This window comes from Mirounga leonina, unplaced genomic scaffold (genome assembly GCF_011800145.1).
Source record: "Mirounga leonina isolate KUSES-001 unplaced genomic scaffold, KU_Mleo_1.0 Mir_173, whole genome shotgun sequence".
Taxonomy (NCBI): domain Eukaryota; kingdom Metazoa; phylum Chordata; class Mammalia; order Carnivora; family Phocidae; genus Mirounga; species Mirounga leonina.
Genome location: NW_023270447.1, coordinates 15,140,177 through 15,284,355, shown reverse-complemented (window position 1 = coordinate 15,284,355; position 144,179 = coordinate 15,140,177). Strand labels below are relative to the sequence as shown.

The following is a 144,179-nucleotide window of genomic DNA, read 5'->3' as shown; positions in this document are numbered from 1 at the left end:
GAAAATGTTTTATTCAAGTGCCACTGAGCTTTTTTCCTTAGTGGTATGATCTAAAAGGGCTAAGTCATGCTCTAACAGAAGTTGCACAGAGTAACGGTTGTCAAGGAAGGCAGTTAACAGATAAGGCTCAGAATGAAGCAAATGGAAGGATGAACCAAAATCCACAGAGCAATGCCCTGAGCCTCCCATGTCTCCCAGGGGTGGGTGTTCCTGCTGAAACACAGACCAGTGTGGAGACTGCTGCTCTCCAGGAAGAAAGCTCTGGTTTGATTTTTCACTTACCTTCATATAACACAGCTCTGGTAATTGGTTCTATTTGGAGAAGTTACCATCCAATCTTTCTGAAAGATATTACTTTAGCTACTTTTTACTTTAGAACTAATCCCAGTGGAAATTACATTTTCTTTAGGAGGCTTTTCAAGATATTTTTTCATGTAAGTAATTTCACAGCTAAACATTTGTTTCCTTGTTTTTGTTTTACTTGTTTGTGTGTGTGTTTTTGCTTAGCTTTTGCTCTTCATCTTTGTAATCTCAGTTGCTTTATTCCAGTGGGGTTGAGGTGCTTTTCCCAAGGAAAGCCTGTTTCTCTTTAAATGCTAAACTATCCATCAAAATCCTAGAAGAGAACGTAGGCAGTAACTTCTTTGACATCAGCCACAGCAACTTTTTTCAAGATACATCTCCAAAGCTAGTGAAACAAAAGTGAAAATGAACTTTTGGGACTTTATCAAAAAAAAAGCTTCTGCAGAGCAAAGGAAACAGTCAACAAAACAAAGAGGCAACCCACAGAATGGGAGAAGATATTTGCAAAGGGCTGGTATCCAAGATCTATAAAGAACTTCTCAAACTCAACACCCAAAAAACAAATAATCAAGTCAAAAAATGGGCAGAAGACATGAAGAGACACTTCTCCAAAGAAGACATACAAATGGCTAACAGACACATGAAAAATGTTCATCATCATTAGCCATCAGGGAAATTCAAATCAAAACCACATTGAGATATGACCTTACACCAGTTAGAATGGCAAAAATTGACAAGCCAAGAAACAACAAATGTTGGAGAGGTTGTGGAGAAAGGGGAACCCTCTTACACAGTTGGTGGGAATGCAAGTTGGTACAGCCACTTTGGAAAAGTGTGGAGGTGCTTCAAAAAATTAAAAATAGAGCTACTCTATGACCCAGCAATTGCACTACTGGGTATTTACCCCCAAAACACAGATGTAGTGAAAAGAAGGGCCATATGCACCCCAGTGTTCATAGCAGCAATGTCTGCAATAGCCAAACTGTGGAAAGAGCCGAGATGCCCTTCAACAGATGAATGGATAAAGAAGATGTGGTCCATCTATACAATGGAATATTACTCAGCCATCAGAAAGGATGAATACCCAACTTTTACATCAACATGGATGGGACTGGAGATTATGCTAAATGAAATAAGTCAAGCAGAGAAAGTCAATTATATGGTTTCACTTATTTGTGGAACATAAGGAATAGCATGGAGGACATTAGGAGAAGGAGGGGAAAAACGAAGCGGGGGGAAATTGGAGGGAGAGACGAACTGTGAGAGACTATGGACTCCAAGAAACAAACTGAGGGTTTTAGAGGGGAGGGGGGGGTGGGCGGATGGATTAGGCCAGTGATGGGTATTAAGGAGGGCACGTACAGCATGGAGCACTGGGTGTTATACGAAAACAATGAATCGTGGAACACTACATCAAAAACTAATGATGTATTGTATGGTGACTAACATAACATTAAAAAAAAAAAAAAACCCGCTAAACTATGCAGAGAAACATAGGCTAATAGTAGAGTTAAAAAGTACACCACAAATAGTTATTTCTCTTTACTCCTGTGTAATAAATAGGATGAATTACATACCTTAAGATTTTAAATACCATTTTAAAAATTTTACTGAATCAAAGGAATTAGGGGAAATTCGAATGAAGTTTCTGCAACAAAAATAGGTCATCTCTACCATTTAATTAGCAAAATTATATTAATTTAAAATGTAGCTTAAAAATCTGCTGTATATTTATATCTAGCATAAACAAACATGAGCATTTAAATATTTTTCCTACAAACCAGCAAAAACATTTAGAAATTTATTGAGTAATTCCATATCAGAGTAAGTTATAAACCAAACAACAGAAAATTTCTATGCTACTTGGGTAAATCTAAGTGATTAATAACTGGTAATATGTATCACCTGATTTCTGGGAAGGTCTTTTATGTTTTTGGAAGAGCAGGCTTGTGTTGCAAATGTGGGTTTTGGCTTCTCACCAGAACCAAGTGTGAATCGATGAACTTTTATTCCTAAAGTGCTCTGAGTAATGTGGATGAGACACCTTGTCCAGGCACAGGCTGCAATTACTGTTAATGCTTTCAAATATTGCAGACTTACTTTCTGCTTCACTACGGAGTGAGAGTCAAGGCCTTTAACCATAAGAGTATTAGGTATTGTTAGGAAATTGCAGTTGGTTCAGTTCTATCGGGGGAAAAAAAAAGAAAATTGGTGAGTGGGGGGGTTGCTACTTTTACAAACAGTCCAGAATAGACCTCAATATAGAGAATACATTAAAACTCTGACTTTAATTAGAAAATTAATTTGACTTTGGTTCTGGCAAGATGGCAATATAAACTAACCTGAAAACCCTCCTATAAACAGATTAAAATGCTATAAGAAATGTAACAAAATATTCTTTTATCTGAAGTAGAAAGACAGGAAATCCCTACTTGCCAGGAATAAGAAAAAAATGAAAGAGGAGAGACAGCTTGTGACAAAGAGGTCTGGGAAGAAGACTAATTGTGTCAGTAACCCAGGGTGGGGGTTTGAGGCCCCCCCAACCCCCGGGTTCTGGAGGATGGCCGCAGAGGAACAACAAACTGACAGCTATTATTACCATGACAGTAACAGCTCCCTATATTTGAAAGTTAAGAGTGCTCTGGGGCTCAGTTCTTAGTCCTCTTCTAATTTCTAACTATACTTAGTCCCTGGGTGATCTCATCCAGATTCTTGTTTTAAGTACCATCAGTTAATACAGAAGACTCCAAAATTCACATTCCAGACAAGAGCTCCCTCCTGAACTTTAGATTCACAGATCCAATTGCATAGTCAGCACCTTTACATGTATATTTACAGACATCCCACACTAAGTCCTCCTCCTCTCTCATGTAATCTTTGCCTAAATTAATGGCAATTCCATTTTTCTGGTAGCTCAGGTCAAAATCTGGATGCCATCCTCTACTCCTCATCTCTTTTCCACATTCACACACAGATAAAATTTAGCTCTATCCTCAAAATATATCCAGAATCTGATGACTTCCCATCATATCCACTTTTACTATCGTGGTCCAAACCCTACTGGTCTCTCCTAGGATCACTGCTATGGCCTCCAAACTCCTTTCCTTGCTTCTGTCCTCCTCTTTAGTTTATTCAGCAGCCAAAATGATCCTATGAAAATATAAATCAGAGGTGCCTCAACAACATGCTACTAAACAACCAATGGGTCAATGAAGAAGTCAAAGAAGAAATAAATACATGGAGACAAATGAAACTGGAAACACAATGGTCCAAAATCTTTGGGACACAGAGAAGTATTCTATGAGAGAAATTTATAGCAATACAGGCCTACCACAAAAAACAAGAAAAACCTCAAATAAACAATCAAACCTTACACCTAAAGGAACAAGAAAAAGAACAAAACTCAAAGTTAGTAAAAGGAAAGAAATTATATAAAGATCAGAGTGGAGGGGGAGGAACAAGATGGCAGAGGAGTAGGAGACCTAAATTTCATCTGGTCCCAGGAATTCAGCTAGATAGGGATCAAACCATTCTGAACACCTACGAACTGAACAGGAGATCGAAGAAAAGAATAGCAGCAACTCTCTGAACAGAAAAGTGACCACGTTCTGGAAGGTAGGACATGAGGAGAAGTGAATCCGAGGTGATATTAGGGAGGATAGACGGCAGGGGAGGGGGCCTCCAATGGCTGCTTCTGGCAACTGATAGAGCAGCGGAGCACAAAATTGGAACTTTTAGAAGTTGGCTCCGCTAAGGGACGTCGCTCCAGTGGCTAAGCAGGGGGTGGAACCCTCGCTGGGACAGTGGGGTCTCAGGACCCTTGGGGTCACAGAAAGACTGGGGGTGCTTGAGTGCGGCAGAGCTCCCAGGTATCAGAGTGGGGAAGCCGGCTGCAGAGACGGAGCCCAGGCATGGGCTCTCAGCTCAGGGTTGCCATAAACCCTGTCCGCAGCACAGTCAGGCCACTGCTCTTCCAGCAGGGACCCAACAAGCGGCAGATCCGGGGAGACCCCCTTCCTCCCCCAGGAGGAGCGGCATGGGAGCCTACAGCAGCAATCTGCTGGGTTTGGAGACCACACGGAGTCGTGTGCCAGAGATAGAAATACTCGGTCACAGGCCAGATGAGCACGGAGTGCGGCTGGAGACTGGGGAGACGGGAGTGACTGACTGCTTTTCTCTGGGGGCTCACTGAGGAATGGGGCCCCGAGTTCTCGGCTCCTCTGGGGCGGAGATTGGGAGGCCGCCATTTCACTGTCATCCTCCAAAGCTGATCGGAAAGCTTGCAGGGAACAAAAGCTCCCGAGAGCAAACCCGAGCAGATTATTTAGCCTGGACCTGGCAAGGGCGGGGCAATTCCGCCTCCTGCAAAGACATTTGGTAACCACGGCAACAGGCCACTCCCCCAGAAGATCAGCAAGAACAGCCAGCCAAGACCAAGTTTAGCGATCAATGAGAATGGCAGAACTCCAGCGCTAGGGGAATACTGCACATAGAATTCATGGCTTTTTTACCATGATTCTTTAGTCTTTCAAAGTTAAATTTTTTTTTAACTTTCTTTTCTTTTTTGAATTTTTCTTTTTCCCTTTCCACCAACATCTTATCAATCCCTTTTAATTTTTCATTTTTAGAGTCATATTCTATTCCTTCATAGTAGTTAACCTTATTTTTGGTATATATATGTAAGTTGTTCTCTCTTTAAAATTTTGGGATACAGTTTCTTCTAACAGACCAAAATATACCCTAAATCTCTACTGTATGGCTTTATTCTAGTCTCCCGCCTAATCACATTCTCTCCCTTTTTTTTAAAATCCTCTTCTTTCTTTTTTCAACCAACTTCTTATCAATTCCTTTTATAAAATCTTCTATAATTTTCATCTTTACAGTCATATTCCATCCCTTCATCGTATTTACCCTTACTTTTGTACATATGTAAGTTTTTCTTGCTTTAAAATTTTGGGAGGCACTTTCTTCTAACAGACCAAAATATGCCCAAAATCTAGTGTGTGGCATTGATCTATGCACCAACCTGATCATATTTGATCATATTCTGTTTTTTTGTTTGTTTTTATCTTTTTCTTTTTTCTTTCTTTCCCTTTATTTTCCCCCGGTTTCAGGTCTCTTCTGATTTGTTTAGTGTATATTTTTCTGGGGTTGTTGTTACCCTGTTAGCATTTTGTTCTCTCATTCATCTATTCTCCTCTGGACAAAATGACAAGATGGAAAAAATCACCTCAAAAAAAAAGAATAAGAGGCAGTACCAACTGCCAGGGACCTAATCAATACGGATATTAGTAAGATGTCGGAACTAGAGTTCAGAATGACGATTTTAAAGATACTAGCTGGGCTTGAAAAAAAAGCATGGAAGATATTAGAGAAACCCTTTCTGGAGAAATAAAAGAACTAAAATCTAACCAAGTCAAAATCAAAAAGGCTATTAATGAGGTGCAATAAAAAATGGAGGCTCTAACTGCTAGGACAAATGAGGCAGAAGAGAGAATTAGTGATATAGAAGACCAAATGATGGAAAATAAAGAAGCTGAGAAAAAGAGAGATAAAAAACTACTGGATCATGAGGGCAGAATTTGAGAGATAAGCGATACCATAAGATGAAACAATATTAGAATAATTGGGATCCCAGAAGAAGAAGAAAGAGAGGGGAAGATGGTATATTGGAGCAAATTATAGCAGAGAACTTCCCTAATTTGGGGAAGGAAACAGGCATCAAAATCCAGGAGGCAGAGAACCCCGCTCAAAATCAATAAAAATAGGTCAACACCCCAACATCTAATAGTAAAACTTACAAGTCTCAGAGAAAAAGAGAAAATCCTGAAAGCAGCTCGGGAGAAGAGACATGTAACCTACAATGGTAGAAACATTAGATTGACAACAGAGACCTATCCACAGAGATCTGGCAGGCCAGAAAGGACTGGCATGATATATTCAGAGCACTAAATGAGAAAAATATGCAGCCAAGAATACTATATCCAGCTAGGCTGTCATTAAAAATAGAAGGAGAGATAAAAAGCTTCCAGGACAAACAAAAACTAAAGGAATTTGCAAACACGAAACCAGCCCTACAAGAAATATTGAAAGGGGTCCTCTAAGCAAAGAGAGAGCCTAAAAGTAACATAGACCAGAAAGGAACACAGACAATATACAGTAACAGTCACCTTACAGGCAATACAATGGCACTAAATTCCTATCTTTCAATAGTTACCCTGAATGTAAATGGGCTAAATGCCCCAATCAAAAGACACAGGCTATCAGATTGGATTAAAAAACAAGACCCATCAATTTGCTGTCTGCAAGAGACTCATTTTAGACCCAAAGACACCCCCAGATTGAAAGTGAGGGGGTGGAAAACCATTTACCATGCTAATGGACACCAAAAGAAAGCTGGAGTGGCAATCCTTATACCAGACAAATTAGATTTTTTTTTAAAGATTTTATTTATTCATTTATTTGAGATAGTGAGAGAGAGAGAGAGAGAGAGCACATGAGAGGGGGGAGGGTCAGAGGGAGAACCAGACTCCCTGCCAAGCAGGGAGCCCGATGCGGGACTCGACCCCGGGACTCCAGGATCATGACCTAAGCCGAAGGCAGTTGCTTAACCAACTGAGCCACCCAGGCGCCCAACAAATTAGATTTTAAACCAAAGACTATAATAAGAGATGAGGAACGATACTATACCATACTTAAACGGTCTATCCAACAAGAAGATCTAACAATCGTAAATATCTATGCCCCTAACATGGGAGCAGCCAGTTATATAAGCCAATTAATAAGAAAAGCAAAGAAACACATCGACAACAATACAATAATAGTGGGGGACTTTAACAACCCCCTCACTGAAATGGACAGATTATCTAAGCAAAAGATCAACAAGGAAATAAAGACTTTAAATGACACACTGGACCAAATGGACTTCACAGATATATTCAGAACATTCCATCCCAAAGCAACAGAATACACATTCTTCTCCAGTGCCCATGGAACATTCTTCAGAATAGATCACATCCTAGATCACAAATCAGGTCTCAACTGGTACCAAAAGATTGGGATCATTCCCTGCATATTTTCGGACCACAATGCTTTGAAACTAGAACTCAATCACAAGAGGAAAGTCGGAAAGAACTCAAATACATGGAGGCTAAAAAGCATCCTACTAAAGAATGTATGGGTCAACCAGGAAATTAAAGAAGAACTAAAAAAAATTCATGGAAACAAATGAAAATGAAAACACAACTGTTCAAAATCTTTGGGATGCAGCAAAGGCAGTCCTAAGAGGGAAGTTTATAGCAATACAAACCTTTCTCAAGAAACAAGAAAGGTCTCAAATACACAAACTCACCATACACCTAAAAGAGCTGGAGAAAAAACAGCAAATAAAGCCTAAACCCAGCAGGAGAAGAGAAATAATAAAGATCAGAGCAGAAATCAATGAAATAGACACCAAAAGAACAGTAGAACAGATCAATGAAACTAGGAGCTGGTTCTTTGAAAGAATTAACAAGATTGATAACCCCCTGGCCAGACTTATCAAAAAAAAAAAAAAGAAAAGAAATGACCCCAATAAATAAAATCATGAATGAAAGAGGAGAGATCACAACCAACACCAAAGAAATACAAACAATTATAAGAACATATTATGAGCAACTCTATGCCAGCAAATTACATAATCTGGAAGAAATGGATGCATTCCTAGAGATGTATCAACTACCAAAACTGAACCAGAAAGAAATAGAAAACCTGAACAGACCTATAACCACTAAGGAAATTGAAGCAGTCATCAAAAATCTCCCAAAAAACAAAAGCCCAGGGCCAGAAGGCTTCCCAGGGGAATTCTACCAAACATTTCAAGAAGAATTAATACCTATTCTTCTGAAACTGTTCCAAAAAATAGAAATGGAAGGAAAACTTCCAAACTTGTTTTATGAGGCCACCATTACCTTGATCCCAAAACTAGACAAAGACCCCATCAAAAAGGAGAATTACAGACCAGCATCCTTGATGAACACGGATGTAAAAATTCTCACCAAAATACTACCCAATAGGATCCAACAGTACATTAAAAGGATTATTCACCACGACCAAGTAGGATTTATCCCTGGGCTGCAAGGCTGGTTCAACATCCACAAATCAATCACTGTGATACAATACATTAATAAAAGAAAGAACAAGAACCATATGATCCTCTCAATAGATGCAGAAAAAGCTTTTGACAAAGTACAGCATCCTTTCTTGATCAAAACTCTTCAGAGTACAGGGATAGAGGGTACATACCTCAATGTCATAAAAGCCATCTATGAAAAACCCACAGTGAATATCATTCTCAATGGGGAAAAACTGAGAGCTTTCCCCCTAAGGTCAGGAACACGGCAGGGATGTCCACTATCACCACTGCTATTCAACATAGTATTAGAAGTCCTAGCCACAGCAATCAGACAACAAAAAGAAATCAAAGGCATCCGAATCAGCAAAGAAGAAGTCAAACTCTCACTCTTTGCAGATGATAATGACACTTTATATGGAAAACCCAAAAGACTCCACCCCAAAACTGCTAGAACTCATACAGGAATTCAGTAAAGTGGCAGGATATAAAATCAATGCACAGAAATCAGTGGCATTCCTATACACCAAAAACAAGACAGAAGAAAGAGAAATTAAGGACTCGATTCCATTTACAATTGTACTCAAAACCATAAGATACCCAGGAATAAATCTAACCAAAGAGGCAAAGAATCTGTACTCAGAAAACTATAAAATACTCATGAAAGAAATTGAGGAAGACACAAAGAAATGGAAAAACGTTCCATGCTCATGGACTGGAAGAACAAGTATTGTGAAGATGTCAATGCTACCTCGAGCAATCTACACATTCAATGCAATCCCTATCAAAATACCATCCATTTTTTTCAAAGAAATGGAACAAATAATCCTAAAATTTGTATGGAACCAGAAAAGACCCTGCATAGCCAGAGGAATGTTGAAAAGAAAAGCAAAGCTTTTGTTGTCCAATTATTGGCATATCATTTTTCATAGTAGTCTCTAATAACCCTTAGTATTTCTGTGGTGTTGGTTGTTACTTCCACAGTGAGACACCTCCTTACCCCTGTCAGAATGGCTTGAATCAAAAAAAAATAACAAAGAGGTGGTGAAGATGTGCAGAAAAAGGAACTCTTGTGCACTGTTGGTGGGAATGCAAACTGCGGCAGCCACTGTGGACAACTGTACGATGATTACTCAAAATACTAAAAATAGAAATACCATATGAGGGGCGCCTGGGTAGCTCAGTCAGTTAAGCATCTGCCTTTGGCTCAGGGCATGATCCTGGAGTCCCAGGATAGAGTCCGGCATCGGGGGTCCCTGCTCAGCGGGGAGTCTGCTTCTCCCTCTGACCCTCTCCTCTCTGGTGCTTTCTCTCTCTCTCTCAAATAAATAAATAAAATCTTTAAAAAAAAAAAGAAAAAAGAATAGCATATGATTCAATAATTCCACTATTGGGTATTTATCCAAGAAAACAAAAACACTAATTTGAAAAGATATACACACCCCATGTTTACTGCAGCATTATTTACAATCAGCATTATTTACAATAGCCAAGATATGGAAGCAACCCAGTGTTCACTGACAGATGAATGGATAAGATGATATGGTATATACATATGTATATACATATATACAATGGAATATCAGCCATAAAAAAGGATAAAATCTTACCATTTGTGATAAGAGGGATGGACCTAAAGAGTATTATGTTAAGTGAAGTAAGTCAGACAGAGAAAGACAAATACCATACGATTTCACTTATATGTACAATCTAAAAAACAAAACAAATGAACAAACAAAAAGAAGGAACAGACCCATAAACACAGAGAACAAACTAATGGTTGCCAGAGGGAAAGCAGCTAGGAGGATGGGCAAAAGGGGTGAAGTGGGGGTACAGGCTTTCAGTTATGGAATGAATAAACCACAGGAGTAAAAGGTACAACATAGGGAATATAGTTAATGGCATTGCAATTGTGTTTTATGGTGACAGATGGTAGCTACACTTTGGGTGAGCATAGCCTAATGTATAAACTCATCAAATTGTTATGCTGTACACCTGAAACTAATGTAACATTGTATGTCAACTATACTTCAGTTAAAGAAAAAGTAAAAAATAAATAAATAAAAGTCAGATCATATCACTCCTCTACCTAAAACCTCCCAATGGCTCCCCATTTCACACAAGGGGGAAAAAAATCTAAGACTAAAAATGGATCACAACGTCTTAAAAAAAGTCTGATCTCGGGAGGCCTGGATGGCTCAGGTGGTTAAGCGTCTGTCTTCAGCTCAGGTAATAATCCCAGGGTCCTGGGATCGAGTCCCGCATCTGGCTCCTTGTCAGCGAGGGGCCTGCTTCTCCCTCTGCCTGCCGCCCCCCCTGCTTGTGCTCTCTCTCTCTCTCTCTGACAAATAAATAAATAAAATCTTAAAAAAAAAAAAATCTGATCTCAATATCCTCACCTGTTATTTCAAAAACATGCCAGGTACAGCCCCACCTCAGGGTCTTCTTTGCAGTTATTGTTTCCTCTCCAAGAATTCTCTTTCCCCAGATGGCTTTATACTTTCACTTCCCTCTCAGGTATTTATTCAAATGTCACTTTTCTGGCCATTTTGCCTAAAATTGCAGCCTCCCTTTATCCACCCCCCCCCCCCAATATTCTGTATTCCCTTCCCTGGCTTTAGTTTTCTCCTTAGCATTTAACACTAATGCATTATACATTTTACTTGATTATCTTGTTTACTGTCTTCCCATTGGAATGTAAGCACCATCAGGGCAGAGATTCTTACATGTTTTATTCACTACTATATCACTAACATTCAGAAAGTATTCAATAAGTATTTATTAAATAAATGAATGAATGCTAAATATACATTTATGAAGGAAAAAAATTCAACCTAGAATTCTAAATGTAGAATGCAATCAAAGGAAGGTCAAAACCAACACATATTCTCAGGCAAACAAAAAACATGGAAAAAATAAATCACTTATAGACCTTCCATGGAAGAATAAAAGATATACTCTGGTAGAAAGACATTGGATCCAAAAGGAATAGCAGGAATAAGCAAAGAAAATAAATCTAAATAAGCACTGACTGTGTAAAACAATAATAGTAATAAGTAATTTGGGTGGTATAAAAACAAAGTAGAACCAAAACAATAATATGTAAGATGGGAAGAGGTGTTTACAGTTAAAATATTCTAAAAGCCTTGTTTTTCAGGAGGAGGATGGAGATATTAAGTTTTTGACTTTAAGTCAGGTAACCATGTAGACAATTTAAGAATAACATCTTTGAGAATAGAATATTTTCCATTCCAGGAGAAGGGAAAAAGGGAGGATAAAGAAAGCTCACTTAATCCAAGCAGAAGACAGAAAAGGAGGATAAAAAGATTCAAAGAAAATGATGGTCAGTAAAAAGAGCCAAATAAAATAGTAGAAACAAATCTAATACATTAATAATCACAATAAATGTGCATGTACCAAACATGCTAGTTAAAAGACAATGATTCTTGGTTTTGAATTTTAAAAATTGTGTTACATGTCGTTTAAAAAGATACACCTAGGGCACCTGGGTGGCTCAGTTGGTTGGGCGACTGCCTTCGGCTCAAGTCATGATCCTGGAGTCCCTGGATCGAGTCCCGCATCGGGCGCCCTGCTCGGCGGGGAACCTGCTTCTCCCTCTGGCCCTCCCCCCTCTCATGTGCTCTCTCTCTCATTCTCTCTCTCTCAAATAAATAAATAAAATCTTAAAAAAACAAAAAAAGATACACCTAAAACATAACAACCACCAAAAGGTAAAAATAAAGAGATGGACAAAGATAAACGATGTGAACACTATAGCATAGATTACAAAAGGGCAAGAGAATGTTATGAAAATATTTATGCCAACACATTTGTAAACTCATAAAAAATAGATATATTCCTAGAAAAATATCTTAGCAAAATTGACTTAAGAACAAACAGGAAGCCTGAAAAGTCTATAACCATAATAAAAAGAACACAACAGGGCCAGATATTTTTATAAACAAGTTCTATAAAATTTAAAAAGTAACTCCATATTTATACAAATTCCTTCCCCAAATAAGATGCTGTATACTCACATGATCAGATTAGTGTAACCTTGATACCAAAACTAAAGAACAGCACAAGAAAGGAAAAGTATGGGGCAATCTCAGGCATGAACATTAATACAATAATTCCTAAACAATATACTTGCAAACAAAATCCAGCAATGCGTTAAAATGTAACTCACTATGCACAAACTAGGTTTATTCCAAGAATTCAACAACAATTCATACCTTGTAACTGCCCACGAAAATAGATAAAATGGAAAAAACAATACGATCATCTGAGATAAAGAAAAGACATTTGATAAAAATCAACAACCAAATACGATTTAAAATTAAACTCCTGGCAAATTTTTAAAATCATAAAGACTATAAAGATGACCACTATACTGCTTCTATTAGTTACTGTTCTGGAAGTTCTAAAAACAAAATGAGAAAAAGAAATAAAAGGTGTAAAGATTAGAAAGAATCATAATTGTTACTATTTGCAGATGATATTATCTTTGTAGATAGCATAAAAGTGTACAAATTACTGGAATTAATTAGAATGTGGCAAAGTGATTCTTAGAAGATCACTATACTCAAATCAATTATATTTCTCTATACTGTAACACAGGAAATCCCATTAAAAGGTATATCACTTACAGCAATAAGACAATACAAGGTACACAGAATAAAAACAACAAAAAATATACAAGTCTCTCGTGAAGAAAATTAGAAATGTTACTGAAAAGCATTAAAGGAAACCTAAATAATGCAGAGACAGACAATGTCCCTGGATAGGAAGATACCATTATATAGATTTAAGTTCTCCTCAAACTGATGCATTGATTCAATTCAAATAAAAATTTTAACATGTTTCTTTGTGAACTTGCCCAAGCTAACTCAGAAACCCATGGGAAAAAAGAAAGAACCCCTAAGATACTTCTGAAGAGTAAGACTACGGGAGCTTGATATTAGGAATAGACAAACAAACCAGTCAACAAAGAGGAAAGCTCACATACAGATCTTTACATACACAGAAACTTGATATAACAGTGGTAGCATTGCAGATCAGTGAAAAAAGGAGTATTCAATAAATAGTGTTGAGCCAGTGCTGGTAGCTACTGCACGAGACATTAAGATCTAGATTGTTCAATATTCTTGGCTAATAAGGGCTCTGCCGGCAAACGTATTGATCACTACCAATTTCTGCAATGAGACTCCTTCTCCCCAGTCTTGTGAGCTCCATGGGAGGTATAATGGATAGCTGTCTAGGGGGCTGCAGGTACAACTCCCCTAAGCTATAGGGAAAAAAAGAGAAGAGTAAGTGGATTCCTCCCTTGAGCAAAGCTTGGTGGGAAGGTGTCTCTCCACCTGGCCTCCCCCCCAAGTGTAGCATATGGTGTAGCCAGCAGAAACGACAACTCATGCTACCACCCTCAACAGCTCTCTCTGCATCTCTGCAGAAACTCTTCCCAGCTTCAGATTCATGAGTAGAGATCCTTTTAGGAATGAGGTAGTATTTTTTCTCTAAAAAGGGTCGCATTGCCCCAGCAGTAAATTAACTGATGGAAGAAAGTAGTCTAAGAGAGATGCTTAGTCCTACACTGGTGGTACCACTTTGAGAGGAAGACAAAATAATGGCACTTTAAAAATTCAAAATCTTTGGCTTTTGGATTAAAGTGAATCAAACCTTGTATGGACCTATAGGGCATTATGTTAACTAAAATATGTCAGACAGAGAAAGACAAAGACCATATGATCTCACTTATAATGGAATCTAAAAAGCAAAAGAAACAAACAAACGAACAAAGCATAAACAGACCCATAAAAGCAGAGAACTGGTGGCTGCCAGAGAGAGCGTGAGGGATGGGCAAAATGGGTGAAGGGGGATGGGAGGTAAGGCTTCCAGTTATGGAATATATAGGTCACAGGAATCAAAAGTTCCAGCACAGGGAATACAGTCAAGGATACTGTAATAGTGTTGTCTGGTGACAGATGGGAGCTATACTTGTGGTGAGCACAGCATAATGCACAGAGTTGTCATATCACTATGCTGTACACCTGAAACTAGTGTAACATTGTGTGTCAGATAAACTTCAATTAAAAAATAAATAAAATAAAGTGAATGACACCCAACTTACAGGGTTCTAAAGTGTCTATAACAATCTTCCTGTAGGGGCCCCTGCGTGGCTCAGTTGGTTAAGTGTCCAACTCTTGATTTTGGCTCAGGTCATGATCTCAGAGTCCTGAGATCGAGCCCTGAGATCAAGTCCACGCTGAGCATGGAGGCTGCTTAAGATTCTCTCTCTTCCAGGGCGCCTGGGTGGCTCAGTCATTAAGTCTGCCTTCGGCTCAGATCATGATCCCAGGGTCCTGGGATCGAGCCCAGCATCGGGCTCCCTGCTCAGCGGAAAGCCTGCTTCTCCCTCTCCCTCTCCCACTCCCCCTGCTTGTGTTCCCTTTCTCACTGTGTCTCTCTCTGTCAAATAAATAAATAAAATCTTTAAAAAAAAAAAAAAGATTCTCTTTCCCTCTGCCCCTCCCCCTCTCAAAAAAACCAACCCACACTCTTCCTGTATATAACAATCTTCCAAATGTTCCATTAAACCACGAAATTCAGCAAATATTCAATATGTATGCTAAATTAAAACTGTAGCCTCTAAATGGATGTAACTTCAGAAAGAAGAATATATATGCTAATAATTGGGTAAAAAGATACCTGTTCCTTATGAAAACAATAACAATTTGTAATTATTCAACTTTTATATTTTTTAAGTAGTCTTTACAACTGCTAAATTATAATACTATATTCCACTTGTGTAAAAAGTCACCACTGTATTCTCCAAATTCTCCACCAATTCTAATATACCCTCTAAGATAAGAGATTCAATGACAGTTTTAGTCTCTGATGCCTTGAATAATCCCCAAAGCATTCTTTTTTACTTAGTTTATTGGATTGGAAAAGAATGCACAGAAGAGGCAGAGTGGCCTATGCAGAAAAAGTTTTGGAGAAGACATGTTTAGGTAAGTGCCACATATCAGGTGGACCTTATTTATACTTCTGGGTCTCCATTTTCTCATTTGTAAAATAAGTATGGTATTATCTGTCTTGCACATTATTAAAAGGATCAGTTACACACACAGGGATGAATAGTGTCCCCCCAAAATTCCTGTCTATTTGGAATCTGTCAGTGTGACCTTATTTGGAAAAAGGTCTTGTAGGTGGAATCAAGTTAAGATGAGGTCATACTGAATGTGTCTGGGCCCTATATCCAATGACTGGTGTCTTTATGAGAAGGGCATGTGAAGACAGAGACACAGGAATGGCCCTATGACAATGGAGGCAGAGATTAAAATGATGCTGCTATAAGCCAAGGAATGCCAAGGAGTGTTGGCAACCATCAGCAGCTAGTAAGAGGCAAGGAAGAATTCTCCCCTAGGGTCTTCAGAGAGAACGTGGCCCAGTCAAATCCTTGATTTCAGATTTCTAGCCTCTGGAACTGTGAGAGAATACATTTCTGCCCTTAGTCACCCAGTGTGTGGTACTTTGTTTCAGAGGCCATAAGATTCCCAAAACAGAAATGAAGCATTTGGCTTACCCCCCCACACACACAGAGAAAACATACCGCAGCATTTTGTTCTGGCTGAATAACAACAGCCAGATTCTGATCCTGTTTGACATGCAATCTCCAAGAACACATTCTAACAGTGTTGTAGTTAGGGATCACGTTTACACAGTTGACCACAACTCAATTGAAACAGGCTTTAAAAAGGTGTGGAGGTGGGGTGAGGTGAGGAAGTGAGAGAGGAAATGAGGGGGAGTAGGAGAGTGGCGGTATTAGTGGATCTGAATTTCCCACACAGATGCAGCCAGACCTCTGGAGTTCCTGAAGGCAGGTCTTACCACCTGGTTCCTCATTTTACTCTTCCTGTGTATTAACATCATTCTTTTCTCCAACTATAGTCTATCTTTACCTGGCAGGTGAAAACATGACTGCCAGGAGCTCCCAAATTTTATCTTTTACAGAGTTTGTCCCCAAAGAAAGACTGCCTCCATTTTCTGGATCCCCAAGTCCAAAAAGCCCAGGGAAACACTGAATAGCCTGAGCTGGGTCAGCTTCCACTCCTGAACTACCTGTTGCTGCTCCTTGGCTGGGCAGGTACCAGAGGGAGGGATGGATGGAGACAATCTACCCAAGGGACAGCTCTAGTTTCCTTCCTTGATAAAGAAGTCATTTCACTTTTGTTCTTTTACCCCTAATTCTGACTAAAATGCTAAACTGAAGTGAGCAACCAGAGATAGAGAAGTTAATTTTAAAGGCAGATTCAAATACAATTTGAAGAATAAGAAGTAGTCATAGATACATCATCAAGAAATGCAATACATTGATAAAGAACTTTAGTGAAGAGCCAATAAGCACATGAACCAGATGCTTTATGTAAGTTTAAATTTTCCTAGCTGGAATTAATTGAAACACAATTTCCCCTATTTAAAAGAATAAAAGAGAATATAAGAAACTAAACTGCCACTTGAAGATGTAGTTTAAAGAAATTCTTATCTTTTGGTAGTAGAGGAACTATATTTCACCAGCAATAAACATTTGACTGCCCTGTGTGGGCAGGGCACTGAGGTGCCACGAGATTGTTTCCAGAGATAATTCAACTCAATATTCAACTTTTAACTTTCTTAGAAATATAAATGATCACTTACCATGGTACTGGGGTCTCTATCAGCTCGATTTAGTTCAAAAGAATTTATTTTATGGGCACTCATTTCATCAGTATCAGCAATGATATAATGTCTAGGAGAGTAAGCATTGGACAGGTTCTCAAGCAGCCTCAGGATCTCAGTGGTGTGCCCACCTGGAAAAAATATTGGAAGGCCTAAGATTAAGAAACCCACAGTGTGGTTACCAGAGGGGAGGTGGGTGAGGGGATGGGGGAAATAGGTGATGGGGATTAAGGAGTGCACTTGTTGTCATGAGCACCTGGTGTTGTATGGTATAGTGTTCAATCACTACATTGTACACCTGAAACTAATATTACACTGTGTTAACTAACTGGAATTTAAATAAAAACTTAAAAAAAAAAGAAACCCCCAATGGCCATATCTATTTGACTGTGTTATACTAATGTTATGTTTTATGTATTTCTCAATAGGTGAAAGGAGCATTTGGAAACAATAATCTATGCCCTTGAATAAATACTACTTTTATATGGGGGAAGAGGATAATAACTTTATAAAACTAAAATTGGCACTAGCAGTAGGTGTTAAGGAAGGCACAAAGAAGTATAAGACACAACTCCTGTTATCAAGAAGCCTGGTGAAAAGGGGAAAGACACACAGACATTTAAAGAGTCATGCAAGACAGCATGAAAAACTTAAATGGGGGCAGAGGTGAGGCAAGCAAATGGTTATGAAAGACCAACCCTGTAAGAGGAAGGGAGATCCCTGGTAAAGGCTGAGAGGACTTGAAAGGTAAAGCTAATGGACAGATAAGAATAGGGAGGCCACTGGCCAAGAGTGGGATTATTAGGACATGAGATGGCAAGAGCTGAGATGTGTGTTCAGGGAATGGTGGGAACACTGTGAAGGAGGGTGAAATCAGATCAGGAAAGTAGCCTGGAAAATGGAAAGACGGTCACTGGGTCACTGAAGGTTTCTGTGCTGAGAAGTAATGTCAATGAGGCATGAGCACTGACCCACAGGACTTGGGGCTTCCTAAGGAAGCCTACTGTTCAGCACTGTAACCCCAGCTCCTGAGAGAGGTCTCAGCATACTACAGGTCGTCAAATATTTACCAGCTTCACCAAAAAACTGTTCAATTTTTGAAACTGTACAATCTCCAAAATTTTAATACTTCTAATTTCAAAACTATGAATTTAAAAATCGACTGTGTACACTGAGGTTTCCTCCATGGGAAAAAAAAACACCAAAGAATATCAACCTCTCATGTAAACTATATAGCATTTAAAGCAAAGCAATCAAACTTCTCTGAGCCCTATCATACCCATTTCGTTTCACTTCATACTCTCTCAGCCTCAGCCAGGTTGATGTCCTTAACATTCTTTGTATTCATCTTATTTGTTACCTCCTCCTTGCCTCTGGTCACAGTGTCCCTCCTGTCTACTAAACTCTCCCCCACCAACAACTGTTGTTAGAAAGCGCTTTCAGTAGTAATACAGTGAACATATAGAAGGATAATCAAACAAATTAAGCGTGTGGTTTCTGCCAATGCACATATTTTCTTATAGTAGAAAAGGAAGGATTACTCTCTAGGTTCCAGAAGGAATTAGATATAGAAATAAAATTGGCATAGATTATGTGTAATCATACTTTATAACTTGTCACCCATCTTCTTGTCTGGGGCATGTAATTTACACATCTGATTTATACTCATTTTGGTATTTTTGTTTTTAGCCTTGAGAAAATGTGGTTTGCAAAGTAGGTACTTGTTTTCACAGCTGGACCAATTAAGGATAAAAAGGATAATATCCACATCCCCACTGAAATTAAAGCTTCATTATACCTGCTTTAACAGTCTTCTCTTTTTTTAAAAAGGAAACATTTACTGAATACATTCTTTAAAGATTTAACCTTGCCACGGAATAAAGTCATTAAAATGATGGGCTTTGTCTTCCATTTTACTCTTTTATTAAGACATATTCTTTGGAAACAAAATCTTCTCAGTTTTACTTAAAATATATCCAGAATCCAATCTCCCCCCCGCCTCCCCCCCCCCCCCCACATCTCCTTTGCTATTACCCTGTTCCAAGCCACATCACCCTCACATCAATTATGACCACGATTTCCTGGTCTGCTCCCCCAGCTCCGCTTGTCCATTCAAGTGTCTACATCAGTCTATTCTCAACACAGCATCCAGTGTGATCCTGTTAGAGAGAGTTGATCAATTTACCTCTGCTCAAAACCCTCCAGTGGCTTCCCTTTTCACATGCAATAAAAGGCATCTTATAATTTGACCCCTTACTTTGTTACCTCATAGACCTCTTCTGCTTCTACCTGGCTTAAGTCTATTCCAGCCACTCTGGCCTCCTTGCTGTTGTTGGGTATCTGTCATCTCCCCTGGGAGCTTTTCCTTACAATTCTGTCTAAAATGCAACCTCCTTCCCCTACCTCATAATATTTATCACCATATAATTTAATATGCAGTCTATTTATTTCTTTTGTTTTTGTCTCCCCTAACCCTTGCTCCACTAGAAGGTAAACTAGATGATGGCAGGGACTTCTGTTCATTTTGTTACTGCTGATCTTCAGTGCCTTGAAAACAGTAGGCACTCCTATAATTGAATGAATGGGTAGATGAGCATTTGGTATTAAATCTAAAATTTGCCTAAGGAAATCATATGATATTTCAAAGAAAAGTAGTAATTTTAATTGATGTTCTTTGAAAATATGTGGTTGATTAATCATATTTTATGGAATCTAAAGATTAGACATTTTTTGGTATTCACGGTAAACACTGAAAAATGCCTTCCCCCTCCTCCAAAATTCTGGCCATGAACTATTAAACTATTTGTCTGATTACAAGTCTTCCTTTGACTTGGAAGATTCTTTGAGGTCCTTGACCTCTCCCTACCCTGAATGGTTTGAATGACAAAGGCACCACTTGCCAGACTAATTCTCAATCTTAATTTTGGTTCCCAGTCCACCAAATCTAATACTGTCAAGTGAATGGCTCTAACATCCATTCATCTATTTGTTCAAGACAGAAACCTGGACATCATTCCTGAGCCTTTCCTTCCTTCATCCCCCGCTTTCAAACCGCCAAGTTCCTACTTGTTTCCCTACCTCAGTCTTTGTCAAAACATTCTCTTGACAATGCTGGCTGGATGATCTTTGTAAAAAGTTTATATTTAATTGGGTCACTCTCCACTCAAAAGTATTTTAAAAGATCCTTTGCTACCAGGACTAACAACAGTCACCATTTATTAAATGCTTATTATATGCCAAGCACTTTGCCAAACACTTTTAATATTACATTTAATCTCTCCTCTTCTCATCCCATATTTTTCAAGGTGGAAACAGAAAGTTCAGTGAGGTTAACTAATTTGCCCAAGATCACCAGGTCAGTAAGTGGCAAAGATGTGATTCAACTCCAGGATTATGTCAATCTAGGGCCTGTGGTCCTAACCCCTACACGGTATAAAGCAGTGGAGTAGTGCCAATAATAGCTTTATAGAGCGTGGTTTACAACGCCCTTTGGGATCTGCACTGGGCTTACCGCGCCACGTGGAACTCAAAGCAACAGTGCCCTCCCACCTCTGGCCATTCCAAGTGCTATCAACTTCTTTTCACACCTTCCCAGTCCTCCAAGCCTCTTTGGTTCTTTCCTGGTCATCTTTCAAGTCTCAGTTTAGACACCACTTGTTCCAAGAATTTTCCTGTCTCAAGTTCAGATAAAACGGCGCCCTTCCTGAAGACTGCCATCGCAGCCTATACCTCCCAGATTATAACAAGCACACATTTTGTTTTGTTTTTTGTTTTCTGTTAGTTTTCCTATAATCTCCTTTTCATTCACTGCTGTATCCTTGTACCTTTCACACTGCTTAACTGCCTAGTCACCACTCTGTGGCAAGTAGTAGTAGTAGTCAGTTTTGTTATTTCCAGAGCTTAGCACAGTGCCTGGATTCCCCAAAGGCTCAACATATGTTAACTGAAAAAAGTAACGAGTTACACTTGAACACCAGTTTAGAACATTTGCTCATACTGTAAATATTATTCTAACTGGATACAATCTCCTAGCATTTCTAAGCGTACACGTCAGAACTTTTTGTGAGGGCCTGCAGAGCTGGCAGACTGTTAAATTGTATTACCTGATAGGGCAGCTTGTTGTTCATATGCTGACACAATATTCGGAAATGTGTATTGTTCTGTGGTCAGTAGATAATTGTTTCTAACCTCATGGATTTGTATATTTATAAATGTGACAATTCACTTTGCCTCATTTATCATCTAGTATTCGTGATTCCTAACCTAAATACAAAATGCCTAGATTAATGATGCAAAACAGCTATTTTTAATCAGGAAAATTCTAAGTTAGCAACATAAGGCTTCTGCGTCCTCTCTGCTTAATAATAATTTGTTAGAATAATATACGCTACGTGGAAGCTTAATTACAGACAAGTGTAAGTTACTCATTTGTCCTTAAAAGATGCTTGGGCCGCGTCAGCAAACCAGGATTTCGCCCCTGGGCGGACCGGTTCCGGTTAACACAAAGAAACTACAAATCTCAGCATGCAATGCTCCAAAAAGTACTAAGGAGACTAGAGGAGAGAGTCGCGGTGTACTCTGGGGTTTGTAGTGACCGGCCCAGGCTCGACAGTCACCGCCTCAATACTTACCGGACCCAGCCACCACCAAGAGACTGAGAGACTGACGGGGCACCAGGACCTGAGAATGGAGCACTACCCACAGCCGCAGTGCCAGCAGCGCGGCCACCGCAGCTCCCGCCGCCGCTAGGATAAGGACGCTAGCCATGCAAAGAAACGACGCATGCGTATTATCGCCCCGCGCCGCCGCTCAGAAGCAGTCAAAGTTCAAGAAGTACGGGCTCTGCGGAGACGCAAACGGGGCGTGTCGAGCCTCTTGGTGGGCGGGGCTTGTCTGCGCCAGGAGAAGTTCAGGGCGGGAGGCGGAAGTGCTGGCTCTGGGCACTTTGGTGGCTTCCCTACCGGATTCCATGCGGCTGCCTCCCAAGCATAAACTGAAATTCGGCAAGTTAAACGCAGGACAAGTGTGATTTCCACCCGTGACGAGGTCAGGCCACCTGTGCACCCCAAAGGCTCCGGAGCTCCCAAGTTAGGAGGGGTTCCCGCGCCACTAACTTTGTGAATTCCACCTGAGGCCAATAGCATACATCGCCTTTTTTCTTCCTTCCTTCCTTCCTTCCTTCCTTTCTTCCTTTTCTTTCTCTTTCCCTTTTCTTTTCTTCCTTTTTCTTTTTTCTTTCTTTTTTTTTTTAAAGATTTTATTTATTTATTTGACAGAGAGAGGCACAGTGAGAGAGGGAACACAAGTAGGGGGAGTGGGAGAGGGAGAAGCAGACTCCCTGCCAAGCAGGGAGCCCGATGCGGGGCTCGATCCCAGGACCCTGGGATCATGACCTGAGCCGAAGGCAGACGCTTAACGACTGAGCCACCCAGGCGCCCCCTTTCCTTCCTTTTTCAATGCCAAGGGAAAAGTTTCTGTTGCAACATGAAGACAGTACTGTGCTTGCCAGTAAAAGTTACCTTAATACAAAAAAGTAAATTTAGGGCCCTCATCAGAATCTCTTTCCCGACACTCGTGTTTTTAATTTTTATAGGCATTTTCACAGATCTGTGCGATCAGAGTGGCCGAGGGTGATCACCTCCAATTATGCCATGATCCTTAGAGGAGTGGAAGCTCAGTGACTCAAGGTAGCAGGATAGAGAAGGCAGCGTCCTACAATTAATATTCAGTTAATTTTACTACAAAGCCAACACCTCCCCTAATCCCAGTTTTGCTTATATTCTGTTGCCTGTGTAATCCACATTGCAGCAATATAAAAATACTGAGATTACAGAAGTCCCCTCACCCCAAGTGTAATTTGCCATCAGTCCCGTACAGACTGTAGGTTAGACAGCGCAAGTATATAGATGAATAAACAGGTCCTGAAAGATGAAACAACCTGCTCACTTGAAATAGTGGCAGATCTAGATTTAGAAACCAGAAATCCTAACTCTGGCATAGGAGTATTACATTTTGTATTCCTTTGCTAAGTTCAGACTTACTTGATTATCACACTTGCCTAGAGCTTAGAATGTGTCTTTTAAAATGCAGTCTCTCAGGAGAGGCCTGGGATCAGGTTATTTAACCAATGTGTCAGTTTCTATCAGCAGTCAAGTTTGGGAAGCATTTAGGGACCTAGCGTCATTTTCTGGTTAATGGATCTCATAGCGCTTCCCATATTCAGTCTCCCATTCAAATCGTCTTAACCCTACATCCTCACAATAAGGCCAAAAGGTGAATATTATTTCCCTCTTTAAGGACAAAGACACAGATTCTATAAAAGTAATATAGTTTGCCTAAGATTTCTTAGCTAGGAAGTGGTGGAGGAAGTTTATAGTTGTGGGCATAGAATTCAGTGCCTCAGATTTTGATGAAATCAGAATCCCCTGGGCTTATAAATACATAGTTCAAAGTCCAGGGATAGGGCCTCTGGCACAGTATAAAAAACAACTTAAGTATATTACAAAGGATGTAGTTTTCTTTCATCTGCCCACTCTGCCATTCCCAGCAATGGCTTCAACCTAAAACTCTCCCCTCATACTTCAAAGAAGATGTTAGCGTCTCAGAAATTACATCCAGATGAGGAAATTTCCGGAGCCAAAAAAGGACATTATCTTGTCATTGGGTCTTTCTTTTTAAGGGTGAGGAAACTTTTTCCCCGAACCCCTCACAGACTTTCTTTCACACTCTCTGGCTATATTTATATCACTTACTTATTCATAAAAGGAATGAGACCTCAAAGCTGGCTGGGGTAGGGTGGAGCATGGCATACAGCTCCCTGTTGTATCTGGTTATTTGGTGGAGGGTGGGTACTGACCACAAAGGTCTCTTGGAGAAGGAAGTTGGAGGAGGGTAGAGGAGAGATGATTGTTGCTTAGGCAAATAATAGTGTTTGGATTGCTGTGAAAATATTGTGTCCCAGATGGCTTTGTAACCTGACACAGGCAATGTAGATGGCAAGCATATTAATAATTACTAGACTGCAGGTCTCGGAAGACACTCTTACATTCTCCTTTACCCCATCGCCTCACTTCAATAATTACTTGTATCTGTAGGAAATACCCTCTTGATCGCATTGGCATGCAGCTGAATGAATGGGGCTGATCAAGCATTTAGGGCTGCCAGTAAATGCAGTGAATCAAAGAGGGAGGAGGAGCAGACATTGTTTAGAATTATTGGTAGAGTTATTTTGAATTAAGGCCAGGGTCAAACCATTCAGTGTTTCTGACAAGGAAGTTGAGTGTAGAGAGGAGCTAGGTGGCAGGCTGGGACAGGAACAAAGTTGGGAACTCCTAACAAAATGTCTATTGGTCTGTGACAGGCACAAAATGTGTAGGTAATCAGAGGTCACGAAGCTGTACTGGATTAATCAGGAAAGGCAAGGCTGAGTGATAAGAAGCGGCAACTAAAATTTCTCTTGGGGATTAAATTGCACTGACAACACAGATTACAAATGCATGGAAGTAAATTATAGTGCTGTGAGAGCATGAAAAATGTATTAATAATTGACAAAATGAGTAATGATATTGAGCCATAGCCAATTGTAAGTAATCTGTCTGGGAAGTGATTTTTATTATCTTCTTAAATCTATTTTCTAAGCTTTTATGGCAGATATCTATTATTCATGAATATTAAAAAAGTTAAAATTATTTTGCACTATTCAGTAGGATTGTGCTTGTTCATTTATTTAACATATTTAATGAGCACCTGCTATGTGCTAGATTTAGGTACAGGAGATCTCGTATGAATAGGACAATAGCCCAGACAAGAAACTTAGACTAGGAAGATGATAGTGGAGAGAGAAGAGGGTTTGGGAGGAAGATTTGAGATACATTTTATGGATAGAGTTGTTAAGACTCATTGATGGATTAGATATTGGGGATCAAGATGGCTCCTAGAGTTTTGGCTTCAAAACTGGTTAGATGGTGTCATTTGCTAAGAATAGATGGACAGGAAGAGAAACAGGCTTTTGTGGGTAGACACAGGGGAGGAGAGGATGAAAATGAAGTGTTCTGTTTTGGATGTTAGTTTGACTAGCCTGTTAGATATCTAAGTGATATGTCAAATAGGTAGTTTCATGTACAAATCTGAAGCTTGGGTCAGAGCTAGAGTTATAAATTTAGAAGTCAGCATATACATGGTACTGAAAGCCACGAGACTGGGTGAGATCACCTAGGGAGGAGTCTAGGTCAATCCCGTGCAATAGAACTTTCTGCAACAATGTGAAGGTTTTATGGCCATGTTGCTCACTATCTACATATGTCTATTGAGCACTTGAAATGTGGGTAGTGCGATTGAGGAACTAAATCTTAATTTTACTTCATTTAAATTATTTTAAATTTAAATAGACACATGTGGCTAGTGGCTACTCTATTGGACAGCTCAGGATTGAGAAGAATATGGGGTCATTAACATTTAGCGGTCTAGTAAGGGAGATTTAGCCAGCAAGGAAGATAGAGAAGGGCAAGCCAGGGAGATAGAAGGACAATCAGGAAAGAGTGGTGGCCACAAAAACCAAGAGAGGAAAATGATTCAAGAATGGGAGTGTGGTCAGCTATGTCACATGCTATTCATAGTTGGGATCAGATGACTTGAAAACAAATTCATCACTGAGGAGTTAAGTGAGAGCAGCATTTCCATGGAATGGTGGTTGTAGAAGGCAGTTGGAAATGGGCAGAAGAGAGAATGGGAGATGAAGAAAAGCAGTGTCTATAGACAATTATTTCAAGTTTTTCTTTGAAGGGGAGTGGAGAAATTAGATGAGAAATGAAGGAGAATTTGGAATTGAGGAAACTTATTTTTTAAGATGGGAGTTACTGGACATATTAATTTGAATTTTAAAATGATCCAGTGGAGGAAAATTGATACAGGAGAGAAAGGGAATGAGAGAGTAGGAACAAAGTTCTTCAAAAGATGAGGATTGGAATGTACAACACAAGTGGAGGGGTTGGGCTTTGATAGGAGGAGGGACCCTTATCCCATGGTAACAGGATATAAGGCAGGGATATAATGCAGGTGCTGGGAGGTTTACAGAATTGGTGGTGAATAGATGAGGGGAGGGTGTGGGGATATGGGGTACAGAGTGTGAGAGGCTTGAGGAGAAAGAAGTTAGGAAATAATCATCTTGAAAAGTAATTGGCATATTCACCAGGATCGGCGTAGGATTTCTGGGCAGTTTGGAATGCCCATTTGAAGCATGTGATAACAAATTTAGAGAGAAACCATTCAGCATAATTTTATGTCTTTTTCCCCACTGGAAAAGGCAGATAGTTGGCTTTAACCAAAGTTAGATTTTTGACAGGTGAATACATTAGCGAGGTAAGATTCTTAAGGGAGCAAGGTCCATGGAACTTTCTCTGGGCATAGTGGGAAGTGAAGACAGGAGGGTAAAGGTAGGAGAGTGGAAATAGTGGCAGAGTGTAAAGTCAGGGGATTGGAAGCCTAAAGAAGGTTGAAAAATTGCAATGAAAGAACTAGAGCCAGTGAACTGTAGAGATAAGAGGTGGTGGTCAGAGGGTGGGATGCTTGAAGTCAATATTGTGTTATTACTGATAGTAGTTTTTAGGGTGTCACTCTAAGAATGGATCAAAAAGATGCAGGGGCCACCACATGAATGCCAAAGTCACTAAGGGGTGGAGAGGAAGATGAGCTCAAGTTTTCAAAAAGTAAAAGTTTGGAAGATGATAGCAACCAAAAAGAACTTTGGGTATAAGCAGGATATCTTCCGTTTGTCCCTCAAGATTCACGCTTCCCCACCCCACCCAGCCATGGGAGCTGAAACCTATGGATTCAATCAGCAGTTTCCTTGCTGTCTTGTTCTGGTTGGGTTTGGCCAATGGGGAGCCTCAGCAGATCTGATGTAGGGAGGCTGTGTCCCTGAATGGGGGGGAGGGGGAGGACTCTGCTCTTCAACATGGCTTCTATACCTCTCTGTCCTGGGCCCCAGAGCTCCCTTTCCTCATTCCTTCAGGCCAAGGGGTGGTGAAAGTTCCACTGTTACTAGCCCTCAGTGACTGCACTATCCCTCGTGCCTTCCTTCCCTCATTCACACCTCTGTAAATCATCCCTTTATTAAATCATCCTCAACTTAATGTAAGTGCGCCACCTATATCCTGTTGGGGTGGTACAACTGCATGACAGGAACTTCAAAGGAGCTAGAGTTTTTAAAAGAAGGAGAAATGGTTTGGAAGCAGTGATGTGGATCAAGAGTTTCCCCACCTTCTGTGGGTGTGTGAGAAACAAATGGCCTCCATTTGAGAGACATATTGAGGAGCAAGTCTTCAGCTTCTACAGGGAAGTGGAGAAGTCATTCAAAAAGAAGTTGAAGATATAAGGGAGGTTTGCAGGTGACAGATTAGGAGGTCCAAAGTATGCTGTGAAGGGTTTGAAGGGTGGTGAGGAATGGGAGTTGGGTCAGATTGGGGGAATTTAAAAGTAACCATGGAGATAAGAATCAGGATGGTAATAGCTAATCTGGGAGGCTTTCTGGGGCTTGGAGTAAATAGGGATGAGGGCAGCCTCTCAATTCATTTCAGTTCAGTTCTATGAGTACCTAATATGTGCAGCTCACTGGGCTAGGTACTGGGATACAGTGGTAAGGCAGTAACAGTTAATACCCAAGCAGTGACTCAACAATGAGCCTGACTATGTGAACTGCATACCTCTTAACAGGGCCTCCTAGAGAAAAGCCACCCAACCCATGCTTTCATGGGCTGCTTTGGAGTATGGGCCACTAGGGACCCTGGCATGTAGGCCCCTCCTCAGCAGAGGTCAACAATCTTCAGTCCTAATGAAGGTGGTAAAGTACAGATAAAGACTGAAGCTCTTCTGCAAGAGCCAAGAACACCACTTTGGTCAGCATTATGTGTGCCCGTGACAAGGTAAAGCTGGAAGGGAGTTCTTAGTCTGGGCCATAGACAGAGCTGTGGCCACCAGGACTGATGGTTGTATGCCTTACCATCAAAGATCTTCTGGATGGTGTGGTAGGATAGGTGACAGAAATTGTCCCAGTACAATCCAAATCCATAGACAAGACTTTTTTTTCCTCGTCAAATATACTAATGTATGTTTAAGTTGCAACCTTTTCCTGGATGAAGCCACTTGCTAGGATTCCTTGAATGCTAACCCTTGAAGGCTAAGGCCATTGTTAATATTTAATTGGCATTTACTGTGCGCTTACTGTATGCCAGGCACTGAGAACGTGAATTAACTAATTCTCACAATAACTCTAATGAGGTAGGCATTATAATGATCCCATTTTACAAATGAAGATACTAAGGTACAGAGAGGTCATTTGCTCTGGGTCAGAAAGCCAGGAATTGGCAGTCAGAATTCCAAAAAGCTCATACTCTTCCCTTCCACAGTATCATTAAAAGAATTTATCATATATTTATATCAGCTGTTATGCTATATATTATTTTTTTAAAAGATTTTGTTTATTTATTTGACACAGAGAGAGAGAGAATGAGAGAGAGCACGTGCACAAGCAGGGAGAGTTGCAGAGGGAGAAGCAGGCTCCTGGCTGAGCAGGGAGCCCGATGTGGGACTTGATCCCAGGACCTTGGGATCATGACCTGACCCGAAGGCAGATGCTAAATGACTGAGCCACCCAGGCACCCTGTTATGCTATCTATTAAGGAAAGAAAGATAGAAATCTACTTTACTATGACTGACTTTTCCTTTATAAAATTAGAGCTAAATAGGAGGCAAAGGATTTTTTAAAAAGTGACCTTTTCAGGGGCACTTGCCTGGCTCAGTTGGTAGAGCACATGACTCTTGATCTAGGGTGTTGTGAGTTCAAGCTCCATGTTGGGTGTAAAGCCTACCAAAAAAAAAAAAAAAAGTGGGTTTTTCATATTCCAGTTAAGAATTGCTTTTCTGTTTTCTAGCTTCTTCTCCAAGTGCATTTCAAAAGGATACTAGATTAAATAGGCATGTCTGTTTGTCTGTCTGTCTGTCTCTCTGTATATAATAACTCTTGATTCATGCCTTGTTTAAGATAAATTTGCAGTGAAATTAACTAGACATTAATTTTATTCTCTTACTTTATGCTCATTTATCGCAGGTATATCTTTCCAGATATGTTTATAAATTCAGCTCCAGCCCTCTACACACACAAAATGCCTTATCAGTTCCAAATTTAGCAAGACAGTAAAATCTTATTTAAAAATACATTCCCAGACTATCACGGTAAGTATCACGCCACGTCATACTGTTCACTAATGACAACCACAACAATAATGGCTCCTTTAATTTTCAGTTACCGTATTTTCAGTTTTAGACCTATAAGTAAAGTCAGAAACAATTCTATTTCTGCACTAAACACTGCTTGTCTTTGAAGTCTTGCAAATTTATTTTCTTCTCATCCCAACCCTCCCTCCCTGCAGAGCCTCTGCCTGGCACACCTATCAGGTCTGCCTTTTCCTCACTGTACACCTGCGCTTTCTACCCTGTCTTTCCCAAATCCTTTTTTGCTGCCACAGAACTCTTTGTCCTTGGTAGAAACACACAGATTATACCTTCTCTCTTCTCTGACTATACATTGTTCCTGTGAAATTCACATGTGTGATAAAACATGCAGACTGCCATTCAGTAGGCATTCATAAACTTTCTCAACCACCTCTCACAGCCTCCTATGAACTTAAGTACTATTATTATCCCCATTTTGTAGGTGAGGAAGTTGAGGCTTTACCACGCTAACTCATCACTACTGCTGCTTTGATTGGACTTCCTGTGGATGTACTGTGGCCATCTAGTGGCCTCAGGAATATGGTGATGTTACCTAGGGAAGGTACTTACTGCAGAAAACATCATACCTTAAGAAGAGGATAAGAATGAAATATACAGATGTGCTACTTAAAGGTTAGTGTTATTTTCTCCTGCAAGTGTTGTGTAAATAGTATATGACTACATTTCACCACAGCAGGTAAATAACTCTTGCTGTGCCCTTTAACCTGGTTTCTTTTTTTTTTTTTTTAAAGATTTTATTTATTTATTTGACAGAGAGAGACACAGCGAGAGAGGGGACACAAGCAGGGGGAGTGGGAAAGGGAGAAGCAGGCTTCCCATGGAGCAGGGAGCCCGATGCGGGGCTCGATCCCAGGACCCTGGGATCATGACCTGAGCTGAAGGCAGGTGCTCAACAACTGAGCCACCCAGGTGCCCTAACCTGGTTTCTTATCAGCTTCTGCAAGCTTTATTTAATAGCCTGTTCATCTTTCATCAACGTTGGGTGCCCTCTTTATTGTGAATCCCTTCTCAATTTGTTACAAACAGGCTTGTTAATTTACCAACAACAGTTTTTGATAGAAATCTCAAATGACTTAGCTTTTTCCCAAACTTAAGCTTCCCTTCTCCACACCAGTACTCCAGTGGGATCTTTGTTGGTTATATTTGTTTTGGAGTAAGTTAAAAGACAACTTAAATGAACCTGAGAAAGTCTTATCACTTTGTAATACTTGATGAATATTTACCTAGGAAACTGTGGAATGCCTGCATCTTAACTTAGAAATTTAAAAGAATCTCTAAATTTTCCTTTCTGAATAGGTGCTATACACTAAACAAAACCTCTTATGGTCAGTGTCCTCCATCAATTATGTCCCCTCTTTCCTGAGTCTCTAACCACTGACTCTTGCCGTGTCTTTATCCTTAGCCTATAATGCTCAAGTCTCCCCCATTAAAAAATAAAAGCAAAATCAATAAAACCCTCCATCAGTCTGGCTCAGCATAACTCCTTTAAACTACCAGCCCAACCACATGAAAACGGCACTCCAGTCTTCAACCACACCTTTATGCTTTTGCCAGAGTGTTTTTCCATTCCCAATCTATTTTTATGCAACTGGGCTGTTTCATGAAGCCTTCTGGTGAGCATGGAGCAAAGTTCTATTTCAAGTGTTGAGAGGTGGTCATCTGAGCAGGTAGCCAGGCAGCCGATTCTTGGTGGACTCCTAACATATGGAGGTTCCTCTCAGCATACAGAGGAAGCGTGGCCCTCTCAACACTACAGAATAGGTATTGACTGACACAGGCCTTGCCCTAGAATGACACTGTCTTATGCATAAAGGATACCTCTATAATACCAACCCAAAGAGTGTCTGAGTGTTTAAGAGCTTGGTTGAATTTGTGCTGACCTGACTTGCTCCTACAAAAGGAAACAACAGAGCCTTCCTCTGATAAAACTTGCAAATAAATGGGATACATTAGGTTTGCTCTATCTTAGCCAATCTTCCCTGTCAACCACCACCATATAGCTCTGCAATAACTTTCTGAAAAGACCTAACAAACCACCCAAGAAGGGAACTTTCAGATGCCTTTTCCCCATTTTGTTGCATTTCTTCTTAGTCTCTCAGTCTAGTGGCCCCTCTCATCCTTCAGAAATATTCAACCACTTCCCACCAAAGGATGTTTTATCCCTTAGTTTCTTTTCCCATATCTCAGTGCCAGACTTCATCTGAATGAGCATTCTTTTTTTATTTCCCTCAGTCGTTTGGGACTCCAGAGGATAATGGGCTTAAGTCTCATGTCTAAGGGTGAAGGTAAATCTCCCAATAGTTGTTTCTTCCCACCACGGTGATCTCTATGCTATCTAAAATATAAGCACACATTACAACACAATTATTTTCCTCAGAGACAATCCAATCCAATCCTTTCTCCATGAAATATTCCTTTTCTTAAAAGAATTTTGGCCTTATAGTATCAGAACAGAGATTGCTACTTTCTCTGCCACTTTAAAGAAACAGCACCAACTTTAATTAGAATTTGTCAACTCTGGGTCTCTTTTTATGGGGGTTTGGGATAGCAGGGAGTTATATTTTCAGTTTAATCTGCCAAACAAAAGTGCCCAAAGTTTGTTTTACTATTGCTGATTCATATCCCTTTTGTCCATTCATATTTACTGATGTATTGCCCCCCCCTCCATTGATATTCTAAAGGGGGGGGTTTGCCCAAACTCCAGCTGTGCCGAAGTATTTTGGGTCCTTCATTTCCACACCCAGCTTGGATCCTTGATTCTCCAGTGAGCAAGCTATCTATCTCGCGTAGAAGTGACAGTTTCTGACTATGAGACTGGAGGTAGGTGGAGGCGCTGTCTCTGGAGGCCCCAAGACCCCATGACTATAGAATGCAACCACCATATCCAAGAGTAGTTCTGAACTTTGGGAGAACTTGACCAGCCTAACATGCAGAGCGCTCTGCTATTCCAGCTGTTCATGTTACACATTATATGTATGCTGGGCAGCTCAAACTGTGGGCCACCCTAGTCTCCCTGGGGGCTGGTTCTCATCTAAGTCCACTTGCAAGTGCAGCTTGTCATGACTAGTTACCACCTTATCTTTTTTTTCCTAAAAATTCAGTGTTCTTAAAAGAGACTAGTCCGTGTTTGCTGTCTCATTTTCCTTTGTTCATTTTCTTTTTTTTTTTTTTTAATTTGAGAGAGAGAGAATGAGAGAGAGCACATGAGAGGGGGGAGGGTGAGAGGGAGAAGCAGACTCCCCGCCGAGCAGGGAGCCCGATGCGGGACTGATCCAGGGACTCCAGGATCATGACCTGAGCCGAAGGCAGTCGCCTGACCAACTGAGCCACCCAGGCGCCCTCCTTTGTTCATTTTCACTCCTTAATTTGCTGTATTCTAGCTTCTGCCATAGTTATGCACCAGTAACCTCTAGATTTTCAAGTCCAAAGAGCATTTCCTTTTCTGGCCTCTCTCGTCTTCTCTCAGGCAATTGAAATTTTTTTTCTCTCATTGATGTTCATTACTCCATTTTCTTCTGATTCTCCTCACATCACTATTTTTCTATCTTAAAGGTTTTCTCTTTCTACCTCCTTTAAGATAAAAAAAAAAAAGCTTTAAAAATATATTTAGAAAATGCTAGAAATAATAAAATGGAAACTTAGGTAGCCGCCAGCTAAGTTTTCCCTTTCATGTATTCTTTTTTCATACTGCCATTCTTGTTCCCTCTAAGAAACAAAATCCTTATTTACCCCATTTTGGTCTTTGTATCTCTGAGGGTTCTTAACTTTGGGAATCTTTTCTTCTTACTTCTCGTGGCAGATGAATGCCTGCCAGCATAGCATCCATTCTTCTCCCTCTGGTGCATGTTTGCTCAGCCGGAGACTCCTTGTCCTCCTTTACAGCTAGCTATGATTTTGTGGGGACATTCTTGCTGATGGACTATAACTAGAAGTGGTGAGTACAACTTTGGCCTTATGTTTGTAAAAGAAGACAGCTTGCCTTGCACCACTTGCCGTCTCCTTCATGGACGTGTCTATGACCATCTGTAACCATGGAGATGAGGAAGACATCCCGGGGCGGGGGGACAACAAGATAGAAGGAATCTGGGTCCTGAATGACCTCATAGAACAGAGTGTCCTGTCAGTCTAGCCCCAACAATTATGTGAGACGGAAAGACACTTTTGTCTTCTTTATTTTCATTTTTCACTTCTTTACTTTCATTTCCACTGCTTTCTGGGGTCTCTATTACAGCAAGTTAGCCTTTACTCTAATACAAAAATTGATACCTGGAGATGGGGGACTTCTAACAAAGTCTTAAAACATATAGCATTACCTAGGTGGTCAGACCCTTGGCAGCGAGGAAACAGCTCTTGCAGGCTGGAAAACTGGTGATTCTTGTAATGCCATTGTAAGATGTTCTGTAAAAATCTCACTACTCAATTTAGAAGACTGACCATGTTTCTTGTATCACTGAATTTTAGAGGAAGCATTTGGAAAGAACCAGAATAAGAATGTAATTGTTGCTCCCTGGCTAGTTTAGGAAGATTTTTCAAGAAAGAAATGAGCTCACATAAGAAATGATGGGTTTGCAAGGAAAGATGGAAGAAAATACAGTGTATAGAAAATTGGGGCCTCACAGTGTTGGAAAATCCAATTGTTTCTATGGTCCAAACAGGAGAAGACTGTTTTTCAGACACTTAATGCCCACCTATTAAGATTCCTCAGCCAAAAAGATCTAGCCTTGCAGCAAAGGTCAGATTAGTGGTGTTACCCTCATTTAGTTTTTAAAGTTTTACCTCAAAGTAGCCGACATTAAAACAATGAGAAGAGGAAGGAGTAAAGCATAGAAACTAGAGAATAAGAAGGTTTAAGAGCTCGGTCCAGAAAAGAACTTTGGGTATAGTTTCGGTCGCATGTAACAGACTGGAGATGAATAGCATAGATGCTTGCAAAGATTTTGAGGAAATTTTATTGCTAAAGAAACCGGAAATCTGACCTGCAAAAGCGAATCATTGTGTCCTCAAGCCATTTCCAGGAAAGCATACACTCCAATTTTCACTTAAATTTTGAACCTGGAGAATAATGGATAAGGAAGAACCTCCTAGAGTGGTAAACCCAGGGGCACTATGGGTATAACCAAACACATCCACATAGGATTTTCATCAGGGAATTTCTTCCATGGCCAGGGCAGGAATTTCTTTCTGGAAAGAAAACTATGAAGGGCTACTGGTCGTTGCGTGTTTCCCATTCTGTCCTTTTGGAAATGGAAGTTTTTATTGTGGTTAATTGTATTCCTGCTCCACCATTGCATATTGGGTTCAGTGTGGGTATCAAGTAACTTCTTTTTAGTTTATAATTATTGGACTATGTGTAGCCACATCTAGACATAACAGAGAAGAACTGTGGGCCACCCTAGTCTCCAAAGTACTTTCCCCAGAGATACTGGACTTTGAGCTGGCTACAGAAACTGGATCGGCCCTCTCCCTTAGAGAGAGAGGTTGAGATACATGGGAAGAAGAGAGCACTCAAACAGTTGGGTAGTCTGAAGGATTGAGTGAACCTCTTTGTTTATCTTTGCCTTAATACATGCAGTCTTCCTGGAGGTTCTGATTTATTTATTCAGAAACCTATCACCTGCCTCTTGTCAGCTGTCAAATTTGTATATCCAACCAGGATTCTCTTTTATGTTCTAGACCTATATTATGCAAATACAGTTAACCCTTGAACAATATGTACGGGTCCACTTATATGCAGATTTTTTTACAGTATAGTACTGTAAATATATTTTCTCTCCCTCACAATTTTCTTAACATTTTCTTTTCTCTAGCTTACTTTATTAGAAGAATACAGTATATAATACATATAACGTACAAAATACGTGTTTATCGACTGTTTATGTTATTGGTAAAGCTTCCAGTCAACAATAGGCTATTAATAGTTCAGTTTTGGGGGAATCAAAGTTTATGTGCAGATTTTTGACTGCATGGCTCCCTAATCCCCATGCTGTTCAAGGGTCAGCTGTATTGGATACCTTTGCATGGATTGACCATAGGAGAAATCTTAATCATAACATGTCTGAGACTGAAGTTATTTTTGCTTAAACATGTACCTAATCTGTGAGAGATTGCAATTCATAGTCACAAACTCGGCCCATCCTCACCATACATGCCCTCTTGCACTGTGACTTTTCTGTTCTTCCCATCAAGGAGTGGACTCTGGATTTCCACCTCCTAGTGTCTGGGCTTGCTTTGTGATTTGCTTTGATCAGTAAAATGCAGCAGAAGTGATGATGTGGGAATTGTGAGCCCAGAGCTGAAGAAGCCTTGCAGGCTTTGCTGTCACTGTCTTGGAAAGCTCCTGTCATCATGTGAAGAAACATGGGCTAGCCTCTTTGAGGATGAGAGGCTATGTGGATAAAGATGCCCAGCTGGCATCCACATCAACCACCAGCATGACTTGGAATGTAATTTACAAGACCCAGTAGCTGCCTTTCCCATAATTATTCAGAATCTCAGGAGATTCTTAAGGAGACAGGAATGCAGAACAATAAACTCAGCACAAGTTGCATGCCCATGAAGCTGGCCTTGACCCTTGAGAAACCATCTTGGACCATCAGGCTCCTGCCAAGCTGCCACAGCTGACTGTCACCAGATGAGTGAGCCCAGGCAAAACCAGCAGAATTTCTCAGCCAAGTCCAGCCCAAATTGTTGACCCACAGAATTGTTAGCTAATAAATGATTACTGTTTTAAGCCATGAAGTTTGGTGACAGTTTGTTTTAGGCAGCAATGACTGAGACATCCTTAGTTAATGATCTCCTATCCGGGATGATTAAAACCTGAATCATTCAACCTCACCCATATTTTCATGTCATCCTATGAGGCCTGAGGAGCTCTCTTTTACCTCCCTGTGTATTCTCTTCTTGCCTAAGAATGCGGGTTGTGGAGTCAGAGTGTCTAGGTGTAAATCCTAGGTTCTCCCATTACTAATTATGTGACCTTGGACACATTATTTTACCTCTTTGTGCCTCTGCTTCCATCTCCATAAAACAGAGCTAACCTTATCTTTCATATTAGGGTCTGTGCAGGTTAAATGAGGTCATACATAAACAGGGCCGAGCACAGTGACCGTGCTCCAGAAGTATCAGTGATTCTGACGGACTTGAATTCAGCCATACTGTCCGTGAGGTTCAGGATGAAACATGCAGGAGTGCCATAGAAGACTTCGGGGCTTGGGCAGGAACAGCACTCACAGGGGGAAACAGATGTGGTCCCAGAGGAACTGTAAAGTAGTATGAGCTCAGAAACTCGAGCTTGGCAGTCAGACTTTCCTCCCTTCTGTCCCAGCTCTGCCATTTTCTTTCACAAGTTACTTACTCCTTTTAAGTCTTCCTTTTGTCAACTGTAGAGTAGAAATAATAAAAGGAAATCTCTGAGAACATCATTGCGAGGCTAGCCTGAGGATTGAATGATTAAGTCCTGTAGGCCTGGCTTATAGAGGAAGCCCCATGAGCCTGACATATAGAATATGCCCCCTACATGATATCTGAAATGTGAGGATTGGTTAGAAAGGCAAGCCAGTATCTCTCTGCAAGGATAATTACCAGATATAAGGTACACCATATACAAGACTGGAAACAGGATGTGAGGTAAGAGATCAGGTGCCAAGGAGAGGATGAACAGATTAAGTTTGGAAGCCAAGGCAGAAATGAAACCCTACAGGGCTTTGGTTCCAGCATCAGAAAGTGTGGATGATGTAATGTGTATTTCCTAACCCTCTCTGCAAGCTACAGGAACAAAGCAGAAAATGCTTTAGGAGCAGATGTTGGATTAAAAGAAACAGTTCAAACAAATCTCAGCTTATGTGCCACCAATTAGCCTTTGAGGGCCCCCTTCATTTTTAGGTTGGTTCTTGTCTTTTCTTTCCTGATCAGTCAAGAATCCAGTTATTTATTGAGTACCTTGGAATACAATGATGAATGGCAGACCAGTTTCCTCACAGAGCTTCAAACTAACAGGAGATTCAGACAATTAAACCAGCAACTCAACACTTTGTGAGAATTTAGGGATCAGGGAAATCTTCCTGGAGGAAGTTAGACTTAATGTGAAACTTGAAATTTAGATGAGTAGGAATCAACTAATCAGTGGAGTGGGGAAGAGAGGAAGATTACAGGCCAAAGAACAGCATATGCAGATGCATGGAAGGAAGAGAGAACCAGGAACCTGGGAATTTAAAGCAGTTCAGTAGTGCTGAAAATTGAAGCCAGAAATGGCTAGAGAGGAGATAATGGTATGAAATTTAAATTTACCTTGTTAAGGAATTTGGACTTTATCCTGAGGTTAATGGGAAGACAAGTGTTTATACAGAGGAGTGACATTTTGAAAGAGTACTCTATAATGTGGAGAACAGAAGGGGCAGGATAGAAAGTCCCCCACCTGATTTTGTAAAAAAGTTTTATTGGAACACAACCAAACCCATTCATTTTTACTGTCTATAGCTGCTTCCAGGCCTTCAGTGCAGAGTAGAGTAACTGCCTATCTGGCCCTTTAAGAAAATGTCTGCTGGGGCTCCTGGGTGGCTCAGTCAAGTGTCCCCCTCTTGATTTTGGCTCATGTCATGATCTTGGGGTCCTGGGATTGAGCCCCGAGTTGGGCTCTGTGCTGAGCGAGGAACCTGCTGGACATTCTCTCTCTCTTCCTCCCCGCCCTGCTTGTTCTATTTAAATAAATTAATTAATTAAGTTAAAAAAAAATGCTGATCTCAAGGAGACTGTTGCAGTAACTGGGTAAGACAGTGGTGGCCACCTTTGAGGAAGGCAGTAGGTGTGTTGGAAAGGCAGACCTATGGAGTTGGTACCAAATCATCAATGACACTGAAGAAATCATGACCAGCTGAGATAATCTGTTTTGCTTTTTAACTAGTTAAGATTGGTTCAAGCCCCTATTACACAACTTTTAAATAAAGTACAGTACCTGCTGATATGTTCTGCCAATTTCCCAGATATCTGTGATTTTAGCATTACCTTGGGCCTTGCTCCTACTGATGGGTTCAGTTATGGTTGTGTCGTTGTTCTGGATGTGCTGTCTCATTCTGCTCCTTTTGTCTTCTAGCCGTGGCACTTGGCTCCATGATTTCTTCACTTACCTCTCCCCGCCCAACCTTCTCACATCGTCTATGTGTTTGTGGGGAGGCGTGGGGGCTTGGGGATTATGGAAGGCTTACTAAAGATTTGGAAGACACGAGGGGAGTCAAAGAAATGCAAGTACGGTAGAGCATTATACATTTTTAAAGGTATTTTAGGTATACAGTGAAGTTCCTCTGTCTTTTTTCTCTTTCTCTTCTCTTCTCTAGCCATTTCTTCCATACCCCCAGCTGAATTTCTGAAGTAGAACATTTTGTTTTTTATGATCCTGTCTCTTGCTAACCTCATTCCTCAATCATACCATCTACTCACAAGGACTCCTGAAGGTGTTTTCCTCTGAAAAGAATTCTAGCACCAGCTGTTGAGAAAATTGGTTTAACTTCCCTATAGGAGCAAGGTATCTTCGAACCAGGGTACTGAGAATAGGTTTGGATCAAACAGGTGTAGTCTGACGTGTCCAGCTGGAGTAGCCAGGAAAGGAAGTAGTCCAAGATTGGGGAGGAGGGCAGGTAACCAGGTAGGGAAACCAAGATCATTTCTACAAGAGTAGCGTAAATAACAGACGTTAAGGGAGGGTGAGGCTGTAAATAAGAGAGGAGGCCAGGCATCATCCAAAATAACTATATTGTAGACTGATGACTCCTTGTGAAAAAAGATTGTGTCTTAACTATTTTTAGATATGTACCACTTAATACAGTGTTAGACACACACGGTAGGGACACAAGAAACGTTTGATAAACTGAACCCTTAACCTCACGCCATTCCTGAAATCTGATTCTTTTTGTGCTCCTGGGACTTTGCTGTCTAAATCAGTCTACTGTGTCTGAACGGATCAATCTACTATGTCTGAACAAATCAAACAACCTAGGTAAAAGAGTATGTATTTAACATGTTCTTCCTTCAAAAAGACCTAAACTAGGTCTCATTATATTTGCATCACAACAAAAGTAGAAATAAACAACTGTTAATACTACCACCATCATTTATTGAATGCCTATTAGATCTGGAGTACATTAGCAGGTGCTTACCTACCTTCTTTCATTTAAGCCTCGTGGTGACCCTGTTATTATATTCATTTTACAGATGAGGAGACTCTGGCTCAAAGAGGTTCTCTTTCCTGAGGTTATGATAAGTGGCAGGTTGTTGGAGTTCAAAACTCTTGATCTCAATAATACTAATCTTTGCTGTCTCATAACTGTTTGCCTTGCCTCCAGTTTCTAAACCTTTGATCTCATTCCTTTGCTTAAAATCTGTCATAGTTTTTTCATAACTTCCTGAGCAGGGTCTGCCAAAGTTAGTATGCTATAATTTCTTTCTCACAGTCCCTGCCTAGTTTAGCGGCTTTACTATTTAATTTAATTTAATTAATTTATTTATTTATTTGAGAGAGAATGAGTGAGAGAGCACAAGCAGGGGGAACAGCAGAGGGAGAGGGAGAAGCAGACTCCTCACTGAGCAGGGAGCCCGATGCGGGGCTCGATCTCAGGACCCTGAGATCATGAGCTGAGCTGAAGGCAGCCACTTAACTGACTAAACCACCCAGGCACCCCCAGTGGCTTTATCTTTGTTTCCATAAATGCATATTGAGTTCCAAACATCTCTGGTTCCTGGAGCCATGCTAAGCTCCTCCATACTTCCAGGGTTTTGTGTGTTCTCCCTCTTTCTGGAGTATTTTTCCTTCCCATCTGCCTGTCCTTTAAAACCAGGGACCCAATTTCTAATCAGTTTCTCTAGGAGATCTCATCATCTCTCTAGGTTTGATTCTTCATTAGTAAATTGAGGTGATACTTCCCACACTTTGGAACGAGGTTATCTGGCAATAATTATGGCTTTGCCACTCACTGGCTATGTCATCTTAGGGAAGTTACTTGGTTTCTCTAAGCCTCAGGATTTTTTTCTTCATAAAATAAGATAATGATGGTTATTTAAAACAGCACCTGACACATTGAGCAAGTACTCAATTAGAGTGAGCTATTATTGTATGGCTCTTATGTGAGTTAAATAAGGTTAACATATGTAATGATCTAGCACAATATTTGTTAGCACACTGTGCTTAGTGATTTCCTGCTCATCCTTCAAGATTCAGCTTACATTCCCCTTGATAATGCTTTTCTGTAAGCATTCTGTACCTTCCACACATGGTTAGCCATGTTGTCAATTGTGCTCACATAACTTTTATTTTCACTTACTGTATCCCATGTAATTATTATTATTATTTTTTTAATTTTTTATTTATTTGCGAGAGAGAGAGAATGAGAGACAAAGAGCATGAGGGGGAGGAGGGTCAGAAGCAGACTCCCTGCCGAGCAGGGAGCCCGATGCGGGACTCGATCCCGGGACTCCAGGATCATGACCTGAGCCGAAGGCAGTCGCTTAACCGACTGAGCCACCCAGGCGCCCCAAGAACAAGGTTCTTGACTAGCACTTTGGTTTGTTAGTTTGGTTGGTTGGTTGGTTGTTGACTGGAAGTGTGGTGATTTTTTTAGCAATGAATATTATTGTTTAATTAGTCATAGAAGCTAATATTAAGTTACTAAGGTCCTAAAGGAATGGTGTTGAATATGGGACTGTTTTTATACTTTCTTTAACAACTTTAACACATTTATTGCTATGATTTTTTTTTAAAGATTTTATTTATTTATTTGAGAGCGAGAGAATGAGAGACAGAGAGCATGAGAGGGAGGAGGGTCAGAGGGAGAAGCAGACTCCCCGCCGAGCAGGGAGCCCGAGGCGGGACTCGATCCCGGGACTCCAGGATCATGACCTGAGCCGAAGGCAGTCGCTTAACCAACTGAGTCACCCAGGCGCCCTATCCCATGTAATTATTGACCTAGGTTCTCATCTCCTTGGCTGGCCTGGACTCCTTGATGACAGAGACTATTTTATTATCCACCCAAACCTAGCACGAATAGGTATTTTATGCACATTGGTTGATTGATTGAATGAATACATGTATTAGGAAACAAGAAAGGGTCCCCAAAAGCTTCTAGCTAGTGATAACACTACCCTGGTACTACTAGTACTACTATGTCATGTTTATCGAGTATCATGTAGTCAACATTGTCCTGAGGGCTTGGTGCTCCTTAACTCACTTCTCACAAGAGCAGTATTAGGTAAGTATTATCGCATTAAGATTTTTTTTTTAATTATGAAATCTTATTTTAAGAAAAAGTAACTGAGGCTCAGGGAAGTTAAGTAACATACTCAAAGTCACACAGCTAGCAAGAGGTATAGAAAAAAATCTTATGTCTCCGTAGAAAACTCTGCATTGCCTAAAGGACATCTTCTAGGTCATCTGACTCTTTGCATTGTCTTTGAGCTATTGCACATCCTTCTGGATTATCTTATGGTAGCCTTTCATCAGGTCTGAACCATTTTACAACCCTGTATGAATGCGTTTCTTTCAGATTCTCTTCTGAACAGGTTACGACATCTGCCTGGTTACCTCATTGAATGAGTTAAGTAAAATCTTTAACTTTTTTTTTTCTTTTCTATCTGTATCAGAGTCATGGTTTTATTAGCTTTTTCTGAGAATTATCTTTTAACAGAGACATAACTGGAATGCAACTTCCAGTCTGACTGACTTCAAGGCCCATTTCTGCAGTTTCAAGGTCTCCGGCTTCATTGCGCACTCTCCTGGGGCACTTGCTTTCAGGTCGCAGGGTTCTTAGTGCTCCCTTCTGAAACTCTGATTTGGGAGGGTTTTTGTTTTGTTTTTGTTTTTTAACAAGACTCCAGTTATTCTGTTTCAGGTGGTTTGAAAATACTGCTTTGAACAACTTTTTTAGTAGAAGAAATAAAATACTTGTACAAAGCAAATCGTAAACTAAGTTTTAAAGAAGGAGAGAAGAGGAAGAAAGAAATTCTGTCTGGAGGAATCTGTAAGTTTTATGAAGAAAGTGGGTCTTAAAACTAGGAATACTTTTGACAGGGAAAGAGGGGAAGAAAAGACATTCTATGTGTTGGAAGCAGCATGGGCAAAAGCGAGGAGTCAGGAAAATGCACAGCATGTTTGGGGAATGGCTAGTGGCTGGATTTAGCTAGACTGAGCAAAGAATGTGAGAGGGAGAATATGAACCATGAGACTGGAAAGATAGGTTTGAGCTAGAATGGAAGACTTCCATGCCATTCATTTATTTGATAGGCAATAAAGAATAATAGAAAGCTTTGACCAAAAGTGAAAGAATAAGAAAATAATCAATGGCAAGTTAGGAGAATCCCGAAGAAGCATGAGATTGGAGAGACAGAGGCAATCTCTGAATGCCAAGGAAAGGAAAGATGTGCGATCACAAGCATTTGAAGTCTCTTCCCTAACTAATGAATATTTATTGAGGCTCTGTTGTGTGTGAAACATGTGGTACTAAGCACTGGGAGAACATGGGAAGAGAAGTTATTATCCTGGTATACGAAGGCTCAAAGAGGAAAGATGCCAGAGAGACATCAGAGATTGTCTGGGAAGGTATATAGGCCTAAACTTGGGGAGTGAAAGAGGAAGGGTAGAGGAGGTAAATATATGGAAGATCTTTAGCAAGTAGAATTGATAGAATTTGATGTCTACATGGTTACAGAGGACTAAGCAAGTGGGAAGAATCTAGGAAAATGGAGGTTTCTTGGGCTTGGTGATTAGAGGCATGATGACTCTGAGAAAAGTGAGAAAAAAGAGTATGGGGAGGAAGGGGGATGATGAGTTCTATTTTATTGTATTTGATGAACCTGGAACACATGGTAGGATATTGGTAATAAAAATCTGGAGCTCAAGAAAGAGAGTGTTAGACAGATATTGTGTAAGTTGAGTTGATAGTAGATGCATGTCAGTGTTTGGGAGAATAGAAAGGACAGAGATAAGGCAAAGCTGAGATAGGGTCCAAATTGGAGGAGGTCACTGCAAGGAGCAGGTGGAAGTGAACTGAGCAAAGTTAATTGCAGACCTTAGAGCTCAGAACTAAAGCAGAAAAGCCCATGTATTGTTGGGTGCGAGGAATCATCAAAACTTAGAGATGAGAGGTCAAGGGCTAGGAGAATACAAGAGCTTATTGAGAAATGAGAGCAAAGGAAGGGGATCAAGTTGAAGAATGTGTTTCCCAGGACTTATTTTAGGGATAGTGCTGCATTTGTTTGGAAGAGCTACTTTAGGCAAGCAGTGAAACTCCAAGGAGTTTAAGCAACAGAAGATACTCCTTCAATTCCCATGTAGGGAAGAAGAGAGAGAACACAGAGCTGGTGGGCCAATCTACGCCCCAGGAACTCCTTAATTTTAGGTAAAGTTGGGGAGAGGGAATTCATGAACTTCTTGGAGATAATTTTCTATGGAAACTAGTGGAAGGGCTGAGTTCTGGGTTCAGGATGATGAAGTGATGACAGGATGTCAGTGAGTTAACGCTTTGTATTTTTATATTGATTTCCAAATTCAAAGAATGATTAGTTTTCTTGTTATAATGGTCATTACACACTGAAGACGGGCAGATCTACAAGACAAAACAACAAAACCCACATCTACATTGTTTAGGAGACAAGTGGTTTTGAACTTTAGCTCTGTTTGTCCCCTCCACCTTCCAAATCAATATGACAAATGTTGAATGTAAACAGTTGGTGTTTTTAACTGTTGATTATAGTTACTTATTGCTCAAGAATTTCTTGTATAACTAGCAATCATAATTTATGCAATTATTTTATTTATTTTTTAAAGATTTTATTTATTTACTTGACAGAGAGAGACACAGTGAGAGAGGGAACACAAGCAGGGGGAGTGGGAAAGGGAGAAGCAAGCTTCCCACGAAGCAGGGAGACCGATGATAGGCTCAATCCCAGGCTTAACGATTGAGCCACCCAGACACCCCAAATAAAATCTTTAAAAAAAATGAAATAAAGTAAAAACCTGCATCAAAGAATGAGAGGGGGCGCCTGGGTGGCTCAGTCATTAAGAGTCTGCCTTCTGCTCAGGTCAGGATCCCAGCGTCCTGGGATTGAGCCCGTCATCAGGCTCCCTGCTTCGCGGGAAGCTTGCTTCTCCCTTTCCCACTCCCCCTGCTTGTGTTCCCTCTCTCGCTGTGTCTCTCTCTGTCAAACAAATAAATAAAAAATCTTAAAAAAAAAAAAAAAAGAATGAGAGAAAGGAAGGAAAGAGAGAAGGAAGAAGAGAGGGACAGGAAGAGGGGAGGAAGGGAATGAGGGAGAAAGTTGTTTAAGCAACTGCAATTTGCTGGCACAACTAAATATCCCTGTAGATATGAGCATGCTTTCCTCCTAACAGATGCTACTCTTGTGAATCCAAACCCCCACAACTGTGTAAGCATGACTGAGCCGCCCAGGCGCCCCTACACAATTGTTTTAAAAGTCTCCCGTGATGCTCTTTCAGTGTGTGTTCTTTGTTGAAAGAATTGATAATTTGGGTTAAGACAGAGTGAATTGAAATTGAATTCCTCTCACCTCTACATTGATACATCGGGGGACTACTTTCTCCTTCTGTACCAGTAGAATACTGTGTGCATAAAACTGTTTTAAAAGCCAAATCCTGATAGTTTTTAAAATGCCATGTGGTACAGGACTTCCTTTGCAAACCAGAGGTCAGTTCCTCTGTAGGAGCTCTAAAAGGAAAGGCAAAGTAGTTCTTTAAATAACTTGATTGCCTTTTATTACCTTTGGGTAATTGCTCAGGATAAAAAATGAGGGGAAGTATGTCATTCCTTTGCTCTTTCCCTCTGTAGATATAGATGATCAATTACGACTCTCCCTGAGCTTTAGAACTTTGAATTCTGAAAGGACTTCCTTAGCAAGCTGAGGAACGTGGGGAAGATAGGTGAGGGAGGAGAATATATGCAGAGCCCGCCACCTTTGCAGGGTGCGGTGTCAGGTGCAAAGACGCACAAGACAGACACTCTGTCTCCAAGCAACTGAAAATCCAGGTATCTTTAGTGAGTGAACTCCCAAAACACAGTTGTGAGACTCTCACTTGTGCTCTGGACTCTGATGGACCATAATGTTGCCTTTTCTTTTGGTGCTGGGCTTTGATAATGAGGCACTTGTCCAGAACTCTGCTGGACTTTGGATGAACATATGGTCTTATTTATTTCTGAATTCAGACAATATTTATTATTTTCTCACTGATGATAGTAATAGAGGTCAACGAGAAGTTACAGGAACGAGGCCGGAGCAGGGGAGCCTAGCGCAGTGATGGTTGCTACGATGCGGGCGGTGAGTGCTTCTGTGGGGCAGGAAGGGAGTCAGAGGTGACTCTGTTGTTGGCGGGTCATGCAGGGACCTTGCAGGGACGTGGAGAGAGCCACTGCACGTAGTAGTCCATCTGTAAACTGGTCATTGCCAAGCGTCCAAATTCTGAAGACTTCAGCTTATATCTAAATGTTTAGGGGGAAAAGCGACCTTCCTATTTACATCAAAAGAAATAACTGCTATGCTAAAAAAAATTTGGACATTTCAATTTGGTGTATATAGTATTTTTGCAAAATGCTTGATTTATATTTTAGGGGGAGAATTCAGTGATTAAGTTAAACATCCTGATGGTCTTTTCATTATTGATATCATAGTTTCTAATATGTTATATATAATTAGTACTAATAGTTAACATTTTCCTTACCCCACAATCCAATTCTTCCTACTTTTTGGTTCTTAGACATTATGTTAGCATTTGGGGAAGCTCCACATGTTGTTGTGAAACATATTTGACAAAGTTTGAAGACATTTAATTGTAACAGTCTTTCAAACATTATTTTTTACCTTGTATTTTCTACCAATGAGAATTTTAAAATCTGGGACTAGAACCATTCCTTTCCTTGTGGAAAATACATTTCCACAAGATGATTTCTTTTTAATTAAAACTAGATTGCCTTCTTTTTAAAATAAAAAAAAATTCTTAGTATATTGTAAAGTATAACAAAAGTATTTGGAAAAGAGATGGTAATTTTTTAAAACTTCCTTGCTGGAGGGCAAAAATGTGTTGTTTTTACCAAAAGGCAAAGAATACAGACCTCAAGATTAAGTGGGAGATCTGAATGCAGCATATACATTTTCTTGATGCTTTTTTTTTTTTTTAAAGATTTTATTTATTTGAGAGCGAGAATGAGAGACAGCATGAGAGGGAGGAGGTTCAGAGGGAGAAGCAGACCCCCTGCTGAGCAGGGAGCCCGATGCGGGACTCGATCCTGGGACTCCAGGATCATGACCTGAGCCGAAGGCAGTTGCTTAACCAACTGAGCCACCCAGGCGCCCTTCTTGATGCTTTTAACTTTGTATATGGAGGGTCTAAAAACAGGAACTTAAGTTAGTGATGAACATGATTTAGGTGTATGGGAGTGGATTGATTATAGTAATACTATATTGTGTGAACAATCGTTATAATGACATGAAGAGACCAATTTGATTGGGACATAATAAGGGAGATAATATGTATATTAAAAAAGACTCTCATGAAAATTTCTCTTTTTAGTTATTTTTAGGATAGATCATATGAATAGTGCATGTGAACATATATGACCAACAAAGTAGTAGATTTACATCACTACAGAAATTTGATTTGGAATTGAATATGTTTGTCAGAGAATCGGTGGGGCAGGAGATGTTTATACTAAGGATTATTTCTAAATTCCAAAGTTGTATTTCTCTATAAGGCCTATGAAAATGACTTATGAATAATTCAACTATCAACTTCATTTTTTAAAAAACATATTTGTTCCTAGAACTAGGATAAGGAATATATTCTGATTTTTATCATGATACATGGGTTTTTCATGTTTCAAATAAACACATGTGCATATATGTGTGTATTTATATGTACACACATGTATACATATATACATATATGTCACAGATTTTCATAAATTAATTTTGTATCCTGCTTCCATACTTAATTTTCTGTTGTTTATATATTTTCTCAGTTGATTTTCTTGGGTTTCCTAGGTATGTAATCATATAATCCACAAAGAATGACAACTGTATAATCTTTTTTCCCAGTAGTTATGTTTTTACTTTCTCTCTTTTACTAGTTCCCTTAACTGATACTTCAAGTATCACTGTATTAGCAGTGAGAGAGTGTGTATCCCCTTGTTCTCCTCTTGACCTGAGCAGGAACCCTCCAGTGTTTCCCCATTCAATCTAAACTAGCTTTGAATCTTAGAATTAATTTCTGGTCAGACATTACTACTTTGCTCTACCTGGAAAAGTGAAAATTTGGTCCAACAGTAAGGTCCATAAATATTTAGCAGTAATGGATTGGTAAAATACACTATGGTGCATCCATTGAATGGAATAGTCTGAGCAATTACAAAATAATGTGTATGTTTTAGTCCTTTTTGTTATTGTTTAAAAAAAATCAAAGTATGTATAAGTATGCATGAAAAAGTATCTGGGAGGATATTCAACAAACTGGTCTAAAAGTTATAAATATATTATTGCAGCATTATTTACAATAACCAAAATATGGAAGCAACCTAAGTGTCCATTGATAAATGAATGGATAAAGAAGATATGGAATATTATTTAGTCATAAAAAAGAATGAGATTTTGCCATTTGTGACAACATGGAGGGACCTAGAGGGCATTATGCTTAGTGAAATAAGTCAGATAAAGACAAATACCGTATGATTTCACTTATGTCAAATCTAAAAAACCAACCAACCAACCAAACAAAGCAAAACTAGATCCATAAACACAGAGAACAAACTGATGGTTGCCAGAGGTGGGGGATGGGCAAAATGGGTGAAGGGAAGTGGGAGATACAGGCTTCCAGTTATGGAATGAGTAAGTCACAGCAATGAAAGGTGAATTGAATGAATGTTATGAAATGAAAATGAAATGAAAATTATAAGGAATATAATCAAAGGTATTGTAATAGTGTTGTATGGTGACAGATGGTAACTACACTTATGATAAGCACAGCATAATGTATAAAGTTGTTGAATCACTATGTTGTACATCTGAAACTAATGTAACATTGTGTGTCAACTATGCTTCAATAAAAAAGAAAAGAAGAAAGGAATAAATAAGATTATAGAACAGAAAAAAGTTATGAACATAAACTACTGATTGTTAATTTCAATTTCTACTAATCTAAAATTTTTTAAAAAATTCATGAAGATATTTTGGCACAATTAAAAAACAAGTTAGAAATTTAAGAAAAATAGATTGACATCTTTCCCTTTCTCTGTATTGGATCCCTTTCTGTTATTTAAATCTTATTTTGTTTATCCTTATTTTTTGCAAAGTGGTACGCGTAGTGTAGGTAGTGTGGAAAGGGGTTTACAAGATATAATCCATAAGGAAAAAGAAAAGAGGAGAAAAGTCTACAGTCGATGAGAGATTTCAGTAAATTTTGGAAACCAGAAGTTGGACGGAATAGGGATAACTGACTTGACAAAGTGGAAGAAGGGCTAGTCAAAGTGCTTTGAGGAGCCTTAGCACTTGGTGGTCGGTGTACCATGGAAGGCAGGAGTGAGGTACAAGCCTGAAGAAGAATTGCCCTACAGTTGTTTACAAAGCTCTTGGAGGCCACTGGGTCCCTTCTTGCCCTTCATACAGCCATTGTGCTTTCATGCATGTCATACTGACCATCCGACCATTAACACAATCCCTCTGTGAAGTATGAAGTTTCTTTTCTGGAGAAAGGAGTTTTATCTTTTGATGGAGAGTTCCCGTAACAAAAGGTCTGATCAGAGAATGGGAAAAAAAGATATTTTTTTTATGGTAATGCAGTATTTTATTTATTCTGTCTATTAATAACTAATATGCGAGAACATGTATAAGATTAATGGAATTTAATCTAAGAGAAGTGCAGCTTTTTTATATTTCAGTATCGGTTATTAATAAGATTGTCAAAATAGCTATGGTCAAAATTATTACATCAAAAACTTATAGTAAGTGTTTGGTGTTAGTCTACATACAATTTAGTTTTTGGCATAAAGATCTTCAGCTGCAAGAAAGAACATTTGGTTTACTTCACTAATAAGAATATCCCTTAATGCTGGGATGGCCTCTTCTTGATATTTCTTCTGCTGTTGATTTTTAGCATAGTTATCTATGATTGTATGAACAGAGTTCAGTGGAGAGGTACTCATCATGTTTATTCCAAATAACAGTACATAACCAATTACTATGGTAATGAGGAGGTAGACAGGCAATGCAACCACCCAGTATTTTTGAGGCCAATAAGTTAAGCCTAAGGAGTTTAGGCAAGGTTCAGGAATAAAAGCCCACACAAGATATAGTATGAAGCTAAACTGGGAGCTTAAAGAAAGAATAAAACCATAAATAGCTCTTTCTGGCAATGGCGATGGTGAATTTTCCACCATTTTCCCTGTGGCCCTAGACAGTCTGTGGGAAAGAAAGAATCGTCAGTGATTTACTCCCCTTCATCACTGGTCTGTTGTAGCCTCATCGTTTTGCTATGGGCACTGCCTCTGCAGATTTTTTCCCAGCCTAAACCACTGCACACTGCCATCCTGTGCCAAAAATATGTTTGATATAGAAACTTCAGTACAAGGTTGGAAGATTAAGCTAAGTAATTCTCCCGGTCCACGATTTCTCAATCTTGGCATGACTGACATTTGGGATTAGAAATTCTTTACTGTGGGAGGCTGTGCATTGTAACATGGTTAGCAGCCTCCCTGGCCTCTACTCACTAAGTACCCATGCATGCCCCCTTTCCCTGTGATGACAACCAAAAGCATCAGCAGATATTGCCAAATGGCTGGGGTGGAGAGAATCAACACCTCCCACCCCCACCCCAGTTGAGAACCTCTGTCTCAGACAATAGATCATAGAAAAAATGGGGTGCCTGGGTGGCTCAGTTAAGCATCCAACTCTTGATATCAGCTCGGGTCTTAATCTCAGGGTCATGATTTTGGCCCTGTGTTGGGCTCCATGCTGGGTGTGGAGCCTACTTAAATTAAAAAAAAAAGAAAGAAAAAAGAAAAGAAAAGCTGTAGAGATAGTCAGTGGGATAAAAGGACAATCGATCTGGAGAATAATAAAGTCCCAACATCCTGCTGGCAAGAGTTCACAAAGAGAGAACATAGAAAATGAGAAGGAGGAAATTAGTAAAAAAATAATAAAAGAAAAAATTTGCCGGTAAGATTGAAAGCACCCCCGGGAGTCTAGCACAATCAAAGAAAAAAGGCGCATTCTAAGGCACAAGGCACATCATTGTGAAATTTCGGACATAAAGGTAATGGGAAGATTCTAGAATGAAGAATAGACCAGATACAGAGGAAGGGGAACCAGAAAGGCATTAGGCATATTTATTTCAGTGGCAACACTGGAAGTAAAAGACAGTGGAACAGTGCTTTTAAAATGCTGAGGGAAAATGATCAGCTTACGGAAATTATCAGTGGAGGATGAGAATAGAATACAGACATTTTCAGACATGCAAGCACGCTAAAAAATTTACCTTCAATGCACACGCTCTGAGTAAACTACTGAAATCTGTGCTTTAGCAAAGTAAGAGAGTGAATTTCTAATGTTTGGGCATTGGAAGATACCGATGGGCATTTGATAGATAGGTTGAAGCATCTGGATAAAATTCGGGTTAGATACATTAAAAAAAAAGTAAGTGAAAAAGGAAGGCAATTATTAACTCCAGGGACAACAGGAGATTTTCTTTTTTTTTTTTTTTAAAGATTTTATTTATTTATTCATGAGAGACACAGAGAGAGAGATAGAGAGAGGCAGAGGGAGAAGCAGGCTCCCAAGGAGCAGGAAGCCCGATGTGGGACTCGATCCCAGGACCCCGAGATCATGACCTGAGCTGAAGGCAGACGCTTAACCATCTGAGCCACCCAGGCGCCCCAACAACAGGAGATTTTCAAGAGCAGCACTATCCTGGCACCTTACTTGATTCAGCAATGCACTGTATTTACATTGACAGGATGATAAAAATACAAATTATTGATTTGAACAGAAGTGATATAGCTGTGTGAGTAGGAAGGGTGAGGGGAAAGTGGTGATGGTGGTACATGTGAAAGGGCTAAATCCTCAAATACCATGACAAGAAGTCAATAAATAATGTCTAAAAATGAAAGTCAGGAAACATTGGTGTAAGCATATTGTTAGGAAATAACCTAGTAGGGTTATGTGGAACATGGGGCGAAGCTAGAAGCTAGGTGGGGGGAAGTTGGTCAAGGGGCTGATGGGACTTGGGTGTTTTTGTTATAAGCCTTTATGAACTATTTGAATATTCACTTATATGTATTACTTTCATTAAAAATAAAAATGCACACAAAAACAATATATACATATTATAGGAAAAAGTCACATAAAATAAGCAAAAAGAACACAAATGACATAAGGATCTCACCCACCCAGAGCTAACCATTGGTAATATCCTGAAATAGTTTTTTCTTGAAAAATTCTGAAAAACAAATGAAAGGACTTTATTTTTAATTGTTTTTATTTATTTATTTGACAGAGAGAGAGCACAGACAGAGGGAGTGGCAGGCAGAGGAGGGGGAGAAGCAGGTTCCCTGCTGAGCAGAGAGCTTGATTGGGGGGGGGTGCTTCATGACCTGAGCCAAAGGCAGTTGCTTAACTGAGTGAGCCACCCAGGCACCCCAAAAGGACTTTTAAATACTAAAAAAAAAAAACAAAAAAAAAAACACCCTCACAAATTCTTGATACATTAAAACTATCAATAATAATTTAAAAAGTAGTAACTGGGGTTATTAATTTTTAACTAAATCAATCTTTCTGATCAAAATGCTTGGTGTTATTTTGGTTTTATCTTCACTAACAGAGCAGAGTGGAGAATTGAGGCAATTTTCCAAAATACTTCTGTGTTAATTATCTTGTTATTTTAGAAAGAAGCAGCTTTTGGTCTCAGTTTTCTAAACAGTTGTCTCTATTTAGTAGTTTAGGAATTTTTGGAAACAAATTTATCAGGAAAATTTGTCTTCAACAAATGGTATTGGGAAAACTGCACAGCTACATGCAAAAGAATGAAACTGGACTGCTTTCTTACACCATACACAAAAATAAGCTCAAAATGGATTGAAGACCTAAATGTGAGAACTGAAACTATAAAAAAGTCCTAGAAGATAACACAGGCAGTAATTTCTCTGACATCGGCCATAGCAACATTTTTCTAGATATGTCTTCTAAGGCAAGGGAAACAAAAGCAAAAATAAATTACTGGGACGACATCAAAATAAAAAGCTTCTGCACAGCAAAGGAAACGGCCAATAAAACTAAAAGACAACCCACTGAATGGGAGAAAATACTTGCAAATGACATATCCAATAAAGGGTTAGTATCCAAAATATGTAAAGAATGTATACATCTCAACACCAAAAAACCAAATAATCCATTTAAAAAAGGGCAGAAGACATGAACAGACATTTTTCCAAAGAAGACGTGCCGATGGCCAACAGACATATGAAAAGATGCTCAACAGCACTCATCATCAGAGAAATGCAAATCAAAACCGCAATGAGATATCATCTCACACCTGTCTGAATGGCTAAAATCAAAAAAACAAACAAGTGTTGGCAAGATGTTGAGAAAAAGGAACCTTTGTGCACTGTTGGTTGGAATGCAAACTGGTGCAGCCACTGTGGAAAATACTATGGAGGTGCCTCAAAAAATGAAGAATTGAATTACCATATGATCCAGTAATTCCACTACTGGTATTTACCCAAAGAGTATGAAAACACTAATTTGAAAAGATACTTGCACCCTTATGTTCATTGCAGCATTATTTACAATAGCTAAATTATGGAAGCAACCCAGATGTTCGATAGATGAATGGATAAAGGAGATATGTTGTGTGTATATATATGTGTGTGTGTGAGGATGGGTGAAATAGGTGAGGGGGATTAAGAGTACACCCATGATGAGCAATGAGTAATGTATATAATTGTTGAGGCACTATATTGCTCACCTGAAATTAATACAACACTACGTTAATCATACTGGAATTAAAAAAAAAACACACACACACAGAAAAAAGATACATTACATAGAGAGGAACAAATACAATAAACCATATTTCTTGTTTTGAGCATATGCAAAACATTTTTTAATCAGGAAAATTTGCCTCAAAAAATTTTTGTATTTTTTCTCTTTTTAAAGAAAGATAAATAATTTTCATTTCTCTGAACTGTTTCAGTGAACAAATATATAAGGAGTGCAGTTCAGCTTTGATACCTCACAGTTAACAAGCAGAAAAACAAGACAATAAATAACGGAATTTGGGGGAACTGTCCTTGGAAAGAGAGAATTGGTAAAACAAAGTTAAGAATAATTAGAGCCTTAAATGTGAATAATGAAATGCATATTTTTAAAGAAATTAAGCTGCATTACAATTTTGAAGAAAAATATGCAGTTGATACAGTTTTTTACCTCCTAAGGTCATTGAGTTTTGATTAGTTTAAAAGTTTCAAAATTCTAATATTTACTGAATTCCTTTCCTTATCTCAGGCCTTGTCCTGGATGTATTCACTTAACATGCTCTGTATAATCTCGCAACAATCCTGCAGATTTGGTGGTGCATTTGCAGAGGCCTGACATGAAGGAATATAGTGGGACATAGAGTATAGAGTGGATTTTTTGTGGGTTTTCTTGGCTTTGGCTGCTGCTGTGGGTGTTAAGAAAATATGCATATTAAACATATAATGATTGTGCATTTATCAGGAAAAAACAGAGCAACTATCAGCCACTGGAGACAAGCGTAGGGGAGGGTCTGGAGGTGATACCTTGAGGCAGAGTCCCGAGAGGACATGTGCAATCTGTACACGTAGTACTCCAAAGATGAGCACGCACAAACATCCTGTCTCTGCAGTGTTATGATCTAGCACACGAATGCGTAAGGCAGGTGTGGGGCAAACCAAAGTTGTTGAGGACCCTGTGAAGCAAGTATGATAGGACGGGTTGTGGTCAAAGGGCACTCCTGAGAACCCTGGGGACAAAAAGGAGATATGCACTGGGGGCCTGCAGGATCTTCTACCCTGCTTGACTGCAGGCAGGCTGCCGTCCCTGTAGGGTAAAACAGGTTTTGTCTTTCTAGGTCAGTCTGAGGTACATTTGCCAAGACTGGGGTCTCCAGAGGTAACTATGAATTATTATCCCCATTTTATAGGTGAAGAAATTGAGCCTCAGGGAGGTTCGGTTAGCTAACGTGTATTTGTGTGCATGTAAATATTAGGTAAAACATATTAGCTCCACTGATAGGCGTTTCTTAAAAATAACTGCCCTACATTATTAAGGTGGTGCCTACTAATTAACATTAGAACCCATCTCTTTCCAAAAAAAGTATTTGTGATTACTTTTCGCAAATTGTAACAGCCTAACTATACCTCTTCATTGTTTTATTCAAAACAATTCCATCATGTTAATGCAGAACATTTGCAGATTTTTTTTTAAAGATTTTATTTATTTATTTGCAGATTTTTTTTTTTAAAGATTTTATTTATTTATTTGACAGAGAGATAGCGAGAGCAGGAACACAAGCAGGGGGAGTGGGAGAGCGAGAAGCAGGCTTCCTGCCGAGCAGGGAGCCCGATGCGGGACTCGACCCCAGGACCCTGGGATCATGACCTGAGCCAAAGGCGGACGCTTAACGACTGAGTCACCCAGGCGCCCACATTTGCAGATTTTTGAGGCTGTACTTAGCAGGTCAGAAGAGCTACTATTGAATGGCAAACTTTGTGCATTGGGCGACTTGGAATTCTCTGCCGGCACCAAAAATTCAAATCCTGTTTCCCCACCCTGACAGCAGAGGGGTTCCAGGCGTTATGTGTAGGTGGAGTGCTAGTGCACTCTAGGGTGTTTTTCAGGGATCCGGAGGAGGCTGCTGCAAGAGAACCGGCCTCTTTCACACACGCCCCCTACCCAGTTTGGACTGCACCTGCAACCCCTAGCGAGAACCGGGCGGACTTGGCTTTGGCCAAGTCAGACGTGGCATGAATAATCTGCAATTGCCTTTTCACCTCCTTTCTGTTAATATAAATTCATAATCTGAAAAGAATTTCGGTTACGTGGCGAGCCCAGGTACTGGCCGCTGCGGAGGCGGACTCGGACCGTTCCCCTCACTTGCTAGTTTTGCTCCCTGCTTTGGGAAGCGGAGGAGCCGCACGCCCTGTCCCTGGCGAGGTGTGTTCTTCCAGGATCCCACCGCAGCCCGCCTTGGGTGTTCCCGTTCCTGAGCCCTTTCCGGGACCCCAGGCCCAGCACGCGAAGGTCGGCCCTACAGCTGGTCTCGGGGCCCCGCCCACTTTGGCCGCGGGTCGCAGCCGCCGCGAGCCGGAGCCCGAGCCGGAGCCCGAGCCGGAGCCCGAGCGGCCGCGGCCCCTTTAAGGAGCCGCTCTGCGGTAACCCGAGCCCGCAGTCCGGGCGGGCGCGGCGGCCGCGGCGGTAGCTGTAGTCTCTGTGACCGCTCCTCCAAGCGGCCCGGGGCCCTGCGGCTCCCCTGGCTCCCGCCGAGCATCTCGCGGGACGACTCCGGCCGGCGCCAGCCCTCAGGCCGGGCCGGATGATCAGGCTTCTGTAAGCACCCGCCGCCCTCCCCGGCCCGGTGCAGCCGCCGCCCGCGCGCGAGTCGCCCCGGGACCCGGCACAGGTGACGCTGTTTGGAGGGGGCTCGGGGGAAAAGGGCGGGCTCGCTTTTGCGGCGCGGTTCCCCCGCGCCGCCGAGCACAGCCCGCGGGCAGGGGCGCCGCGGCTTCCCGCCCCCGGCCTAGCGCGGCCGCGGGCTCCGGCGTCCGGAGCTGGGTGGGCGTCCCGAGCGCGGGAGGCGGCCAGGGGCGCCCGGGCGGGCTGCAGCAGGTGTGTGCGGCCGCGCAGCATCCTCCCGGCCCCGCGGGCTCCTGCGCCGCTTGCGGCGCTGACTGTGTCCCGGGGCCCGCGGCCCCGCGCCGCCCGTACGCCCGGTGTTCCACTCGCGCCCCCAGGTGCGCGATTCGGGCTGCTAGGTCTGCCCGGGGAGCCTCCCGGGTCTCAGCTCAAAGGGGTGGGTGCGTGGGGCAGCCAGGGAAAGCTTTTCTTGTTAGAGGCCGGTAACAATCAGGTGCATCAAGTGGGTAAGTCTCGCCCTCTCCGGCCAACCCCCAACTAAATAAAACAAGACGCTTTTATTCACCCTTGTAGTTCTCAAGTGCGTCCCATTTTTAGCCACCTCATGCTGAAGCGTCTAGTGGGAAAGGGACTGGACTCTATTTACAGCTCTACCATTGTAACCCCACCAAGTTTATTAAACCGAGAACCTCGGTTTACCCAGCCATGAAATGGGGTCCGTAACGCGCGCATTTTCCTACAACCCCAAGAGGGTGGGAAAACCTCTCTGAAAGTACTTTGAGTTGTCGAAGTTCATTAAAGGGTCACTGTTGCTGGCCAGTATTTTTTTTTTTTTTCTCCGTTGTATATATACATGGGAGTATTAATGTAGCACACATTTTTATGTGAAATTATAAAATTGTTCCTAAAGAGTGATCTTTGACAGTGTTTAAATGACCAGTTTGGGAACAAGATGGGAGAGTTTGTGTGGATATTAGGAGTTGATGTGTGAAGCAGGAAACAAGCTGTCATTTAGTAAAATCTTCACTCAGTCATAAATGAAGTTGAGAAAAATCGATCTTGGACTGTGTGTGTGTTGAGAGAGAGAGTGCTGTGTGAGCACATGGTATAATAGGTTGGAAAGCAGCTCATCTTTATGTAGCCAGTTAAGGTAATGTGACAGAGTATCTCAGTTCCCCTCTAAGTGTGAAGTAGAGAATTTTTTTTCCCTGTGTTAATCTTTTCCTTAAATTATAGGGATGGCACTAAATTACAAAAGTGGACTCCTGCCATGCTAGACAATTGGAAAGAATGGCTCCAGGAACGGTGGACTTTAGCTGACTTGCCACCTCCCCCCTCCTGTGCCATCAGATGATCCAGAGAATATATTTACAGTGCTGCTTTTCTTTCTACCCCTGCGAATTTTTTTGCCACAAAACCTCCGTCCAGCGCTGGAATCCTTACTGTGTGATCTTGTACAAATTTTACCTGTCTGGAGCTGGGCACCTGGCATCCAGCGGTTCAGGCAGTCATAATTGTTTACTCTATGAGCTTTCTGTTCCTATTCCTTTAACTCTAAGCCTCTGACTTTGTTGGAAAGAATCATGGCTCTTCTCAACTAAAGCTGTGTACTTGGAGGTGCCTAGGAATGGCAGGGCTCAAGGGCCAAAGCTAACCCAAAGAAGCTGGGTCTTCTCAATAGACCCTGGAGCATGGCTGCAAGAGTTGGCCTATCTTTTCCTTCCTTCTCCGAAATCTCCGTCAGAGAGAGATTGATTTGATCACCAAGGTAAACAGAGGCCTTGGGAGCAGGAGTTACCAGAGACCTAACTCAGTGCTAGGTGGATGAAGAGCATTCCCAGCAAAGGAGTAGGGAGGAGGACATGGTGACTTGGGAGGTTTGGAGGGCCTGCCTAATAATGGGGCAACCAGAGAGGTAGTGAAGGAGCCCTGTATTCCCCACTAGGAAGTGGGACAGGGGTTGGGTTGCAGAAAGGGACTAGTAGTGGAGCTTCCAGGCCAGTTCTGGAATGTGCCCTAGATAGGACCTCCCCTTCTCTCTAGTTCCCTCGGAGCGTGTTTCTTGCCCTTCTGAGTCCAGGGCAGCTCTCTCCCCCCTGGGGCTCTGAAAGAGGCCCACCCTGTGTTTATGTCCCACCCTGAAAGCTGGCATCCCCAGTGTGAGCGGAAACCCAGCAGGTTGCAGAAGCGGCCTTCAGACCTCAGAGTCTCGCCGCTCCCTTCTTCTCAAATTAGTGTCCCATATCCTACAGATGAAGGCTCCGTTTAGCTTTGATATCTCTTGGAAGATTAAAAAGTAGGATAGTCCTTTTGGCTGAAAAAAGTAAACGGAACAGTCTACAGGAAGATACAGAAAGCGAGTTTTTTTGTGGAGGAAGAGAATGAATTAATTGTCTGGGTGAGAATTGTGGGCGGTTGGACAAGGGAGGGCAGAAGCGAGGGCCGGGGGGTGGTGGAATTGTGCTGGACAGCTTGTGCCCTCGTCCTTGAGAGAGGAAAGGATGCCACCACCGTGTAAAGCCACCTTGCTGTACTTTCCCCTCCTTCCCTTTGCCTTGCAAGAGGAAGAAGATGGCAATATGGAGGTGGGCTAACCATCTGTTCTCGAGGATGAGAACCAGACTTTAACTCACTACTCGGGTGAGCTGTATTTACCTGGCACTGGTATCAGGCACCGAATGTATGACACCAGAGAATGCGTTCCATCAGGAAAGCGAGGTTAATTTTGTAAGAAAACCTAAGGCATTGTGCAAGTGACTCTGGTGGTGTTTTTTCTTGTTGGAGAAGAAAGGTAGTATACAAAGAAGTCCTACTGCTCTGAGGTTTGTTATTCATAGTGAGACGGTTGGATGTTCTGCAAGCAGATCCCAGACCTGAAAAGAAGGCAGGAATAGCAAAGGATTTTTTCTTTTCTCAAAACATTAGTCTGTTCAAGGAGAAGGCAGTCCTTTGGACACATGAGAAGGAGCTTGTGAATCATTGTAAAAGGCCAAGTTTTGTGAGAACAGCGGGTGAAGAAGACAGCTGGAAGTCTGTTCAGAGCTTGCGCCAGCATGAGGAAGGGAGTTGCGGAGCAGTGGGACCGAGAGCAAGGGGGTAGTCTGACTAAGGGGACAAAGGCTTGTCTAAAGCAGTGTTTCAAACGTTTTTGGATTTTACAACACAGTACGAAATGGGTTTTTGCACCATGACCCAGGACATAAGCAAGTATAAGTACATCTGAAACTGTTTTCATGAAACAATATGTACCCTTACTGTGTACAGCATTCTGGTTTCTGTTTCTGTTTCTGTGCTTTCTGTTCCTATTCAGTGTTCTGAAAAATCCTCATTTGTTAGTGGATCAGAGTCCACTGTTTGGAACTCATTTGCCGAATGGATAGATAAACAGGTTGCATTCAGGTTGGAGATGCTGGAGGGGAACATAGAATTGATTGGGAAATCTGGACCCCTGTGGGTGGGGACAGGAGGGAGTGTGGGAACTCATCTGGGGTCACATGGGTGCAGGACTCAGGTTAGTGAAGGCAGCTGGATGGACAGGTGCAAAGGGGGCACTTCCTCCTACCGGTTCTCTTCACTTCAAAGCAGAATAGTTGGCTTTGAGGAAAAAGGAAGCGTGGAAGGAGTAAACTTGGATTTGAAAACAGTGTCTTTAAAGCAGATTTTTCTCTGTAGGTTAAAGAGGACAAGTAGATCCAGAACACATTGGCTGGTGGATTTAGGCCATGCCCACTTTCATCAGCTAGATGGGGAACAGAGGGGCTCATAGTGCAGTGTGTGGGCTCATAACTCCCCTTACAGCTTTGAGAAGTTCTTACAGAAGTGGATGGGTTGTGTTGTTGCAAAACCCCATTGCTGATGAAACTCATTAGGAAATTAGCTGTCTTACAGAGAATTGAAAACGTATTCTCATTACCCTGTGTAAAAGGCTTAGATTATCAAAGCTTCCTTAGATGTCTGTTTCACCATCAGACTGGAATCCTTATTCATAGTCTTCGGGATCGCCAAAAAAGCTTCTTGGGGAAATAGGAGAGGCAGCATCCTTGAGCTAATTTCTAGTAACCATGCCCTGGAGTTAATCAAGGGCAGAGTTTATCTGCATGCCTTTGATTGCCTTTTCGTAACAATTAACACCTGACTCGTACACCTGGCACTGTCACCAGTGAGCAGGTACAACAAAGCGTGGAGGGCAGAGTGCACAGATGTTCATTCACTGGGGTTGCTTGTTTACTTGCTTGTGTTTATCATCCACATTCTGCCTAGTCAGATCCTCCCTTTGACCCATCCTTGCTTTGTTTGATTTTCTTACCTTAGGTGAGGTGTTTTCAGTGCTTCACGTTCCTTCTCCTCGGCTGTCCTGTATATATCTAGTGCTTTCTCCGATGTTATCTCTGAGCTGTGGACTTACCGGTGTCCGCCTGACCATTCCAGTAGAATCCGGTGTTGGGATCCTGGCTTGTGCTGTGCTGGTGTCCGCCGGATCCTGCCATGGCCACCTGAGAAATAACCATTCATTGATGGGTTTATACATTGGTTTTGATTTGGGATTTTTCACATTTTGGGGACATGGAGAATCTGTCTTGGTCAAGTTAATTTAATTAGTTTTCTCCAGTTAGGCTTAGGAAAAAAAAAAAAAAGCCTTCCGAAAGTACATTTTGAAGGCATAGAAAACTTCTCCCTATTTGTTATGTATTTATTGAGTGGAATGGGGAAAGAAGGAATTTTCATTTGGTGAAAAATTTAGAACGATTAAACCCTCCCCCTTTAAAGATTTTTTTTTTTTTTTTTTTGAGAGAGAATGAGAGACAGAGAGCACAAGAGGGAAGAGGGTCAGAGGGAGAAGCAGACCCCCCGCTGAGCAGGGAGTCCGATGCGGGACTCGATCCCGGGACTCCAGGATCACGACCTGAGCCGAAGGCAGTCGCTTAACCAATTGAGCCACCCAGGCGCCCTAAACCCTCCCCCTTTAAAGTGTTAACATTTTAGGGACATAATTCCCCAAACTAGTCTTGCTCAGTTAATGTGTTTTGCTCTAATGCATGTAAGAAAACATTGAGACAATTAAGAATTTAAATGTTTTATAATTTGTTATATGCTATTTTTAGGACTTGTAAAGACGACAGCTGTGTTCTGATTGAGAAAGATTTTTTGCCTTTTCATATTTTAAAAACCTGTATGTATGTCACTAAACAGATCAATTTCTTCCCTGCTTTGCGGAGGAATCCATGGCAGGATGAAGGCTCTAAGGAGGGGAGGCCAAGTTGCTCTTAGGGAAGGCCTTGCCATGGAACAAAGGCCGCTTGTTTGGAGGATCCCAGCTTAATATCTCCCCACCAAACCCTTGAGACATTAGACATTTTGAGGATTCAAGAACGCTTTATAACCTGAAGTTGCTACATGTTTTTTTCAGTGTTTTTTATTTTTTAATTACAAAGTGAAACTTTCTTGTGATAAATAAAGAAAAACCATGAAAACAACCAATACTCAAGGGAATGACAGTTCACCTCTTCCCCTTTCTCCAGCTACCATTTCCCCTGATTTCATTCCCACATACAGTCAGGTAGAGCAGTTTGGGGGTATAGCCCTTCTTTTTTTTTTTTTTTAAAGATTTTATTTATTTATTCATGAGAGACAGAGAGAGAGAGAGAGACAGAGGCAGAGGGAGAAGCAGGCTCCCTGCGGAGCAGGGAGTCCGATGCGGGACTCGATCCCAGGACCCTGGGATCATGACCTGAGCCGAAGGCAGACGCTTAACCGACTGAGCCACCCAGGCATCCTGGGGGTATAGCCCTTCTTCTGTACAAATGCCAAAAAAGGCAGTTAGGTATTTATGAAAATGTATTATTTCACTGCCTGCTCTTTTTTTTTTTTCGCCCCGCCCCATGGTGTGTGATGGGTGAATGCCCTTCTGGCTCATCGTGTTTGTTTAAATGTCTGTGTAGCCTGTGATACTGTGTCTGCACCAGCATGTGTAATCATTCCCGTCAGGGGCTCTGAGAGTTGCTTCGAATGTTATAGTAAACACCCTTGTACCTGCCTCCTTTGACACATTTGTGTTTTGAGAATAAAAGATAAAATCATTAGCTCTACTGCTTATTTTATAATTCAGTTAACAGAGCACTATCAAAATGGACTTATTCTACCATTTACTTCCCCAGATATTCATTGAGCAGTAAAAGGATAGCAGTGGACACTGTACGGATTTCATAGTGGGGCAGGTGCACAGCCCTCGCTGACAAGAGCTCACCAGCTGGAGTAGGAGAACTAGGCATATATGCTGATGACAGTATCTTTAGTTTTATTTATACCCTACCTGAATGCAAAAGTGATTTGGGATGGCTTACAGAGATGCATACAGTAGGACAAGATACAGCAAATTTAGGACGAGAAAGAAAAATAAGCCAAAGGAAAATAAGATGGAGTTATGACCGACGTTGGTTAGTGTACTTTGAAGTTCTGGCTGTAGGTGTTCCAGCAGCTTAAGGGAAGAGGCAAGGAGTCCACAAACGAGCTTCAAGGTGTCCCGAAGAGAAACCAAATTGGAGAAATCCATCTATTCCTGATTCTAGGAGGTGAGAGGAATTTCTCCTTTGGATTTTCAGCCAGAGAACACTGCATTTGCAACGGCCAGCATTCTCAACGACGTCCCCAGTGTGGTACAGCAAAACCTAGCGACGTTGCCTTATGATGCCATTTCATACCGTGTTCCTCAGTGCTAGTCAGGGGTATCATGCCTCGGCGGTCCTCAGTGAAAGGTCATTAGGGTGAGGGGGAAGTTCATGGGTTTAATCCAGAGAGAGCTTTAAAAGGACAGATGAAAACAGCAATCTGGTATTGTTCTTAGACAATTTTTTTTTCTATAAGGTAGTACAGAATATATCATTTTAGTAGAGTTTCTGTGAGTAGAACCCACTTGCCCAGGATTTCTAGGCTTGCAACTTACAAAGCAAGAAGTGAGGATGTTTATTTATTTATTTTTAAAGTTTTCCTTTAAATTCCAGTTACCATACAGTGTCCTATTAGTTTCAAGCGTACAGTGTAGTGATTCAACACTTCCATACTTCACCTGGCCCTTGTCACGACAGGTGCACTCCTCAATTCCCCTCTCCACCTATTTCACCCATCCCCTCAGCCACCTCCAAGAAGTGAGGATGTTTACATGGCATTAATGTATCAGAACTGTAGCAACGAATGAAAACACACATACACAAGTCTGTAGTTGGGCCGTGCAGGAAGGATGGTATGTGTTCACACTGATGAGCTCCACCAGTGAGAAAGGCTCTGAGCCACCATTCCAAGAAATCCTGAGAGCATCTCCGAGCTCTCTGTTATTACCAGGTTGTACCATAAGAGAGTGTCAGCAGGACTCCGAGATCTACAGGTTGGGGCAGTGTGGCCTTGTTTTGTGAAGCTGGGAAAGTTCAAGTCTCATGAGCCACCTGAGTCTGTGTTTGCATGGCCACATTCACTCAAGTCTTACCTCAGAACATTGTCCCAGAACAGTTCTTTATTCCCAAGTCTGTGGGTCAAGCTGAGGTACTTTTACAGGACCTACCCTGAATTTAAACTTGAGGTTTGTAGTAAATGTTAACCTTGAAGTCACCCAAAGCCTCATGTGATTGTTTTGCACATCACCTCATAGCCTGAGAAATGGTTCAGGGAAAAATGTCACTGTGTTCAGATTTTTTTGGCTGCCTGACAAGTGTCAAACAGATATCATCAGGCTGGTAAATATGTTTATTGGGAAACAGTGCAGTTGGCAAAGGCAATCGTACGGGAAGACATCAGAAGAGAAGAGAAACCGCTCTCAATGTACCTTGGTAGGGTTTTAAGTGGCTCTTAGGGAACAGCACGAAAGGTCACAGAGAGAATTTGGAAACTCCTTGGCTTCTTCTCATTTAAGCCACCATATCTCCGAATCAGATCAGAGGTGTAGGGCCCCTAGGCCCTAGGTTAAAAGGAGGGGGAAAAAGCTGCAGGGCCCCTAGGCCATAGGTTAAAAGGAGGGGGAAATGATCACATTGCTTTGGATACCGAATATCCTATCCCTCTGTGACTTGGTACCATTTGAGAGATGGGTGTAACCTTGCTTGGTTAGGAAAAGGTGGTGATAGCAAGTGCTAATCTTTTTTGAGTGGTGTGTTGATGTACTCCTGAATAACCACCCCCAAACCTAGTGGCTTAAAACAATGATTTATTATTTCTCAGGATTCTGTGTGTAGCTGGGCAGTTACCCTGCTGGTGATAGGCTCGTTCATACGGCTGCATGCAGCTGGAGGGTGCACTGGGCTGGAAGATGGGAGTGGGCTTTCCGGCGTGGCTGGTGGCTTGTACTGAGTGCTGTCTTGTCAGCTGGGCATCTCCGTTCTCTAGGTGATCTCTCGTGCTCCAGTAGACTAGACCTGTTTGTTTCAGGTTTAGAGCAACGCTCAAGCGAGCAAAAGGATGTTGCTAGGTCTTCTCAGGCCCACTGAGGCTCCGGGATCCTCACAGCCTCTCTTCTACTCATCCCTTGGCAGCAGGTGGCAAGGCCAGCTCAGATTCCTGGGGGCAGACACATAGACTCCACCTCTGGGTGACAGGCATGGCAATGTCGCACTAGCAGGGAATTACCACAAGTGGCTGCATGTGCCAAGCCCTGTGTTCGGTGCTTTTAATTCATCTCACTCAAGCCGGACAACCGTCTTGCAGCAGAGGCCTTCTTATCCCCTTTCATAGGACTTGTAAGTCAGAAAGGTCATGTTCTTCTTGCCCATGACCACTTGACAAATCCTGGGAGTAGGATTTGATTCTAGCTTTCTCTCTAGTTGAATGGAATGCATTTTAAGACTGAACAGGTGAGAGAAATTTGCTAAATTGTTCTTCAGCTCTTTTAACCTATTCAGTGCTGTTTCTGGTTCCTGTGGGGAGCCCGCAAAAAGAGAGCAACGTGGAAGGCAGGCAGGCTTTGAGCCTGCTTCGGGCACTTCCTGCATCCCAGGGACTCTCTTGGAGGTAATCGGATTGACTGTTCAAAGGTGAGAAGGACCTCCCTGTCTCCGTAGGTTCTGATTTCCCAGCTTGCTCGGCAGTGATTCCTTTAGAGAAAGAACAAAACATATTTGGAAAAATCTTGCTCTGTCCAGCTTTTCCTTGATTTCACAGTGTTGGCAGAAAGCCAAGAGATGTCCCAAGCCAAGAGGCTTCTTCCAGGAAGGGAATTGCAGGGAAGTAAGGACATCGGAGGTTGGGTAGAGGTTGGCTGCAGAACCTCATTCTTCTTCCCGAATCCCCCAGGTGACACAGTGCCATCTGGCCTCTGCGTCAGCTGTAGGGCTCCTCAACTAACCTCTTCTAAGGCTTGGGGAGTGTGTTGTATTTGAAATGTTGATTTCCTTAAAGATGGGCCCTCAAATTGTACACGCTTCCAACCGCTTATTATTTGTGTCAAGTACTATATGTGTATGATCTTCCAATTACTATTGTCTCCTGGCTTAAGGCATTCTGATTTATCCAAAATCCAGTGGCTGTCATTGGAGCTCTTAGGTTTGCAAAACACAGACTTCTTTTTTTTTTTTTTTTTTTTATTCATGAGAGACAGAGCGAGAGAGAAAGGCAGAGGGAGAAGCAGGCTCCCCGCGGAGCAGGGAGCCCGATGCGGGACTCGATCCCAGGACCCTGGGATCATGACCTGAGCCGAAGGCAGACGCTTAACCATCTGAGCCACCCAGGCGCCCAAACACAGACTTCTTTATAAAAGTTTTAAGTGGGGTGAGATGCTAGGAAACGTTTACAAAGTAAATAAAATGTGCTCTCTGTACTCTGAGCCTTGAGGTCCTAGAAAATGGACTGAATTTCTAAGGGGAGAGTTCTCGGTGTGTTGGGGGTCAGGAACCAGCAGAGCAGTGGGGAGAGCTGGGGAAGGTGGCCTTTTCCCACCGTCATTCCCTGCAGCCGCACTTCTTGGTAGGCAGTATAAAAACAAATCCCGTATCAGAGAGTCGTTTCATGTAAAATGAAATAAAAAAACGTAAACAAGACAAAAAACTTAAAAAGTTGACACAGCACAGGTTGGCTGTGTTAGATTTCATTTTATTTATTTTTAAGTTAGTAGCCAGAACATGTAAAAAGTGTAAATAAAACATAAGCTAGGAAAATAAGAATAAATGTTTTATTAAAACCCTAATTAAAGGGGCACCTGGGTGGCTCAGTCGTTAAGCGTCTGCCTTCTGCTCAGGTCATGATCCCAGATGCTGGGATCGAGCCCCGCATGGGCTAGAAGCCTGCTTCTCCCTCTCCCTCTCCCACTCCCCCTGCTTGTGTTCCCTCTCTCGCTGCGTCTCTTTCTGTCAAATAAATAAATAAAATCTCTAAAAAAAATCCTGATTAAAAATACCTGTAATGGAAGGGAGACCTGATCAAGTGCTATGGGAAACCAAGGAGAGAAATTATTTCTTGAAAGAGCAGGAATTCTCAGGGAGAGCTTAAGGAGCCAGGATAACGCTTCCCCCGCCCCCCCCCAACACACACACACTGTGCCAGAATGTCTTGGTGGGGAGTCTGGGCTGTGTGGAAAAAATACCAATCCCTCCCCTCCTCCCCCCCAACACATACACACACACACAAACACACACAACCAAACTGTAAAAGGGAAGACTACAGAATCTTCTTGACTGGTTGGAATAAGAATATATATGGAGAAAGTATTGTGTACATGTGAGAGGGGGAGGGAGAAGCTCTGGGATATGAACATTCGAAAAACACTGGATGAGAGGGACCAGAGAAAGATCTAGAAGGCATTTAGCATAGGATGTAAGGAGACAGATAAAAGGGAAATCTTGGACTAAAGAGATCCATAGCAATATGAATTAGCTGTTACAACAGTTCTCTGAGTTGTGGCAAGATGGGACCACCCCACAGTCACTGAGTGGGTTCCTCAAACAGCGCCAGTTTGGGGAACAGAATTTCAGCCTCCCTCCTGTTCATACATGCCATGATTGTAATTATTACATAGGATGGTGGGGAAAATAAAGGCCAGTTAAAAAAGTATGAATATGTAACCTTAAATATTTTATTTTTTGTTATCATTAAAACGATTTATAATCCAAAAAAATTGTTTCAGGGAAGTGTCCATTGCATTGCCAGAGTGTGTAACAGACAGAATCAAACAGTGTCTCTTCAACTTGAATTCTGCTGTATGCTCTTGGAAGAAAAAGGAGTGAAGGAATGGGAAAAATATAAAGGATTCCCTTAGTGACAGGGAGGAACAAGAAGTCTTTGCTATCATCACGAGCAGCTCCTTGTTAAACCTTAAGTAACATCATATCTGTGAGAAAGGGAGTGTGATTTAATCATATTAATATAGGGTTCCTTAGCCTCGCCTGGTTTAGTCTCCATTTTCTTCCCATTGCTTCTGTTTAAAAAGCAGTACCGTGAATATTGGAAGATTTATGGAAGTTAAGTTGACTTTTATGTAGCTGGCTTCCTGTAGACTTTCACATTAGTGCTAATGGTTCTTGGACTTGATGCTCAGAAAAGGAAAAGAGGTGGAATGTTTTCTGTGCATAATTTTCCTAACTCTTTTCATATAGCTCTCAATACAGAATTAAAGTAATAGTAATGACAATAAAACCCAAAAACTATAATGGTAGTTAGTTGAGAGCTCTGTACATATTTGATTAGATGTTTAATGGTTTTCATAATGAATAAAAAGGTAAGAGTGGGTATTGAGATAGTTATCCTTTACTGAGGGGGGTTTTATTGTCTCTGGTTAATTATTGATGTTTCACGAGCATTTAGACAGATAATTGCAGTGTACCACCCATATGAAAATGCAAACAAAACCAGAATGGGGGTGCCTGGGTGGCTCAGTCGGTTAAGCGTCTGCCTTCGGCTCAGGTCATGATCCTGGGGTCCTGGGATCGAGTCCCTTATCAGGCTCCCTGCTCAGGGGAGAGCCTGCTTTTCCCTCTGCCTCTGATCCTGCCCCCACCCCCTCTCTTTCTGGCTCTCTCTCAAATAAGTAAAATCTTAAAAAACAAAAACAACAAAAACAAAAAACCTCAAAACCTAGAATGATTGGTTGAGGTGCAGGTATGACTTTCTTGATAGGGTTTTTGTTTGTTTGGTTTGGTAGATATCTTCTGCAGTCATGTGTTCATTTATAAATAGCTTTCAGTTTGCAAATAGAGACTTTTAAAACACTTGAACATGTTAGGCCTACTGATGTAGCTAAATCAATAAACAAGTACTTCTGTAGTTGATAAGAGTATGAAAATACAGTGCAAGTTGTAATTATTATGAAACCTTTGAACACATACTATTTGTTATAAGGAGTTTGGGATGGAGAAACCGTATATGCTATTGCTGTGATCTAAATGTTTGTGTCCTTCCGCCTCCCCACCCCGCCCTGCAAATTCATATGTTGAAATCCTAATCCCCAGAGGTGGTGGTAGCAGCAGGTAGGGCCTTTGGGAAGTGATCAGGTCATGAGGCTAGAGCTCTCATGAGTGGGATTAGAGCTCTTGTAAGAGACCCCACTGAGCTGTCTTGCCCCTTCTGCCATGTGAAGTCTGTGACCTGGAAGAAAGCCCTCACCAAACCGTGCTGGTACCCTGATCTCAGATTTTCAGCTTCCAGAACTGTGGGCAACAATAAATTTCTGATATTTATAAGCCACCCAGTCTGTGGTATTTTGTTAGAGCAATACAAATGGACGAAAGCACATATTCAGTATTAGTTCACTTTATAATATCGGTCAGTATTCCTTGCTCTTAGACATTTGAGGTGAGGATCCTTTTGAAGTAAATATGTTTTCCTGCTATAATACAAGGGTTGTCAATTTAGAATATTCTTTTTTCCAGTATTCTGACTATACTGCAAAATGAGGGACCTCTTGCTGACGAGATTCTAGCAGAATGGAAAGCCCATGTAAGAATATGAATGCCTGTTATTATCATTTTATTTAATAAACATGTATTGAGCACATGCTATGTGGCAGGCCAGTGTTAGGTATGGGGATGCAGTGGTGAGGGGAAAAATGACCATGTTTCCCGCCTTCATGGGGCTCACATTTCACTGGGGGAAGGAAACATTCATTTAAATTGCAGCTGTAACTGACAGTTGAGGCTGGAAAAAGTAGAGTCCTCGTTAAGAGCCCTTGGAAACCATTGAAGGTTTTAAGTTGGGGGTAGGTGAGGAGGTGACATGATCAGAGGCAGCTTTTAATGAAGATTGCCCTGGAGTCCTCCAGTTTGTTTGGAGATAGTCTTCTGGTTTGCAGACAGTCCAGAAAAGTGATGGTCATAAGCTAGAAAAAAATGGATGTTTTTGAAAGCTATTTAAGAAGTGGGACTTCCACCATAGGACTTGGTGGATTGGATTATGGGGCATAGTAGGGATGTACAGAAAGCAAGTTATGAAAGGATGGCTCCTGGGTTCAGGCTGTCCAATCCGGAGGTGTAGTGCTACCATGAGATGAAGAACCTAGAAGAAGACCAAGTTTAGGGGTCAGGTCATGAGCTTGGTTTGAGATGCCTTTGAAATGCTATGTGGTACTGACAAGTAGGCAGTTGGCTATACACATCAGAAGCTTGGAGGAGACGTCTGGGATGGAGAGTTTAAACTTGAGATTTTTCTGCATGTCACAGGTATAGATGAAATCACATAGGAAACAAGTAGAGAGAAGAGGGCCTGGGATTGGACCTTAGGGAATTCTGTTACTTAGTGGCTGGACAGAGGATGAAGTAAGGTGTTCGGGAAGCACAGAAAAGGAAATATTACAAGGAGAAAGTGTCAGTAGTGTCTGACATTTCTGAGAGTTCAGGTAACATGCAGGCCAAATGTAGGAGTCATTGTTGACATTAGGGGTAGCTGTTTCAGGGGACTGATGAAGGTGGGGACAAGAATGGAGTGGGCTGAAGATCAAGAGAGATGAGAAGTGATGGTAGTATGGGTACACCTTTCTAGAACTTTGTCCTTTAAGGGAGTGGGGGGAGGGGGAGAGAGGGCAAGAGAGAAAACTGTCGGATTAAAGAAGAGGTGGTGGATTTGTTGATTTTTGTTTCTACTGAGAACTTGAGCCTGTTTAAAAGCCAACAGAAAGATCTAGTTGCAGAGAATAAAGGATCATGGGGAGCAGAAGATTCCCAAGGCAGCCAGAAAGGATGGATCCAAAATGCACGGGTTGGAGAGGTTGACCTGAGGTGGAAGGACAGATGGGTGAAGATGCAGGTAGTTTGTGCGGTTGGTAGTGTGATCGTGTTTTCCTCTGTCGGCTTCTATTCTTTTGTGAGGTCGGGTGGGCGTTATCTGTTGAGAATGGGGTGGATGGTTAGAAGTTTGAAAAGTAGGGATGACTTGGAAAATGAATGGTGGCGTGTGAGAGGATTGGTTAGCTGGGGCAGTGTGGTGGGAGTGCCCCACAGTGTTGAGGGCCCTCTGATCCCTCTGCCATTTCTCACTCACCAGCCCCCCAATCCCTTCTGGTGTGTGACACGTCCCAACAGTGCTCTGAGTGTTTAGGGCTCATTGCTGAGTAAATAGTTGAGCAGTCCTGGGGTTGGAGTTTTGCCAGCTCTTGGCAGTGGAAAAGGAATGTAGGGTGTTACTAAGAGTATTACTGAAATGATGGGCTCTGGGATCTAAGCCGATTAAACAGGGAAGTAAAACACAGGAAAGGGCTCTAGTGGGTTGGGACCGAGCCAAGAAGTCAGTGGACTCGAAATGTAATACTGAGCCCACTTGAAGGAAAGGTCAACAGAAGAATACTTGAGGTGTTATTGTGGAGGCAGAAAAACAGTGAGTAAGGGACAGTAAAGGTCCATGAGTGGTTGAGGTGGCATGGAAGAGGTGCCATTTCCCATGAAGAAAGGAGGACTGAATTGTTAAGGAAACCTGTGCCTTGGACAGAATAAGAAGTCACTCGGGATGATATCAGGGCTTGGGGACATCGGCAAACCAGGACCAAAGTCTCTGACTGGGAGGAAATGTCCAGGAGGTTGGAATATAATACCAGTGAGGAGAGGGAGAGGTGGTACAACTAAATAGCAGGGTGGGTGTTTACGGGGGGCAGGGGATGAGAGGAGTAGTGCCTGAAGGAGACTGTGAGGAGCAAAGAGGACATAGGGCTACCTCCTGACTCCAAAGTGTGGGAGACCAGACAGCTATGACCTGAGGGGGCTACAGGGGAGGGGGGTGGTCTTAAGAGCACACAGAGGAGAGGCAAAGGGTAGTGATCTGTTTCCTGGGTATAGAGCAACAGCCTCAGGGGGCCTAGTGGAAGGGTTTGATGAGGGGACAAAGTGAGGGGCCGGATCAGGTGGCTGCTGGGAAGGAACTTAGGAGCATGACAGGAATAGTCACCTGGTAGAGGATAGGTTTCTGCACTGGGGTCTGCCTGCATGTGTGAGTGTTGACTAACGTAAACAGGGATGAGTTAGGGGCCTTAGTGGCTAGACAATGGTCTTGTTGCCCTTGGGTGGAGTGGTGACAGACCCAGAAATTGCATGCCCTCTTGCTGCTGGGGACGGATGATGGTAGAAGCAGAAACTTAACTGAATGTGCACCAAATGCCAAGTACTGTTCTAAGTGTCCGACAAGCATTTGGTTTATGCCCCATGACAGCCATGCCAAGTTAGTACTGTTACCTCCGTTTTACAGGGAACTGACGTTCAGGTAAGGCAAATTTAGTAATCTGTCCCAGGTCACACAGCAAGTGGTGGAGTAAGGTTCAATCTCAAGACTGCGACTAAGCCTGTGTATGCCCCACCGAGTTATATGTACTTAATATTTTCCTACATATGTAATTTTGATTTTTTTAAAAACCTAAATGATAGGCTGTTGAGGAGCTTATATAGTGTTTTATACAAAATTGTCTTCTTAGATACCAAAGTTCAGTTCAGTCCTAGAATCCCAGAATCTTTCTTTGAGGGGGTCTCAAAGACTCGGGTCCACCCCCTTGAGGTCCTTTTACCACTGCTGTGATGGATACTTGGGCACTTCTAAATTGTTAGAAGGTTCTTCCTTAAATTAAGCTGAACTCTTCCCTCCCTGTAATTTTTGCCCATTTGTGCCATTTTGAGTAATGCAGAATAAGTTCCCTCTTTCACTTTTCCACATGACAGTGAAGATGTTTGAAGAATGCTCTTGAGTCCTAAGTAATCTTGTTCCCATGGCATGTGATTAATTCAGAGTAAAGTGGGACTGATAAGTATCTTGATCCAAAGGTACACGTTTACGCTGACTATAAATGAGCCTGAAGTTTGGTGGGGTTTTTTGTTGTTATTTGTATCTTCATTACAGTATCTCTCATTGGTTTGTGTAACTTAAAATGCCAAAGCTTCCTGTGTGTGTGTGTGTGTGTGTGTGTTATGTAGCTATTATACTGAATCCTATACTTAGGTACTTAGGTATTGCCTTTAAAACATTTATTCCTATTATACTTTTTCTTTCTGATTTGGACTCACTATTTCAGCTTATGAAGATAATTTAGAATCCTGATTCTGTTAACCCATTATATTAGCTATCTTTCCCAGCTCTGCATTATATGCAGATTGAGTACCATGTAAATATTTATTAAAAAATGTTACTAATACAGACCCAAAAGAGAGAACCTTATGGGATAGCAGGAGATATTTCTCAAGTCTGTTTCAGATCATTGATCTGCATTGCTGCTTCTAGTTTTTCAACTAGCTCTGGATTTACCTAATTTTGTTTTCCAGCCACATTTGTTTATATTACTCATAAGGCTGTCATGAGGAACTTTCAGAACTTTCCTGGAATCAAGTTATCCTTCATTTGCTATTCTTCAGTCTGCCAGGATTTGGCAGTCAATTAATTGTGGGAATAAGGGATAGGAAAGGGACCAGAGTGACTGAACTATTCTAGACTGGAAGATGGGGGAAGTGTGGTGGATGATACTACCATTCTCTGATATATAGAACCCTGGGGAAAGGACTGGTTTCGAATTAAGTTTGGCTTGGGTCATGTAGAGCCTATAGGGCCTCCAGGATGCCTGCATGGAGCCATTGGGAGGGAAGGTGACCATCCAGGACTGGTATGCTGGGGGACGTTTGGTTACAGACCACTTAAGCCATGTTGAAGGTGTGGGGCATACACCTAGGAGGGCCTATAGTGTGCAAAGAAGAGGTTCTGTGTTGGGGCAGGGGAGGTCGTAGACATTGTGACACTGAGGGAGTTCATGCTTGGCAGCCTCCATTTTTTTGTGAAATAGGAAGAAACCATATCTTATAAGAGAGAGAGAACCGGGGCGCCTGGGTGGCTCAGTTGGTTAAGCGACTGCCTTCGGCTCAGGTCATGATCCTGGAGTCCCGGGATCGAGTCCCGCATCGGGCTCCCTGCTCAGCAGGGAGTCTGCTTCTCCCTCTGACCCTCCCCCCTCTCATGTGCTCTCTCTCATTCTCTCTCTCTCAAATAAATAAATAAAATCTTAAAAAAAAAAAAAGAGAGAGAGAGAGAACCGGAGATTTGAGACCAGTGAGTGTTGGAATCAGTGTGGGAAACAGGAAAGGGAGCTCATGAAAGATGGGAAAAGGAATGCTAATCAAAAGGAGTTGTTCTTCCCAGCTTCCCCTTCCTTGCTGCCCTTAAAGACAACCCCATGAGACCATTTCCTCTTCATGTTAATGTTTTTACTGCTAACCACTCTGCAGTGGTTCATGTTGTGTCAGAATGGAAAAGAGTGAAGTTGTGTATGTGTTTTGAGGTGGCATTCTGATATACTCCCTAGAGAAGCCCTTGTATTACAAGGAAATAATGAACATGGGCAATGAGAATAATCTTTGTGTTCCCAAGTCAGTAGTTCTAGACTCAGCTGGTGGAACTGAGTCTTACACTTCAGCATTAAAGGGTTTTCGGATTTTAATAGAAGAGAAGATGTCCTGTTGGTTTACAGTGAATACCTTCTGGTATCTCCTCACTGTTTATGTGTCCTCTCTGCTGGGTGTTTATTTCACTGAAAACAGGGAATACCCCCTTAGCACCCTGAGCTTGGCACTCTGTGTGGTGGTGATCGGTTTCTTTGCTTCCCTCCTGGCCTATAAGCATGTTCCCCATTTTGTATTCTGAGTTCTGGCCCAGGGCCTGTCTGGTGGACATGTGACAGATGTCGGATGAACTGTTGGCTGAAGTGAGGGCTGAGTCATCCTGGCTGTGCTGTTTCCAGTGGCCCTGCCTCTGGGAGTCCTGCCGGAGAAGGGTTATCGTAAGTTAAAGGTGGAGAGGCATACTTGAAACCTTTTCATGTTTTTCTTCTAAGAAACCTGCTTGAATTAAAGTTTATGGAAACTGTCTTGGGAGAAAACATTCAAATATCATTTGTATTCAGGAGGCCACTGGAAGAGTTTCTTTGGTGTGAATCTAGATGGGCTAATTACATTGTAAAGTTCATGTCTAGACACTCCCCTTGTAAATTGCCACAGAAATATTTCCCACTTCTGTTCTGGCTGTTCCTTCCTAGGGTAATATCCCAGCCACATGTAGAGGTGCATGAACCAAACCATGATACTTTTCTATCTTTACAGTGTATTCTTCTACTTAATAGTCACCTAACTCACCAAGGTTCTCAGTCTATGTCAGTAATGAGCATTGTTTGGTTTTTATCCATTTTCCCCTTTTCTTGCCTGATTCAGTGAAGAGGAGCATTTGCTTTCTACCAGAAGCCTTGGTTTTCTGGGGAAATACATATAAAAAAAAAATCACTGGATTTGTCCTTGATTTGGCATGACTGATGAAGCAAGCAGCTGCTTAATAAGAAGCAAAGCTGGGAGTAGAACAATTTAATTATAGCTTCTGTCTGTTGAGCCTTTAATAGAAGCCACAACTCGACTATATGGAGCTCTTTAGTTTTAAATGAAACATTTTTGCAAAGGGAGACTCAAACATGTACCCCAAAGACCCAGTTAAGTGAAAGTATATCTATTAAAAATATAAAATAACCAGTATAACAAAGACTTAACAAAAACTGGCTTTTTTAGGAATGAGGAATTTCTTCTTTTTTTCTTCCAAGTTGTTATTTAAATTCTAGTTAGTTAACATATAGTGTAATATTGGTTTCAGGAGTAGAATTTAGTGTTTCATCCCTTACCTGTAACACCCAGTGCTCATCACAAGTTCCCTCCTTAATACCCATCACCCATTTAGTGGTTTCCTACCCCCATCCCTCCATCAACCCAGGGTTTTTTTCTCTGTCGTTGAGTCTCTTATGGTGGGGTGCCTGGGTGGCTCAGTTGGTTAAGCATCTGCCTTCGGCTCAGGTCATCATCTCAGGGTCCTGGGATTGAACTCCACATTGAGCTCGGCATCTCCCTCTCCCTTCGCCCCTCCCCGCTGCTTGTGCACGCGCACGTGCTCTCTCTGTTTCTCTCTCCTTCTCCCTCTCAGTTAAATAAAATCTTAAAAAAAAAAAGTTTCTTATGGTTTGCTTCCCTCTCTCTTTTTTCCGCCTTCCCATGTGTTCATCTGTTTTGTTTCCTAAATTCCATGTGTTAGTGAAATCGTATGGTATTTGTCTTTCTCGGACTGACTTATTTTGCTTAGCATAATACACTCTAGCTCCATCCAGGTCGTTGCAAATGGCAAGATTTTATTCTTTTGATGCCTGAGTGATACTCCATTGTGTGTGTGTGTGTGTCTGTACCACCTCTTCTTTAGCCATTCATCAGTCGATGGACATTTGGACTCTTCATAATTTGGATATTGTTGATAGTGCTGCTATAAACATCGGAGCATGTGCCCCTTTGAATCAGTATCCGTTGTATTGTTTGGGTAAAAACTCAGTAGTGTAATTGCTGGGTCATAGGGTAATTCTGTTTTTAACTTTTTGAGGAACCTTCATACTATTTTCCAGAGTGGCTGCACCAGTCTGTATTCCCACCAACAGTGTAAGAGGGTTCCCCTTTCTCTGCATACTCACCAATATCTGTTGTTTCCTGTGTTGTTAATGTTAGCCATTCTGATAGGGATGAGGTGATACCTCATCATGGTTTTGATTTGTATTTCCCGAATGCCGAGTGATGTTGAGCATCTTTTCATGTGTCTGTTAGCCATCTGTGTCTTCTTTGGAAAAATGTCTATTCATGTCTTCTGCCCATTTCTTAACTGGATTATTTGTTTTTTGGGTGTTGAGTTTGATAAGTTCTTTATGGATTTTGGATACTAGCCCTTTATCTGATATGTCATTTGCAAGTATCTTCTCCCATTCCTAGGCTGCCTTTTAGTTTTGTTGATTGTTTCTTTCACTGTGCAGAAGCTTTTTATCTTGATGAAGTCCCAGTAGTTCATTATTGCTTTTGTTTCCCTTGCCTTTGACGATGTTTCTAGGAAGAAGTTGCTGCTGCTGAGGTCGAAGAGGTTGCTGCCTGTGTTCTCCTCTAGGATTTTGATGGTTTCCTGTCTCACGTTTAGGTCTTTTCTCCATTTTTAATTTACTTCTGTCTACAGTGTAAGAAAGTGGTCCAGTATTCCCAACACCATTTCTTGAGGAGACTATCCTTTTTCCATTGGATATTCTTTCCAGCTTTGTTGAAGATTAGTTGACCATATAGTTGGGGGTCCATTTCTGGGCTCTTTATTCCGTTCCATTGATCTAGGTGTCTTTTTTTGTGCCAGTACCATACTGTCTTAATGATGACAGCTTTGTAATATAACTTGAAGTCCAGAATCCTGATGCCTCCAGCTTTACTTTTCTTTTTCAACATTCCTCTGGCTATTCGGGGTCTTTTGTGGTTCCAAACAAATTTTAGGATTGTTTGTTCTAGCTCAGTGAAAAATGCTGGTGGTATTTTGATAGGGATTGCATTAAATGGGTAGATTGCTTTGGGTAGTGCAGCCATTTTAATAATGTTTGTTCTTCCAGTAGGAATGAGGAATTTCTTAATGGTGAGTTGTTCGAGTGCTTCTTTGTTAATGTACTAGTTAATAGTTCATAAAATGGATAATGTTGTGTGATACCTACTGTTCTATAACTTTAGCAAACATTAATGAAACAAATGCTCATTATATAGTTGAATTTTAACAAAAGTAAGTAAGTAGCTCATGTCCAGCCACCCTCCAGGACTAGCAGGGAACATACAGAACCCTTTGGGGCAAACCATCCTCACACTGAAGATTACACTCTCCACTCTTTTCTGGTTACTGGTTTCATTTTCTTCATTTATCTGCCCACCTGGCCTCCAGTTCCCCATTTGCTTTAATCTTAGAAAACCATTTTCTCTTTTACATCTTACTTAGTGAATTATAATGATGTTTAATTTATGTACAAAACTTTTATGTATTGGTTAATATTAAACCTAGGCTAAAAGATCACAAATTAAATTTTTAATACCCTAAAACACATGTTGAATTAAAAAAAAAAGTAAATGAGCAATAAAGTTAATGGAATCTCATGGAGGAGAATTGTAATATCAATATTTTTACTGAGCACACACACCAGAAAGAAAGAATGGGGAAAGAACTCATTACAGACACATGAGTTCTGTCAGAAGGGGCCCTGTGGGAGCCTGATTCTTATTACAAGGTCCTGGTTGGAAGGGAATGAAGTGGGGTTATTGCTAGTGCAGTCAATGACTTGGCTTTTCTCTAGTGAATTGGCTTCAGTAGGGGACTTTATTTCTTCACATTAGGCAGCTGGAAATATGTATCGATTCATTTCCTTTTCATTTGAGGGTCAGCCCTATCAAAGATGGAGCCATTTCTAGAAATGCTGTATTTGCTGGATATGAGCAAATGCTTTAGTGTCTTTCTTTTGAATGTTCCTAAGATTTTTAGGGTCCAAATAAAGTTCAGTTCAGTGATAGGAAAAAATACTCTGAATGTGTATATATGCATATTACTATTCTTTCTGCTAACTCTACCCTTAAAACCTGAAGCTCTTTTATAAAAATCTTTTATTTTAGAGATACAAAGTCACGGAGGATTTTTGGTCCAAGGATGTGTGGGATTGCAGAATACTTTTTAAAAGTTAAATACTAATTTAAGCAGCAACAGTGGTATGGTTCTTTTCTAAGATGGGATTATTCTTATTAAGATTTTAGTTTTGTTTTAAATGTCATTTGTCTCACTGTACAGTTAGTTTTTATAATGTAATTATTTTGTTTTGATATTGTAGATAATCTTAGCTTTATAATGATTTTGGCCTAATTGTTTCTAGAAATTATCTAATGGACTCATTTTATAGATGAGGAAGTTGAGGCATAGAGAAATCAGGTGATTTTTCCTAAGTTTAATTAAAAATGTTACTAAAAGAATACCTTCAGTTATAGTACTTGAAATGCTCTCTTAATATTAAACTCAAAGACTTAGATAATTTTGAAAATCATGCTGCTAAATTTGCCTTCTAAAATTGATAACAGATATTTAGGATAATTTTTCCCTTTTTAATTTTAAATACAAATACAAGATACACGACAAATAGCTGGTAAAGAATTAAAAGTCTATTAGTTTCTTTGTATTCTTACATTTGTGCTAAATTAAGATAAATTACTAAAAATATAAGCACATACTCTTAAAAAAATTAATTTAGATTTCTTATGAGCAATTTAAAGTAATTGAAAGCCATTGTTTTTTCTTAACAGGTTGAAGAAATATGGACACCAACACCAAACTGATCTTCAGCACTGTTTTTACCAGCTTTCTCACCTTTCAGCTTCTTTTCTACTTTATAAGTTTCTGGTTTTCAGCAAAAGTTTCTCCAGGTTTTAATAGTCTCAGCTTTGAGAAGAAGATTGAATGGAACTCAAGGTAAAGCATCTGAAAATGTAACTGATTTTAAAAAGTTAGTTTTATGAACTAAAACTGTTTAAAATATTTCCAAAAAATCTTTCATTTAAGATCTAACAAAATTTAAGGTCAGATCTTTTATTTGACCTTACGAATAAAAGGAAAGTAAGTAGATAGATCTCATACAAGAAAATTATAAAAAGTCTTCTATTGAAAGATGTTAGCAAAAATTGAACTTTCTGGGGAAGCATGGGAAGGTTAAGGAGACTCCAGCTGACTGCAGAAGAGTCCTGTTTTGCATTCTCCTCTGAAACGTTTATGATAACAAACACGTGCTCTCTGGAAGTGATCGCAGAAGTGAATGTTAGCTGTGGCTGTGAGTAGCCTATATATAGTGTTGGCTGGCTTAGCCAGACTGAGGGCAGTTAAATGCTATACCAGAGTGTGGTATATGGTTAGCACATCTGTATCTCTCTTTTAATGAACTCTTCATTATAATTCAGAGCCCATTGGAACCTATTTTTTTTTGTTAAAGTAAAAATTGCTTTTTAGATTTTATTTAAGGCAAAAGAAAAAAATGTAAAATGAGTAGTACCTATAAGGGTATAGAAATCTATGGGAATTTTAATTAGTTGGCTTACAGATTTTTTGTGTGTGCAACTCATTAACCTTTCACAACATTTCAAACACAAAATGACTCTGATGACCGTTTCACGTGCTTGAGAGCTTTTCGCCCCCACGTCACCGTGCATTTGCAAACTGGTGAATTAGAGCAGCTATGGGTATATTTTTTGTTGTTACTTACTTGAAGTTAACGCTAACTATAAAATGAATTCAGCAGGTCTCTAAAATTGCTATAATTATTTTTCATTGCAATTTCCTTTTAGAATTAACTTCTGCCAGAGTCTAAGTATTTATTTGAGAATGGTCACATTTGACAGGAAATCCCTTATCTTTGAGCCAAGCTGGTTCGTAGGCATCCACTTTGTAACTCAGACTGTGATTAAGACTTCAGTTGTTTCCTCTTGCACCTTACATTGATTTTTCTGGTTCATACACGCTATAGCTCCTTTTACCCAAAAAGTGAGAATTATTTCTCCATGTAGTTTTGAAAAACAAGAAGTATGATTTTTTTTTTATCTTAAAAATAGTACAAAGATGTTGTTCACAAGTGGGATACAAAAGATACTAGCCATTATTTTTTAAAACCCTTTCTAACATGAAGATAGGTAGAAGAGGGAGAGAGAAGAAGAGGCGAGGAGCGGGATGGGAGACAGATTTTCTGAGAGTAAATTTTGAACTATTTTCATTTCCCTTTCACATGGTTAGGGTAGGTAAGGGCATTTGAATCTTGGAGAGCAGTAAGCCAACGAAATAGGGACGGTACAGAGATAGAGGCAAAGATGAAATGAAATGAAATTGAAAAATACTTTGCATTATTCAGTCTTATCACTGCCATTCTGTGGTGCACAGAATCACCATTTGGGAAACCGAGTTCCTATTTGAAAAAGGAGTCTGGGATTATAGAATATTCATTACCCTATTCAAATGGAGTTCTCTCTGTTTCTCTCTCACATTTACTCCTGTTCCCACTCCAGTTTGGTTTACATGAGACTTAAGCTGTGAGGTAGAGTGTAAAGAAAGAAAAAAGATTTGCTGCTTTTTGAGTAAAGTACATGTATATGTCTTGAAATCCACCTTCCAGTCTTGAAACACCCAGATCAGCACAACCCACATAATTCTTACTAATAATCAGGAAAGAGTCTCTGAACAATGCATGGTCTAAGCCCTACAGTAGAAAAAGGACAGGAGGAAAAACAACTCACCAAAAAATTCACACCTGAGAGATGACAGTTTAATTAAATATAAGTGATAAATTGCTGTACTTAATTGTTGCTTTTTCAGAAAAAAAATACATACTTACAGGTATTATTTATATCTTACAATTAAAAAACATTTTCTTATATCCACTTGTTTTCTATGGTATAGGAAGTCCTATTGTGTTGAAATACTCCTAATTTTAAAATCCGCTTCTCTAATTTTTAACTCTTGTCTGTTTGGGCTATATAATTTCTATTGGTAATACCCCTACTACTTGCAAATGGTTAAATCAGTAACTTTAAATTGCTATTCTACAATGGTCATTATTTCCATTATCTCCCTGTCTATTTATTAGCACAAACATTTCTTTTTAATCTTCTTTGAAAAAAAATTTTTCTTTTGGGTAGCATCTTGGTGTTTCATTTTAGACAGTAAGGAATCTACACCCTGCTTTGCCAAGAGTCTGATTTTAAAGAATAGACTGTGAAATGTTTACTAAACAGAAGTTTCTGAAAGTATAGACTTTTAATGCAGGAGAGTATGTAAGCAGAGGGTATTTGCTTTTCCTGATCCAAATAAGATTTAACTTTTCTCTCATGAATTATATGCCATTTCCATCAGCTAAGGGCTTGTAATCCTTCCCATTTACCATGTAACATTTCAACATAAAGGGAATTTGAGGGCTGTGTATCAGGAACAAAAAATTCTCATTTTTCCAAGGGGAAGCTTTTTGATATAAGTTTATTAAACACTAAAACAAGTTAGTGAGAGGTTGTACTTTCTGCTTTCATAGACTTTTTGAATGGCAATAGAAAGCTGGTTGTATGAGTATTTAGATGGAGTGTCTTATTTGACATAAAAGAACTTACATCCTTAAACAGCTATGTTTGGAACATAGGTACGTTTGACATGAAAATTCCAGACTTGTAAACCAGATAAATTGGGTTAACTATTCACACGTCAAAATGTTCCTTTGGTATTGCAAAGTATTCTTTGTCAGTGCCTTTAAATTAGTGAGGATCTTTGATCATTTAAATATGATTTGATTTAACATGATATATCTATTTAGGCCCACATCATCTATTAGATCAAGCATATTGATTTTTCAAGTTACTATAAGATTTTCTAATATCAAGCTTCAGATTGGTTGATATATGTCACTGTTAAAGATTTGGGGTCATATTTTAGACAGAAATTTCTTACATCCTATTAATTTCTAAAGAAAATTTTGCTGTTCCTTTTTTCCTTTATTCTAATGAAGAGAAAAGAAACTTCATTTCTTATAAACTTTTTCATTGTGTGAGTAAAGATATTGTATCCTATGTAGACTTCTTTAAGTAGCATATCGTAGAGCTTGGGTGTTAGGTTAATCCATTACATTATTAGCAAGATATGTTCATAGAAACTGATGTTTTTCATCTAAACCTTATTCCTTCTATAAAAGAGAATTCAGCCTGGATCTCGTGAACAAAATTTTGCTTTCACTTGAGCATTTCTTTTAAAAATAGATTTTCTGTATAAATTCATGGTCCTCAATTTTTCTATTTAGAAGTGGTTTCATAATAATGATAAAAAGAGACTCATAATAGCTGCTCTAGCTTTCTAATGGATTGGTTACAGGAACCAAGTGTAGCATGCATGGGAATGTGCATTTAACACTGAAATCTCCAAGGCAATACATTTTCATTTCACGATCCATTCAAATTCTGATTCAGGGATTTAGAATTGGTTAAGGTCAGTAGATTTGGAAGTTATTCCTCACTGACTGGAGCAGGAAACTAATGCTGCAGTGATGCTGGTAGGGATGGGGCTTGGAGCAAGGTGCTGGGCAGTGGACTTGCCAGTTGCCGTCTATCTGTACAGAACTCTGTCAACTGCACCATCAGATAAGCTTCTGCTTTGAACTTTTTTTTTTTTTGAACTAGGCTCCATGCCCAGTGTGGAGCGCAACATGGGGCTTGAGCTCAACGACCCTGAGATCAAGACCTGAGCTGAGATCAAGTCGGATGCATTGAATGAGCCCCCCAGGCACCCCTGCTTTGGAATTTTTAACCAATAAGTGATTCCACAATTTTCTAGCAGGAAACTGTAGACCTGGGCATCTTTCTTGTTATTAATTCCAAAGTAAACTCATAGCCCTTGGATTTCTAAATGGCAGTTTTGTATTATACTCTTAGATGTACTCCATTCCTATATTTAAATGCTTCCAGATTTAACTTCTTCAAAATGTTAAATGTTTTGACAGAAATACAGTTCATTGCAAAGAATCTAAAATCTTTGTATGTATTTTGTTTCATTTCAGGGTAGGATCTACATGCCATTCTTTGGTGGTTGGGCTTTTTGGCCTGTACATTTTGATTTTTGATGAGGTTGCAAAGGCTGATCCACTTTGGTAAGCTGTTTCTTTTCAATATAGTCAATTTGATTGATGTTTTGATATTAATTATTAATAAGAACATTTCTTACTTTCAAATGGAAAACATATTGATGGCGCATGTTTTATTAAAATGCTTGTGTTCAGACTTATTTCAGCAAGGTGCAATAAAGGATTTATTTTATATTTGAATACAAATAATGAGGGCCACTTTGTACTAGTGTCACAATTGTTATCCAAGACAGGAGAATATGATGATGATGTAAACATTTATACTGAGTTAGTGAGTAAAACCAAGTTGTTGTAACCACTGTTCTGAGCAAAAATGAGTTAACTATTGAGATAGGATAGTCAAGTTGGATAATAATCTACTTAAGACTCAGTCTTGTGTTTAACCCATCATTTGATCTCAAAGATAAAAATGAGGATTATAGATGTCCATGTAAGAGGAAGTTAGTACCGCATGAGAAGATTTGAAATACTGATAATAACGATGTTCAGCAATAATAGGATAATTTCTAAGATCACTCTTTGAAAATTTTAAATGTCATTCCAATGGCAGAGATATTGCAAACTGTATTTCCTGGCATTATACAAGAAGGCTTAGTTCAGCTTAGTTTGAGAGATGAGGTATGTTTGCGAAAGCACTGCGTAAATGTAGTAGATACGGACTCTGGAGGATGTGGGACAATTTAATTTTTGACTGTTTGCAACAATATCATTTTAATAAATACAGAATTATGCCCATCAGAATTCTACCAGTATTGATAAGTTTTCTTTGGGAAGGTATTTTTCAAAATGATTCAATTTAGTGTTAATTCCATGATGAGGTTTTTATGTAATCTACCTAAACTGTTTCTAAGTTTTTTCTCCTAATTTTATTGTAGTAATGATTGTCAACAGAACCAGTTCTTTTGGGAGATAAATTTTATGACAAAGATTTAATTCACTGGTCAGTTTTTGTCCTTATCAAACTTTTACATAGTATAATTTTTTTTTTTAAAGATTTTATTTATTTATTTGACAGGGACACAGCAAGAGAGGGAACACAAGCCGGGGGAGTGGGAAAGGGAGAAGAAGCAGGCTTCCTGCTGAGCAGGGAGCCCGATGCAGGGCTCGATCCCAGGACCCTGGGAACATGACCCGAGCCCAAGGCAGACGCTTAACAACTGAGCCACCCAGGCGCCCCATAGTATAATTTTATAAAAAAAAAATTATACTTTCATACAAGACTTTCTGGGTGGTGACTACTCTCTGAACGGACAGAGAGTCTTTTTTTTTTTTTCTTTTTTTTACATTTTCCTTAATGCTGCAGTTTAGTCCAGGTTCAATTTTCCTGGGTCATATTTGCAGATCAGAATTTGTAAAGTAGACAGGACTTCTGCTAAACCTTTCCATTTGCAATTTAGCTGTTATCAGTTTAATTTTGTGTTCATTTCAGCAGTAGTTTACATTATAAACCAAACACAAGACTGATAGTTCGTATTTGTTTCTTGGAGTAAAGATAATTATTAGGGCAAATTGTAGGATCTTGATATATATAAGTGTCGAAACAGCAGGATTAAACTGTCCTGTGTGACCATTTTCCAGTTGTGTGACAATAGGCAGATCTCTCCAGTCATCAGTAAAGTGATACTGATCTAGTATATTGCCTTAAGATCAGGGGCAGGCTAGATGATTTCTTGAGTATTTGAATCTCTGATTTAGAATAAGGAATAAAAAACAAAAACAAACAAAAACAAAAACCAGCCAGCATCTGGAAATTCATTTGAATTCTTTCACAAACAAATCATATGAGAACACATTTATAAAAAGTTATCTTTTGGTAAAATTATTTATATAAAACTTATAGCTAATATAAGAAATTATGATTATTTGTGCAGTTAGAAGTATTTCAAGCTAACACAGGGCCTGGTACAAATGACAATTTACCATTCAAGAATCTATAGAGAGCATTTTAATTACATTTCTCAATAGGAAAAAAATGTAGCTGTCATTTATAACCATGTGCTAAAAAAAGGAAATCTTTTTTTTTTTTTTTTTAATATTTATAGGGGTGATTCATCGCTTGTGAAAGTGAATATCTCTATTGCTTCCGGCTACCTCATTTCTGGTATGTGATATGTTGGCCACTCTGTGTTTCTTTTTAAAGTACTCATGGGATTTTACAAAGAATACATAGTCTATGCTTTTGGTTTATTTATTGGAGAAGTCACTTGTAGGACCCATAAGAGGAAAAAAATACCTGCTGTGATGGTAGAACATGAAACATTTTTCCTGTTGGCTCTCTGGTTCTCTATGACAATAGAGCTGCAGAGTGGGGCCTCAGTTAGGCCTGGGTATTTTTTTACTAGCAATGGTCCATTTTTTGGTCTACAGGGTCTCTCAGGTGGAATTCCTGGGAAGCTAATGAAGTTTAAGCATCAAAGTTTCTCTCACTTGTAAGGGCCCTTGAAATGTGTTCCTGTGCTTGCAGTTTTGTATTGTTTGGGGAAAGTTCACAAAAGGAAACTGTTTTAGCCATGATCAGTTAAGATCATGGACTCTTTCTACTCCATGTTTCCCTCTGTCATATTTCTCCTCCTGTGGGAAGGGGTTGGAATAGACTTCTATACTATGAGACAAAGGAGAAATTAAGTGAGAATATACCATTTAAACTTTTTGAAAAGACATTCTAGACAGTCTCTGTAAGACAAGAGAAAAAGAACAGACCCCTGATTTGGACATTTTATATAGGGAACCCTATTATATAATTTTTAAATGTAATAAATAGCTGAAAAATACAAATAAAAATAATGGGATATGAAACAAAAGTGATAAAGATGAGTGATGGGCTCAATAGAAAATTTTCTGCCATCAAGAAGTGAATTATAACAAAAAGATTAAATTATACCAAAACACAGTAATTCATTAGGAGGAAGAGATAAATTTCAAATTAAAATAGTGAATAGGTAATTGGATTATTTGATGGCCCAATTAAAAGAAGAGTGAATCATGTGAATACATTGGAAAAAGATTTGCTTGTTTGGCACAAAATGCTGTCATTGACAAGGATGACACACAATTTATAGTACACCTCTTGCACCGCTTCATGAGCCTTGTCCGTTCAAAGAGTAGTCACCACCCAGAAAGTCTTGTATGAAAGAAACTTGATAAAGGTTTCCCCAAATAATATAATACTCTGAAGCACTTAAAAATAAGAATTATGAACTGAAACCGACTTTTCTAAACCAAGCTGAACGAAAATTGAATTCTTTTTATTCTCTCTATGGAAAATATTATAAGGTCATTATCATAGAAATTGGTGACCAAAGAGGGTACAGCTACAATTCGTCGGGAAAATATATCTAGAGAGGTCTATCATGCAGTCAGTTACTAATAGTGTTATATTTTCTTGATTTCCACATTTGTACTGTTTGTTTTCTCTTTAAAATTTATAATCTGATCACTTTTTAAAAAATATTCACATCTAGTTTTGTATCAGTAATTTTCATTTTTTTAATATATAAAAGAAGGTTCCCATATTATATAAGCTCCAGTCCCATAAGCCTTGAATCCTCCCCTGGTTTCCATTCATGATAGCCATTTGTCTCCATGTCTGCCTTTCACATGTAGCCATTTGGTAAAGAACATAGTTGTGTTAACATTTTGAGAAGTTTCTGTTTTGTTAAACATTCTGTTTTGTTAAGGGAAACTATTTTCGGAATCATGGTGTTTGGTTTCAGGATCTCTTAAGGAGAAATTGAGGCCTTGACCTCTTTCTTTGCATATCTTTTTAATAGTTTTAGTTCTTGTTTTGTTTTTGTTGCTATTTTGAATTAATATTTAATCATATCCTTTGTTAATTTTTAAATATAGTTTGTTGAATTTGTGTTATGAATGAGTTGGTCATTTTGTACCTTTTCTCCGAACATCTTATCTGTGTGAGTTGTTGTAGTCACAAACATCAGTAATTTAAGCTTATTTAAAAATTATTTTTATTCAGTAACATTTCCGTTTTATTTAACCCTGGAAACAAGTTATTCATTTGTATTTTCAACCAATATATTACCTGTGTGGTGGGCACTATGCTGGATTCCCACACCTGGTCCTCATCCTGGGAGGTCACAGTAGAGTGGGGGGAACAGTCGTGTGGAAGCAGGTACTTTACAATAAGGTGGGTAACTGGACTAGTGAAGTATGAACAAAGTGCTGTGGGCTCAGTATGGACTGTGACAAGTTGTTAAGGAGGAAAGTTAAATACACTGGGAAAAGTACAGCCTTCTTCCTATGTAATATCTCACTTATTTTTCCTTCTTTCAGATTTGTTGATTCTCATTTTGTATTGGAAAGTGATTGGTGACAAATATTTTATAATTCACCATTGTACAGCGCTGTATGCATACCACTTTGTACTGGTGAGTGCCAGGATTTACAGTAGCCTGACAAGTAGACAAGATGGGGAGTGATGACTTAAGGGTGAACGGAAATCGAAACTTACAGTTCTCAATTTATAAAGACCAACTCCAGATGCTTTCAGGGATCACTGTTGTGATGTGTTATCTTGTTTATTAACAAAAATAATGACTTGTGTGTTTGTATTAGTGTGTCTATTTGGATTCATAAAATTTAAGGCAGATAACCCCAATTTCTCGAATTTTCACTTAAAACCTTTAGGATCACGTAGCTATTGACATCTGCCTGTCTCTCTAGATGCATTTATGACTTAACAGCCAGAGCTAGGAATAGGTTCTTATATAACCAACTACAATATTTCTTTTCTGTTTAATTCTTGTGCAATTACATGTATATATGTAATTACATTTAAGTAGGCTGGAACAGTGGGGGAGTCTTGCTCAGAGACTTCATCAGAATTCCAAGACTGAGCTAATAGAGGGTACTCACAGCAAATCTCAGGCAGTAATGCATAGTAAGTTTTATGTCTAAAATTTTTTTTCTACACTATATATTTGTAAATTAGCAATTTTATATCCCTTGTATGTTTGTTAGGTTTCTCTACAATCAGTTGTTTTTCAACCTAGATATGCCAACAGTCCCCAAATAGATATTTGGAAATAATAGACATATGTAAACTAGAATAATATAAATTTTTTTTTTTAGAGAGAGAGAGAGTGTACATGTGTGCATGCATGCAAGAGAGAGAGAGCAGGGAGCAGGGGCAGAGAGGGAGGGAGAGAAACACAGACTCCAAGCTCAGCTCAGTCTCACAACCCTGAGATCATGACCTGAGCTGAAATCAAGAGTCAGCCACTTAATTGACTGAGCTACCGAGGTGTCCCTAGAATAATATAAATTTTATGTAATAGTATGGTATACCATTCCATGTTTTCTCCTTTTTAAAACTTAAATATAACCACTGGATTTTTTTTTCTTATTTGGTATTACTAAAATCCTTATATTATTGGACATCTGTGATTATTTGGAGGGTTTTTAAAAAATTAATATAAATGTGTATTAATAATATTCTTCCACTTTATATTGACCCCCACACAGATAGCTGGTGAATAAGATGTAAATTGGGCATTATTTCTGCAAGAATCAGATATATAAAAATATCTCTCTTTATCACCCATTAAAGTCATAAATTAATATAAATGTTTAAAAAAACTATGCTAGTTTTAATGCTATAAATAAGTGCTTATGTATACCCAAAAGGTATCATTAATCACTATATTTTTCTGAACCAGTAGGCTATTTTTACTGGCATTTCCTACTGTTTGTCTTCTTTTTAGATTTTAATAGATTATAAGTCGTTATAAAATATAGACTTTTACCTTTCACAGGTCTTAAGTTTTTGGTGTACAAGCACTTGCTTCCTAACCACTTGCTTAAAAAAACATGAAAGCTCACTAACAAAATACTGATTAAATCTGGGAAGAATGTGTGGGTGCCCATGTGAGTTTAATATCATGCTGCAGTGCAGAAGTATGTTCTCTGAACATGCGTCACAAATAACCATTGTGCTATGAAAAGAATATAAGCCGATGAAAGATAACAGGTTACTTACGTGCATTTGGAAATGTGAATACGATGAGCTGCTGTTCTTGCTCGGCCCCTAAATCCCAGCCTTGGCAAAAGGCTGGCTGTGTGTGGATTGGTGGGTTGAGTATTTAATTATGTGGGATGAATACTGTTTTCTCTTTGGACTTTTATGCCTTTATTAAAAAAAAATCAAAGTGCAAAGAAATTAACTCTTGCCTTATTGATAAGAAAATCAGCCGCAGTGTTTTCTGGGGATGATTGCTTTTTTGGTGGCTTCCTATGTTCTGTTGTATGAAATAAATGAATGGTATGAGGTAAATTTATCTGATTAAAGTGAATCTATTCAGAGGGAAACAGAAAAAAATCAGAAAATAAATGCTTATAGATGTAGTGATCCTTTGTCATTTATAGATTTTACATTTCCTGTTTAAACTATAGAAAAATTTTTGTTCCACGCAGTAAATTCCCATGTCACTTTGTGCAATTTAAGTAAGGTTAACAAAATAATAACAGCAACAACTACTCTTATTTTGTATAAACTTTTATGAATTTCTTCACTTACAAGATGAGAACTGGTATGTGGAAGCATTTTGACTTGATAAGTATGCAACTATTTAAGCTGTTTATAGTAACTTCTTTTCTTAAAAGGTTTTCTTTTTTTTTTTAATTTATTTATTTAAATTATTGCTCCACCCAGTGTGGGGCTTGAACTCACAACCCTGAAATCAAGAGTCACATGCTCTTCTGACTGAGACAACCAGACACCCCAAAAGATTGTCTAATTGTAACTAAAACTTAGAGACAAGTTATCTGTAGGTTTTAAATGTATGCTCTACTGAATAGTTGAAAAGTAAGATCCTCTTAAATATAGGTTATTTAATAGGTTATATATAGGTTATATAATGTCTTGATCACTATTTTTGTACCTCTCTCCAGTATATTTATTGGAGTTTTAAAATTCTCTGGTAGAGTAACTTAGAACTTAAGGAATCTTCTCTTCTGTCTATATAGAAAGGTAAAAATCCTACAGATTTTTTCCTAGTATTCACCTTTCCCCCCCTCAGTCAGGATACTAATTATTAGGGGAAATGTGACAGGGTAATTTCTTATCATAAGGGACGAGAATACAATTATGCTTTAAAATCCTATTTTTAAGGATAAACCACTGTCTTTTGTACTCCTGTTCTGATCTCTTTGGTAGCCTTCATTTTTTTCTGTGTTTCTTGTGGATCATGCCATTCCCCAATCAAACCACACCTTTAGATAAAAGTTAGAGTATACTTGGGGCGCCTGGGTGGCTCAGTTGGTTAAGTGACTGCCTTCGGCTCAGGTCATGATCCTGGAGTCCCGGGATCGAGTCCCGCATCGGGCTCCCTGCTCAGCAGGGAGTCTGCTTCTCCCTCTGACCCTCTCCCTCTCATGCTCTCTGTCTCTCATTCTCTCTCTCGCAAATAAATAAAATCTTAAAAAAAAGAAAAATTTTGGAGACTTAAACACTTAAAAGTAGTTAAAAGGGTAAATTTAATGTTACGTATATTTTACCACATTTTTTTTTTTAACAAGCCTGTCAAATGACTGAAACAAGGCTAGGAAGGAGACCTAATAATATGCTGGATGATATATTACATTTTCAGGCTGGAGCAATAGGCTGAAACAAATAGATGGAACCTAACAGTGATAAATGTTAGGTTTTGCATTTAGGTGTGACAATGTATAAGAAGGGAAGAATGACCCAGAGGTGATAAATGACCAAAACTTCAGTTGTACCAATAGCATGTCACATCTGCTTTAAAAGAAAGCTGGTTTCAAATTTAGACTCTATTAGGGGAGGCAGAGCATCCAATTCAAACAAAAATGACAGTTTTCCTGGTTAGACCACACCCAAGCTCATTATCTGGTGTCCCGGACCTTGCATATGCCTGGTGTGGGGGAGGGGCTGCCAGATAACAGTGGAGATTAGATTAGGAAGCTATTGTCCTGTGACAGTTGAAGGACCCAGAGAGGTCAGCCTACAAAAGATAAATTGTAGGACATGGTAGTTTGGAAATGCCCTTGGGAATGTGAGAGCACTATTAAATGGAAGAAGAGTAGATTTATTCTGGGTTAATTTAGGTGTTTGAACTGGGACCTCTGGGGACAGTAAAAGAGAGGAAGGTCAGACTTCTGTTTTACAGAAGAGACATCCCCAGTAAATAAATAGATGATTATAACAGTGGCCTTTTAAAATAGTTCTACCATAAGATATCTTCAACCAGATAGATATGAAAACAGATATATAGTAAGTAGAAACTTTGGGTAGGAGTTTACACTAAAGTATCTTTGAAGTTTTATTCTGAGATTCTGTGATTCAGCTGTTTTGTTAAAATGATCTGATTTGGTTCTAATGCTGGGGAGCTAGGCAATGGGCAAGTAAGAATAAGCTAAATTCTGTCACCAACTTCTTAAGTAACCCTGGAAGGAAGGGGTGAAAGCAGCTGGCCTGCAAATCCATTTGCTTCTTGGAAGAAAGGGAGGGTGAGAAAGGAGGGCAGGTGACTCCCGTCTAATCTTGTCAGCAGGGCCCTTGAGTAAACAGAGTACTGACCTCTGTTAGGAGGAGGAGACCTTAACTCTGAAATGCCTTTAAGATATCCCTGGCTAAAGATCATATGGTAATGTGGGGCACCTGGATGGCTCAGTCATTAAGCCTCTGCCTTCTTCGGCTCAGTTCGATCCCAAGACCCACATCAGGCTCCTTGCTCAGTGGGGAGCCTGCTTCTCCCTCTGCCTCTCCCTCAGAGTTCTCTCTCTCTCTCTCAAATAAATAAATAAAATATTAAAAAGGGAAGATTATATGGTAATGTGAACCTAGGAGCTGTGAGGCCTTCCTCCTTGGAGAATGTCCTCTCGGCTGTACAACTTTCTGGGGGTAGAGGACGGAGATGTTTTACAAGTTAAACTCTCACTGTTTTGTGGGGAACTTCGTGAACCTTCATTTCTTCTGGGCCAGAGATGCCTGTCCAACAGAGGGAAGATCTGGCTTACCAGGTGCCTTTGATGTCCCCCACCTCTCTCTTTGTCCTCTGAATAATTTGATGGCCTCAATCTTTGGAACATTTAGTAAAGCTTAATACCAGATAAGATCACAGTTTCACACGAATCTGATTTGGCAATCCAGTCCTGTGTGTTAGCTCAGACCTTCGATTGCCTTATAAATAAATAAACAAAAGCCTTGAATGATTAAAATTCAGCAAATAGTTATTAAGTATAGGATGGATTTTGTTCCCAAATCTCATTTTTAGATTGATGGTACTCTGAAAAGGGTTTCCATGGAAATGTGTCAGTATAATAACCTATGAAACCTATAATATAACCTATAATAACCTAGGTCAGTATAATAACCTATGAAAAAGCACCTCATTATTGCTACTGCCGAACAGTCACCTCCTTACACAGGTGTCCAGTTGCGGATGCCTGGAACTTCTCTCTAGACCTGGTGGTGGGATAGGGTGCCCATCCCACCCCAGGCCATTGATGGCGGCACAGTATCTAAAACCACGCTAACCGGAGTATGTGCATGATCATTTTAGTTACCCTTCTCCCTTACCTTCTAAAGCTCTAACCCTAGCCACTCCCAGCTGAAGAAAATTAAATTTCCCGTGGTAAGAAAATCCAGATTTTCATAATCACTGGCTAAAAGGAGAATTTTCTTTTAAGCTCCAGAAGGGATCAGACAAATCCTGTTTTGTTTTCCCTCATAGAGTCGTGTAGAGGCCAAGGCAAGTACGAGTTTTACTGTAGGCAAAGCTCCTCAAAGGTAGATGGTAGAGGTGGAAACCCCATACTGGCCAGAAGTGAGTTGTGAGTTTTATCATAAATTCACTAACAGTAAAGTGTCAAAATCTGTAATTCATTTATCTAAAAATATTAGAGTAGACTTCAACCTTTCACCTCTCCTTTAATAACATCTACCTCATTTGTATTTCAGTAGGTTTTTTTGAGTAGGAGAGTGGGGGATGAGGTAATGAGGAATTACACATAACCTAAAGCTTATCTAATGGTTACCTATGCCCCTAAGTGTGTGCTATGCTTAATGCTCTCACAGGTATACTGGGTTAAACATGGGGCCAGTCATTGATGGACAGGAGCAGAAAACGTAGATGCAAGATGACTGAAGCATAGTTCTACACCCCTGTGTGGTTGTGAACTAAGGAGCTGTGGGGGTAGGGGATGGAGATATGATAGAACCTGTGGGATTCCGTTAGCTAGCTAAGAGTTAAGCATAGGAAACTATCAAAAAATTCAAATAATACATCACCCACTGATAAATCAGTAATGCTCTAGCAATTTAGGGAATGGAAAGATGAGTGTGCTAATTTCTATTAATTTTTTGTCTGAATGTGGATATTTGTAAACAAAATTCTAAGTTTGTTGAAATATGATGCTTAGTAAGTGTAATGTTTTCTAGGTCTGATTCTTCAGGGATAACTACTGACAATACTTGATGTATATTCTTACAGTGAATATAAGTTGTACATAAATTTTCCTATATATATTTGTGCTTTTTTGAATTTCCCAAGAAAGCTTTTGTGATAGATGGGACTTGCACACAACCTCAAAAAAAAAATTATGTTTAGATCGGCAGCAAAGAGTTGGGGAGAGCTTCCTAGGTCGGAAGATATGAGGAAAATCACTGAGGAGAAGAGGTGAGATCTTCAGGGGTGGAAGTAAGGACTTCGGTTGTCAGGGTGTGGGGTCTGTGTGCGCCTGGTAGGGGCTGTCCATTTGGATGAGTCAGATGGGGTCACCTGGTGGAATGAACATTCCACGTCACCAGCCTATAACTTGATACAATTGGCATATTAGGAAGGTAAAGCTGATGATGATATGTAGAAGAAATACTGCATGGGGGAGGATATATTCTAGGAGGTTCTCAGAATAAATGTAGGTGATAGATTATGAAGAATTTAATTTTGGTGGTTATGGTGGTGGTCATATTAATGAAGAAGAAAAATCTAAAAGCTATTTTGTAATCAATAGAGCATGGTGACTAATTTGGATTTCAGAGGATGAAGGGAATGAAGAGGGCAAAATGACCCAGAGCACTAGAGGAGTGTGATACTATGGAAGGAAATGGGAGACACTGGCAGAAAGATAACTTTTAGACGCTATGAGGTTTGTGGCGATAGCATGGCTGTTCCAGGGGAAAGGGGCCCATATGCCATTAGAAGTTAAGGTTTGTCTTGTGGAGGCAGTATGGTCAAGGGCAAGGTCAGGGACCGAAGAAGGATGATCCTCTACAAGAGGCACAGGAGAACTTCAGAAGGGTAGAAAGAGAACCACAGAAGTATACATTTGGAAAACAGTGGTTAAGGACCCTTATAGCAACATTGTAATTTAAAAAGCTATGAAAAATAATACATAAACAGAGGCCATTTGAAAAAAACTAATTAGACAGGTCATTCATTTTTATTGGAGGATTAGAAAACATTGACAAGCAAAAAGAAAAAAAGCCCCAATCCCACAACCCAGAGATAACTATGTTTACTTAATTACCATTTACATTTAGGAGTGTATTTCTATTTTTGTCTTGTGTGTATATGCATAAGTCAAAAACAGCATTCTGTGTATGACTATATATTGCAAAAATGGGGTCAAAACTAAAATTTAAAATTTGTTTTACATATTGAAGTATTGCATACAACAAAATAACTCTGGTAATCTTGTGTTAGAAAGCAAGGAACCTATCAAAGACTAATGGGGTTGTGTCAGAAGGACACAGTAACCAACATGAAGGTTGTCCTGTTGGCTAAAAATGTGACATTTTGATCATCAATTAGAATAACTGCTGTGGCCATTGAAACCCATTGACTCAATGAGTTCTTAATGATATTAAAAAAAAAAAAAGGAAAGAAAGCAGGGCAGTTCTTGTGTGGGGTCTCTCATGTGGGTGCTGTTAGGTAGCAGTTGGGACTGCAATCCCCTAAAGGCTCAACTGGGTTGAAAGGGGCTCATTCCAGTAGCTGGCAATTGATGCAGGCTCTCTGCTGGGATCTCAGCAGGGTTGCTACCTACCACGCCCATATGTGGCCCCTCCGTGTGCCTTGGGCTTCTCAGGAAGAAACTGCAGGGCTTCTCATGACCTCGCTTCAGAAGGACTCAGAATGTTACTTCCACTGTATTCTGGTGGTCAAGTGAGCTTTCTAGGGCAGCCTAGGTTCAAGGGGAGGAAAATAAAAGCCCACCTCCTGCTATGAGGAGCGTTGTGCACATACAGGGAGGGAAGGAATTGGTTCTGGCCATCTTCAGAGACTGTCACCCACATCTTATTTGTCATTGTTAGAGAATATTATCTTCTTGCTATGACAGGTAAGAATTTAATGCTCACACCTCTCTTTCCTTTCCCTTCTTCCTTTCATTGTTGTGAAAGGAGTTTTAGTTTCTAACTTCCTCTGAAAACTTTTATTTCTGGTTCTGTAGCACCTCTTGATACTTTTTAAGGTGAAGATATTAGTGCTCCTATTCTTCCTTTTGTGTCTACTTCACTTCTCGATTTCTGTCATTTGTACTTGGACTTTTGTCTTGCCAAGATTTTAAGCTGTTTACCTTTTACTCCGTAATCATATTAAGTTTTCCTTTATATCTAGTTGATCCTGCACAGAAAAAATGAATACATGTTTATGACAATTATATTAAAAGAGTTCACTGCACAAGCAAGATTACATTTCCTGTCTAATTTTTGCTTAGAGTTTCTGATGCCCCCCTTTTTTTCTTGCAACATTTGCCTTTATCATTTAACGTTTAACATTTGAGTTGTTCAATATTCTGGAGGATAGCATTGCATCTCTGCGATCATCTTTTCCCAGCCCTTGGAGCTCTCCATTCTCCACCGCAGTGTGAACAGATTGCTCTCTAGGTCTGCTGCCCAGTGTCCTGGACTTCCTGCCTTTCCTAGTGTGGGGCCACTGTTTCCTGGATCCCATGTCTGTCTTTCTTGGTTCACTCATTCATTGTACTGCAGCATAACCTCAAATGATTTCCTAAGGAAGAGGGGGAAGGAGGTAAATTCTCTAAGTCTTTTGTAAGTTCTGAAAATGTTTTCATTCTCAGGCTATCTGGTTGGATCATTATCTCTTTTGGTGGCATGTGGATATGTAATCATATTTAACCAATTCCCTATTGTTATATGTTTGTTCAGAGTTTCACCATTATGTATAAATCAAGTGAACAGCCTTATATCTTTTCATATTTGTGCCATACACAATTATTTTCAAAGAATAATTCTGTAGAGCGGAAATTCTGGGCAAGTGGTATGTACATTTTTAGGTATATTTATATGTTCTGCTAAAATTCTCTTTGGAAGGTTATCCTGTGCCTTCCAAAAGATGTATGTGCGTATGTGATTTAACTGGTTACTGTGTAGAGATTATTGTGTGCAAATGGTTCTTTTCACCAAGAGATTGGTTGGTTTTTGTTGTTTGTTCTCTTTGTTTTTGTTTTCTGAAGACTGGCAGTTAATAAGGCTCAGGAACTCTGAAGACGGTAGACCAGAATTTTCTGAGCAAATTGGAAATGGTACCTGGAAAGAAGATAGATATGTTCTGTCTCTAAATATTTGAAGGGTTATCATGTGAAGAAGAGATTTTGGATTGCCAGGATCAGAGAAGTAGGACTGGCGAGTGGAAGTCAGAGAGGGTGCAGTAGTTCTGGAACTTTTGAATAGCAATCCCAAGATGGCTCCCAAGGCAGCTTTCAGAGATGCTGCACTTCTTGCCATGGAGTTGTCCAGGCTGAAGGGCAAATTGAAAGAGCTTTGGTAGATGGGATTAAAAAATCTGTGGGTAATAGAAGTAGGCCATCTTCAGAGGCCATTTCAATCCTACATTGTGATGGTAATGAACATAAAGTTGTCATGAACAGAGTGAAGTTTGGGTTGGGTGAAGTATGGTTGTGAGGTAGAAAGTTGGCATAACCTATTCTGTGAATAAAACAGTTAACCCTTAGAAGTATTTCTTTTCCTTTTGAAATTGGATTTTTTTCTGCAACAGTTAGAAAGTAACATTAACCACTTTCTGAGGAGTGATGTGTTGACATAATTTATGTTTTATAGTGAAATGGCAATAGTGAGCCCACATTCAGTCCTCATTAATTGTGATGGTGATGTGTCATTCATCTTACCTCTTCCTCAGCTGGGCCCTTCATTCCTGTGAAGTCACCCAAGTATCAGTGAGCTGAAGACTAATACATAGACAGGAAGGAATAGGCCTTTTAGGACTTGTCCTGAAACTTAATTAATCTTTCTAATCGTGGTATGAAAAAGTACTGGGTTCAATTTCACCTTTAACTACAAATTTTTTTTCACTTTTTGAGTGCCTTTTCTGTTTTCATATTTTTCTTGGCTGCCATTAGTACATAGCTCATCTGATTCTCACATCAGTTCTGTCATAAAGATGGTATTATGCCCATTCGACAAATGGAGAAACTGAAATTTAGATCAGCTTCGCCCAAAGGCACCCAGGAGAGCTAGGGTTCAAATCCTGGCCTCCATGCCCAGGGCTGTGATCATTTACTGACTATCCCTGCCTCTCCAGACTTAATTGCTTAATTATCATAATGACTTCCCCAAATAGAAAAAGGTTTTGAAAGATTCTAACAGTCAGCCAGCCAAGAAATATTTATGGAAATTCTGCCATCAGCATCGGGATACAGTGGTAATAATCAAAGGGCATTCTTAGACACTTCCATCTATCAGTTAATTCTAACCCTGTCATTCCACTGTTCCACAAAACGGGGAAGATGAGGAAGGTGGCGGCGGCAGCCACATACTCCTAACATCAGTTCTAGTACAAAGTATTCACTGTATTTATAGAGATCTGGTAATGGGGTTAGAGAAATTCAGTAACAACCACAAGGTCATGCAGTTAATAAAGGGCTCCTTAGTTTGCTGGCATGCTCACTGATAACCTGCTTCCCTTCTGATCCATAGCTAGATCAAATTCTCCTACCTCTTTTTTTTTTAATTAAAATATAGTTGACATACAGTATCTTATTAGTTTCAGGCTTACATCATCATGATTTTATATTTTTATATATTACCAAATGATCTCCACGTTAAGTCTAGTACCATCCGTCACCATATAAAGTTATTACAATATAATTGACTCTAATCCCCTTGCTGTACATTACATCTTTATGACTTATTTTATAACCGAAAGTTTGTACCTCTTAACTCCCTTCGCCCATTTTGCCACCCTCCCCCTCCCTCACCAATACCCTTTTCCTCTGGCAACCATGAATTGGTTTGTTCTTTGTATCTGTGGGTCTGTTTCTGTTCTGTTTTGCTTGTTCATTTGTTTTGTTTTTTTAGATTCCACATATAAGTGAAATCATATGGTATTCGTCTTTCTCTGACATTTAACTTACCATAAAACTCTCTAGGTCCAGTCTGTCCATATTCTCACATATGGCAAGGTTTCATTTTTTTTTTATGGCTGAATAATATTCCATTGTGTATATATACACCACATCTTATTTAGCCATTCATCTGTTGATGGGCACTTAGGTTGCTTCCGTATCTTGGCTGTTGTAAATAATGCTACAATGAACATAGGAGTGCAAGATTCTCTCCCAATTGGTGGTGGTGGTTTTTTTTTTTTTTTTCAGGTAAATACCAAGAAGTAGAATTTAATTTTTTGAGGAACCTCCGTATTGTTTTCCACAGTGGCTGCATCAGTTTGAATTCCCACCAAGAGTGCATGAGGGTTCCCTGTTCTCCATACCCTTGTAAACACTTCCTTTTTTTGTCTTTGATACTAGCCAATCTGATGGGTGTGAGGTGATATTCCCCATCTCTTTTACTTGTCTACCCACTTTTTTTCTGTCTTGCTTCACTAATGTAAATGTATCAAGTTTTAGAAATGAAATATCAGACTTTTTATCATAACACATTTATGATGACCTCTAATTCTTTGCTACTGATCTCTTTACAAAATTAAAATCTGGATATTTTTCTCCTTTTCTTTTAGAATGGAATACTAACATTCTCATCAGAGTGCTCACCCACTCAGAAATAGGTTTGTAGGACTCTTAGGATTTTGGTTTTGGAGGTGATTCTGCTTGCTTCACACTGAGGAGCAGGTGAGGTTCAACTCAGGAAATATGGGCCAGGCACTGCACTAGGCTTTATGGATAGAACTGTAAAAAGACACAAGGAATATAGATACTTGCAGGGGTAAGCATCCTGACAAGCAGAGAGATCTGTTGAGATACTTGACCCCGCTGGGGATTAAGGAGTCAGGAAATACTTGTGGAGGGCTGTAGCTGGTCTGCCTTCATAATGCTGTGGGATCTGATGGGGGGCTTTGTAAATCTTCACTAATTACAGTTTCAGAGAAGTAGGGAGGTAGTTTCCCCAAGGGCTTAGGGATTCGTAGGTCATTTGTAAGCTAGGACAGTGGTTCTCTAACTTTAGTGAATATTGGAATCACTTAGAAGGCCTGTTAAAACTCAGTTGCTCATCTGACCCCCAGGGGTTCTGATTCAGTAGGTCTGTGATGGGGCCTAAGATATGCGTATCTAGCGAATTTCTAGGTGATGCTGATGCTGCTAGTCTGGGGACCACACTTTGAGAACCACTGGGTTAGAAATGAGAGAACTAACCATTTTCTTTGGAAAGAGGTTAAAGAAATTATAAGAAAAGCCAGGATGCTGTGCCCAATTTTTATAAACTCAAGAGAAAGTCTTTTCAAAGTGTGATGATACTGCATTTTGGCTAAATTGAGATGAAAGCAACATATCAAATTTATAATTTTTACTAGTAACTTTTAATATTTAAAGACTATCATAAAGTCAGGTTTTATCTGCTATTAACCTGATACTTTGGTTAATAGTTATTTTTAATTTTATACCAATTTGAAAGGAGTTAGAAGAAATAATTTTCTAAACTCTCAAAAAACCTTAGTATATTGGGGCACCTGGGTGGCTCAGTCAGTTAAGTGGCTGCCTTCAGCTCAGGTCATGATCCTGGGGTCCTGGGATCGAGCCCCACATCCGGCTCCCTGCTCAGCGGAGAGCCTGCTTCTCCCTTTCCCTCTGCCTGCCACTCTGCCTACTTGGGCTCTCTTTCTATCTGTCAAATAAATAAAATCTTAAACAAAAAACAAAAAAACAAAACCTTAGTATATTTCATATTTTTTTGTATTTTTAAAGTTCACTAGAGAGAAATATTTAAAATTGTTTCTTGAAGTTTGAGAGTAAAACTGTTGCTATGATATTATTTCAATATTTTGCATGACTTTGGTGTGTCCGCTTGAAAATATTTTAGAAATCACAAAAACTTAAAAAAAATTTCAGTATTGGATCTCATCTTTGGGAAAATGATTTATTTGAAAGTTACAGTAAGTAATTTAGCAAGACTTTGGCTGACCTTTGGAATGTATTAATTCATACTTTACAGTAGTTTGGTCTGTCATACCCTCTAAACATTGGATATAGTTACCTAGAATGCCATAGATTTAAAACAACTAAACAGAAGAAGATTGTTAGAAAAAATAGATTGGAAGAAGAGCTGTCTTTAACTGAGGGCGGAAAGGCAATGTCATAAATGAGAGAATTTATCTTTAAAAATAAGAGTAAATGTTTATTACATACATGAATTCATTATAATAGAGGATTGTCCTAGTAAAAATATTTCTAAGGTTTTTATATGTCTGCCTCAAGTAAGAATCTCACTAAAGTAAATATTTTCCTTGCATTTTTTGCCTCTCCAAGAGTCATGTTCTACCTGTACGCTATTTTCAAAGCTCTGATCCCTTGCTCTACTCACTGCAGAATTTAACTATGGTAAGAGAAAAGCAGGACATTTCAGCTTTTTAATTTTCCTGGGATGATCTCCAACTGAACACAATTACTTATTTTTCTGACCTTTTCTTAACTAAAACATTCCAACCACTTCCTTTGGAAACACCTAAACTTCAAACATATCATCAAAACTAAAAAATAAGTCCACGAAACATCCAGGAACTTGGAATATGAAAGACAATTTGTTTCCTATTATCTTGAAAGTGCTTCTTTGTGCTAGATGAGTTAGAGAGGTTTACTCTTTTTTCATTCCTCTTTTCTCATCGCTGGGAATGTGATTTTGATCATGTATTAAAATGAAAAAGTTCACCTGCCATTTGGAATTCATTATAATAAAATTCATAATAAAACAAAGATGGGAGTGGCCTGCCCAAATCCATCCGGGTTTTACCATTTTACCACTGAAAATCTCACATCCTGTGAAATCTTTTCCTGTGATGCAAAAAAATCATGGCAACCATGATTTGCAAATCACAGAAATAATGGATCATTCATTATCACATTACGCTGAATGATGCAACTCAAATATGTTGTGATCAAAGCATTAACAGTCATCTTTGTCCATTGGAAGTTCAGATAATGAGAATGAGAATAGTTATGATACCAATACCAGAATGCTCCATCGTTACCAGTAAAGAAGGGTATAGTTATTATATATGGAAATATGTATAATATATATTATTACATATATTAGTATATAATGATATGTTATTATAGATGGGTAGAAAGACACATGCATTAGGGAATTAGATAACCAAAACAGACCATACTGCACAATATGCAGAAAAGAATTTGGGATTGGACATTGTTATGGATTGAATTATATCCCGCCCCCAAATTGATTTGTTGAGGTTCTAAGTCTTACTACCTCTGACTGTGACTTTATTTGGAAATAGAGTAAATACAGATGTAATTAGTAGTGAAAATGAGGTCATAGTTGAGTAGGATGGGTCCTTAATCCAATATGACTGGAATCCTTATAAAAAGGGGAAATTTGGACACAGATATGTGCACAGGGAAAATGTCACGTGAAGATTGGAGTTGGGCTGCCAGAAGCCAAGGAACTGCAAGAAGCTAGGAGAGAGGCCTGGAGCAGGTCCTTCCCTAGAACCTTCAGAAGGAGCATGGGCCTGCCAAAACCTTGATCTCGGACTTCTAGCCTCCAGAACTGTAAGATAGTAACTTTCTGTTGTTTAAGCCACCCAGCCTGTGGTACTTTGTTATGGCAGCTCTAGCAAACTAATATGGGCCTAGTAGAGATGGGGATGTAAAAGACTGCAGAGACTGAGTCTCACAAGTCTGGAATGAGACAGGCAGGTGCATCTAAATCCATCTGTACTTTTTCATCTTCCAAAAAGACATTGTCGCTCAGTTGAAAATAGTAGGCACTGAATTAACATAGACCTATAACATGGATATACACATTTTATTTTTTCCCTTGATCATTCTATGAAACTGACGAAAGTTACATTTCCTGATTCAGAGGTTGCAACTAAAACATCCTGTTGGTGAAAAAAGGGTAAATTTTGATAACAGGTGTGTTGGCTTCTTATACATGGAGGGCTGATTCTGTTGGATCTTACCAACAATCATACTTTCTTCACTCTATCAAGTGTTGCATGGAATCACAGCAACACAAAGATGTTTCCCTAGCTCTTAGGTACTTTGCTTTGAAAAATGGAGTTGCAAGTTGAATTTTTGATTCCTGTAAAGATTATAAAGAAACCACATAAAACAAAAATTGTTGATGTATTGTTCATATATGAATTAGATTTTGCTCAGTCTGTCTGCATATTTGGCAGACAGTGCAAATGTAAACTTGGCAAGTTCTATTCAGTCTGTAAACTTCTTACCAAAGAAAATGAAAAGATACTACCTGGGAAACGTCTTCCACACCTTGCATAGTACAGTGCTAAAAAGGGATGTGATTTGCTTACCTCTGATGTTGAGGCTTTCGTAATGAAAGTTCTTTCTCACCTTTAGCTTCCTCAAAACCTGCAAGACCAGTGAGAGTTTTGACTTTATGGAAATGGAAGGAGATGACCTCCATAGACATGTGCCTACAACATAGCTACGATTGTTGCTAGCAAAGGATAGCCAGCTGCAAAATCACATGTTTAGAGTGTGAGGCAAGGAGAGTGTCCTTCTGTAATTTGGAAATAATTGAGGATGAGAAGGCAAAAAAGTTATTACATTAAATAAATGGGTATTTATGTACCGTTTCTTTAGTGTCTGGTGAGTGCTAAGGAACCTGGAAAAGCAGCCAGAAAAGGATGAACAATCCGAACCTTAGTTGCTTAATGTGGTGTACAGGTTGTGACGAACACTCATACAATGGAATAATGACTCATTTTGGGGAAATAAGACTGCTTCTGAACTCAGAAATGTTACCAGAAAACAGTAGCTACATTGAACAGGATTTTCTTTACTAGAACTGTTAACTCCATCCAGTATGCTTTGGAGTGTTGAAAAAGGATGGATATTTTACAAATGGGTAGTCTATATGATGAATTTATACATGCAAAGGACCTTGGAGACAAATAGCTGGTCTAGCAGAACAAGCCTGTAGGTTCAAAGTGGGTGGACCTTTTCAAGAGAGCTGGGAACTTAATTCTTGTAACTCTAAAAAGCCTGCTGTTGCTAGTAAGTAAAATCTTAAGTATTTTAAGCTCACACCTTTCTTAAAATATTTAGGTTGAGGTCATCCTGTTGGACTGATACCGGTAATATGGACTTCTAAGAGCAGAGCTTTAAGTCAGTGAATTTTATGTTGGACTGTAGTTCATTCCTGGAAAAAAAAAAAAGGCAAAAACATAATATATACCTCACCTAAAGGCTACAGGCAGTTCAGAGAAGTAGTATTGGAAGAGTAAAAATATGCTACTGTATCATGGATAAGAAGATGTTACTATTTTTTATTAAATATGGATAACAACTGTTTAGTCCCATTGTATTTACATTCCCCTTTTACAAAGGCTCAGATGTATGTTTCTTAAAATATACAATAATATAGCCTACTAAATTTAAATATCCAGAAAAATAGTTAAATAAAAGGGCAGAAAAGGACATAAAAATATTGGGGCACCTGGGTGGCTCAGTTGGTTAAGCATCAGACTCTTGATCTCGGCTCAGGTCATGATCTCAGGTTGTTGAGATTGTGATTCGCTTGGCTCTGCATTGGGTGTGGAGCCTGCTTAAGATTCTCTCTCTCCCTCTGCTCCTCCCCTTCCAACTTTCCCTTTGCCCCCTCTCTAAATAAATAAATAAATAAATAAATAAATAAGTTTTCACACATTTTATTTGTTAAATTGTCCTATTCTTAATTACTACTAATTACCACTATTAACTAATCTTACTGTTTGTTTAAATACAAGCTCTTATTGTAACAAAAGTAAATAGTACAGAACAATATATAATTTCAGATAAACATCGATTCTTCATAGTTCTCTGTTAAAGTAATAACACATGTGAGTAATTATTTCTCATATGTTGTCACGTGTTTTTGGAGTGATGTGGCTGTGTCTTGGCTGACTTTAAAGTTGATCATCCCCTGTGCACAATACTCACCTTACCCATTGTCTTTGCCCTTTGTCCCTCTTCCTTCCGTTCCTCCTCAATCACACATTTCAGTTTCACTAAGGCCAGTGAGTTTGAGATTATAAAAAGTTCTAGATTAGTCTTGGAAAAGCTAATTTGTGTAACCAGCTCTGAATTTTTAATCCCTAAAATAATTTCCATGGAGAAGAACTGAAAATCTTCAAATAAAAAGTTCATTTTTTTTTATTGCTTTATATTATTCCCATTTGGAAGGCAGCATGGTATAGCTTGTAGGAATAGGGTTTCTGAAGTTCCATGTATAATGTTTTGGGGGCAGGTAGGACTATTTCTTTTTAAATTACACAATATTTTTGGAATGTATACTTTTGTTCTTCTTTCTAATGTATACTTCTTTGTTCTTCAGAGTTTATTAACTCTGCTCTACTTTTCCTATTATTAAATTCATACAATGTACTAGGCATTATGTTTCTAAATTCAGAGAGGTCCTGAGAGTGTGTGTTTTAGCTGTAGGATCTTCTGATTGACAAATATATTTTTCAGGTCAAATGTGATACATGAGTTTTAGCATATGTTGTTACGTTTGGCAAATACGCATCTGCTCACAGGCTTACATATTGTTATTTAAGATGTTAAGTACACTTTTGAGATTTTTATTAATGGACATAAAAATGAGTTTCTATTAGGTATTTAATTGCTATAAAATTCCTCAACTTCTGAAATTCACACTACTTTGATAATTATTTCTACAGTAATTTGAGAATGCTGTTACCAATGGCTGTTTGCCGAATTCATTAGTTCAACATGGGACAACTGCTTAAAATCTGTTTTTATAGGTGAACATAAGTGTACAATATGCTGTCTTTTAAAAATATTGTAAAATTCTAGTGACATTTCTAAATTCTCATAAAAAAGAAAATCAGATAGGAGACTTGGTCTGTTTTGATATCAATTGTTATTTTATGCTGAGAAGTTATTGAATGTTCCTTTAATATTTGGAAATGTTGATAAGCATGTCCTCCCTGACATTGTGTTTTATGTTTATCATCCAGGGGGATGGAGTCCTGGCATACATTGGGAATTTTCGCCTGCTTGCAGAACTTTCCAGCCCTTTTGTGAATCAGCGGTAGGTGACTAATCTCATTATTTTAAACTTGTGTTGTTTCCTTTTAGTTTGGGGAGATTTTTCCCAAGATCCTAAATCTACTAAATAAAAATGAGAATATGTGGTATGAATTATTATCCGTGCAAATGAGGAAACCAAGCCTTGGAAAGGTGAGAGAAACTTATCCAGGATCCCCTAGAGAAAGTGGTGGTCCTAGCTTTTGAACAGAGCTCTCTTTGAAGGATGGCAATGCTTTATTATACTTGGGTTCATCTTGGGTCCAGTTCACATTCTTTTTCTTTTTTTTTTAAAGATTTTTTATTTATTTATTTGACAGAGAGAGAGAGAGAAAGAGAGAGAGAGAACAAGCAGGTGGAGGGGCAGAGGGAGAGGGAGAAGCAGGCTCCCCGCTGAGCAGGGAGCCCGATGCGGGGCTCGATCCCAGGACCCTGGGATCATGACCTGAGCCGAAGGCAGACGCTTAACGACTGAGCCACCCAGGCGCCCCTCCAGTTCACATTCTTGACACCAGCTTATTCCTCTTCCCAAAATCTGATAGTGACATTACCTTCATCCCTCATTTAAAAAAAATTGTCTTCTAATTTTAGATTTACAGAAAAGTTGCCAAGATAGCATAGGAACGCCCATATCCTCCTCCACCTGGTTTTCCCTATTGCTGATAACATGGACCATTTGTTGAAACTTAAGAAACCAGCATTTATACATCACTGTTAAGTGAACTCCAGGCTTTGTGGAATTGCATCAGTTTTTCCCTTAGTGTTTTCTTTTTGTTCTAGGACTCAGTCCAGATTGCGACATTGCTTTAGTTTCGTGTCTTCCCAGTCTCCTGTGGTCTGTAACAGTTTCTGAGTCTTTCCCTGTTTTTCCTGACTTTGACAGTGTTAAGAAGTACTGTCCAGTTATTCTGTAAACTGTCCCCCAGTCTGGATTTGTCTGTTTTTCTTAAGACTAGGTGGAGGTGATGGGGTTTTGGAAGGAATCCCATGGAGGCAAAGTGCCCTTCTCATCACATCATGTTAGGAGGTACATGATGTCCACATCACTGGGGATGTGAACTTGGCATCACACGGTTAAGGTGGTGTTTGCCAGGTTTCTCCACTGTGAAGTTTTTTCTTTTCCTTACTCTATTCTTTAAAAGCAAGTTACGAAGGATAGCCCACCCTCAAGGGGGTGAGGGAGAAAGGAAATTAAGCTCCACCTTATGGAGGGAGGTAGATGCTCATATTTGCCAGTGGATTTACTATGGTGCTGTATGACCCTTAGACCTTGTCATTTAATGAGGTCTGCTGATATCTTTTGGATATCTTTCCTGTGTAAAGTTAGCTGTTCCTTTCACTCCATATCCATGGTCCTAGGTGAGGGCCTTCAGGATCTCCACAGTTCAGTCCACTGCCATAGCCTTCTGACTGACTTCCCTCCTTCCAGATTCACCCTCTCTTCAGTCCTTTCTTCACAGTGCTGCCAAAGAAATCCTCCCTGTGATCCACTTTCTGGACCTTATTTATTTTCTTCCAGAAACTGCATCCTGTTTAGACTCTTCTCTAACTTTGAGGTTCACTATAATGTGCTCCATATGTTCCCAGCTTTACTTCTTACTGTTCATTAGAGTCACTTTTGAACCCTTACTGTCTCATGCACCTGTGAGTGGTTCTTGAGTTTCTTCCCTTATTCACATCCTTAATTTCCCTTCCATCTTTGAAAAATTTGCCTATCTTTAAAATCTTCGGTCAAAGTCCCAAAGCCAGGGGAGGCTCCCATGATTGCATGTAGCCCTTTTGTGACTTAGTACAGAGATAACCCAGAGAATTGGGACTGTCAAATCAGACTTGCGTGGGTTAGAGAGTGTACCCTATATTAAGCCAAGGATCCAGGTAATCACGAGGCACTGGCAAAGCAGGGAGATTTTCAGGACCATCAGAATGGTTCCCTGGGTCCTTTTTGCATTGGGCAGACTCTGGAATAAGGTTATCTATGAGGGCTAAAGCAGTATGAGTAGTTCATATTACAGATATAGAAGGAGCTCTCTTGATTATGGAACGTCTCCATTTGATACTCAGATAGTTACATAGCTTATGTAACATTCCCCACGGGGTCAGACCCCATAAATCCATACATTCTAGGTTTGTTTGTCATAAGCAGTCCTAGACTAGGTATATCCTAAAAGCATTCCATGGATGAGACTCTCCTGCAACAAATACCATTAGTCTGTTTATCAGGACATCTGTCATTAGTATGTTCACCAAGCAATTAGCCTGATCTTTAAAAAAAAAAAAAAGTATTTATTTATTTGAGAGAAAGAGAGTGAAAGAGAGAGAGAGCACGAAGTGGGCAGAGGGTCAGAGGGAGAAGCAGATTCCCTGCTGAGCAAGGAGCCCGCCGCGGGGCTCAATCCCAGGACCCCGGGATCATGACCTGAGCCAAAGGCAGACACTTAACCGACTGAGCCACCCAGGTGCCCCTAACCTGATTTTTTTTTTTTTTTGCCAAAGGTGGTGGGGGCAGGGGAAGAGTGGTCCTTCCACCCCCAAAACAGGAGAGAATAGATTACAGATCTGCTGCTGAAGCTTTTCTTTCCCAAGTTTTGCTTATTCACTCTTATTTTGTTTGCCCATATTTCAGGTGGTATAATCTTATTTCTTCAAGAAGATAATCGGTTTCTTGGGCTTGACCATTTAAATTTTTAAAATAATAATTCTGCAATCCTCAAAGACTGATAATGTGAAAGTACAGAGCAAAGAGCATGTACTTTGAAGTCAAACGACCTGCATTCAAATCCAAGCTCTCCCACTTAGCCTTGTATATGAGTGGAAGATTATTTAATGTCTCTGAGCCTGGTTTCTTAGCTATAAAACAGGGATGATGATGATAATGATGCTTCACCGTTTGTTGTGAATATTCAATGAGATTACGTATATAAAGCACCTGGCATGGTGCTTGCCATTTGGTATATGTTCAGGAAGTGCTAAATGTCGTACATATTCAATACACAAAAACCCGGTGAACACTGGAAGCGCATAGTTTATACTTGCTTTCTCTACTTTATTGTATCTTTTTTTGCTCTTTAACTCCCTAAAATTAGGCTTCCTCTTCTGTTGCTGGAACTGTTTCATTAGAATCACCAGTGACTTCCAGATGCAAAATCCAGCAAACTCCCTTTGGTGCCTATCGCATTGTGTCTCTCTGTGGACTCGATGCTGTTGGTCACCTCCTTGTATGGCCCAGCTCCCTTTGCCTTCATTTCACTGCACTCATCCAGTCCTTGTATGTCTCTGACCATACTTTCTTAGCCTCCTTGGTAAGACATGGTTCCATAAATGCTGGTGTTCCCTGAGGCTCTCTTCTGGGCCCACTGATCTCCATGCTTCTCCCTGGGGTGAGTTCTCCTTTCAAGGTCAGCTACTACCTACTTGCTCATTTTTGTGTAATGGACTATGCATGAATTTTAAAACCAGATAAACTCAAGTTGTAATTCAGCCTTGCCACTTAACTTGCCCTGACCTGAGCTGTTATTTAACATCCCTGTACTACAGTTGCTTTGTCTTTAAAAAGAGCATATTTAATACTACCTACTTCTTTGTATGATAGTCAAGTGTTTTCTCCTCCCAGGTGGCACAACAAATTCAACATGTCTAAAATAGAATGCAGCATATTTCCCTCTGTAGTCTTTTGTATTCTCTTGTTCAGCATGTGGCCCAGCCATTCTCTCGGTCACTCCTGCTCCACATGTGGGAATCGTCCTTGACTGTTCCTCCCTCACCTACATTTGGTCCATCATTAGGTCCTACCAGATAACCTCCTAAATATTTCTTGCCTTGGCCACTGACTCTCCACCTCTACTATCAGTGCCCATCATCTCTTGTCTAGGCTCCTGTACCAGCTTCTAACCCTGTCCTGCCCAATAGGGTAACCACAAGCCACATGTAATTATTTACACTTAAATTAGATTAAATTAAATTAAAAATTCAGTTCCTCAGTCTAACTTGTAACATTTCAAGTGCTGGATAGCCCCACGTGGCTGGAGTCTACTGAATTGGGTAGCACATCTGTAGAACATTTTCATTATTGTGGGAAGTTTTTTTGGACAGTGCTGTTCTAGACTGGGGGTTGGCAAACTAAGGCTCAAGGGCCAAACCCACTGCTGTTTTTTGTAAATAAAGTTTTATTGGGGCACAGCTATGCACCTTTGTTCACATGACTGCTGTTACACTACAACAGCAGAGTCCATTTGTTGGGACAGAGACTGTACGGTTTCCAAAGCCTATTACCTTATGTCCACTCTCTGGCTCTTTGTGGAAGAAGTTTGCTGATTCCTGCTCTAGATAGACTGTCTACCTGTCTCCAATCCTGTTCCCCTTTTATTTCGCTTCTGTATTATTCTCTTCTATGATGATCTCTCTAAAACACAACAATGAACATGCAGCCCCCCTGGTTGAATCCCCTCAGTGACTCTGGCTGCTTACAGGATAAAACATGGACTCTTTAATGGGATACAGAACTTTTTCTGTTACATCTGTTATTCTTTCTGCCACATTTTCCCCCCTCAAAAATCTCCTCTCATTCCAGCTTGTCCATGTGCTGGAAAGGTCTCCTGGCTCCTTACTCCTCCTTCAGGACTCAGCCTCAGGATTATTTCCATCACTAAACCCCACCTCTCTCAGGTCCGGTTGGGTGTCCCTCACCTGTGCTTCCATAATAGTGACGTAGAGTTACACCATTATGATTAGTGTATTTTATGATAATATTCTCTCTCTCTCTCATTTTCTGTTTCTCACTCATCTCTGTGTTTCATTAGATCAGGGGCAAAATTTTGTTAAACTTTGCATGGTCCAGCACTCACTGTCTGGCACATAGTACCCATTTAATTACTTTTTGAAAAAATGACCCCCAAGAGGTGATCAGTTAAGCTCTAGCAATGTCCATCTCTTAAATATGATTCAAAATATGAGATTTTGAAGCAGGAGAAAATTAGGCCTGATGCTTAAAGGAACTTCAGTTTCTTTTTGTTGGAAACTCTTTGAGAACTCGTGAAGTTAGAAATAGTTTAATTCTATACCTGTATCTAAAAGTCTTGAATCTTTAGTAAATTAAGAAAAGGAGAAGTGTGGTTGGAATGTGAACAAGAAATGGTATAATGCAACAACAAGGAGATCATAACAAAATCGAGTGCAGCTATTTAAGCTCTGTTAGAGTTTTCTGTTGGTTAATTGTTTTCTTTATAGTTTGTGATATTTTTATGTTTTCTCTATTTTAAAGCTTTGTATGATTTAAGAAGGCACATGGGATGCATGTGGTGGGTTACAGAGGAAAAGAAGACTGAAATAAAGCTTAGACACCTGGGCTTCAATTACATTTCTGCTGCTGAGTTATACCCATGTATCAGGTTTCTTTTTATAATGGTGGTAACTTCTCTCTTGCCTAAATGCCTTTAATTGCCATGAGGACATATTTATGCATTGCTATTAAAATTAAATAGTTTGTAAGAACTTTGTACATATGCTCCTTAATATGTTAATTCAGTATTTCCTAAATGCCTCCTCAGTACTTAAATGTCCCAGTGTCTGCCTTCCGGGACCTTCTAGTATGGTGTCTGGTGTCACGTCTATGTTTGAAAAAGTAGGACTTAAAAATATGAAATAATGAGCTAGTAAAACAAGTTGTTATATGAAAAGTGGCAAGAAAAAAGTGCTGGTATTAATGGTATAAAACCAGCTGTTTTCAAACTTGTTGATCTCATAAATTATTGAGGACTTGAATGAACTTTTATTTCCCGTGGGCTTATATCTATTGATATTTGCCAGATTGGAAATTAAAACTGCAACATTAAAAATATTTATTAGTTCATTTAATAGTAACAATAATATTTTATATTAACATAATGTGTATTTTTTTGTGAAAAATTACTACGTTGCCAAAATGAAAAAAATTTTAGTGGGAACAGTATCATGGATGTACATTTTTGCAAATCTTCCTAATGTCTAGCATGGTGGTATTTATCTGGATTCTCAAGGCTGCCTCTGTTTTCAGTCTGTTGTGAAATGTTGTTTTGGTTGAAGCATATGAAAAAAAACCCTGGCCTCTCAGAGTTAATAATGTAATAGGAAAAGATAGAAGTATTTGAGTAGCCTTTTCAAGTATTCAAGGATATTCTTCTTTAACATTACACCAAAATATACCAAGAAGTAGTTTCTTAAAGGTTAGTTAAATGTAGAATCTGAAATTATATCAGCAAACTTTCCATACATAGTTACATTCAAATTCATTGGTCTCTCTGTGCTTTGAATCTTTTGCCCATGCATAATTGTGTAACATCATGCCTTGGTCATTTGGTTATTTGGTCCACTGAGTTATGTAGGCCTTCCAAGTGTTGGTACATTTATTAGTAATATTTAAAAAACCTCACATTAGTTAATATCACCACTGATCTTATTTAAAAAGTCTCTAAGCATTGGGAGGCTATCAGAGTCTTTTTCCAGATAAAATTTTTCCAGAATTCTGATTTTCATTCGAAAGTTCAAATTTTGTTACTGGCAACAAATACTGACAAGCTTCTTTTCTCGATGTGACAAATTCACTTTTCATTTTTGAGAAAATGCCTGCCAAATACCCAAGTCTAAATAACATAGTTTTTCAGTTTTTTTCAAGTAAAAATGGTGTTCCATGGAAAAGGCATGTAGTTTAGCTCATAATTCAAATCATCATTCAAGGGTTTTTTCCTTCAGACAGCTGTTGTACTTTGAAGCAGAAGTGTGTTATGTATACTTCTCATTTTATCACACGGAATATTAAAAAGATGTACTCAAAGGTCATGATGCAATGAAATTACTGGTCTTCATCAGGGACATTCTTAAGTGAAACGTTTTTCCCCCTTCTGTAACTTTTCTTTTTTTACTCCCTTGTTTTGTTTTTAATTGCAAGTGTGGCGGTAAAGAATACAATGTCCACTAGTACCATTTTGTGCCATTGCTGTGATTTGTGCTAAGATGACAGTAATTTTATCTACCAGTGTTTTGCACCATCATTGTAGAAGTCAGCACAAGAAGCAAAGTGGATAATATTTTAATATTATTATAAAAATAGTTTTCTCTTGTACACCCTCCAAAAAAGTCTCAGGAGTGCATGGACCACATTTTAAGACCTATTTTTGATTGATATTTGTCATGTAAGTCTTCACAGAGAAGGCAGGACATATTCTTAAAATGTTTTAGGATGTTTTTAGAAATGGATGGTGAGGGGAGGCCCTCCATTCAAGGAGGAAGGAATTAACATAAGTTTTTAAAAAGCGGAATAAACATGCTGTATGAAAGGGAAACCCAAACTTGTAGGATCAAAGAATATGTCTAGGAGGAGGGTGGATAGACATAGAGGGTGTTGAGTGTCAGAGAGAGCTGACTGAACTTGACCTGGTGGATAATGAGAATATTGTCTAGTGGAGGAAGTCATTCTGAAAATAGCACTGAGTAATTGTAGTTTTTGGTTATTTGTAGGATAGATTGGAAGACTGGAGGAAAAAGATTGGGTTAGAAGGTTAGCAGACAGCTCTTCGTTATGTGCATGAATGGTGTAATTTCATTAGTCCAGAAAATAAATAGGAGTCCAAATTAGGCTGTGGGATAGAGAAAAGATGACAAAATAGAGATTTCAGGGAAGAAAAAGTGAAATTGGCAATGGATGAGAAATTAGAGATAGAGAAAAGGGATGAGTGTAGGATAACTTCTCTGCTGTACCTTTGAGGAATGGGCCCATGAAAAGAGATGAGGAGGCAAGAGGAAGCCTGGAGGGTAAGTGGTGGGTTTGGTTTGGAGATGTTAGGTGAGAGGACAGAGCATCTTGAGTGGAAATGTAGTAAGAGGTACAGAGAGGAATTTTGAAATGACCAGATAGAGGTGGCATTTGAAGCCATGAGAAAAGATGGCATTTAAACGATAAAGTTGAGTGTCTAGAATGGAAGTGTAAGATAAGGAAGAGTAGATAATGAAGGAATAGTTTAGAAGAAGAAGGGGAGTCAAAATAACATTGAGGCAGAAGGCAACTTTTCTAAATTTAAGTTTCTGAATCCGTAAAATTTCAGAGTTAATATTTATTAAATTCCAATGTTTACATGCCTGAAAGGATGACATTTGCAACCAAGATACAACTAGGGTCAACTCACTGCCCAGTCTCTGTGTAGAGTCCCAGAATCAGTACAGCCATCCAAAACCTTATTGGAGTTTTTCCAAGGATGTCAACAAAGGTCCAGTTTGTTACTCACAGCAACACTTCTTAAAATTCTCTTCGCTCCTCTTGAACTCACAGTATCTCCCGGACCCTGCAGCTTTCCCAAGGCTCATTCAAACTTCTGACCCTCAACTCCAAACTCCAAAAACTCACCAAAGGTGCTGTGTAGGGATTGATTTTTTTGCTTCCATCCTCGGTTCTCACTTTTTTCTTTCTTTCTCTACCTGCAAGGAGCCCCTTCTGCTTTTTCCAGATGTTAATTATACCAAATAGTACCTTGTTTTTATACTATTTGTAGTTAGTACCACACTCTGCACAGTTAATTCCCAGGACATAATTGAAAGGTTCAGATTTGTTTGGAAGGGCAGTGGGAGAAAGAAGTGCTCAATGACCAAAGACAGATTGTTCTCTATGGGGTTGGCTGAGGATTATAAACACATACAATTTGCTATCTTTTCTTTTATACCTTGACTTAGTAATAACTGTAGATGGTGGGTAAAAGAGTTTTCCTCTCTCCTTTCTTTCCACATGCATGTCTTCTTTCTTCCTCCTGCCCCTTTCCCTCTCAGCTTCAATACATATATTCAAAAACTGTTAGCCTTTATTTGTTGGAATGAAAGTGTTTGAATTAGGTAAGAAGTAGATTCCATCAAAATAAGTGGCCCTTCTGGTGTGAGAGAGGAAGATAAGAGCAACTATGTAAATATTATTTCACCTTGAATTAATATATGAGCTCTTTCTTTTAAAAGAGACTGGCTTGGCGTGCCTGGGTGGCTCAGTTGGTTAAGTGTCCAACTTTTGATTTCAGCCCAGGTCATGATCTAAGGGTCATGAGATTGAGCCCTGGGTGAGGCTCCATGCTGGGCATGGAGCCTGCTTGAGATTCTCTCTCTCCCTCTTTCTGCCCCTCCTGTTTGCTCACACGTGAGCACGCTCTCTCTCTCTGTCTAAAAAATTATAAATGAATGAGTCTGGCTTAAAGACCAGGCACTGGTAACATGAAAAAATTGGCAGAAGATAAATATGGTGATTGCATAGTAAAGCCAAAGGACAAGTTCTTTAAGTCGGATTTGTAGATAATCACCTTCCTACACAACCAAAAATTTAGAAAGTGCATGAAGTGCTTAGAGAACACAAAGCATAAGTATTCTGGACTAAATACAGTCTAGGACTTGTGAGAAGAGCAAAGTCTAGAAAGGTTGAGTCAGGGGAGACCAGTTGAGTCATTGTAGTCATAGATGTAAGAGATACTGAGAACCAAAAACTGTAACGGCAGCAGTGGGAATGGAATGAATCAGGGAAGGATAAGGGAGAATTTTAGGAAATGAAATGGATAGGGCTTGGTTATAGACTCTAGGCATAGTCTAGGATGACTGTAAGTTTCTGATTTGGATAACTAAGTGATTGGTGATGCCACTGATAAAGTTTGGAAGGATTGGTAGGTATAAATTTTCAGTTATAAAATGAGTGGGGATGTAAGGTACAGCATGGGGAATACAATCAATAATGTTGTATCAACTTTGTATGATGATAGACATTAACTAGACTTCTTGTGATGATCGGTTCCCAGTGCGTACAAATGTGGAACCACTATGCTATACACTTGAAACTAATATACCGTGGTATGTCAATTATACTTCAGTTTTAAAAATAAATCTACAGACCTCACACACACACACATTTTCCACAGAAAGACCTGAATTTAAGCAAAGAAAAAGCAAACATTGGGATGCTCATGACACAATAACATACAAACTGAATTGAAAAGATGGCCTTTGGGCTCTTTCCAGTCTTATCCAGCTCTCTGAAATATAACCATTTAATTACACAAACCAATTTTCTCTGGCTTAGTGTTATTGTGAAAGTTTGCTTGTGCAAATTCCTTAATTTTTATATGAAAATGGAGTTTATTCATGAAAATAAAAATGTTTCCATCTATCAAAAAACCCACCAATGATTGGGAGGATCAGAAGAGAAACAGGCAGTTTTCTGTGGGAGGAGGAGTGGTTAGGCAAGGAGTAGGGTATTGGTTTTAGGCATGTTGAGTCTGGGGCATATTTGAGAATTTGTGAAATTCTCACCAATAAATGAGGTGAAAATGTTCAACAATAAATTAAAAATCTGGAACTACAAGTAGACCTTGAGAGAGGACTTGAAATTAGAGATTTGTGTTAGGGTGTTGAGCCCTTGAGAGTGGATGAAATGGCCTTGGTAGCACATATAGAAGGGAATGGTGCTTGGGAGGCACAAATATTTAAGAGACAGGCAGAGGAAGTAGAGATTGAGAAAGTGTAGTTAAGGAGCCAAGAGGAAAATAGTATCATGGAGGTCAGGAGAGATGGAAGTATGATGGTTGGCAATGTTGTATGCTATAGAAAGGCCACTTACAATGAAGGCTGAGACAAACCCACTGTCTTGGGTATGGGGAAGCCACTGGTGACCAGTTTCTTTTGTAGGGGAATGTAATCATATTGTACTGGGTTGTGAAGTATAGCAAGAATGTGAATATACTGTTGACTTCTCTTTCAAAAAGTGTGATAGGAAGACAAGCAGAGGAGAGATTTTTGGATTAGGAAGAATTGAGCATGTTGGTGAGAAAGACGAAAGAATCCATCTAGGTGGAGCAAGGGGAATGGGATAAAGTCCCACAAGGTGGAGTGGGGTCCTGATCATGGGCAGGGAAGCAATTAGCCTTGGAGAGAGCAAGAGAAACCTCTTTATCTGAGTATGAAGGTAAAGGTGCCTGAAAAGAAGTTTTGAGACCTTGAGATCAGAGTTTGAGGAATTCATGGTTGATGGACTCTACTATCTCAGTAGTTAGAAGAGGCCAGTTCCTCTGAAGGGACTGAGAAATAGAAAAGAATGAGGAAGGGAAGTAACTTGAATGGTGAGACAGAGGTTGGAAGCAATTTTATGGAGTGTGGAGTTAAGTAATTAAGACCGTGAAGGAAATTTGAGAATTCAACTGAAGTGCAGCTCTCTTTAAATTATAGTTGTCCCTGCCATTTATCTTAATCTCAGTATTGGTGACTAATAATTATTTCTTGAATTCTTAGTGGGGAGTTTCTTACTATGTGTTGTAACAGCTTCATAGAAGAAGGGAGTTCCTATCATCGTCCCCAGTTTTGTAGAGAGAAAACTGAGATGTAGAAGTCAGTAACAGTGAGAGAAGCAGGCTCTGAACCTAGGCATCCTGGTTGCAGAGTACAGCACGCACCTGTAGTGTATACTATGTGCCTGGGAAAGCTGGTGTGATAAGAGCTTGGAGGCAGGCAGGGTGGGTGGGATGGGTGAAGTGGCAAGAGACCTGAGGGTGCTGATATGTGTTCTGAAGTTAACTGAATTCAGGGAGGTGGGAAAGCAAGTAATCAAGGTCTAGAGGCTGACAGTGAGGGATTTGAGAGTTGGGCGGTTGAAGAATAGGTTTAGGTAGAACTGAGTAAAGTGAAATATGGGGTGCTAAGAGTTGTGATGAGAAAGGGATTGGTCATTTGAGGGATAGCATTTCTGATAATCCCAAGGCCACCACATAGTCTAAGAAATGAATGGCTGAGGTTAACAAGGGAAGTCTTTGGAGTAGAGAAGACTGGAGGATAGGAGATCTGGATTAGAACAAAGGATTTGGACTTTCCTGCTTCAGTGACACTTTTCCTGTTTGTGATATTTTATTAATTTGACCATTGCTGCCTAAATAGTTTCTCTTTTAATTGACTTGAATAATTGGGCTTTTCTCTTTTCACACTACATATACTTATAAATTGTAATACACCTCTTATCCTACCAATTACTCCTACTTGATCTTTTGATCTCTCTTAGTAAAATATTTTAAGGTTTTCCTCACTGTTAAGTTTTAGTTACTGAGGTTAAGCAGTTTCTAGCTTAGTCATAACTAATTCAGTCAAATTAAATATTCAGATACATGGATATATTTTACTACATTTACCATTTAATCTCTAAACAATGAGGTAAAATTCAACAAGATCTTTTAAGGAGCAGAAAGAACAGAGAAAATACAGAATTTTTAAAAATAAACTTTGAGAATAATTTTAGACTTACAGAAAAGTTGCAAGGATGATACAGAAGGTTCCTATACACCCCACACCCAGTTTCCCCTATTAATATCTTACATTAGTAGGGTAAATTTGTCACAATTCATGAACAAATATTATTTTATTATTATTATTAACCAAGTCTGTACTGTATTCAGATTTCCTTAATTTTTACCTAATGTCCTTTTTCTGTCTCAGGACCCCATCCAGGATACCACATTACATTTAGTTGTATCTCCTTAGACTCCTCTTTGTTGTGACAGTCTCTCAGACTTTCGTTGTTTTTGAGGTGTTTTTGGGTACTGGTCAGGTGTTTTGTGGAGTATTTCTCACTTTGAGTTTGTCTGATGTTTTTCTCATGATTAGACTCGGGTTATGGGGTTTTGGGAGGAAGACTACAGAAGTAAAGTGCCTTTCTCATGACAACATATCAGGCCTCCCTGCTATAAACATGACTTATCACCGTTGATGTTTTCCTGTTCACCTGGCTGAAGAAGTATGGTTTGTCAGATTTCTCAATTTTAAAGTTACTCTTTCTATCCCACCTGCCTTCTATCCTGAACTCTAGAAGGAAGTCACTATTATTTAGCTCCCCTCTTGAGGAGCGGGAAGTTATGCCTTATCTCATTGAGAGTGCAGTATCTACAGAAATTATTTGTAATTATTCTGCATAGGATATTTATCTTTTCTAATCACTCATTCCTTCATTCATTTATATTACTATGGATTCATGGATATTTATTTTATACTTCAGGTGTTTTAAATCCAGTACCACATTATTTATTTATTATTTGTTCAAAATGGTACAACTTTAGCCATTGAGCTCTTTCAGTTGGTTTCTGTGTCCCTTTGATATAACCTCATCATTTTGTTTTTTAAGTACTTCCTTACTTTCTGGCAGTAAAAAATACGCAAGATTCATATTGTATATTCTCTGTTCCAGCCCTAGAATCAGCCATGTCTCAAGGAGCCCTGGTTCCTTTTATTGGAGAATGGTATTAGAGACCAAGATCTAGGCCCTGGGTGTGCTCATTACTACTGGGGCATCATTGTTACTCTGCTCTCCCAGGTGACCACTTGGAAGTATACTAACCTGTGTATACATAGGGTATATAGCTAACTATAACTATTCCTGCTGCATCCATATTTATATCTGTATTAAGCTAAATGAGTTCGTACTGATGTTTTCAACTCTAATCCAGTATAATATGGATCAATCTAGCCTCTTCCACTCACTTGTCTGTAACTTTCCACTCCAACAGTAAGACAACAGGTCCCCACTTCACCATCAAACACATGTACTTATTTGTTAAATCCCAATGTATATGTATGTGTATATATATATGTATAATGGTTTCGGAATTGTTAACCTGTTCTTCCATGACACACAACTTTATCAACTAGAGTACAGTGCCTGTGTACAGTTTTGTTTTGTCTTTAGTCTTACAGCTACATTTTCAGAGTTACTTAGATCACCTGTTTTTACTCCACTTCCTGCAGTGAGGTTATGTATGTATTTGTAAAGCAGTTAGATTCTTCTGTCACAGTCTAGATTCCATCCTGGCACCCCCAATCTCCTAACTGACATTTTAAAATTTGTACACACTCGGGCGCCTGGGTGGCTCAGTTGGTTAAGCGACTGCCTTCGGCTCAGGTCATGATCCCAGGGTCCTGGGATCGAGTCCCACATCGGGCTCCCGGCTCAGCGGGAAGCCTGCTTCTCCCTCTCCCACTCCCCCTGCTTGTGTTCCTGCTCTCGCTGTCTCTGTCTCTGTCAAATAAATAAATAAAATCTTTAAAAAAAAAAAAATTTTGTACACACTCTTCATGCTGTTCTGTGGATTTTGACAAATGCATAACATCATATATTCACCACTACAATATTATACAGAATTGCTTCACCACCCTAAAATACCTCCTATGCTTCACTTACTCTACCCTTTTCTTCTCTCCCTGAACCTCTGGCAACTACTGACCTGTTTTCTGTCTTTATAGTTTTGCATTTTCTGGAATGTTATATAAATGGAATCATAATGTGGGTAGCATTTTCAGACTGGTTTCTTTCATTTAATAATATGCATTTAAGATTCATCCATGTGGTTATATAAATTGATAGTTTGTCCTTTTTATTGCTGAATGGCATTCCATTGTGTGGATATACCACAATTTGCTTATCCATTCAGTTTTTTTTTTTCTTAAGATTTTGTTTATTTGAGAGAGACAGGGGGAGAGCACAGACGAAGAGTGAGAGGGAGAAGCAGACTCCCAGATGAGCAGGACTCCCAGGACGCTGAGCTCATGACCTGAGCCGAAGGCAGACGGTTAACCAACTGAGCCACCCAGGCGCCCCCTCCATTCACCTACTGAATAACATCTTGGTTGCTTGCTTGCTTCCAGTTTTTTGCAATTATAAATAAACCTGGTGTAAACATTTGCATGCGATTTTTTGTGTGGACACAAATTTTAAAATCAGTTGGAAAAATACCTAGGAGAGTGATTGCTGGATTCTGTGCTATGAATATGTTTAGTGTTATAACTGCCATATTGTTTTCCAAAGTGGCTTTACCATTTTATTCTCACCAGCAAGGCTTTAGAATTCCTGTTGCTCCATACCCTTGCCAGCAATTGGTATTGCCAGAATTTTGGATTTTAATAATTTTTATAGATATGTATATATATGTATATATATATATATCTCATAGTTTTAATTTACAGTTTTCTAATGACAAATGATGTTGAACATCTTATCATATTCTTATTTTCCTTTGTGTATCTTCTTTGATGAGGTGTTTAAGGTATTTTGCCCATGTTTTAATTGGGTTGTTGCCTTATTATTGAGTTTTAAGACTTCTTTTTATATTTTGGATACAAGTACTTTATCCTATATGTATTTTGTAAATATTTTCTCCCAGTGCATGGATGTCTTTTTATTCTGTTTTTTTTTTAATTCTGTTTTAACAGTGCCTTTCATAGAGTAAGTTTTTAATTTTAGTAACAATATTTTTAGTAACAATATTTTTTTCTATAGTTGTGCTTTTGGTGTTGTATCTAAAGTACGATCACCAAACCCAAGATCATGCAGATTTTTTCCTATGTTTTCTTCTAGAAGTTTCAGAGTTTTTCATTTTATGTTTAAGGCTGTGGCTTATTTTGAGTTAATTTTTGTGTAAAATGTGCTCTGCCTAGGTTCATTTTTCTGCATATGAATATCCAATTGTTCCAGCTGTTTGTTAGGAAAACTATTCCTTCTCCATTGAATTACCTTTACACTGTAGTCAAAAATCAGTTGAGTATATTTGTATGGATCTATTTCTGGGCTAACACTTTTGATCATTTGTTCTTTCACCAATGCTATGCTGTCTTGAATACTGTAGCTTTATATAGTAAGTAAGTCTTGAAAGTGGGTAGTATGAGTCTGCCAACTTTCTTCCTTTTCAGTATTGTGTTGGCTATTCTAGGCCCTTTGCCTCTCTATATAAATCCTAGGAGGATGTTCACTGAATTTTAAAAACTAAAAACATTTAAAATGGTTAATCTTTGGAGATGCAGAGTAAATGTGATGCTTTTAAAATTTTTTTCCAGGTGGTTCTTTGAAGCTCTGAAGTATCCTAAGTTTTCCAAGGCTAACGTCATCAATGGAATACTCATGACAGTGGTGTTCTTCATCGTACGGATTGTCTCAATACCTCCTTTTTATGGTTACATGTATTCCGTGATCGGAACAGAAGACTACATAAGGCTTGGATTTTTAATCCAATGTTCCTGGATCTTTACTTGTGCTATTTTGGATGGGATGAATGTCATGTGGATGATCAAAATTACAAAGGGTTGCATCAAAGTCATCTCTCTCCTCAGACAAGAGAAAGCCAAAAGTAGTCTTCAGAATGGAAAACTTGACTAAAGGTGGGCTACTGATAAGCATACTTCCATACTGTCCACGTTATATCTACTGATAGGATGAATTCTTAGCATGTTCTTGTACTTCTTATTAATTATATTTGTTATCGAGGGTTTCAGTGCTTTTTTTTTTTTAACCTTTAGAAAAGAGAAACTAAAACTTAGTTGTTATTCCAAGATTTCTGATTTTCTTCTGCATTATAAGCATGGATAAAATCTTAAAGGTTTAAATAAAAAATTATAAATATAGTGGTGAATCTTTTCAGAAATCTGTTAACCTGCATTGGTATTTTTCTCTGTGAAAAGATGACTATGCTAATTGGGTGCACTTGGTTTTATGTCACCAATTTTGCTGAAAGAATGGGAACTGCTTTTAAATTTGTAAATAGCTCTCAACACTTTGTTGTACTGCACTCATTTCTTACTGTGGCTGTCAATACCCGTTTAGGGTTTAATTTCTAAATTGTTGAAATGTTCTTTTCTTAAGCTATTAGAAATGATGTATTTTTTGTTTAGATATGCTATCATTTATGAATGATAAAGTATTTTGCTTACTTTGGGAATAATTAGTTCAGTCATGGAAAATACTTCTTTAATTTTTAGATTTTTCAGACATCACTTTATTATTTCTATTTTTAACATTTTATCAAAGTACTGCTTTTTTATTTGTAGTAAGACTTAAGACAAATCTTACAGAGCTCCTTAAGAGATGAATTCCTCTTTCTAAAAGCATGTTATAGATGACTAATAGGTCATTTTTAGGCTAATAGGAGGAATCATTAAGAAAAAAGCTTTAACACTGCTGTCTCTGTTTCCCTTGCACTTTTTCCATGAAAAATATATTATTTCTATTTGTAAAACCTCCCGTAGGTTCAGAACCCAACATCATCAGTACCAAAGTGTTAATGCAGTATATATTTGTCATGCTCCTAATATGACGTAGGCCTCTTCTTAATGAGACCAAAACTCCAAAAAATCAGTATTCACATTTTAGTCACAGTTTACACCTATGCTTGCTTAACCAGCATTTTGAGTGCTTTGAATTTCTGTCTTTCCTGAAGGACAGGAAAAAAAAAATAGATAATTTAATCTAAGTATTCCGATTATTAATACCCTTGTCTCACGTGATGATAAATTTATGGCTGGTGACTCTGGTTTTTTGGTTTTGGGTTTTTTTGTGTATGTGTAAGTATATGTTTGCTTTTTCTTTGGTTCTTACAACCCCAATATAGAATTATATAATTAGCTATTATTGCCTTTATTTATTTTTCTCAAGTACTTGATTTTAATGATTGTTCTTGCCTAAGAAAGAAAGAAATTTAATCAGTGACGGCTGCTTGAGTTTAATTGAACCCAAACTAAAAGATCTAATCCACTCAGTTTCTTAGTTGGCAGGAGAATGACTCACTTTCATTGTCCATGTTATGATGGTGAAGGGAGGCTGGCTGGCTAGATCAGACTTTGATTTGATTTGATCTGGCTGTCTAATGCAGAGAGAGCCTGAGAAGTTTTAGAACATTTACAGAAGGTAATTGAAATCTCGGTCAATAACTCAGTGAGAAAATCAAATTGATTGGCTTATAGTAGGTACACTTATTTTTGAAAGACTTAATTAAAGTAATGTAAAGTATAGGTATTTGTTTTTTGTTTTTTTTTTTAAAGATTTTATTTATTTATTTGAGAGAGAGAGAATGAGAGACAGAGAGCATGAGAGGGGGTAGGGTCAGAGGGAGAAGCAGGCTCCCCGCTGAGCGGGGAGCCTGATGCGGGACTCGATCCCGGGACTCCAGGATCATGACCTGAGCTGAAGGCAGTCGTTTAACCAACTGAGCCACCCAGGCGCCCCGGTATTTGTTTTTAAAGCTAATATTACATTGATAATTTGTTACCAAATTTAGTGCCTTTGACATCATAGGCACTTAAGTGCATATTGGTTGTTGAGAGGGGGTAGGAAAGCACATGGTTTTATCTTGTTCTTTTCTTGCTCTTTTGCAAGAAAACTGGATTTTTAAAAGGAAAACATTTATATTAGAAAACTATTTTGGAAATTACTTTTAAAAAAACAAAACTTGAAATAAATATTTTTGACTCTTGGGATATTTCTATAGTTTCTGAACACAGATTTTAAACCCACCATCAAAATGAAGACAATATAAAGCAATATATTGCAGTGTATTGTAATATAAAACTCACTAATCAGTGAGTTTCCATATAGCAGTTTCAGTTTTTGTAGTTGCTATTTCATGCTTAAAACTTTTTTACTTTCATTGACAGCATTTTCATTAGTATAGCTGTTCACAAAACAAATGTTTAAAATATCAATGCTTTGAACTAAAGTTCATTAATCCCTTAGTCAGCAATTCTTATTTTATGCTGACTGCATGACAGCTAATTCAACATCGACATTCAATATCCAGAAGTAGAAGCTACATATTTCCTTGTACAACATGCATGAAATGGAAAAGACACTACAAACTGCCATACTACTTTAAGTCAGATCTTTATAGGAACTATATTTCACTGTTCTGTGATTATATCCACCTACCTAAGATACAAGGAGTTAAAGACATAACATATCATTTATTCCGTGATGAATTTATCATTTATTAAATGACAAACTTTTGCTAGACATTTTTCATATTAAGTATTTTGACTACCTGGATTAATTTAAATGATTCTATTAGGCATTTTGAATTTAACAACTATTAAAATATTTGTAGAAAATTAAAGCAAATTGGTGTAAATTTTTAAGCAACTCTATTTTTATAGAAAAAGATTAGTGACAACCTGTAACTATAAAGATGTTCTTTGAATGTGTAGTAGACTAAAAAATAGAAATTCTTACAAAATTTTGAAAGTGAATGAAAATCAACTAAATAGCATGCAAGATCATAGACTCTGCATCTGATATTTTATTTGGGAGAATTTGAAAATTATGAGCTTGAATTTGTACAATTTGCATTCTTGTGTCTGAAATCTTTCCAGTGGGTATTGTTTGTATTTATTTAAAACTCAAAATGGAGTTACATATGAGTGCAAAGAAACTAACTCCTGCATAAGTTGATACCTTATAGTAAGTTAAGATGCAATCTTTATTCCAACTGTTTAGTTTTGTTGTTTCATGGCTAGTGCTATGTTTAGAGAAGTAATAATGTCTTTACCATTCCTAAGGGTGACTGACATACCATGGATGCCGCAGTACTATTGTAAAGGTCTAGTTTTATTTTTATTTTTATTTTTTATTTATTTGCGAGAGAGAGAATGAGAGACAGAGAGCATGGGAGGGAGGAGGGTCAGAGGGAGAAGCAGACTCCCTGCCGAGCAGGGAGCCCGATCCCGGGACTCCAGGATCATGACCTGAGCTGAAGGCAGTCGCTTAACCAACTGAGCCACCCAGGCGCCCTTTAAAGGTCTAGTTTTAAAAACTGCCTCATTTATAGGTGTTTGAATCAAATTCTTTTCTAAATTTTAATCTATTTAACTCAACTTTTTGCTAAAGTGTCGGTTTTTAAATTGTACACTCTGTGAGGTGCATTGGGTGTTTGCAGAATGGTTCTTCACGGTTGTAAAGGACCAGCTTTATGGTTGGTTACACGATTTGTCATCATGCATTGATGACAAACAGTCTTGTCGTGGAGATATCTAGGGGAAAGTGTTGTAATATTCATGTTTGTTCTGTTAAGTTTTTAAGGGAAATAAACATGTTCCAAAAGGCACTATTAAAATAAATGTTTGAATAAATTTCAGTTTTTAGGTTACTCTTAACTCCAATATGGAAGTATGCATACAAATTGGCTTTCAGTGGTTTAGTCTGTTGCTTGAAATTGAGAAGTCCATGTAATTGTTGACATCATCAGTTACACTTCATGGAAGACTATGTATTTGTGTGTCTTGGGTTCCAGAAGAAGCAAACTCATATAATTTTAGCAGAAATGTGGCACAGTGTTTCTCCGCACATACGAACCAGCACAGCAGTGAGACCCCTCCTGTGTCTAGAAACCCTGGGCACACACACAAACCTCCCAGCCTTAACCACAGCTTGGTTGACAACAGGCACACTAAAGCTACTGTAAGGGATTTTTCACATGAAGCACGTGGGGTATGTGTGAGAACAATGAGAAGCCAGTAAGACCTGGAGTTGGAGACACTGCGACTGATTTTCCCTTAAAAGGCATAATGCCCCTCCCTCATCTAGAACTTTTTCTCTGAATCCTTCCAGCCCTTCCAACTCATCCTCCTAATGCCCTTAAGACTTTACCAGCACCTCCATCCCTTATGCTAGCACCTTTCAACATCAACTTTTGAGGCTTCCCCATACCCATAAGCTTTCTGGTCTATTGCAGCAAACTTCAGAGTTTTCAAGTATGTTCTTCCATTGAAAAAAAAAAAAAGCATTGCAGTAAGTTTAAGTAGAGGTCAGCAAACCATAATTGCTAAGAGGCTATCGGAAGCCATTTAGTGTTTAATAATACTTGTTACAAGATGAAACAAGGCTAATAAGGTAATGGTTTTATTGAGAAACATCTGTAGTCTCTTAAACTGGCTTAGCAGTAAGAGCTTTATCTATGTTTCAGCTAGGGATTCATTGTAGGCCTGTAAATTATCTAAGTGTTCTTCCTTAGACCCCATGGCAGCAGGAAGAACTGAGGTAGCTCTGTTATGAGGCTGTTAGGAGGAGGGGCTGCTGGTCTGTGGCAGCATTCCTGAGTCCTGCTCTTTAATTGAGCCAATTTAGTTATGGTCATATTTCTTTTAAAAACAAGCTTACCAGCAAGTGGATTACTCAGCACGTTTTACGAATGCAACACCCAAGGGCTTGAGCCCTATCCTTTTCTAGCCCGGACCTCAAACTTCCTCTACCAGCCTTGGTAGTAAGTTGCACCTTTATCTGAAGATATTTTGGATAGCAATGAAGAACTGAAGGCTAGCTGCTAAAGATTGGTTTGTTTGCATTGAAAATGTTTACACTGATTCCCTTGTTGGTTACACCGTAAACCGTTTGTTTGCATTGAAAATGTCTACAGCAAACTGTAGACAGTTTCAGTATCAGGCCCTATATTTAAGACCAAAAACAATGAGAAATATTTCTAAATCTTAAAGATATAAATACAATACCTCTGGCTGAAAACTCGTTAATCATCGTCTGTATATTTTTTTCTTTATATCTTTACATAATTCTTTCTGTAATGAAGTGTGCTTAGGTATTTGCTACTTCTTGGTTAATGAAGCCTAAAAATATAACTGTAAATAAAATATGCTATATATTTTTCTGTTTCTTGCTTGGTTTGCTTCTAGTATAATTATGTCTACTTTTTACTTAAGGAATTTTTGCACAGATAATACTCTCTCAGTAACTTGTACCTAGGATGAGTTAATGAGGTTTTTTGGTAATTATTGGAATTTGTAATAATAACTTTTAGACACAGATTTCATTTGAAAAAGCTACTTGAAGATTGCAGCAAATGTGATAGCTCTGGTGATATACACATTTTTGGAGGGAATATACAACCTTACTATGTAATTGTTATAAAGATTTTGGAAGTCTTTCAAAATACATTTAACATTTTGAGAACACATCTCCTAATTTATTTCCATAAGGCTGAATGAAGAACTTTGTCTTATTTACAAAATGTGAGACTTGGTAATTTATAAATCAGTGTTACTCAGATTTATCAACAATTAAAATAGCAATTTAGTATTCTTTGCTGTCTGGTTGTGCTTAATTTGAATGGGATTAATTGATATCTCTAGGTAATTCCCTTAAAATTTTAAAATGTTTGTATTCTTTATTTGTATGTATGTCAGTTTAAAGTATATGCAAGTTCTAAGCAATAATCTGCATGTTCTACAAGGTTGGCATTCCTTTGTCATGACAAATTTTATTTAATATTTTTAAGAATGTGTATAAAATCAATATCCTGCATATATAAATCATCCCTCCTCCCAATGAAAACCTTGAGATTTTCCTGTGTTAGAACATTAATGTGGTGCAAAGCTTTGTATTTTGTGGAAAAAAAAATTAATAAAATCGTAATTATTTAGTGCAAAAGCTTGAGTCTACAAAGTGTACACTTTAACAGCAATTAATGAATAGATGATAAAAATTACTTTCCTCAAATCAAATCATCTCTCCTAGCTCTTGAATCCTAAAGCTAATATTTATCCTAAAGCTAATATTTATTCTTCAAGATGTTTATAGAGCTTGTTTACCCTCTTCCTTCCCTTTCCTCCCTTAGGTCTCTGCCTTATAACAAACCAGGAGACATAGCAAACATTGTAGTCATGCTTGTTGATGGAAGGAATGGCGCTATCTAATCAATAGGCTCTTTTAGAGTAAGTAAAACTTTGGCAGTTATGTTTTTTTTTTTTTAAAGATTTTATTTATTTATTTGAGAGAGAGAATGAGAGAGAGAGCACATGAGAGGGGGGAGGGTCAGAGGGAGAAGCAGACTCCCTGCTGAGCAGGGAGCCCCATGTGGGCCTCGATCCCGGGACTCCAGGATCATGACCTGAGCCGAAGGCAGTCGCTCAACCAACCGAGCCACCCAGGCGCCCTGGCAGCTATGTTTTTAATCTCCTTCCCCATGTCCTTTAGGCCTCTCATGTGGTCTTGAGTGTGTTTTGCCTAATGTCTTGGCTGGAATTCTTCCCTTCTCAAATTACCCATGGTCTTAATCTTGCATCTTGGTCCGAGAATATCCAGTATATCAGAAAGCAGAGAGCTAATTGAATAGAATACTGAAGTGGTTTGGCCTTTGGAGAGCTTATCATGAGTCATGCTTCAGAACATGCCTAACATGTTGTGTCAAGACTGGCAAAGGAACAGCTGAATTTCAAAATTAAAATAGCAGCCACAGCTGTTAGTGGAGATAGGCCACAGGTAAAATTACAAGGATTCAGAACGCCTCTAAGCAAGTGTAAATGGGTGCTCTCTCTCACACCTCAGGCTGTCTCAAAGATGAGCCACCCTTTATTTCCTAGTCTTTACCAAAGTTAACTGCGTTCTTTCCCTGTCAATGGTCCTTAAACATGCACAAAATAAGCAAGTTGGCAAATTTGCAATTTTCCCCAATCTAGTAACTGATATCTGTTCCTAGGTGCTTCTCACAAATTGGACTCTTGAAATAAGGCCTATGCACACCACATCTGCTTGAGTAGCCCATTATTCTTATGGCACAGTGCTCCTAGGCTTGGAGCTTGACTCTCCCATTGGCTAAATAGCCTCTTCCTTTTTTCATCTACCTCCAGCTAAATTCTGCCACATCTGGTCTTGTCATCTCACCAAATCATTGATTATACCATTCCAGAAATTACCTGAGCAGAACTTTCAAAGAAGGGGACTTGTAGGGAGAAATGGAAGGCAATATCGATGATGGGCTGCATTTCTATGGATAAAATTCAAGGACAGATAGAAATTTGGGAAGAATGACACAGAAAAAAGATAAAAGACTTTAGAGATTAGGAAAAACAAAGTAAGAAAATGCTATGTAGGTAAACATTGTATTTTGGGTGACATGAACTTACAAAAAATGAATATAATGGAATTCCTGTACAGATTACAGGAAGTTATTAAAATGCAATATAAACATTCATTATGTATGCCTTTTTTTCTTCAGTTCTTTGTTTAAATTCCAGTTAACATGCAGTGCAGTATTGGTTTCTGGTGTAGAATTTAGTGATTCATCACTTACATAAAACACCCAGTGCTCATCCTAAGTGCCCTCCTTCATCCCCATCACCCATTTAACCCATCCCCTCCTCATCCCCTCCCCACCTCCCCTCCAATAACCATTTGTTTTCTTTCTTAAATTCCACATGAGTGAAATCATGGTGTTTGTCTTTATATATGTGTGTGTATATGTGCAGGTATGGTGTGTGACTGTCATCTGTCTATCTTGGCAGCGTCACCCACTGCTGACAGATGCCTCCATGCAGAGGCGGGAATGAGGGGGCACCCCCATGCAGCAGGGATTCTAGTAGGCTGCCTGAGTCTGTAGAAGACCCCAAGTCTTGGTCTGTTGTAGTTACAAAAAAGCCAGCTATGCCCAACAATCAAGCTTTGTGGAATAATTTGTGTTGTCAGGCTCATCATAAGAGGTTTTAGAAGATGAAATGAGCAGTTTTAAAAGTATACTGTGGAGTCACTTGGGTGGCTCAGTCGTTAAGAGTCCGCCTTCGGCTCAGATCATGATCCCAGGACCCTGGAATCGAGTCCCGTTCGGGCTCCTTGCCCAGCGGGGAGCCTGGTTCTCCCTCTGTCTGCTGTTCCCCTGCTTGTGTTCCCTCTCTCTGTGTCAAATAAACAAAATCTTTAAAAAATAAATAAAAGTATACTGTGCCGTGGACAGAAAGGTTGTATGAATGGATGTAACACAAGAGGGTAGGGTTTTGTTTGAATTGTAAATTAGAAAAAAGCAGTTTGCCCAAGAGTCAAAGGTACCTGTGAAGAAGTATTTTAATCTCTGCGAGTCTTAGTTTTGCTATCTCCAACATTCCTTCCAACTTTCCCATCCTATGAGAAAGAGCTTTAACTTGAAACAGAGCAATTAGAACAGAGCAAGTGTAGCTTTAAGGCTTAGTAATGTGATTGGAATGGCATCTGAGGGAGATTCTCAGTGTCAGATGAATGGGAGTAGAGAAATAGGCTAGTGATGGAGAAATTGGCCAAGCAGCTGCAAAGTGGTTAAGCCTGATGTGTGGCCTTGGACAAGGAAGAAAAACAAAAGGGCCAGATCTCCTAAATATTGCAAAGGGAGAACCAGAAGGATTTAGAAAAACTGAACATAGCTCACAAATAAGGCTGTGGAACTGAGAGGTGACAGATGCCACTGGATGTGATGTCAGAACATGGGGAGCCAAGGACTCAGCGGGAGGTTGGAGAATGACTGGTGGCAGCTCTTAAGGGGACGGTGTGGATGAGAGGAAAGAGGGAAGTCAGGGTATCAGGCGTTTTTCTATAAATGAGGAAAGGTAAGGTACAGTAGTTGGAAGAGCGGAGGGAGCGTCTGGTAGACTTCTAACATAACGGCCATGTGAAGAATTCATTCTGGGGAAAAGAAAAAGTCTCAAAGTGCCTCACTATTGTGGCTTCCATTGCTTTTCTCATTTCTGAACCATGGTCTTCCCTCGACCCCTTGTATCTGTGTTTTCCAGGTTCCTGACTGTCACTGACCCATAGTTTCCCCACAGCCCTTTCAGGTCTGCTCTCTGTCCTCATGACTCAGTGCTGCCCATGGTGTCAGCCCCACCTTCTGTAGTCAAAGAGCTTGGGTAAGGTCTAGAGATGATGCCCCAAGAATAAGGCCCTTCCAGGGAATCTGGCTGCAGGTCCGGTAGTTGGAGGCTGCTGCAGATGGAGAAAGCTGCAGCCTTGCAGGGGGTATGACTGTCCAGGTGAGGTGGTCATTGGATGGTGGGAATAGGGGGGCAAAGTTCAAAGCAGAGAGCAGAAGCCCATGTAACCTGGAGCAGGTGCAGGGAGGCTGCCATGCATGTGTTAGGTCTTCAATTTCTGTGTCTGAATTGCTAGGAAGGTGACATGGAGAAGCACTCTAAAACGTTCTCTCTTGGACTACCATATAGTCTCCTAATTGGTCTCTCCCACTACACACTCTCTCCCCGCCCATCTGTCGCACATGCTACTGACTGACTCATTTTCAAACACATCTTCAATGTGTCACAGCCCTGCTCAGAATTTCTGAATATTCTGAGAATACTCTACTCCCAAGTCTAAACTACTTCAACCAAATTTAAAGTTCTCAGTGAATTTACCCCATCCTATCCATTCCACTTCCAGCCAGTGCATCCAAGCTGCATGCCCTTACACTTCCTATGTCTCAAGCCTGGAGGCCCTTGCCTCTCACAGATCTGTCACCTACTTTATCCTCAAGACACATATTAAGAGAACTGATTCTTTTTTTTCTCCACTAAAAACAAAACATGTTCAGGTAGAGTAAAGAAGAATACATTCATTAAATCATGTTAATTTACATATATTTTTAAAGATTTTATTTCAGAGAGAGCAGGGAGAGGAGCAGAGGGAGAGGGACAAGCAGACTCCATGCTGAGCGTGGAGCCTGACGCAAGACTCGATCTCATGACCCTGAGATCATGACCTGAGCCAAAATCAAGAGTCGGACACTTAACTGACTGAGCCACCTGGGCACCCCAAATCATGTTAATATTTATTAAGCACTGGCTAGATTGCCAAATGAGTTCTTGGAATAACCAGGATAAATAAATTCATTCTTGACTGAGCCTGGATCTCAGAACTTTCTGTCCTGGAGAAGCTTCTATGGCCATAGCCAAGCTGTTATGTTTTCACTCAAAGAAATTAGTTCAGCCACCCCCACTGGCTGGGGCAAGTAGTGGGAGCTCAACCCTCCTCAGGCTTCTGCACAGACTTTGTTATTTTGAGTAACATGGTGGAAAGACTTCATCTGGGAGTCTGAAAACCTGGATTCCAGTTCCGGCTCACCACCTACTAGTGACCAGTGTAGGCAAGTGTTTTCACCCTCTTGGCATTTGTTTTTTCACGTAAGGTGAGGAGTTCAACTGGGTAAATTGAAGGCCCCTTTTCTTTCAAGTTCAATCATTCTATGATAAGAGTAATTAGAATCAAGGTTGGGGGATAGCCCGGGTTATGGCAGGCTATGAGCAAAATTCCTGTCAGCCAGCAATTTTAGAATATTGGTTTCAGTTGCATAAGTTTTTGGAGGCGGCTTAAATTCTAACTTTGATTGTGACTATGTGCCCTTGAGTAAGGCCCCTTGTTTATGACTCCATCTTCCTCACTTGCAAGAGGAGATGTTATCACTTGCGATCGATGAACCTAGCCAAGAGTCTGAGTGTAATATTTGCTGAGTGCTTCAAGATTCTTCGGGAAAAGAGATAAAGTTTTAATGATGTACTTTCCCACTATACTTGAAGCCAAGTTGATTTTTTTAATACTCTTCCTAGTGTTAACCTTTGAAAGTTATAAACATCTTGATCATGGTATCCAAAAATGGAGCCCATTTTCTTTATTTCCCACAAGAAAATATACTCAGAAAGGAAAGGGGATGACTAATGAAATGTAAATAGTAAGTTATTTATTCCTTGCTCACCAAAACAAAAACTCTAAGTCCTCCAATTATCTTGAGAAGCCAGTCTACCACTAATGGGTCAATTACCTCGGTTGACTCAGTACTGGGTAATCAGACTTTCCGTAAGATTTCTGTGTTCTTGGTGACCCTAAACATGGCCTGCTAGGGTTATCTGGTGGGCTCTGTGCGAAGTCAAGGCCAGGATGAACTGGGATGGGGAAACTATTCTGACGTTTGTTGTCTGTGACTTAGTTGGGTGGTACACTTAGTTGTTTCCTGTAACTTTATTGGTTTTTGGCTGACTGATAATGGAATTATCTATAGTAAAGATCCATTCTGGGTTTTTACAGTCAGTAGATGGACTCTCTGAGACAACATGTCATGAAGAAAAGTAATAAGTAAATCTGCATTGCTCTAGGGGAAAATGTGAATGATTCCTTAGCATTCTAATGAGTAAAAATAAGTGCTAATTGGGATTTATGTTCTAAAGAACGGAGTGAGAAAATGGATGTGCCAGCATATTAATTTTGTTCTTTAAAAATGACTAAACTAAAAACTTTTATAACTTTGGACCATTCTTTTTAGAAAGGCATCTAAGCTGTGTATTAAAAATGTGAAGCCAAAAAGAAGTCTACTTTCCACTGTCCATCCCTTTCATGACTTTAGCTTCAACTCTTAAATATCCTTATTCCATATCTAACCAAATGCCTACATTTTGTATGTTTAACTCAGGCTCCAGAAACCTGCTGGAAAATCGTTCAACTCTGTGTAATGGAGCCACCACAAATTCATGGAATCAGTCATTCACTTTAAAAACATTGACACTTTAGGTACCAGGTACCATGCAAGCAGAGGGTGTAAAAGGTGAACAAAACTGTCAAGTCCTCCCCAGGGAGCTGGAAGGGAGAGGTAAGGAGCAGGAAAGCATATATATATCAAGTGACTCTGCAGGTATGTCTTTCCTCTTTGATTCCAGATCTTGCATAGTGTTTCACATACAGTAAATCATGCCATCAAAAAACATCTAGTCAGCACTTACTATGTGCCAGGCTCTATTTTAGGCTCTGGAGGACATCAGTGAACAATGTAGACAAGCAAGGCTCTGCTCTCTAGAACTCACATTCTAGCCATTGGAGAACAACAGTAAACAAGCCTGGGGAAAAAAAAAAAAAAAAGAAATATACCAGGTAATTTCAGGTAATAATAAGTGCTGTGAAAGAAATAAAAGATAGTGGGGATTTGGAGGCATTTTAGAAGGGCCACTTTGTGGAGATGACCCTGGCACTAAGACCAGGCGGAATCTGCAAGCGTTGTGATGAGCGTGCTAGGCCGGGGAAATAGCAGGTGCAAAGTCCCCAAGGTGGAGATACTTTGGTGTGTTTCACGTAAAGGAAGCCACTGTGACTGGAGAATGGTTAGTGAGGGGAGGCGAAAGAGAAGATGTGGTCAGAGAGTTAAGCAGGCACAAATCACACTGGGTTGTTGTAAAGGTTTTGGCTTTTCATCATGCTTAGAATAAGCATTCCAGGTTTTAAGCAGTCCAGGGGAAAATGATGTGGGCTTACATGCAGGCTTTCCAACATTTTTTAGCACAACACCCAAGAACACACATATTTTATGTGGTGACTCAGTACATAAACACATATGCATAAACAAAAATTTCATGAGACAATCCCCTTAACCATGAGTGATGCACTCTGAGATTTGCTATTCGATTTCACCGTAAAAGAAGAAATACTGGTTGTCACCCACTAAACTGATTTCATAACTCATCAATGGGTTGCAACTCACAGTTTTTGTAAAATGCTGGCTCAGACTAACGTGCTGACAGTAGAGATGGAGAGAAATGAATAGATTCAGGGTATATTTTAGAAGTAGAGCTGACAGTGGTTATTGATGGACTTGTGAGGAGGTAAGGTAAAGAGCCTGATAAACGATGATTTTCTATGATTTTGGCTTGAACAAATGGGAGGATGGTCTTATATCCTGAGATGGGGAAGACCAAGGAAGGAATATGTTTTATGGGAGGGGTGGAGGGGAAATCAAGAAATCTTCTTTAAACACTTTGAATAATTCCAATTATACATGTTCATGAGCATATAGAATATTTGTAATATTAATTGCTTGAAGTACAAACGAACAAAAAATCTTTTTATGTAGACTCTTAAGAATACTTTAAAAATATTAATTTTATTTTCATCATAGGAAATAAAACCTGCTAACTAAAAGGGAAAGAAATGGAATCCATGGTCTAGCCACATAAAAATGACTGTGATTAGTTTTTTTTTAATGTTTCCTTAGGGTAACTTTTTCTATGCACTTTTTTTCTGGTCTTCACCTAAGCTTTTATACAGATGATTGTTTGGGATTGGAATTATGTAAACAGTTTAGAGCTAATCAGTGGATTTGGAGACAGTGAGGTTCATGGTAATTGATGTTTAATGAGTAGCTTTATTTTTGTAATAATAAGGTGATTTTAATGGGAAACCCAGTGATTTAGTCCACTATTTCTCAAACTTTAAATACCCACACATATGATTACATTATATTTTTCAATCAGTTTTGTATATGTGCCCAGATTTGGATGTATATACTCCATATACACTCCAACACTCATCTCCATACCTATTGAGAATCCTGGGTACAGGATTAAAAATTTTTTTCAAATATAAAATAATAACTAAACATGCTTTTCCAAATTACATGTGTCATTTCTGGGCTCCTTCACTCTTCATTTTGGTACACCCCTTTAAAAGCTATAAACTTTAGGGGCGCCTGGGTGGCTCAGTTGGTTGGGCGACTGCCTTCGGCTCAGGTCATGATCCTGGAGTCCCGGAATCGAGGCCCGCATCCGGCTCCCTGCTTAGCAGGGAGTCTGCTTCTCCCTCTGACCCTCCTCCCTCTCATGCTGTCTCTCATTCTCTCTCTCTCAAATAAAATAAAATCTTTAAAAAAAAAAAAAGCTATAAACTTTGAAACCTACTTCCTGACCCCATTCCTTGATGACCAGTGATTTCATCAAGCCTAGTTGGCCTTTACATACAACAAAGCTTATTTCATGGTTCTAATGACTATTAGATACTGTGTCTATAGTAACCTTAAATCCACAAAAATACTTTCTCTTACACTTCAACACTTACTGGTCGTTCTATTGAAGCATTGTCTTAGGCTTTATGTAAACATGAGGAAGAACATGGTCCTTACCCTCAAGGAGTTTATAATCCAATCTCATCATCAGACAACTTTTAAAAAGTAAACGTCTAACAGCTTAAATTGACTGAAATATTGTGAAGATAGTACTGTGCCCATATACTCCAAACGCAGTTTCCCTTTCTATTATCATTTATGTTAATATGGTACATAGTTTTACAGTCAATTTGAATCATACCACTTACAGAATTTTGAATTCTCTCCTTTTCACTTTACAGTATATCGTCACTATTGTTTCCACTTAAAATGAATGCTAGTGGTGGCCAGGTACTCTAGATATTACCTGTGCCAGCCACCTCATTTATCAGATGAGGAAATGGAGGTTAAGACCAGCGTATGGGGTAAAACCAGAGCTGCAGGCCCCCATCCCCAGGTCCGTGAGTGTAACACAGCTGCTTCTCACCTACCAGGGAGATGTAAGGATGTAGGGAATAGTCCTTCATGAGTTCATTCAACCAACCAATAGTCACTGAATACCCACTAAGCATCAGAGACTATTGGGTTGGTACAGAAACAGCAGTAAAACCGGCCACTTTCTATCTCCAGGAATTTACATTATAAATGGTTTTGAGTTCAGATCACGGAATAAAAGGACATTGAATTTCTGCTTTCCTTCAGGGAGGTGGGAAGAGCAAAATGTACTGGGGAATGGGGAGCTGAACATAATTTCCGAGGGTTGTTGTGGTAGGCTGATAATGGCCCTCCAAAGGTGTCTATGTCCTAATCCCTGTAATCTGTGAATGTTACTTTACATAGCAAAAGGAACTTTGCAGATGTGAGTAAGGATCTTGATTATACAGGGTTATGCAGATGCATCCAATGTAATCACAAGAGTTCTTATATTACAGATGGTTCTTGACACACAGTGGTTCAACTTACAATTTTTCAGCCTTACAATGGTGTGAAAGCAATATGCATCCAGTAGAAACTGTGCTTCGAATTCTGAATTTTGCTCTTTTCCCAGGCTAGCGACATGCAGTATGATACTCTCTTGTGATGCTGGTCAGCAGCAGCCCCAGCTCCCAGCCAGCCATGTGATCACAAGGGTAAACAACCGATATACTTATAACCATTTTGTACCATTTCAGCCATTCTGTTTCTCACTTTCAGTACCGTATGCGATAAATTACGTGAGATATTCACCACTTTATTATAAAATAGGCTTTGTGTGAGATGATTTTACTCACCTGTAGACTAATGTCGGTGTTCTGAGCATGTTCAGGGTAGGCTAGGCTGAAATACGATGTGCAGTAGGTTAGGTGTATTAATGCATTTTTTACTTATGTTATTTTCAATTTATGATGGGCTTATCAGGAGATAACCTCATCATAAATTGAGGAAGATCTATATAGGAGAAGAGGAAGGAGATGTGACCAGAGGCACAGATGGGAGGGATGGGATTACTGGTTGGAGGCTGTGAGATGAAGAACATGGGCAGCCTCTAGAGGCTGGAAAAGGGAAGGAACAGTCTCTCCTAGAACCTCCAGAAGGAATGCAGCCTTGCCAAGGGCTTTGATTTTAGCTCCTTAAGACCCATTCGGGACTTCCAACTCCAGAACTGTAACAGAATAAATTCGTGTTGCTTTAAGCCACCAAATTTGTGGCAATTTGTTATGGCAGCAGTAGAAACTAATGCAGTTGATAAGCTGACTACTTTTTATGAAAAGAAGAAATTATTAGTAAGATACTGTAGGATTATAGAATGTTAGCCTCTAAGTTTCAACTCTGCTCTATCTAATCCAATAGCTTCATTTTTTTAGAGGAAAATAATGATAAAAAGGAAAGTATCTGACAAACTTTTCCTTATTCAAACTGATTATATTGCTTTGGCTTTGAAACCATATATGTAGCAACATGATTCATAATAGCCCCAAACTGGAAACAACCCAAATGTCATCAGTACTAGAATGGAAAACCCATTCCCTATCTATTCCCACAATGGAATACTACACAGCAATGAGAATGTATGAACTACAATTACAAGGAATAATATGGGTTAATCACATGAACTCATGTTATTGTTGAGTGAAAGAAGACAGATACAAGGAGTTAATACCATATAATTCCATTTACATACATTTCAAAAACAGGCAAAACTAATCTATGATGTTAACAGTTACCTTGGAGAGGGACAGGGGCTGGGTAATGATGGGGAGGGGGCAGGATGGAAGCTTCTGGGATTCTGGCAATGTTCTGTCTCTTGATCTCAGTGCTGGTTACATGGGTGAGTTCATTTGGTAAAATTCATGTGATTTGTACAAACCTCTGGATGCTATATATAAATAAAAAGTTTACTTAAGATAAAACCATATGAATGTGTGCTCCCAATGGTTGTTTTAACAGTAGCTTAATATAAAGAATATGAGCTTTTAGAAGGAAAATAATGAGCAAAATTCCTTGCTGGACCCTTCTTGGATTCACCCAAAAGGGGAACCAACACCCCTCCCTCGCTTTAGAATATTGGATTTAAAAGTTTGTTCTAAAACATTTGAAACACTTACTATTTGCTGTACTTTTTAACCTCTCTCTCCCTCTCCCCCCAGAACACATTATTTTCAGGCTGGTGTTTAAAAATATTATTTAATTGTAGGGAAGGAAAGTCTTTAATAAGTTAATGATAAATAACAATTGCCTAATTATGGTTCTGTGGAAGAATGAGGCTTTCTGGTGTGCTTGGAATTGTATCTGTTCAGGGCCCCCTTTATTTTGAGCAGAATGCTGGTGGGAAGCTAAGGCTGGAGTCTGACTAATGAGACCCTTCACATGAAATATTGAGGCAGGGTAATCTGTACAAGTCTGGTGGGTTCATTTGTAGAATGCTGAACAATTTAAATTTAAATACTGAATCTTTCAATTAAATGATTTAAATAACAAACATTTAAATAATAAACATCCTACAGATTCAGTGAAAAAAATACAATTTCCTGTAACAAGTATTATTTCAAAGGTGTGTGGTCCTCACATAATTTTTTATTTCCTGGAAATAAAAACATTGTAGTCAATAGTTGAATATCTTGGGGAACTTCTTGCTCTTCAGCAAACATTGAGGAGAAGTGCAATTAAATTTAAGTAAGTCTTTACCCCAGAGGCTAGTGCTCTCTGTTTATTGTGTTCTTGAGGTCACTGGAGTGTGAGCACTTTCAACATTCTCTTATCTTGGGTAAGGAGGATGAGAGTCAGCACAGCACTTAGAATTTTCAAAGTACTTATATCAACAGGATTACTTCGGCAGAAGGTTCATTATCAAATGTCATTGTGACCTCTAGCGTTTCTTAAATTTTACCAAAGCCTGAAAACAATTTTGAAGGGTGCTTATAATTTTATTTCACGACGTTAAGGGAGCCAAAATTAAAAGTGAATATTGACTTAATAGTTTATTTTTGGCAACTTACTTCCTACCAAAACAAAATGAATGAAAGTTGGTGCCCAACTCCGGTGGAGAATATTAACAACAATAGCACCTTAAAAACATAAATAAATCAAAGGGAAATAATATGTAAAAACTACAGTGCTGATCTGCATAGCTAAGGAAGAGAATATTGATGCCCTTAATTTTTTAGGTCAAAGTTGGCAACATTTTTAATGTCAAATTAAGTAAGTAATAGAAAAAGATGATTTCATTTGTAGTGTTGAGTGTGCACTGCTTTTTATCATTTCACTGTGTTTTTTTAATATTATTTATTAGTTGGGAGAAATTTTGTGACAATAATATGAGCTATTAGAGAACAAATGAAACAAACAAAAGAGCATTTCATGGACTATATAACACATGAATTTGAATTAAAAATATTTTCCTTATTATCTCCTCGTGTTTAAAGATCTCAAATACTCATTTATTGATAACCTAGCATAAGAGCTTTTAAAATAAGATTGCCTGCCTGCCTTCTTTCTGTCCTCTCTCTCCTTTAAGTATGAGTGAGATATAGTACCAGACTCAGTTCTTCTCATTGTGCTTACAAAGAATCAAGAGCTTTATTCAAATGCAGATTCTCATTCAGTAGGTCTGGGGTTTTTGTAGGGTTGATCCTGGGGTTGACTGGAATTCGTGTTTCTAATAAGCTTCTCAGGGATGCATGCCCATGCTGTTGTATCTTGAACCCCACGTTGAGTAGCAAGGATCCTCAAATAGTCCATAATGTAACCCCAGAAACAAATAATACATTATATGTTAATTAATTGAATTTAAATTTAAAAAAAAGTTCCATTCTCTGCTGTAGCTCAAAAAGTCTCAATTTATTTTTCAGATTATGTGTACAACCCAGATGTCAACAGAAAGCTTCTTTTTCCTCTCAAGATCTAGATAAAATTAGGCCAAAACACATCACTAATTCTGTAGCCTCTGAAAACCCAAGGACTTTTCCACAATTTATGGAATGAACTCAGAGGCAAAACTTGGCCCTTCTCCAATTTCCACAAACAATCCACCTAAACAAAGATGTTGTCTGTAGACTTTACCTAGATGGGAGAAAACAGAGGAGTTGACGTAACACAAGCACAAATACTCTGAGAGAAACTGTGGGCTCCTGCTTCTGCAGGATGAGTCCAGCATCTGAGTCTTCTCACTGTATGAGGTGCTGTGTCCATCCTGTACTACATGCTATAAATGTCCCCCAGGAGCTGGTGCTTCCTAAGTAGGGCAGGGAGCTGGTATTTGAGCTACATATGATCACACACCTATGTAGAACTCTCCTTTAAAACAAGCAAGCCAAAACTTCCTTCTGTCCGGATAGATCCAGGAGAATCCAGTGGTGAGTATAAATCTTTAATATGTAATAAATAATATTAAAAAAACACAGTGAAATGATAAAAAGCAGTGCTTAATTAGTTGGTAAATGCTGGCTGCATATCAATGTACATCGGATGTTCATGTGACTTCCTATCATTCTTAAAGTCCCATAATCACATAAGTAATAATATATATGTATTTAGTATTTTACTTAGATATAGTAGAAAATACTGCCAATGCCATCCAGCCAAAGACCACCAGAAACATACTTGTGAGTGAACAAATTGGGCTTAGTACTCATGGCAGAAAGGAAGAATGCATACCATGGGGAACTGTGGGATGTCTCCACAGTATAGGATTTGGGCTTGTGTTAAGTGATTTGGGGAGACTTTGAGGAAGTGGGGCTGTGCTTAGGATTGGATGTTGTCAGGAGACAGGTAATTCTATGATTGGGTATCTTAATAAATATAACCTAAAAAGAGAGAAGACTAAGTGGAGGATAGGCTATAATTGGCAAAGAAACACCAGTCACTCATACCAGGCAGGTTAGAGGATGTTTCATTTCTGTGGCTTGCACAATGTTTATGTTATGTCTGTGTGCAAAGATGATGATGAGGAGTTGCCTTTTTTTTTTTTTATTGTCCTGCCCCATCATGGTCACAAAGCAGCCTTGTCTGATGCTGGTTCTATAAAATTGTTGATGTTCAACGGGAGAGCCCCAAGGCCTAGCTGATAGTACCAGGCCAATTCCTGGAGGTCAAGAGGTGCTTTTCTTTTTCTCAATACATTTTAGAAGAAAAATATTATTGCCTTTTTTTTTTCTTGGAGTAATATAACTTGGAGATAATAAAGTGACAGATTGGATGGAATTATCTAGGTGAAGCACAAAATCTTCAAAAATGGCAATATTTACGTGTTAGGCAGAAAGAGCAAAACTTGTGTGACTGGTGTGACCTTCACAAATTTACAAATGTGACCACACGTTTTGCTTAATAAATTGAGTCCATGCTAATAAGCAGTTTCCATACTTTTCTTCCTCAGTAATTTCCAGTAATGGCAGGTACAGATTCAACCCAAGAGTGGGGAGATTTATGGGTCTGTCCTCTTTCAGGCATCAAGTGGAGAGAGCACTTGAATCAAATGAGTCTATTGCCTTTGAGTCCACAGGGTATCACCACTGAAGACTGGTCCTGCAGTTTGATGGATGATGTTGGGATGCCCTCGCTGGTCTGATAGCAGACAGTAGTACCATAGATTGGGCATTAGGGTTATAGCTACTTTTTCTGTTTTTATTTTTTAGCTTATCTGTGTCTCTCTGCAGGGCTGCAGTTCCCAGAGGTGGGTTAGGCAGCCAGAGTTGCCAGCAAGCCAGAGAGATGCCTGGCTGCGGAGTAATAGCTGAGACCGAAGACCAAGAAGAGAATTCAGTGCCCAGGGTACTGTCAGGAGACACCAGTCCTTTTTTCTTTCCTTTTTCTCTTTTTCTGAGGGAAGAAATGTGGGCTTTGCATCAAGTAGCTTTACTTTAATTTCTAGTATAGTAACATACAAGCTGTGTATCCTTAGACAACTTACTTAGTCTGTTTGAGCCTTTTCTCATCTGCTAAAACTAGGAGTAATAATGGCCTTGTGCTTTCTGCTTCCTTTGTCCATGGCATCTTCCTCCACATGGCAAGCCTTGCCTATTTCTCCCCTTTCCACTTAGTGGGAATCCTACCCATCCTTGAAGACCAAGCTCCAGTCACTACTCCCTCAGTGGCTCCAACCTATTGTGATCTCTGCTCCTTTTGAACTATTTATAGTAAATAGATACTCAAAGTACTGCTCAATTAGCACTTATCAGTCATTTCCTTTGTAGAACATTATTCTCAAGGAGAAAGGAAAGAGCCAAGGAGGTAGGCTGAGAATAAACTGTTTTGTTTATTTTTTCACCAATTTTCTGGTTCAGGCCTCCTCCTTCTGCATTCTTGATCTTCCAGCAATAAAACAGATTGCCCTGGTACGTCTTAGATATTCCACTGTGGGTTCTCTATCTGATTGTAGTTTGAAAGAAAAAAAAAAAAAAAAGAGGCAGAAATGCTATTGGACATCGCTTCTCTGCCAGGGGTGTTGGCCTTCTAGCTTTCCTGGCATTTCCCTCACCTCCCCCTAGATCAGGAGAGTTATGAGTTTTCCCCCTAATGACTGAGATCAGCTCCACCATTGCTGCCAAATGACAAAACGTTAGATGAATTTCTCACCAGCGGTTGGAACCATCTGGCTAACACAGGACCCCAGCTAAACTTAAATCATTTTACTCCTGCCGGTCTCCAGCAAAAACTTTCTCTTTATCATTCCTGACACTGCAACCAGTGCTGTTCCCTTACTCCCAACTCTTTGACCAGGCTCTGCAGTGATTTAAAATGGTTATTCAAGCTCTACCTCCATTTCAAAGCCAATCACCAGACTACACACAGCTTGTTCACTCTGGCTCTGCATCTGGCCCTACTCCACTTCTGTCTGGGATTGTGTTGTGCCATTAGCTTGGAATAGTATTTTGTTATTATTATTATTATTTTTAATAAAGATTTTATTTACTTATTCATGAGAGACAGAGAGAGAGACAGAGGCAGAGGGAGGAGCTGGCTCCCCGCGGAGCAGGGAGCCTGATGCGGGACTCGATCCCAGGACCCTGGGATCATGACCTGAGCCAAAGGCAGACGCTTAACCGACTGAGCCATCCAGGCGTCCCGTATTTTGTTATTATTAAAAATTTTTTTTCTACCTCTTGACTGCCTTCACCCCTTTCTCTTACCTCCTGCCCCCCACCTCTGGCAACCACCAATCTGTTCTCTATATCTCTGTGCTTGTTTTAGTTATTATTTATTTTTTTAGAATCCACAGATAAGAAGAATCATATGGTATTTTTCTTTCTCTGCCTGACTTACTTCACTTAGCATGATACACTTGAGGTCCATCCATATTGTCACAAATGGCAAGATTTCATTCTTTTTTATGGCTGAATAATATTTCAGTGTGTGTGAATATATACCACAATTTCTCCATCCATTTGTTCATCAGTGGACCCTTAGGTTGTTTCCATATCTTGGCTATTGTAAATAATGCTGATTACAGATATATATACAGATATATATCTTTTCAAGTTGGTGCTTTCCTTCAGGTAAATACTCAGAAGTGGAATTACTGGATTGTATGATAGATAGTTCCATTTTTAACTTCTTGAGGCACCACCATACTGTTTTTCATAGTGGCTGCACTGATTTACAGTCCCACCAACAGCACACAAGGGTTCCCTTTTGTCCACATCTTTGCCAACACCTGTTATTTCTTGTCTTTCTGGTAATAGCTATTCTAATAGTGTGAAGTGGTATCTCACTATGGTTTTGACTTGCATTTCCTTGATGATTAGTAATGTTGAGCATCTTTTCATGTACTTGCTGGTCATCCATGTCTTCTCTGGAAAATGTGTTCAGATATCCTGCCAATTTTTAAATTGGATTGAAATTTTTTGCTATTATTTGTGAGTTCTTCATGTATTTT

At 39.5% G+C, this 144,179-nt stretch overlaps 3 protein-coding genes and 1 long non-coding RNA gene across 11 annotated transcripts in view; 2 read left to right on the top strand and 2 right to left on the bottom strand.

Moving 5' to 3' along the window:
* The window catches only part of ALG14 (ALG14 UDP-N-acetylglucosaminyltransferase subunit), a 105,442-nt gene extending 83,442 nt beyond the window's left edge, over nucleotides 1–22,000 (bottom strand). For all 5 annotated transcript variants that reach the window (XM_035017981.1, XM_035017980.1, XM_035017977.1 and 2 more), the window contains exons 1-2: nucleotides 21,766–22,000; nucleotides 17,114–17,265 (exon numbers count right to left, since the gene is read on the bottom strand). In XM_035017981.1, coding sequence (XP_034873872.1) covers nucleotides 17,114–17,265; nucleotides 21,766–21,901 — 288 coding nt within the window. In that variant the 5' untranslated portion in view covers nucleotides 21,902–22,000. The remainder of the gene's footprint in view (nucleotides 1–17,113; nucleotides 17,266–21,765) is intronic.
* A 25-nt stretch (nucleotides 22,001–22,025) lies between these two features.
* LOC118019111 lies at nucleotides 22,026–36,153 on the top strand. The gene is made up of 3 exons (XR_004681573.1): nucleotides 22,026–22,180; nucleotides 29,844–30,034; nucleotides 35,609–36,153. It is a non-coding gene; the product is annotated as an uncharacterized LOC118019111 (long non-coding RNA).
* A 12,903-nt stretch (nucleotides 36,154–49,056) lies between these two features.
* On the bottom strand, nucleotides 49,057–50,351 carry LOC118020179 (phosphatidylinositol N-acetylglucosaminyltransferase subunit P-like). The gene has a single exon (XM_035020138.1). It carries the CDS (start codon nucleotides 49,837–49,839, stop codon nucleotides 49,435–49,437), a length of 405 nt encoding a protein of 134 aa, XP_034876029.1. The 5' UTR covers nucleotides 49,840–50,351; the 3' UTR covers nucleotides 49,057–49,434.
* A 5,451-nt stretch (nucleotides 50,352–55,802) lies between these two features.
* On the top strand, nucleotides 55,803–137,566 carry LOC118019109 (TLC domain-containing protein 4-like). Of its 4 annotated transcripts, none has more exons than XR_004681572.1 (9): nucleotides 55,803–56,096; nucleotides 78,619–78,784; nucleotides 82,887–82,976; nucleotides 85,013–85,071; nucleotides 87,261–87,355; nucleotides 105,386–105,459; nucleotides 121,305–121,625; nucleotides 127,856–127,952; nucleotides 136,878–137,566. XR_004681572.1 is itself a non-coding variant. In XM_035017976.1 (8 exons), exons 2-7 carry the CDS (start codon nucleotides 78,630–78,632, stop codon nucleotides 121,621–121,623), a joined length of 792 nt encoding a protein of 263 aa, XP_034873867.1. In that variant the 5' UTR covers nucleotides 55,803–56,096; nucleotides 78,619–78,629; the 3' UTR covers nucleotides 121,624–121,625; nucleotides 133,436–135,151. The 4 variants fall into 4 exon arrangements, 2 of the variants coding, with proteins under 2 accessions (XP_034873867.1, XP_034873866.1); XR_004681571.1 differs by lacking the exon at nucleotides 136,878–137,566 and adding an exon at nucleotides 133,436–135,151; XM_035017976.1 differs by lacking the exons at nucleotides 127,856–127,952; nucleotides 136,878–137,566 and adding an exon at nucleotides 133,436–135,151.
* The last annotated feature ends 6,613 nt before the right edge of the window (nucleotides 137,567–144,179 follow it).

Excerpts from the sequence above, each read along its gene's own strand:
- LOC118019109 (XM_035017976.1), top strand. The coding sequence starts at position 78,630 with ATGGACACCAACACCAAACTGATCTTCAGCACTGTTTTTACCAGCTTT. Across the intron at positions 85,072-87,260 it reads TTCCGGCTACCTCATTTCTG|ATTTGTTGATTCTCATTTTG; the intron begins GTATGTGATATG and ends TCCTTCTTTCAG. Across the intron at positions 87,356-105,385 it reads ATGCATACCACTTTGTACTG|GGGGATGGAGTCCTGGCATA; the intron begins GTGAGTGCCAGG and ends TTTATCATCCAG.
- LOC118020179 (XM_035020138.1), bottom strand. The coding sequence starts at position 49,839 with ATGGTGGAAAATTCACCATCGCCATTGCCAGAAAGAGCTATTTATGGT.